The following is a 144,179-nucleotide window of genomic DNA, read 5'->3' as shown; positions in this document are numbered from 1 at the left end:
TGTGCTTGAAGCTTTCCCTAACTATGACTACAATGCCTTGGAAGGTGAAAAATTTCGCCGTTTTGTTGCTGGGTTGGACCCCACCTTGCAATCTAAGATTCATGAGATGGGTGCAGAGGATCTCGACGGAGCCCTGCGCATTGCCAGCCGTTGCGAGAGAGCACGGGCAGCATTGCAACTTACAGCTGCAGGATCCTCTCATATTCCGTCTTCGGAACAGGTTGCTATGATACGTCCTCAGCCTACTGATGCTAAACTTCTTCAAGCGGTTGAGGAGCTCACGCTTACTGTAACCAGCCTGAAACATGAAGTACAGCAGTTACAGGAGAAACAGAGTTACCTTGCCCAACGTTTGGACTCCAGTCGTGATAGATCCTCCTCTTCCAATGTTCAGTACAGCACCCGCAGTGCGTCCCCGTCGCCTTATCATGCCAGACAACATTCCCGAGACTATTGCTCGCCTGAGAGGCGTTATCATCGTGATCCAGAGTCTCACCGTGAACGTCCTTCTTCCCCTGTTCCCCAGAGGTTCAATGAGTGGGACAAATGTGAGAAACACGATCAACGCACATACCATTCCCAACAGCCCCCCCAGTATTCCAGGTACAATTACCCTGACAATAACAGATACCGAAGCAGTCCCAGTCCTGCTCCACGTAGAGTTAGAGATGCTGCATCCTACAGTAGGACCAGTGTTCGTTTCCAGTCCCCGGAAAGGCCTGCACATTTCACCTCCGGCCCACAGGGAAACTTTCATTAGCTGCTGTTGAGGGGCAAACATCAGCTACAGTATCAGGGCCCCAAAACCACATCCCCCAGTTCCCCTCAGAATCTGATGGATCAGTCTCCTCTAACGTCTTGGCTATTGTCGAGGGCATTGAAGTGTGTGCTCTAATTGACTCTGGTTCCTTTGTCTCCCTTGTGAGTGAAGATTTTCGAAATGCTCATCCAGCTTTGAAAAAACGGCCTATGGTAGCATCCTCTGTGCCAGCTCGTTCGGTCAATGGAGAACGTCTGGAAATCTTAGGCAAGTTAACCGTTGGTATTAGGCTTGGGACTCAGGTATGGCAGCAGGACTTTGAAGTCCTCAGAGGTGCTTACCAGCCAGTCATTCTAGGTTGGGATTTTCTGCAGAGGCACCATGCTCTTCTCGACCTCAAAAACAGAGTGCTGCAACTGTGGGACATGAAAATTCCCCTGTTGCCCAAAGGACATGAGGTGGCTGCCTGCTGTAATGTTTCTGTGTTAGCGCCAACCAAAATTCCAGCTATGAGCGAAACTCTGATCACAGCCTGTGTGTCAGCAGCCACACCGGCTTCTCCTGTTCCAACAGACTACTATGGTGTCTTGATCCCTAATCCAACATGTGACATTGTTGTGGCTCACACTCTCAGTGAAGTTCAGAATGGTACTACAGTGGTTCGAATGCTTAATCCCTCCAGTGGTTTCATTCCCTGACTTCACATTGCCATTTTCTCTGTATACTGATGCTTCTAGCACAGCTATTGGCAGTGTACTAGCTCAAAAACAGGGACAGCAAGAGAAAGTCATTGCCTATGCTAGCCATGCACTTACAAAGGCAGAAAGAAAGTGGTCGACTTATGATCGAGAACTCTGGGCCATTGTTTGGGCAGTTAGACATTTTCGGCACTACCTCTACAAGCAGCCATTTGTTATTGTCACGGATCACAAGCCCCTCCTGGGTCTTCGGAAAATACCCATTGACAGTGATAGAACTGGTCGCCGTGCTCGCTGGGCTCTTGAACTTGATCCTTTTGAGTGGACTGTGATTCATAAAGATGGCCACCGCCACCTCAATGCGGACGCACTGTCACGTCGCCCTGTCACTGGTGAAACCGTAGAGCAGGACACAGTCTGCACTGCTTCTGCTACCTTGAAACCTGAAGAGAGGTGCGTAGGTCCTGCAGGCCCGCCCAACCATAGTCCCTGCAGTACTGACCAAAAACACATTCCGTGCAATGACTTTCCTGATCCACGACTGCAGTGTGCAGCGCTATCTGTTTCATCCACATTTGTGCTTGAGCTGCCTGAAGATGATCTCAAAAGTGAACAACAAAAAGACCCTGTACTGTCAGAAGTCATTGGCTGGAAAGCTAAGGGTCAGAAACCACCTTACTGGCGTATGAAAAAATGCCCACCTCAGGAAAAAGTGCTATGGCATGAGTACTCTAGACTTACCTTTCATAATGGCTTACTCTGTCGTAAAGCTTTCAACCCGTCCCAAAAGTCAGTGTTGCATCAGTTGGTTGTTCCTGAATCTTTAAAAGACACTGTCCTACAGCTGCTGCATGGCAACCCAGTGTCCGGTCACCTATCAGCAGATAAGGTCCTGAAACGTGCTCAGCAGCTATATTACTGGCCATTCATGTCACGTGACATCAGAATATGGTGCACACAATGCACTCCATGTGATGCCAGACGGAATCCCACACCTCATCACAGAGCTCCAATGAAAACAATTGTTGCTGCGGAGCCATTTCAAAAGGTGGCAGCTGACATACTTGAACTCCCCATTACGAGTTGTGGCAACAGGTACGTGCTCGTTGTTCAAGACTATTTCTCGAAATATGTCAATCTCTATGCTATCGCAGACCAACGTGCCACAACAGTTGCAAAATGCCTGTTTGACAACTTCATCTGTCAGCACGGCGTCCCTGAAATGCTACACACGGACCAAGGACGTCAGTTTGAATCTGACCTGGTGAAACATCTGTGTCAGCTGCTAGGCATCCAGAAGACACGGACCAGCCCATATCACCCTCAATGCGACGGGATGGTCGAGAGGTTCAATCGAACACTTATTGACCAGTTAGCTAAGTTACTCCTTCAGCAGCCTGGCGAATGGGATGACTGCCTCAATCAAGTTGCTTTGGCTTACAACACCAGTCCTCACTCTACCACGGGGTTTACGCCATTTTTTCTCACACATGGACATGAGGCACGGATGCCTGCTAATATGCTGTTGCCTACCAACATGTCAGCATCATCTACTTCTGTTTCTCCTGCTGACTACGTCACCCAGTTGACTCAGAGACTTCAGTCTGCCTTCAGCACTGCTGCATGGAACCGAGATTGTGCCCACAACCAGCAGAAACCATTGTACGATAGGGGCATCAAACACACTCCTTATGTTCCGGGTGACTTGGTGTGGTTAAATGACCCCACTACAGCAAAGCAGAAACTTGCTCCACATTGGAAGGGCCCCTTTGAGATATTGGAGTGCCTTGGAACAGATGGCGAAAACCCTGGTGTCACGTACAGGATTCGCTACCTCCTGGACCAATCAGACAAGACTCAAATTGTTCACTACAATCGTCTCAGGCCGTACAAAGCACCTGTCCCTAAAGGTGGAACCAACTCACCTGCTGGTGACATACCTGTACAGCCCCAGATTCCACAGTTGACTGCATTATCAGGTGCGTTGCCCTTCACAGCTTCAAAATCTGCAGCTGAAGGGAGCTGGAATGTTCAGGGCCGCAGCCCTGCAACCTCATCAGACCCTCAGGTTTGTCAGCCACCACCTCTAAACCAGTCACGACCCCATTCCCACTCTCCTTTGTCCCCTTCTCCTCGGTCTGAGACTGTAACGACTTCCCCCTCTGGCCATGTGGTGATACACCAAACAGACATTGTCCCTTCAACTCCTCATCGAGTATCTGGTGTTTCACGGCGATGTGGGAGACGTCAAGTTGTGCCTCCCAGATACCTCAAGGACTATGTTTTGAACTGAACTTGTTTTTGGTTTTGCTGTTGTTTTATTGTTGTCCCCTTTGCTCGCAGCATGTTGGGTTTTTTTTTTTTCCTTTTCTGTAGGGAAACGGGGACGTTTCTTATGTGAGGGGGGGAGGAAAATGTAAAGTGTAGAAGTAAATTTAAATCTAATTTGATATACAAAGAGGTGTTTACAAAGGTTATAAAGCTAGTTATGTAGCTATTTGGTGGTTACGTGTTTTGATATTTACATGTTTACATGTTTGAATGTTTAGACATGCATGTTCAAACAAGTAATGAGTATGTGTTATATCTACCTGGTTGTTTTCCCTGTTTTGATCTGAGTATAAGATTTCCTGGCTTCTGAGAGGCCAGTGAAGTATTCATGAGGGCGGCACACAGGAAGTGTGGGTTGTTGTGGCGGTGTGCAAAAAGTAAAGAGGCTGCTAAAAAGTTATCCGTCTCCGTCTTGCTGTTCCTAATTATTCAGAGAGATTCCCAACCATCTAGTGAACCCTCACGTTACATTATGTTATTGTATTTTGCACACCTCTGTTGCACACACATAAGAATTTCGCTCACATGTGCTGTACCAGTGTACCTGCACATGTTATGTGATACGGGAAATCTCCAATTTTTTTTTATTTTGTTTTTTTTGAGATTAAATAATATACCATTGTAAAGACGACACAAGAGTTCCAGAGGCTCTTCTGGGAGCCAGAGTCGACCAGAAAACGTTTCCCCGAGCTTGAGTCCTCTATGAAGAGCAGCCTTTCCTTATCGGCAGCGGTCACAGCCGCTACAGAGCGCTGGCAGGCTTGTTTCCCTGGGCCTTAAAACTGCAAAGGCGGCACGGTGCTGTCACGCTGATGGTAAAAACACAGGCCTTTAACACAGTGCCGCTGTGCCACTTTATTTTTTAACAAAACACTACGCTTTATGTATAAAGAACTGCCTATTCTACTACTTATTGAAGAAAAAGAATCCACAAAAGATTATTTTTACTTTCTTTTATTTGTTCCAGATAAATTATAAATTATTTTTTAAAAAGCAATGAAATGCATCAGATGTCTCCCATGCTTTCTTTTCTGCTGTAATTTTTTTTTTTGAACATAAATTGGTCTATTGAAAATAAAATGTAGTAAGAACCACTACATTTTTTCAATAGGCCAATTTATGTTTAAGAAAACCCCAACAATCAAATGATCTCATCTGAGCAAGCACTGGGCGACGGTGGGAAGGAAAAACTCCTTTGTCTTAAAAAGAAGAAACCTTCGACAGAACCAGGCTCAGATGGTGCGGCTTCTGTCAAGACCGGTTGGGGGTTAGGTAGTTAAAAAACTACTCTAACGGTACAGCACTACAGCTTTTTGGTGGAAATGGGTGGAAGGATGGGTGTTACACCTCGTTTCATTGGAGGTCTTACAGGTGGTCGGGGTGTAGATTCAGCTTTTTTACAAATAGGTGGCAGAGGGACAGGACTAGGTCGTGGAATTATAACTAGTTGGGTGGGAATAGGTTGTCTGTGAAGGTTCTCAGTCATGGGAATAGGTTGCTTTCCACTTCTGGATATAGGTGGAACACACATCCTACGAAAAGGTGGTAGGTTGTCGGTCGAGAAAGTTTCCTTTTTCGTTGGTTGTGTGACTTGAGGAGCGGGTGTCAACTTTGTCTTTTTCGGTCTAATGGGTGGCAGTGGAGTCCGCTGTAACTGTTGTTCGTCAGATGCATCTTCCCTGCCTACGTAAATGTATTTATGTTCCTCAAAAAGGGCAATGTCTTTTTCAACTTGACTCATTGCCTCTTCGAGAAACATTTTGTAATTGTATTTTTTGTGCTGTGAAGGGGAGATAGTAAAAGGGAGGGACTGATATTCAAAGTTTAGCTCATTAAACCTCCTCTTTAGGCCCTGGAGAATGTTTTGTTTCTCCTGTTCGGCCAGTGGTTTAACTGTTTCCTGTTGTTTTGTTAACCAGGCATCATTGTCCTGCTTAGCCTTTTCTTTCTCTGCCTTTCTTCTACGCAGGTAGCCTGGAACGATTCTGTAATCGTTTTTCTGTAAATAAAAGGGGACAAGTCCAGATTTCTCAAGGAGCTGCTTGTCCCCTTTGCGTGTATCCACACAAGCAGGTTGAGCCATGACTTTCTTCATGCCTGTGTGTTCTGGTTTTTTCCTGAATGTGTGTTCAGGTTTTTCGCCTTCTGGCCTCTGTGGGCACATTTCGCGATGAGATGGGGCCTTAACTGTTCTTGGCACCATGGTCCTGTGTTCATTTTTATATTTATTTTCTAATACAATTGCTTCCCTGTATTTAGAAATATACATTTTAGGTTTGGGTGGAGGAAGAGTACTCTACTTTGGGAGAAGGTTATAAGCGCTTTCATCTGAAAACACAATTCAATCGCTAGCTTAAATTCACCTGCAAGGGAATTCTACAACTGTGTGTCGAGGCACCCCTATTTATAGATTTTTATGGCCTGGCATGTGACATCATGGTGGCCTGGCATGTGACATCATAGTAGCCTGTCTTTGTTCTGTCATTTAAGCCCCACCCCCCTGGTTACTGTTGCTATTGTAACTATTATATTATGAATGCTGGTAGCTAGCATTCCACACACACACATACACTTTTTGCCAAGGTTCCAGCTGCAGTCACCAAGACATGTAAATGTATTTAGTAACCCTCTGGGGTCCAGAGTATAATTGGCCGTTTTTGACTACTTTAGATTTTACCTCTATATTTCACCTTTAAAAAAATCTTCTTCTTTTTTTTTTGGCACAACCTCAAATATCTGAAATTTGAGTTAATTTTTCATTTATACTATATTTGCACAATAGATCTAAATTCAGACAAAAAAAATTCAAAATCCGAGTAGAAAATACTTGTCATTTTTACTGTAAAAGCCACAAACATGTTTAAGGAATTGTTTTCATAACTTGAAATGCGAATAGAAGTTGTACATTTGTAAAAATTATGCACAAGTTTTGCAAACAACTTTATGTTCAGTATAATATATGCAGGTTTTCTTCCTGAATACTATCGTTGTTTATATTTACTGCGGGAAGAAACGGTTTTTATAAGGAAAAACACTAGAAAGCACTCAGTCCCCCTCCCAACTCCCCCAGCCTTTCCTATTGGTGAAAAAATATACCATGTGGACCAATCAAAAAATGATAGGGCAACATAGCATTTAGTTGTTTACGAAGGCGGGCAGGTGTATACATATAGTTTGAGTCTGACGGCTCTTTGTTTGCTTCTCATCTGTAAACTCTGCATACTCTCTCATGTGATTCAGTTTGTTTTGAAAAGTCTCAACAGGATCTTGAGCTTTATTGTGAAAGGTTTACGTGGAAAACAAACAAGCGTACAGCGGAACCACGCGATGGTTTTACCGTCATTGTTGCTAACGAAAACACGTAAAAACAGGCACTTGCCCGCCCATAGTGTGGTTATATTAAATATAAGAGAAAGAGAGAACTTTAAGAAATTAATATAGCCACTAAGGTGACCGTGAAAACGATGAAAAATACTGCTGTAAACAGTTTATTTTACGACATCACGAAACAAACGATAGCGTAATAGGAAACGATAGACATTTTTATATTGTCATTTGATATATATCGTTATATCGAACAGCCCTAACATACACTCTTATATTTGTACATATATTTATTCTTATAATTCTCAGATTTACCCATTCGTATATTTTGCTTGTTCTTATGTTATTGTATTTTGCACACCTCTGTTGCACACACATAAGAATTTCGCTCACATGTGCTGTACCAGTGTACCTGCACATGTTATGTGATACGGGAAATCTCCAATTTTTTTTTATTTTGTTTTTTTTGAGATTAAATAATATACCATTGTAAAGACGACACAAGAGTTCCAGAGGCTCTTCTGGGAGCCAGAGTCGACCAGAAAACGTTTCCCCGAGCTTGAGTCCTCTATGAAGAGCAGCCTTTCCTTATCGGCAGCGGTCACAGCCGCTACAGAGCGCTGGCAGGCTTGTTTCCCTGGGCCTTAAAACTGCAAAGGCGGCACGGTGCTGTCACGCTGATGGTAAAAACACAGGCCTTTAACACAGTACCACTTTATTTTTTAACAAAACACTACGCTTTATGTATAAAGAACTGCCTATTCTACTACTTATTGAAGAAAAAGAATCCACAAAAGATTATTTTTACTTTCTTTTATTTGTTCCAGATAAATTATAAATTATTTTTTAAAAAGCAATGAAATGCATCAGATGTCTCCCATGCTTTCTTTTCTGCTGTAATTTTTTTTTTTGAACATAAATTGGTCTATTGAAAATAAAATGTAGTAAGAACCACTACATTTTTTCAATAGGCCAATTTATGTTTAAGAAAACCCCAACAATCAAATGATCTCATCTGAGCAAGCACTGGGCGACGGTGGGAAGGAAAAACTCCTTTGTCTTAAAAAGAAGAAACCTTCGACAGAACCAGGCTCAGATGGTGCGGCTTCTGTCAAGACCGGTTGGGGGTTAGGTAGTTAAAAAACTACTCTAACGGTACAGCACTACAGCTTTTTGGTGGAAATGGGTGGAAGGATGGGTGTTACACCTCGTTTCATTGGAGGTCTTACAGGTGGTCGGGGTGTAGATTCAGCTTTTTTACAAATAGGTGGCAGAGGGACAGGACTAGGTCGTGGAATTATAACTAGTTGGGTGGGAATAGGTTGTCTGTGAAGGTTCTCAGTCATGGGAATAGGTTGCTTTCCACTTCTGGATATAGGTGGAACACACATCCTACGAAAAGGTGGTAGGTTGTCGGTCGAGAAAGTTTCCTTTTTCGTTGGTTGTGTGACTTGAGGAGCGGGTGTCAACTTTGTCTTTTTCGGTCTAATGGGTGGCAGTGGAGTCCGCTGTAACTGTTGTTCGTCAGATGCATCTTCCCTGCCTACGTAAATGTATTTATGTTCCTCAAAAAGGGCAATGTCTTTTTCAACTTGACTCATTGCCTCTTCGAGAAACATTTTGTAATTGTATTTTTTGTGCTGTGAAGGGGAGATAGTAAAAGGGAGGGACTGATATTCAAAGTTTAGCTCATTAAACCTCCTCTTTAGGCCCTGGAGAATGTTTTGTTTCTCCTGTTCGGCCAGTGGTTTAACTGTTTCCTGTTGTTTTGTTAACCAGGCATCATTGTCCTGCTTAGCCTTTTCTTTCTCTGCCTTTCTTCTACGCAGGTAGCCTGGAACGATTCTGTAATCGTTTTTCTGTAAATAAAAGGGGACAAGTCCAGATTTCTCAAGGAGCTGCTTGTCCCCTTTGCGTGTATCCACACAAGCAGGTTGAGCCATGACTTTCTTCATGCCTGTGTGTTCTGGTTTTTTCCTGAATGTGTGTTCAGGTTTTTCGCCTTCTGGCCTCTGTGGGCACATTTCGCGATGAGATGGGGCCTTAACTGTTCTTGGCACCATGGTCCTGTGTTCATTTTTATATTTATTTTCTAATACAATTGCTTCCCTGTATTTAGAAATATACATTTTAGGTTTGGGTGGAGGAAGAGTACTCTACTTTGGGAGAAGGTTATAAGCGCTTTCATCTGAAAACACAATTCAATCGCTAGCTTAAATTCACCTGCAAGGGAATTCTACAACTGTGTGTCGAGGCACCCCTATTTATAGATTTTTATGGCCTGGCATGTGACATCATGGTGGCCTGGCATGTGACATCATAGTAGCCTGTCTTTGTTCTGTCATTTAAGCCCCACCCCCCTGGTTACTGTTGCTATTGTAACTATTATATTATGAATGCTGGTAGCTAGCATTCCACACACACACATACACTTTTTGCCAAGGTTCCAGCTGCAGTCACCAAGACATGTAAATGTATTTAGTAACCCTCTGGGGTCCAGAGTATAATTGGCCGTTTTTGACTACTTTAGATTTTACCTCTATATTTCACCTTTAAAAAAATCTTCTTCTTTTTTTTTTTGGCACAACCTCAAATATCTGAAATTTGAGTTAATTTTTCATTTATACTATATTTGCACAATAGATCTAAATTCAGACAAAAAAAATTCAAAATCCGAGTAGAAAATACTTGTCATTTTTACTGTAAAAGCCACAAACATGTTTAAGGAATTGTTTTCATAACTTGAAATGCGAATAGAAGTTGTACATTTGTAAAAATTATGCACAAGTTTTGCAAACAACTTTATGTTCAGTATAATATATGCAGGTTTTCTTCCTGAATACTATCGTTGTTTATATTTACTGCGGGAAGAAACGGTTTTTATAAGGAAAAACACTAGAAAGCACTCAGTCCCCCTCCCAACTCCCCCAGCCTTTCCTATTGGTGAAAAAATATACCATGTGGACCAATCAAAAAATGATAGGGCAACATAGCATTTAGTTGTTTACGAAGGCGGGCAGGTGTATACATATAGTTTGAGTCTGACGGCTCTTTGTTTGCTTCTCATCTGTAAACTCTGCATACTCTCTCATGTGATTCAGTTTGTTTTGAAAAGTCTCAACAGGATCTTGAGCTTTATTGTGAAAGGTTTACGTGGAAAACAAACAAGCGTACAGCGGAACCACGCGATGGTTTTACCGTCATTGTTGCTAACGAAAACACGTAAAAACAGGCACTTGCCCGCCCATAGTGTGGTTATATTAAATATAAGAGAAAGAGAGAACTTTAAGAAATTAATATAGCCACTAAGGTGACCGTGAAAACGATGAAAAATACTGCTGTAAACAGTTTATTTTACGACATCACGAAACAAACGATAGCGTAATAGGAAACGATAGACATTTTTATATTGTCATTTGATATATATCGTTATATCGAACAGCCCTAACATACACTCTTATATTTGTACATATATTTATTCTTATAATTCTCAGATTTACCCATTCGTATATTTTGCTTGTTCTTATGTTATTGTATTTTGCACACCTCTGTTGCACACACATAAGAATTTCGCTCACATGTGCTGTACCAGTGTACCTGCACATGTTATGTGATACGGGAAATCTCCAATTTTTTTTTATTTTGTTTTTTTTGAGATTAAATAATATACCATTGTAAAGACGACACAAGAGTTCCAGAGGCTCTTCTGGGAGCCAGAGTCGACCAGAAAACGTTTCCCCGAGCTTGAGTCCTCTATGAAGAGCAGCCTTTCCTTATCGGCAGCGGTCACAGCCGCTACAGAGCGCTGGCAGGCTTGTTTCCCTGGGCCTTAAAACTGCAAAGGCGGCACGGTGCTGTCACGCTGATGGTAAAAACACAGGCCTTTAACACAGTGCCGCTGTGCCACTTTATTTTTTAACAAAACACTACGCTTTATGTATAAAGAACTGCCTATTCTACTACTTATTGAAGAAAAAGAATCCACAAAAGATTATTTTTACTTTCTTTTATTTGTTCCAGATAAATTATAAATTATTTTTTAAAAAGCAATGAAATGCATCAGATGTCTCCCATGCTTTCTTTTCTGCTGTAATTTTTTTTTTTGAACATAAATTGGTCTATTGAAAATAAAATGTAGTAAGAACCACTACATTTTTTCAATAGGCCAATTTATGTTTAAGAAAACCCCAACAATCAAATGATCTCATCTGAGCAAGCACTGGGCGACGGTGGGAAGGAAAAACTCCTTTGTCTTAAAAAGAAGAAACCTTCGACAGAACCAGGCTCAGATGGTGCGGCTTCTGTCAAGACCGGTTGGGGGTTAGGTAGTTAAAAAACTACTCTAACGGTACAGCACTACAGCTTTTTGGTGGAAATGGGTGGAAGGATGGGTGTTACACCTCGTTTCATTGGAGGTCTTACAGGTGGTCGGGGTGTAGATTCAGCTTTTTTACAAATAGGTGGCAGAGGGACAGGACTAGGTCGTGGAATTATAACTAGTTGGGTGGGAATAGGTTGTCTGTGAAGGTTCTCAGTCATGGGAATAGGTTGCTTTCCACTTCTGGATATAGGTGGAACACACATCCTACGAAAAGGTGGTAGGTTGTCGGTCGAGAAAGTTTCCTTTTTCGTTGGTTGTGTGACTTGAGGAGCGGGTGTCAACTTTGTCTTTTTCGGTCTAATGGGTGGCAGTGGAGTCCGCTGTAACTGTTGTTCGTCAGATGCATCTTCCCTGCCTACGTAAATGTATTTATGTTCCTCAAAAAGGGCAATGTCTTTTTCAACTTGACTCATTGCCTCTTCGAGAAACATTTTGTAATTGTATTTTTTGTGCTGTGAAGGGGAGATAGTAAAAGGGAGGGACTGATATTCAAAGTTTAGCTCATTAAACCTCCTCTTTAGGCCCTGGAGAATGTTTTGTTTCTCCTGTTCGGCCAGTGGTTTAACTGTTTCCTGTTGTTTTGTTAACCAGGCATCATTGTCCTGCTTAGCCTTTTCTTTCTCTGCCTTTCTTCTACGCAGGTAGCCTGGAACGATTCTGTAATCGTTTTTCTGTAAATAAAAGGGGACAAGTCCAGATTTCTCAAGGAGCTGCTTGTCCCCTTTGCGTGTATCCACACAAGCAGGTTGAGCCATGACTTTCTTCATGCCTGTGTGTTCTGGTTTTTTCCTGAATGTGTGTTCAGGTTTTTCGCCTTCTGGCCTCTGTGGGCACATTTCGCGATGAGATGGGGCCTTAACTGTTCTTGGCACCATGGTCCTGTGTTCATTTTTATATTTATTTTCTAATACAATTGCTTCCCTGTATTTAGAAATATACATTTTAGGTTTGGGTGGAGGAAGAGTACTCTACTTTGGGAGAAGGTTATAAGCGCTTTCATCTGAAAACACAATTCAATCGCTAGCTTAAATTCACCTGCAAGGGAATTCTACAACTGTGTGTCGAGGCACCCCTATTTATAGATTTTTATGGCCTGGCATGTGACATCATGGTGGCCTGGCATGTGACATCATAGTAGCCTGTCTTTGTTCTGTCATTTAAGCCCCACCCCCCTGGTTACTGTTGCTATTGTAACTATTATATTATGAATGCTGGTAGCTAGCATTCCACACACACACATACACTTTTTGCCAAGGTTCCAGCTGCAGTCACCAAGACATGTAAATGTATTTAGTAACCCTCTGGGGTCCAGAGTATAATTGGCCGTTTTTGACTACTTTAGATTTTACCTCTATATTTCACCTTTAAAAAAATCTTCTTCTTTTTTTTTTTGGCACAACCTCAAATATCTGAAATTTGAGTTAATTTTTCATTTATACTATATTTGCACAATAGATCTAAATTCAGACAAAAAAAATTCAAAATCCGAGTAGAAAATACTTGTCATTTTTACTGTAAAAGCCACAAACATGTTTAAGGAATTGTTTTCATAACTTGAAATGCGAATAGAAGTTGTACATTTGTAAAAATTATGCACAAGTTTTGCAAACAACTTTATGTTCAGTATAATATATGCAGGTTTTCTTCCTGAATACTATCGTTGTTTATATTTACTGCGGGAAGAAACGGTTTTTATAAGGAAAAACACTAGAAAGCACTCAGTCCCCCTCCCAACTCCCCCAGCCTTTCCTATTGGTGAAAAAATATACCATGTGGACCAATCAAAAAATGATAGGGCAACATAGCATTTAGTTGTTTACGAAGGCGGGCAGGTGTATACATATAGTTTGAGTCTGACGGCTCTTTGTTTGCTTCTCATCTGTAAACTCTGCATACTCTCTCATGTGATTCAGTTTGTTTTGAAAAGTCTCAACAGGATCTTGAGCTTTATTGTGAAAGGTTTACGTGGAAAACAAACAAGCGTACAGCGGAACCACGCGATGGTTTTACCGTCATTGTTGCTAACGAAAACACGTAAAAACAGGCACTTGCCCGCCCATAGTGTGGTTATATTAAATATAAGAGAAAGAGAGAACTTTAAGAAATTAATATAGCCACTAAGGTGACCGTGAAAACGATGAAAAATACTGCTGTAAACAGTTTATTTTACGACATCACGAAACAAACGATAGCGTAATAGGAAACGATAGACATTTTTATATTGTCATTTGATATATATCGTTATATCGAACAGCCCTAACATACACTCTTATATTTGTACATATATTTATTCTTATAATTCTCAGATTTACCCATTCGTATATTTTGCTTGTTCTTATGTTATTGTATTTTGCACACCTCTGTTGCACACACATAAGAATTTCGCTCACATGTGCTGTACCAGTGTACCTGCACATGTTATGTGATACGGGAAATCTCCAATTTTTTTTTATTTTGTTTTTTTTGAGATTAAATAATATACCATTGTAAAGACGACACAAGAGTTCCAGAGGCTCTTCTGGGAGCCAGAGTCGACCAGAAAACGTTTCCCCGAGCTTGAGTCCTCTATGAAGAGCAGCCTTTCCTTATCGGCAGCGGTCACAGCCGCTACAGAGCGCTGGCAGGCTTGTTTCCCTGGGCCTTAAAACTGCAAAGGCGGCACGGTGCTGTCACGCTGATGGTAAAAACACAGGCCTTTAACACAGTGCCGCTGTGCCACTTTATTTTTTAACAAAACACTACGCTTTATGTATAAAGAACTGCCTATTCTACTACTTATTGAAGAAAAAGAATCCACAAAAGATTATTTTTACTTTCTTTTATTTGTTCCAGATAAATTATAAATTATTTTTTAAAAAGCAATGAAATGCATCAGATGTCTCCCATGCTTTCTTTTCTGCTGTAATTTTTTTTTTTGAACATAAATTGGTCTATTGAAAATAAAATGTAGTAAGAACCACTACATTTTTTCAATAGGCCAATTTATGTTTAAGAAAACCCCAACAATCAAATGATCTCATCTGAGCAAGCACTGGGCGACGGTGGGAAGGAAAAACTCCTTTGTCTTAAAAAGAAGAAACCTTCGACAGAACCAGGCTCAGATGGTGCGGCTTCTGTCAAGACCGGTTGGGGGTTAGGTAGTTAAAAAACTACTCTAACGGTACAGCACTACAGCTTTTTGGTGGAAATGGGTGGAAGGATGGGTGTTACACCTCGTTTCATTGGAGGTCTTACAGGTGGTCGGGGTGTAGATTCAGCTTTTTTACAAATAGGTGGCAGAGGGACAGGACTAGGTCGTGGAATTATAACTAGTTGGGTGGGAATAGGTTGTCTGTGAAGGTTCTCAGTCATGGGAATAGGTTGCTTTCCACTTCTGGATATAGGTGGAACACACATCCTACGAAAAGGTGGTAGGTTGTCGGTCGAGAAAGTTTCCTTTTTCGTTGGTTGTGTGACTTGAGGAGCGGGTGTCAACTTTGTCTTTTTCGGTCTAATGGGTGGCAGTGGAGTCCGCTGTAACTGTTGTTCGTCAGATGCATCTTCCCTGCCTACGTAAATGTATTTATGTTCCTCAAAAAGGGCAATGTCTTTTTCAACTTGACTCATTGCCTCTTCGAGAAACATTTTGTAATTGTATTTTTTGTGCTGTGAAGGGGAGATAGTAAAAGGGAGGGACTGATATTCAAAGTTTAGCTCATTAAACCTCCTCTTTAGGCCCTGGAGAATGTTTTGTTTCTCCTGTTCGGCCAGTGGTTTAACTGTTTCCTGTTGTTTTGTTAACCAGGCATCATTGTCCTGCTTAGCCTTTTCTTTCTCTGCCTTTCTTCTACGCAGGTAGCCTGGAACGATTCTGTAATCGTTTTTCTGTAAATAAAAGGGGACAAGTCCAGATTTCTCAAGGAGCTGCTTGTCCCCTTTGCGTGTATCCACACAAGCAGGTTGAGCCATGACTTTCTTCATGCCTGTGTGTTCTGGTTTTTTCCTGAATGTGTGTTCAGGTTTTTCGCCTTCTGGCCTCTGTGGGCACATTTCGCGATGAGATGGGGCCTTAACTGTTCTTGGCACCATGGTCCTGTGTTCATTTTTATATTTATTTTCTAATACAATTGCTTCCCTGTATTTAGAAATATACATTTTAGGTTTGGGTGGAGGAAGAGTACTCTACTTTGGGAGAAGGTTATAAGCGCTTTCATCTGAAAACACAATTCAATCGCTAGCTTAAATTCACCTGCAAGGGAATTCTACAACTGTGTGTCGAGGCACCCCTATTTATAGATTTTTATGGCCTGGCATGTGACATCATGGTGGCCTGGCATGTGACATCATAGTAGCCTGTCTTTGTTCTGTCATTTAAGCCCCACCCCCCTGGTTACTGTTGCTATTGTAACTATTATATTATGAATGCTGGTAGCTAGCATTCCACACACACACATACACTTTTTGCCAAGGTTCCAGCTGCAGTCACCAAGACATGTAAATGTATTTAGTAACCCTCTGGGGTCCAGAGTATAATTGGCCGTTTTTGACTACTTTAGATTTTACCTCTATATTTCACCTTTAAAAAAATCTTCTTCTTTTTTTTTTTGGCACAACCTCAAATATCTGAAATTTGAGTTAATTTTTCATTTATACTATATTTGCACAATAGATCTAAATTCAGACAAAAAAAATTCAAAATCCGAGTAGAAAATACTTGTCATTTTTACTGTAAAAGCCACAAACATGTTTAAGGAATTGTTTTCATAACTTGAAATGCGAATAGAAGTTGTACATTTGTAAAAATTATGCACAAGTTTTGCAAACAACTTTATGTTCAGTATAATATATGCAGGTTTTCTTCCTGAATACTATCGTTGTTTATATTTACTGCGGGAAGAAACGGTTTTTATAAGGAAAAACACTAGAAAGCACTCAGTCCCCCTCCCAACTCCCCCAGCCTTTCCTATTGGTGAAAAAATATACCATGTGGACCAATCAAAAAATGATAGGGCAACATAGCATTTAGTTGTTTACGAAGGCGGGCAGGTGTATACATATAGTTTGAGTCTGACGGCTCTTTGTTTGCTTCTCATCTGTAAACTCTGCATACTCTCTCATGTGATTCAGTTTGTTTTGAAAAGTCTCAACAGGATCTTGAGCTTTATTGTGAAAGGTTTACGTGGAAAACAAACAAGCGTACAGCGGAACCACGCGATGGTTTTACCGTCATTGTTGCTAACGAAAACACGTAAAAACAGGCACTTGCCCGCCCATAGTGTGGTTATATTAAATATAAGAGAAAGAGAGAACTTTAAGAAATTAATATAGCCACTAAGGTGACCGTGAAAACGATGAAAAATACTGCTGTAAACAGTTTATTTTACGACATCACGAAACAAACGATAGCGTAATAGGAAACGATAGACATTTTTATATTGTCATTTGATATATATCGTTATATCGAACAGCCCTAACATACACTCTTATATTTGTACATATATTTATTCTTATAATTCTCAGATTTACCCATTCGTATATTTTGCTTGTTCTTATGTTATTGTATTTTGCACACCTCTGTTGCACACACATAAGAATTTCGCTCACATGTGCTGTACCAGTGTACCTGCACATGTTATGTGATACGGGAAATCTCCAATTTTTTTTTATTTTGTTTTTTTTGAGATTAAATAATATACCATTGTAAAGACGACACAAGAGTTCCAGAGGCTCTTCTGGGAGCCAGAGTCGACCAGAAAACGTTTCCCCGAGCTTGAGTCCTCTATGAAGAGCAGCCTTTCCTTATCGGCAGCGGTCACAGCCGCTACAGAGCGCTGGCAGGCTTGTTTCCCTGGGCCTTAAAACTGCAAAGGCGGCACGGTGCTGTCACGCTGATGGTAAAAACACAGGCCTTTAACACAGTGCCGCTGTGCCACTTTATTTTTTAACAAAACACTACGCTTTATGTATAAAGAACTGCCTATTCTACTACTTATTGAAGAAAAAGAATCCACAAAAGATTATTTTTACTTTCTTTTATTTGTTCCAGATAAATTATAAATTATTTTTTAAAAAGCAATGAAATGCATCAGATGTCTCCCATGCTTTCTTTTCTGCTGTAATTTTTTTTTTTGAACATAAATTGGTCTATTGAAAATAAAATGTAGTAAGAACCACTACATTTTTTCAATAGGCCAATTTATGTTTAAGAAAACCCCAACAATCAAATGATCTCATCTGAGCAAGCACTGGGCGACGGTGGGAAGGAAAAACTCCTTTGTCTTAAAAAGAAGAAACCTTCGACAGAACCAGGCTCAGATGGTGCGGCTTCTGTCAAGACCGGTTGGGGGTTAGGTAGTTAAAAAACTACTCTAACGGTACAGCACTACAGCTTTTTGGTGGAAATGGGTGGAAGGATGGGTGTTACACCTCGTTTCATTGGAGGTCTTACAGGTGGTCGGGGTGTAGATTCAGCTTTTTTACAAATAGGTGGCAGAGGGACAGGACTAGGTCGTGGAATTATAACTAGTTGGGTGGGAATAGGTTGTCTGTGAAGGTTCTCAGTCATGGGAATAGGTTGCTTTCCACTTCTGGATATAGGTGGAACACACATCCTACGAAAAGGTGGTAGGTTGTCGGTCGAGAAAGTTTCCTTTTTCGTTGGTTGTGTGACTTGAGGAGCGGGTGTCAACTTTGTCTTTTTCGGTCTAATGGGTGGCAGTGGAGTCCGCTGTAACTGTTGTTCGTCAGATGCATCTTCCCTGCCTACGTAAATGTATTTATGTTCCTCAAAAAGGGCAATGTCTTTTTCAACTTGACTCATTGCCTCTTCGAGAAACATTTTGTAATTGTATTTTTTGTGCTGTGAAGGGGAGATAGTAAAAGGGAGGGACTGATATTCAAAGTTTAGCTCATTAAACCTCCTCTTTAGGCCCTGGAGAATGTTTTGTTTCTCCTGTTCGGCCAGTGGTTTAACTGTTTCCTGTTGTTTTGTTAACCAGGCATCATTGTCCTGCTTAGCCTTTTCTTTCTCTGCCTTTCTTCTACGCAGGTAGCCTGGAACGATTCTGTAATCGTTTTTCTGTAAATAAAAGGGGACAAGTCCAGATTTCTCAAGGAGCTGCTTGTCCCCTTTGCGTGTATCCACACAAGCAGGTTGAGCCATGACTTTCTTCATGCCTGTGTGTTCTGGTTTTTTCCTGAATGTGTGTTCAGGTTTTTCGCCTTCTGGCCTCTGTGGGCACATTTCGCGATGAGATGGGGCCTTAACTGTTCTTGGCACCATGGTCCTGTGTTCATTTTTATATTTATTTTCTAATACAATTGCTTCCCTGTATTTAGAAATATACATTTTAGGTTTGGGTGGAGGAAGAGTACTCTACTTTGGGAGAAGGTTATAAGCGCTTTCATCTGAAAACACAATTCAATCGCTAGCTTAAATTCACCTGCAAGGGAATTCTACAACTGTGTGTCGAGGCACCCCTATTTATAGATTTTTATGGCCTGGCATGTGACATCATGGTGGCCTGGCATGTGACATCATAGTAGCCTGTCTTTGTTCTGTCATTTAAGCCCCACCCCCCTGGTTACTGTTGCTATTGTAACTATTATATTATGAATGCTGGTAGCTAGCATTCCACACACACACATACACTTTTTGCCAAGGTTCCAGCTGCAGTCACCAAGACATGTAAATGTATTTAGTAACCCTCTGGGGTCCAGAGTATAATTGGCCGTTTTTGACTACTTTAGATTTTACCTCTATATTTCACCTTTAAAAAAATCTTCTTCTTTTTTTTTTTGGCACAACCTCAAATATCTGAAATTTGAGTTAATTTTTCATTTATACTATATTTGCACAATAGATCTAAATTCAGACAAAAAAAATTCAAAATCCGAGTAGAAAATACTTGTCATTTTTACTGTAAAAGCCACAAACATGTTTAAGGAATTGTTTTCATAACTTGAAATGCGAATAGAAGTTGTACATTTGTAAAAATTATGCACAAGTTTTGCAAACAACTTTATGTTCAGTATAATATATGCAGGTTTTCTTCCTGAATACTATCGTTGTTTATATTTACTGCGGGAAGAAACGGTTTTTATAAGGAAAAACACTAGAAAGCACTCAGTCCCCCTCCCAACTCCCCCAGCCTTTCCTATTGGTGAAAAAATATACCATGTGGACCAATCAAAAAATGATAGGGCAACATAGCATTTAGTTGTTTACGAAGGCGGGCAGGTGTATACATATAGTTTGAGTCTGACGGCTCTTTGTTTGCTTCTCATCTGTAAACTCTGCATACTCTCTCATGTGATTCAGTTTGTTTTGAAAAGTCTCAACAGGATCTTGAGCTTTATTGTGAAAGGTTTACGTGGAAAACAAACAAGCGTACAGCGGAACCACGCGATGGTTTTACCGTCATTGTTGCTAACGAAAACACGTAAAAACAGGCACTTGCCCGCCCATAGTGTGGTTATATTAAATATAAGAGAAAGAGAGAACTTTAAGAAATTAATATAGCCACTAAGGTGACCGTGAAAACGATGAAAAATACTGCTGTAAACAGTTTATTTTACGACATCACGAAACAAACGATAGCGTAATAGGAAACGATAGACATTTTTATATTGTCATTTGATATATATCGTTATATCGAACAGCCCTAACATACACTCTTATATTTGTACATATATTTATTCTTATAATTCTCAGATTTACCCATTCGTATATTTTGCTTGTTCTTATGTTATTGTATTTTGCACACCTCTGTTGCACACACATAAGAATTTCGCTCACATGTGCTGTACCAGTGTACCTGCACATGTTATGTGATACGGGAAATCTCCAATTTTTTTTTATTTTGTTTTTTTTGAGATTAAATAATATACCATTGTAAAGACGACACAAGAGTTCCAGAGGCTCTTCTGGGAGCCAGAGTCGACCAGAAAACGTTTCCCCGAGCTTGAGTCCTCTATGAAGAGCAGCCTTTCCTTATCGGCAGCGGTCACAGCCGCTACAGAGCGCTGGCAGGCTTGTTTCCCTGGGCCTTAAAACTGCAAAGGCGGCACGGTGCTGTCACGCTGATGGTAAAAACACAGGCCTTTAACACAGTACCACTTTATTTTTTAACAAAACACTACGCTTTATGTATAAAGAACTGCCTATTCTACTACTTATTGAAGAAAAAGAATCCACAAAAGATTATTTTTACTTTCTTTTATTTGTTCCAGATAAATTATAAATTATTTTTTAAAAAGCAATGAAATGCATCAGATGTCTCCCATGCTTTCTTTTCTGCTGTAATTTTTTTTTTTGAACATAAATTGGTCTATTGAAAATAAAATGTAGTAAGAACCACTACATTTTTTCAATAGGCCAATTTATGTTTAAGAAAACCCCAACAATCAAATGATCTCATCTGAGCAAGCACTGGGCGACGGTGGGAAGGAAAAACTCCTTTGTCTTAAAAAGAAGAAACCTTCGACAGAACCAGGCTCAGATGGTGCGGCTTCTGTCAAGACCGGTTGGGGGTTAGGTAGTTAAAAAACTACTCTAACGGTACAGCACTACAGCTTTTTGGTGGAAATGGGTGGAAGGATGGGTGTTACACCTCGTTTCATTGGAGGTCTTACAGGTGGTCGGGGTGTAGATTCAGCTTTTTTACAAATAGGTGGCAGAGGGACAGGACTAGGTCGTGGAATTATAACTAGTTGGGTGGGAATAGGTTGTCTGTGAAGGTTCTCAGTCATGGGAATAGGTTGCTTTCCACTTCTGGATATAGGTGGAACACACATCCTACGAAAAGGTGGTAGGTTGTCGGTCGAGAAAGTTTCCTTTTTCGTTGGTTGTGTGACTTGAGGAGCGGGTGTCAACTTTGTCTTTTTCGGTCTAATGGGTGGCAGTGGAGTCCGCTGTAACTGTTGTTCGTCAGATGCATCTTCCCTGCCTACGTAAATGTATTTATGTTCCTCAAAAAGGGCAATGTCTTTTTCAACTTGACTCATTGCCTCTTCGAGAAACATTTTGTAATTGTATTTTTTGTGCTGTGAAGGGGAGATAGTAAAAGGGAGGGACTGATATTCAAAGTTTAGCTCATTAAACCTCCTCTTTAGGCCCTGGAGAATGTTTTGTTTCTCCTGTTCGGCCAGTGGTTTAACTGTTTCCTGTTGTTTTGTTAACCAGGCATCATTGTCCTGCTTAGCCTTTTCTTTCTCTGCCTTTCTTCTACGCAGGTAGCCTGGAACGATTCTGTAATCGTTTTTCTGTAAATAAAAGGGGACAAGTCCAGATTTCTCAAGGAGCTGCTTGTCCCCTTTGCGTGTATCCACACAAGCAGGTTGAGCCATGACTTTCTTCATGCCTGTGTGTTCTGGTTTTTTCCTGAATGTGTGTTCAGGTTTTTCGCCTTCTGGCCTCTGTGGGCACATTTCGCGATGAGATGGGGCCTTAACTGTTCTTGGCACCATGGTCCTGTGTTCATTTTTATATTTATTTTCTAATACAATTGCTTCCCTGTATTTAGAAATATACATTTTAGGTTTGGGTGGAGGAAGAGTACTCTACTTTGGGAGAAGGTTATAAGCGCTTTCATCTGAAAACACAATTCAATCGCTAGCTTAAATTCACCTGCAAGGGAATTCTACAACTGTGTGTCGAGGCACCCCTATTTATAGATTTTTATGGCCTGGCATGTGACATCATGGTGGCCTGGCATGTGACATCATAGTAGCCTGTCTTTGTTCTGTCATTTAAGCCCCACCCCCCTGGTTACTGTTGCTATTGTAACTATTATATTATGAATGCTGGTAGCTAGCATTCCACACACACACATACACTTTTTGCCAAGGTTCCAGCTGCAGTCACCAAGACATGTAAATGTATTTAGTAACCCTCTGGGGTCCAGAGTATAATTGGCCGTTTTTGACTACTTTAGATTTTACCTCTATATTTCACCTTTAAAAAAATCTTCTTCTTTTTTTTTTTGGCACAACCTCAAATATCTGAAATTTGAGTTAATTTTTCATTTATACTATATTTGCACAATAGATCTAAATTCAGACAAAAAAAATTCAAAATCCGAGTAGAAAATACTTGTCATTTTTACTGTAAAAGCCACAAACATGTTTAAGGAATTGTTTTCATAACTTGAAATGCGAATAGAAGTTGTACATTTGTAAAAATTATGCACAAGTTTTGCAAACAACTTTATGTTCAGTATAATATATGCAGGTTTTCTTCCTGAATACTATCGTTGTTTATATTTACTGCGGGAAGAAACGGTTTTTATAAGGAAAAACACTAGAAAGCACTCAGTCCCCCTCCCAACTCCCCCAGCCTTTCCTATTGGTGAAAAAATATACCATGTGGACCAATCAAAAAATGATAGGGCAACATAGCATTTAGTTGTTTACGAAGGCGGGCAGGTGTATACATATAGTTTGAGTCTGACGGCTCTTTGTTTGCTTCTCATCTGTAAACTCTGCATACTCTCTCATGTGATTCAGTTTGTTTTGAAAAGTCTCAACAGGATCTTGAGCTTTATTGTGAAAGGTTTACGTGGAAAACAAACAAGCGTACAGCGGAACCACGCGATGGTTTTACCGTCATTGTTGCTAACGAAAACACGTAAAAACAGGCACTTGCCCGCCCATAGTGTGGTTATATTAAATATAAGAGAAAGAGAGAACTTTAAGAAATTAATATAGCCACTAAGGTGACCGTGAAAACGATGAAAAATACTGCTGTAAACAGTTTATTTTACGACATCACGAAACAAACGATAGCGTAATAGGAAACGATAGACATTTTTATATTGTCATTTGATATATATCGTTATATCGAACAGCCCTAACATACACTCTTATATTTGTACATATATTTATTCTTATAATTCTCAGATTTACCCATTCGTATATTTTGCTTGTTCTTATGTTATTGTATTTTGCACACCTCTGTTGCACACACATAAGAATTTCGCTCACATGTGCTGTACCAGTGTACCTGCACATGTTATGTGATACGGGAAATCTCCAATTTTTTTTTATTTTGTTTTTTTTGAGATTAAATAATATACCATTGTAAAGACGACACAAGAGTTCCAGAGGCTCTTCTGGGAGCCAGAGTCGACCAGAAAACGTTTCCCCGAGCTTGAGTCCTCTATGAAGAGCAGCCTTTCCTTATCGGCAGCGGTCACAGCCGCTACAGAGCGCTGGCAGGCTTGTTTCCCTGGGCCTTAAAACTGCAAAGGCGGCACGGTGCTGTCACGCTGATGGTAAAAACACAGGCCTTTAACACAGTACCACTTTATTTTTTAACAAAACACTACGCTTTATGTATAAAGAACTGCCTATTCTACTACTTATTGAAGAAAAAGAATCCACAAAAGATTATTTTTACTTTCTTTTATTTGTTCCAGATAAATTATAAATTATTTTTTAAAAAGCAATGAAATGCATCAGATGTCTCCCATGCTTTCTTTTCTGCTGTAATTTTTTTTTTTGAACATAAATTGGTCTATTGAAAATAAAATGTAGTAAGAACCACTACATTTTTTCAATAGGCCAATTTATGTTTAAGAAAACCCCAACAATCAAATGATCTCATCTGAGCAAGCACTGGGCGACGGTGGGAAGGAAAAACTCCTTTGTCTTAAAAAGAAGAAACCTTCGACAGAACCAGGCTCAGATGGTGCGGCTTCTGTCAAGACCGGTTGGGGGTTAGGTAGTTAAAAAACTACTCTAACGGTACAGCACTACAGCTTTTTGGTGGAAATGGGTGGAAGGATGGGTGTTACACCTCGTTTCATTGGAGGTCTTACAGGTGGTCGGGGTGTAGATTCAGCTTTTTTACAAATAGGTGGCAGAGGGACAGGACTAGGTCGTGGAATTATAACTAGTTGGGTGGGAATAGGTTGTCTGTGAAGGTTCTCAGTCATGGGAATAGGTTGCTTTCCACTTCTGGATATAGGTGGAACACACATCCTACGAAAAGGTGGTAGGTTGTCGGTCGAGAAAGTTTCCTTTTTCGTTGGTTGTGTGACTTGAGGAGCGGGTGTCAACTTTGTCTTTTTCGGTCTAATGGGTGGCAGTGGAGTCCGCTGTAACTGTTGTTCGTCAGATGCATCTTCCCTGCCTACGTAAATGTATTTATGTTCCTCAAAAAGGGCAATGTCTTTTTCAACTTGACTCATTGCCTCTTCGAGAAACATTTTGTAATTGTATTTTTTGTGCTGTGAAGGGGAGATAGTAAAAGGGAGGGACTGATATTCAAAGTTTAGCTCATTAAACCTCCTCTTTAGGCCCTGGAGAATGTTTTGTTTCTCCTGTTCGGCCAGTGGTTTAACTGTTTCCTGTTGTTTTGTTAACCAGGCATCATTGTCCTGCTTAGCCTTTTCTTTCTCTGCCTTTCTTCTACGCAGGTAGCCTGGAACGATTCTGTAATCGTTTTTCTGTAAATAAAAGGGGACAAGTCCAGATTTCTCAAGGAGCTGCTTGTCCCCTTTGCGTGTATCCACACAAGCAGGTTGAGCCATGACTTTCTTCATGCCTGTGTGTTCTGGTTTTTTCCTGAATGTGTGTTCAGGTTTTTCGCCTTCTGGCCTCTGTGGGCACATTTCGCGATGAGATGGGGCCTTAACTGTTCTTGGCACCATGGTCCTGTGTTCATTTTTATATTTATTTTCTAATACAATTGCTTCCCTGTATTTAGAAATATACATTTTAGGTTTGGGTGGAGGAAGAGTACTCTACTTTGGGAGAAGGTTATAAGCGCTTTCATCTGAAAACACAATTCAATCGCTAGCTTAAATTCACCTGCAAGGGAATTCTACAACTGTGTGTCGAGGCACCCCTATTTATAGATTTTTATGGCCTGGCATGTGACATCATGGTGGCCTGGCATGTGACATCATAGTAGCCTGTCTTTGTTCTGTCATTTAAGCCCCACCCCCCTGGTTACTGTTGCTATTGTAACTATTATATTATGAATGCTGGTAGCTAGCATTCCACACACACACATACACTTTTTGCCAAGGTTCCAGCTGCAGTCACCAAGACATGTAAATGTATTTAGTAACCCTCTGGGGTCCAGAGTATAATTGGCCGTTTTTGACTACTTTAGATTTTACCTCTATATTTCACCTTTAAAAAAATCTTCTTCTTTTTTTTTTTGGCACAACCTCAAATATCTGAAATTTGAGTAAATTTTTCATTTATACTATATTTGCACAATAGATCTAAATTCAGACAAAAAAAATTCAAAATCCGAGTAGAAAATACTTGTCATTTTTACTGTAAAAGCCACAAACATGTTTAAGGAATTGTTTTCATAACTTGAAATGCGAATAGAAGTTGTACATTTGTAAAAATTATGCACAAGTTTTGCAAACAACTTTATGTTCAGTATAATATATGCAGGTTTTCTTCCTGAATACTATCGTTGTTTATATTTACTGCGGGAAGAAACGGTTTTTATAAGGAAAAACACTAGAAAGCACTCAGTCCCCCTCCCAACTCCCCCAGCCTTTCCTATTGGTGAAAAAATATACCATGTGGACCAATCAAAAAATGATAGGGCAACATAGCATTTAGTTGTTTACGAAGGCGGGCAGGTGTATACATATAGTTTGAGTCTGACGGCTCTTTGTTTGCTTCTCATCTGTAAACTCTGCATACTCTCTCATGTGATTCAGTTTGTTTTGAAAAGTCTCAACAGGATCTTGAGCTTTATTGTGAAAGGTTTACGTGGAAAACAAACAAGCGTACAGCGGAACCACGCGATGGTTTTACCGTCATTGTTGCTAACGAAAACACGTAAAAACAGGCACTTGCCCGCCCATAGTGTGGTTATATTAAATATAAGAGAAAGAGAGAACTTTAAGAAATTAATATAGCCACTAAGGTGACCGTGAAAACGATGAAAAATACTGCTGTAAACAGTTTATTTTACGACATCACGAAACAAACGATAGCGTAATAGGAAACGATAGACATTTTTATATTGTCATTTGATATATATCGTTATATCGAACAGCCCTAACATACACTCTTATATTTGTACATATATTTATTCTTATAATTCTCAGATTTACCCATTCGTATATTTTGCTTGTTCTTATGTTATTGTATTTTGCACACCTCTGTTGCACACACATAAGAATTTCGCTCACATGTGCTGTACCAGTGTACCTGCACATGTTATGTGATACGGGAAATCTCCAATTTTTTTTTATTTTGTTTTTTTTGAGATTAAATAATATACCATTGTAAAGACGACACAAGAGTTCCAGAGGCTCTTCTGGGAGCCAGAGTCGACCAGAAAACGTTTCCCCGAGCTTGAGTCCTCTATGAAGAGCAGCCTTTCCTTATCGGCAGCGGTCACAGCCGCTACAGAGCGCTGGCAGGCTTGTTTCCCTGGGCCTTAAAACTGCAAAGGCGGCACGGTGCTGTCACGCTGATGGTAAAAACACAGGCCTTTAACACAGTACCACTTTATTTTTTAACAAAACACTACGCTTTATGTATAAAGAACTGCCTATTCTACTACTTATTGAAGAAAAAGAATCCACAAAAGATTATTTTTACTTTCTTTTATTTGTTCCAGATAAATTATAAATTATTTTTTAAAAAGCAATGAAATGCATCAGATGTCTCCCATGCTTTCTTTTCTGCTGTAATTTTTTTTTTTGAACATAAATTGGTCTATTGAAAATAAAATGTAGTAAGAACCACTACATTTTTTCAATAGGCCAATTTATGTTTAAGAAAACCCCAACAATCAAATGATCTCATCTGAGCAAGCACTGGGCGACGGTGGGAAGGAAAAACTCCTTTGTCTTAAAAAGAAGAAACCTTCGACAGAACCAGGCTCAGATGGTGCGGCTTCTGTCAAGACCGGTTGGGGGTTAGGTAGTTAAAAAACTACTCTAACGGTACAGCACTACAGCTTTTTGGTGGAAATGGGTGGAAGGATGGGTGTTACACCTCGTTTCATTGGAGGTCTTACAGGTGGTCGGGGTGTAGATTCAGCTTTTTTACAAATAGGTGGCAGAGGGACAGGACTAGGTCGTGGAATTATAACTAGTTGGGTGGGAATAGGTTGTCTGTGAAGGTTCTCAGTCATGGGAATAGGTTGCTTTCCACTTCTGGATATAGGTGGAACACACATCCTACGAAAAGGTGGTAGGTTGTCGGTCGAGAAAGTTTCCTTTTTCGTTGGTTGTGTGACTTGAGGAGCGGGTGTCAACTTTGTCTTTTTCGGTCTAATGGGTGGCAGTGGAGTCCGCTGTAACTGTTGTTCGTCAGATGCATCTTCCCTGCCTACGTAAATGTATTTATGTTCCTCAAAAAGGGCAATGTCTTTTTCAACTTGACTCATTGCCTCTTCGAGAAACATTTTGTAATTGTATTTTTTGTGCTGTGAAGGGGAGATAGTAAAAGGGAGGGACTGATATTCAAAGTTTAGCTCATTAAACCTCCTCTTTAGGCCCTGGAGAATGTTTTGTTTCTCCTGTTCGGCCAGTGGTTTAACTGTTTCCTGTTGTTTTGTTAACCAGGCATCATTGTCCTGCTTAGCCTTTTCTTTCTCTGCCTTTCTTCTACGCAGGTAGCCTGGAACGATTCTGTAATCGTTTTTCTGTAAATAAAAGGGGACAAGTCCAGATTTCTCAAGGAGCTGCTTGTCCCCTTTGCGTGTATCCACACAAGCAGGTTGAGCCATGACTTTCTTCATGCCTGTGTGTTCTGGTTTTTTCCTGAATGTGTGTTCAGGTTTTTCGCCTTCTGGCCTCTGTGGGCACATTTCGCGATGAGATGGGGCCTTAACTGTTCTTGGCACCATGGTCCTGTGTTCATTTTTATATTTATTTTCTAATACAATTGCTTCCCTGTATTTAGAAATATACATTTTAGGTTTGGGTGGAGGAAGAGTACTCTACTTTGGGAGAAGGTTATAAGCGCTTTCATCTGAAAACACAATTCAATCGCTAGCTTAAATTCACCTGCAAGGGAATTCTACAACTGTGTGTCGAGGCACCCCTATTTATAGATTTTTATGGCCTGGCATGTGACATCATGGTGGCCTGGCATGTGACATCATAGTAGCCTGTCTTTGTTCTGTCATTTAAGCCCCACCCCCCTGGTTACTGTTGCTATTGTAACTATTATATTATGAATGCTGGTAGCTAGCATTCCACACACACACATACACTTTTTGCCAAGGTTCCAGCTGCAGTCACCAAGACATGTAAATGTATTTAGTAACCCTCTGGGGTCCAGAGTATAATTGGCCGTTTTTGACTACTTTAGATTTTACCTCTATATTTCACCTTTAAAAAAATCTTCTTCTTTTTTTTTTTGGCACAACCTCAAATATCTGAAATTTGAGTTAATTTTTCATTTATACTATATTTGCACAATAGATCTAAATTCAGACAAAAAAAATTCAAAATCCGAGTAGAAAATACTTGTCATTTTTACTGTAAAAGCCACAAACATGTTTAAGGAATTGTTTTCATAACTTGAAATGCGAATAGAAGTTGTACATTTGTAAAAATTATGCACAAGTTTTGCAAACAACTTTATGTTCAGTATAATATATGCAGGTTTTCTTCCTGAATACTATCGTTGTTTATATTTACTGCGGGAAGAAACGGTTTTTATAAGGAAAAACACTAGAAAGCACTCAGTCCCCCTCCCAACTCCCCCAGCCTTTCCTATTGGTGAAAAAATATACCATGTGGACCAATCAAAAAATGATAGGGCAACATAGCATTTAGTTGTTTACGAAGGCGGGCAGGTGTATACATATAGTTTGAGTCTGACGGCTCTTTGTTTGCTTCTCATCTGTAAACTCTGCATACTCTCTCATGTGATTCAGTTTGTTTTGAAAAGTCTCAACAGGATCTTGAGCTTTATTGTGAAAGGTTTACGTGGAAAACAAACAAGCGTACAGCGGAACCACGCGATGGTTTTACCGTCATTGTTGCTAACGAAAACACGTAAAAACAGGCACTTGCCCGCCCATAGTGTGGTTATATTAAATATAAGAGAAAGAGAGAACTTTAAGAAATTAATATAGCCACTAAGGTGACCGTGAAAACGATGAAAAATACTGCTGTAAACAGTTTATTTTACGACATCACGAAACAAACGATAGCGTAATAGGAAACGATAGACATTTTTATATTGTCATTTGATATATATCGTTATATCGAACAGCCCTAACATACACTCTTATATTTGTACATATATTTATTCTTATAATTCTCAGATTTACCCATTCGTATATTTTGCTTGTTCTTATGTTATTGTATTTTGCACACCTCTGTTGCACACACATAAGAATTTCGCTCACATGTGCTGTACCAGTGTACCTGCACATGTTATGTGATACGGGAAATCTCCAATTTTTTTTTATTTTGTTTTTTTTGAGATTAAATAATATACCATTGTAAAGACGACACAAGAGTTCCAGAGGCTCTTCTGGGAGCCAGAGTCGACCAGAAAACGTTTCCCCGAGCTTGAGTCCTCTATGAAGAGCAGCCTTTCCTTATCGGCAGCGGTCACAGCCGCTACAGAGCGCTGGCAGGCTTGTTTCCCTGGGCCTTAAAACTGCAAAGGCGGCACGGTGCTGTCACGCTGATGGTAAAAACACAGGCCTTTAACACAGTACCACTTTATTTTTTAACAAAACACTACGCTTTATGTATAAAGAACTGCCTATTCTACTACTTATTGAAGAAAAAGAATCCACAAAAGATTATTTTTACTTTCTTTTATTTGTTCCAGATAAATTATAAATTATTTTTTAAAAAGCAATGAAATGCATCAGATGTCTCCCATGCTTTCTTTTCTGCTGTAATTTTTTTTTTTGAACATAAATTGGTCTATTGAAAATAAAATGTAGTAAGAACCACTACATTTTTTCAATAGGCCAATTTATGTTTAAGAAAACCCCAACAATCAAATGATCTCATCTGAGCAAGCACTGGGCGACGGTGGGAAGGAAAAACTCCTTTGTCTTAAAAAGAAGAAACCTTCGACAGAACCAGGCTCAGATGGTGCGGCTTCTGTCAAGACCGGTTGGGGGTTAGGTAGTTAAAAAACTACTCTAACGGTACAGCACTACAGCTTTTTGGTGGAAATGGGTGGAAGGATGGGTGTTACACCTCGTTTCATTGGAGGTCTTACAGGTGGTCGGGGTGTAGATTCAGCTTTTTTACAAATAGGTGGCAGAGGGACAGGACTAGGTCGTGGAATTATAACTAGTTGGGTGGGAATAGGTTGTCTGTGAAGGTTCTCAGTCATGGGAATAGGTTGCTTTCCACTTCTGGATATAGGTGGAACACACATCCTACGAAAAGGTGGTAGGTTGTCGGTCGAGAAAGTTTCCTTTTTCGTTGGTTGTGTGACTTGAGGAGCGGGTGTCAACTTTGTCTTTTTCGGTCTAATGGGTGGCAGTGGAGTCCGCTGTAACTGTTGTTCGTCAGATGCATCTTCCCTGCCTACGTAAATGTATTTATGTTCCTCAAAAAGGGCAATGTCTTTTTCAACTTGACTCATTGCCTCTTCGAGAAACATTTTGTAATTGTATTTTTTGTGCTGTGAAGGGGAGATAGTAAAAGGGAGGGACTGATATTCAAAGTTTAGCTCATTAAACCTCCTCTTTAGGCCCTGGAGAATGTTTTGTTTCTCCTGTTCGGCCAGTGGTTTAACTGTTTCCTGTTGTTTTGTTAACCAGGCATCATTGTCCTGCTTAGCCTTTTCTTTCTCTGCCTTTCTTCTACGCAGGTAGCCTGGAACGATTCTGTAATCGTTTTTCTGTAAATAAAAGGGGACAAGTCCAGATTTCTCAAGGAGCTGCTTGTCCCCTTTGCGTGTATCCACACAAGCAGGTTGAGCCATGACTTTCTTCATGCCTGTGTGTTCTGGTTTTTTCCTGAATGTGTGTTCAGGTTTTTCGCCTTCTGGCCTCTGTGGGCACATTTCGCGATGAGATGGGGCCTTAACTGTTCTTGGCACCATGGTCCTGTGTTCATTTTTATATTTATTTTCTAATACAATTGCTTCCCTGTATTTAGAAATATACATTTTAGGTTTGGGTGGAGGAAGAGTACTCTACTTTGGGAGAAGGTTATAAGCGCTTTCATCTGAAAACACAATTCAATCGCTAGCTTAAATTCACCTGCAAGGGAATTCTACAACTGTGTGTCGAGGCACCCCTATTTATAGATTTTTATGGCCTGGCATGTGACATCATGGTGGCCTGGCATGTGACATCATAGTAGCCTGTCTTTGTTCTGTCATTTAAGCCCCACCCCCCTGGTTACTGTTGCTATTGTAACTATTATATTATGAATGCTGGTAGCTAGCATTCCACACACACACATACACTTTTTGCCAAGGTTCCAGCTGCAGTCACCAAGACATGTAAATGTATTTAGTAACCCTCTGGGGTCCAGAGTATAATTGGCCGTTTTTGACTACTTTAGATTTTACCTCTATATTTCACCTTTAAAAAAATCTTCTTCTTTTTTTTTTTGGCACAACCTCAAATATCTGAAATTTGAGTTAATTTTTCATTTATACTATATTTGCACAATAGATCTAAATTCAGACAAAAAAAATTCAAAATCCGAGTAGAAAATACTTGTCATTTTTACTGTAAAAGCCACAAACATGTTTAAGGAATTGTTTTCATAACTTGAAATGCGAATAGAAGTTGTACATTTGTAAAAATTATGCACAAGTTTTGCAAACAACTTTATGTTCAGTATAATATATGCAGGTTTTCTTCCTGAATACTATCGTTGTTTATATTTACTGCGGGAAGAAACGGTTTTTATAAGGAAAAACACTAGAAAGCACTCAGTCCCCCTCCCAACTCCCCCAGCCTTTCCTATTGGTGAAAAAATATACCATGTGGACCAATCAAAAAATGATAGGGCAACATAGCATTTAGTTGTTTACGAAGGCGGGCAGGTGTATACATATAGTTTGAGTCTGACGGCTCTTTGTTTGCTTCTCATCTGTAAACTCTGCATACTCTCTCATGTGATTCAGTTTGTTTTGAAAAGTCTCAACAGGATCTTGAGCTTTATTGTGAAAGGTTTACGTGGAAAACAAACAAGCGTACAGCGGAACCACGCGATGGTTTTACCGTCATTGTTGCTAACGAAAACACGTAAAAACAGGCACTTGCCCGACCATAGTGTGGTTATATTAAATATAAGAGAAAGAGAGAACTTTAAGAAATTAATATAGCCACTAAGGTGACCGTGAAAACGATGAAAAATACTGCTGTAAACAGTTTATTTTACGACATCACGAAACAAACGATAGCGTAATAGGAAACGATAGACATTTTTATATTGTCATTTGATATATATCGTTATATCGAACAGCCCTAACATACACTCTTATATTTGTACATATATTTATTCTTATAATTCTCAGATTTACCCATTCGTATATTTTGCTTGTTCTTATGTTATTGTATTTTGCACACCTCTGTTGCACACACATAAGAATTTCGCTCACATGTGCTGTACCAGTGTACCTGCACATGTTATGTGATACGGGAAATCTCCAATTTTTTTTTATTTTGTTTTTTTTGAGATTAAATAATATACCATTGTAAAGACGACACAAGAGTTCCAGAGGCTCTTCTGGGAGCCAGAGTCGACCAGAAAACGTTTCCCCGAGCTTGAGTCCTCTATGAAGAGCAGCCTTTCCTTATCGGCAGCGGTCACAGCCGCTACAGAGCGCTGGCAGGCTTGTTTCCCTGGGCCTTAAAACTGCAAAGGCGGCACGGTGCTGTCACGCTGATGGTAAAAACACAGGCCTTTAACACAGTGCCGCTGTGCCACTTTATTTTTTAACAAAACACTACGCTTTATGTATAAAGAACTGCCTATTCTACTACTTATTGAAGAAAAAGAATCCACAAAAGATTATTTTTACTTTCTTTTATTTGTTCCAGATAAATTATAAATTATTTTTTAAAAAGCAATGAAATGCATCAGATGTCTCCCATGCTTTCTTTTCTGCTGTAATTTTTTTTTTTGAACATAAATTGGTCTATTGAAAATAAAATGTAGTAAGAACCACTACATTTTTTCAATAGGCCAATTTATGTTTAAGAAAACCCCAACAATCAAATGATCTCATCTGAGCAAGCACTGGGCGACGGTGGGAAGGAAAAACTCCTTTGTCTTAAAAAGAAGAAACCTTCGACAGAACCAGGCTCAGATGGTGCGGCTTCTGTCAAGACCGGTTGGGGGTTAGGTAGTTAAAAAACTACTCTAACGGTACAGCACTACAGCTTTTTGGTGGAAATGGGTGGAAGGATGGGTGTTACACCTCGTTTCATTGGAGGTCTTACAGGTGGTCGGGGTGTAGATTCAGCTTTTTTACAAATAGGTGGCAGAGGGACAGGACTAGGTCGTGGAATTATAACTAGTTGGGTGGGAATAGGTTGTCTGTGAAGGTTCTCAGTCATGGGAATAGGTTGCTTTCCACTTCTGGATATAGGTGGAACACACATCCTACGAAAAGGTGGTAGGTTGTCGGTCGAGAAAGTTTCCTTTTTCGTTGGTTGTGTGACTTGAGGAGCGGGTGTCAACTTTGTCTTTTTCGGTCTAATGGGTGGCAGTGGAGTCCGCTGTAACTGTTGTTCGTCAGATGCATCTTCCCTGCCTACGTAAATGTATTTATGTTCCTCAAAAAGGGCAATGTCTTTTTCAACTTGACTCATTGCCTCTTCGAGAAACATTTTGTAATTGTATTTTTTGTGCTGTGAAGGGGAGATAGTAAAAGGGAGGGACTGATATTCAAAGTTTAGCTCATTAAACCTCCTCTTTAGGCCCTGGAGAATGTTTTGTTTCTCCTGTTCGGCCAGTGGTTTAACTGTTTCCTGTTGTTTTGTTAACCAGGCATCATTGTCCTGCTTAGCCTTTTCTTTCTCTGCCTTTCTTCTACGCAGGTAGCCTGGAACGATTCTGTAATCGTTTTTCTGTAAATAAAAGGGGACAAGTCCAGATTTCTCAAGGAGCTGCTTGTCCCCTTTGCGTGTATCCACACAAGCAGGTTGAGCCATGACTTTCTTCATGCCTGTGTGTTCTGGTTTTTTCCTGAATGTGTGTTCAGGTTTTTCGCCTTCTGGCCTCTGTGGGCACATTTCGCGATGAGATGGGGCCTTAACTGTTCTTGGCACCATGGTCCTGTGTTCATTTTTATATTTATTTTCTAATACAATTGCTTCCCTGTATTTAGAAATATACATTTTAGGTTTGGGTGGAGGAAGAGTACTCTACTTTGGGAGAAGGTTATAAGCGCTTTCATCTGAAAACACAATTCAATCGCTAGCTTAAATTCACCTGCAAGGGAATTCTACAACTGTGTGTCGAGGCACCCCTATTTATAGATTTTTATGGCCTGGCATGTGACATCATGGTGGCCTGGCATGTGACATCATAGTAGCCTGTCTTTGTTCTGTCATTTAAGCCCCACCCCCCTGGTTACTGTTGCTATTGTAACTATTATATTATGAATGCTGGTAGCTAGCATTCCACACACACACATACACTTTTTGCCAAGGTTCCAGCTGCAGTCACCAAGACATGTAAATGTATTTAGTAACCCTCTGGGGTCCAGAGTATAATTGGCCGTTTTTGACTACTTTAGATTTTACCTCTATATTTCACCTTTAAAAAAATCTTCTTCTTTTTTTTTTTGGCACAACCTCAAATATCTGAAATTTGAGTTAATTTTTCATTTATACTATATTTGCACAATAGATCTAAATTCAGACAAAAAAAATTCAAAATCCGAGTAGAAAATACTTGTCATTTTTACTGTAAAAGCCACAAACATGTTTAAGGAATTGTTTTCATAACTTGAAATGCGAATAGAAGTTGTACATTTGTAAAAATTATGCACAAGTTTTGCAAACAACTTTATGTTCAGTATAATATATGCAGGTTTTCTTCCTGAATACTATCGTTGTTTATATTTACTGCGGGAAGAAACGGTTTTTATAAGGAAAAACACTAGAAAGCACTCAGTCCCCCTCCCAACTCCCCCAGCCTTTCCTATTGGTGAAAAAATATACCATGTGGACCAATCAAAAAATGATAGGGCAACATAGCATTTAGTTGTTTACGAAGGCGGGCAGGTGTATACATATAGTTTGAGTCTGACGGCTCTTTGTTTGCTTCTCATCTGTAAACTCTGCATACTCTCTCATGTGATTCAGTTTGTTTTGAAAAGTCTCAACAGGATCTTGAGCTTTATTGTGAAAGGTTTACGTGGAAAACAAACAAGCGTACAGCGGAACCACGCGATGGTTTTACCGTCATTGTTGCTAACGAAAACACGTAAAAACAGGCACTTGCCCGCCCATAGTGTGGTTATATTAAATATAAGAGAAAGAGAGAACTTTAAGAAATTAATATAGCCACTAAGGTGACCGTCAAAACGATGAAAAATACTGCTGTAAACAGTTTATTTTACGACATCACGAAACAAACGATAGCGTAATAGGAAACGATAGACATTTTTATATCGTCATTTGATATATATCGTTATATCGAACAGCCCTAACATACACTCTTATATTTGTACATATATTTATTCTTATAATTCTCAGATTTACCCATTCGTATATTTTGCTTGTTCTTATGTTATTGTATTTTGCACACCTCTGTTGCACACACATAAGAATTTCGCTCACATGTGCTGTACCAGTGTACCTGCACATGTTATGTGATACGGGAAATCTCCAATTTTTTTTTTATTTTGTTTTTTTTTAGATTAAATAATATACCATTGTAAAGACGACACAAGAGTTCCAGAGGCTCTTCTGGGAGCCAGAGTCGACCAGAAAACGTTTCCCCGAGCTTGAGTCCTCTATGAAGAGCAGCCTTTCCTTATCGGCAGCGGTCACAGCCGCTACAGAGCGCTGGCAGGCTTGTTTCCCTGGGCCTTAAAACTGCAAAGGCGGCACGGTGCTGTCACGCTGATGGTAAAAACACAGGCCTTTAACACAGTGCCGCTGTGCCACTTTATTTTTTAACAAAACACTACGCTTTATGTATAAAGAACTGCCTATTCTACTACTTATTGAAGAAAAAGAATCCACAAAAGATTATTTTTACTTTCTTTTATTTGTTCCAGATAAATTATAAATTATTTTTTAAAAAGCAATGAAATGCATCAGATGTCTCCCATGCTTTCTTTTCTGCTGTAATTTTTTTTTTTTTGAACATAAATTGGTCTATTGAAAATAAAATGTAGTAAGAACCACTACATTTTTTCAATAGGCCAATTTATGTTTAAGAAAACCCCAACAATCAAATGATCTCATCTGAGCAAGCACTGGGCGACGGTGGGAAGGAAAAACTCCTTTGTCTTAAAAAGAAGAAACCTTCGACAGAACCAGGCTCAGATGGTGCGGCTTCTGTCAAGACCGGTTGGGGGTTATGTCAGCAGCTCCACCGTGAACTATGTTAAAAACAAACACCGCTCACGCCTCACAGATGACAGCTTACAGTCCTGCGTAAAGATGAAAGTGACTTCATACAGCCCCGATTTGCAGACGCTGTGCGCAGAGATTCAGGAGCAGAAGTCCCATTGTAAACATATCACGGCAGACCCAACGATGTTTCCATGAACACGCTTTACAGCTTCTCTTTATTGACCACTTTTCACACACGGTTGCTGTATGCATACAGCCGGTGTTAAAGCTCACAGCCCGACACATACCAACACAACAGCATAGAGAGCACAGACGTTAAGGCGCCGAGGCGTGATCGCGGGTGCCGCTCAGGTGCGTCCGCCTCCCCTGCAGCGGCGCTGCAGACCACGCCCCGCCACACACATTAACCAGGTAAAATACATATTGTCAGGGTTCCTGGGTCGGTGACCCAGTGTTTTCAGTTTTGTTCATGTTCATATATATATATATAGCATATAGTAAACAATGAATCTGTAAACGACAGCTGTTGACATTTTTTAAAAATGAATGAAAAAGCATATTTAAATAATCAACATACATGATTTAAATATAAACACACACGTGACAAGAGACAGAACGTGTAGAAGATATAATATATCTTCTACATATTACCCATTCGTATATTATACGAATGGGTAAATCTGAGAATTATAAGAATAAATATATGTACAAATATAAGAGTGTATGTTAGGGCTGTTCGATATAACGATATATATCAAATGACGATATAAAAATGTCTATCGTTTCCTATTACGCTATCGTTTGTTTTGTGATGTCGTAAAATAAACTGTTTACAGCAGTATTTTTCATCGTTTTGACGGTCACCTTAGTGGCTATATTAATTTCTTAAAGTTCTCTCTTTCTCTTATATTTAATATAACCACACTATGGGCGGGCAAGTGCCTGTTTTTACGTGTTTTCGTTAGCAACAATGACGGTAAAACCATCGCGTGGTTCCGCTGTACGCTTGTTTGTTTTCCACGTAAACCTTTCACAATAAAGCTCAAGATCCTGTTGAGACTTTTCAAAACAAACTGAATCACATGAGAGAGTATGCAGAGTTTACAGATGAGAAGCAAACAAAGAGCCGTCAGACTCAAACTATATGTATACACCTGCCTGTGTTTTTACCATCAGAAAAATTACTCTGTAAAAGATTTGGTTGGCACTATTATCGGAGTAGAAATGTTTGAGCTTTAAAATACACAGCAGTACAGGTACATGGATTGTGGCGGGTGTGTGGCTTGGGAATGGCTGCAGGGGAGGATGAGACACATCGGAGCTCCATCAGCTCATCAGCTAAAAAATGGTGGCTAATACGGAAAGAAAAATGGATGGTGACAGAAAAACAGAGATAGCTTATACTAGACAGAATGACCTGCATCCCTTGCTGTGTTCTTTTAATTCTTCAGCAAGGCATTTGATGATGACTATGGGTTCTGGACTTCATGTAAATAATTTTCATCCAAATACTAAAAACAATCCTTATGCAACTTTGTCCAATTCATAACTGGGTACTAAAAGGGCTTCAATTCATGAACAGATGATGCAAGACTTCTGTTTAACATCTTTAATAAAAGCTACGAGTGGAAACTTTCATTTAACATCAAGTCTTGGCAGCATACAGAAGTAAAATATGTAAAAAAAATTGAAATTGCCCAACATTTACAGATTTAATGTGCTATATGTGCATGCCGTTGAATGCATATGTATAGGTTTGTGCATGAGTTTTCTAAGGCTGTGTTGTCATTCTCAGTTTAAGAAGCAGCACAAATACAATGGGCCTGCTGAGCCTGACAGCCATAAGCATCCGTCATAATGAAACTACCTTTAATGAAACAAGCTCAGGAACTGCCCCTAGACACACACACACCTACAAGTTAAGCACACTAATAACTCATATATATAATCTGTGAAATCTCACATAGAGTGCATTTTGGATGTAACAAGAGCACATCACAAGAAAGCAACAACAAATAAATAAATAAATAAATGACACCCCGCTAAACAATAAATATATCACCAGTGTTGGGACTAACGCGTTATTAAGTAACGCATTACAGTAACTACGTTATTATTGTGGTAACGAGCACGGTAACTAGTTATTATGCCAAAACCAGGAACGCGTTACTCGTTACTGGGATTTAGATAGGCTCGTTATTCGTTACTTCGTGTGGTGGCTATCGCGGAGCTTCCACAGATTCAATAACATTAGCAAGTGGTGGAAGCCAGCAGGTGGATGAGAGAAAGGGAGGCAAGAGGAGAGACCCGAAGCGGCCGCCGGTCCCAGTGTCAGGTGAACTGAACTTCAGGTAAGAAGTTATAACCTGCAGTCCATCTGGGTCAGATATGAACCAAGTTTAGGTGGAGTTTATTTTCGTTATGCTGACTTTTTTGTACTGCGTGCTAGCTAGCATGACGGAGTTTCTATACAGCTGGGTGGGTGCTATGTTACTGATGTTGAACTTTATTTTGTTCATAAGGTTAATTATTAGAGTTGCCAACCGTCCCATAAAAAACAGAATCGTCTGGTATTCAGAGAAAATATTACGCGTTTCTTATTGAGGTGAAAAGGAACAGTTTGTCCCGGACTTCAGCTACAATGAAAAAGACACAAAGCTGGAGTTATTCTGTGTTTACGCTGCACAGCTGCCTCTTCTTCTCTCATCCTCTCACCCTCCCTCTCCTGTTTCTACTTCAATCATGAAACTGATCAATGATCAGCTGATCGGCTTTTCTCTCTTGTTTATTTATCGCCCACTTTGCGGCAGAAAGAGGAAACCAGCGGATGTTGCGCTAAACAACAGCAGCACTTTTAAGCTTGATCAGCTGTTGTTAGAATTTATTTAATATTAATTTCTAGTATCAGCTGATGTTTGCTGGAGCCACAGCTGTAAAGCTGCTGGTCATGATGTCGGTTTGGATATGTGGTGAGTGGGAAACATGAAGATGAAACCAGGAGATGTCCTTACTGAATCATCAGAGCTGTGATGGAGAAACAGGTTTACCTTTTAGTTAACATGAATGAGTTGAAGGGAAGTTATGAACTGTTTCTGAGAGATAAATAACACCAGGATCCTTTTCTAAGCAGCTGACAGCTGGTAACTGTGCAGGGGCGGGTCTAGCAAAGTGTTGCCAGGGGTCCATGTAGGGAATTAAAAGGGAAAGGGGGGCACAAGGAAATACTTTCTTATTCTCATTTAAAATGTCTCACTTTTAAAAAAATAATTATCTGAGTCTTACAACAAACAATTGATAGATTGATGCATATATACCATCAGAACAGTGTACATCACTGTCACAACAGTATTTATTTTCATTCAAAGGCTTTATGATTTTTCCTATAATGGTGGGCCGGTCTCTAGTCAAAATGCCCGGGACGATTTTTTTGTCCCAGTCCAGCCCTGTATGCAGCTCATCTGCAGTCTGGTGTTACCTACATCTTCCTATTCAGAAGGCAGAATTTCCGAGTTCTGAGTACAATCGAAAGCACCACGACTGCAGTTTTTGTGTTGGATGTAAAAAGCAGGCTAGGATAGAATCAGGCGTGGGATTTCTCTCGTGGAAATGTGCACATTATTTTTTCCTTTCTATTGGTAGGTGGCACAGTGCACTTGTGGTAAGTAAGCAAGCTAGAAGAAGAATCTTGCTGGGTATCCAGTTACGGAAGCAACACATTAACAAGAGAATTCTGAGTAAAACCAAAGTTACTTTCCCTAGTAACTAGTTACTCTGAAAGTAACGAGTAACTTGAAGTAACTGAGTTACTTTTGATAGAAGTAACTAGTAATGTAACTAAGTTACTCATTTAAAGTAACTTACCCAACACTGTATATCACAGAACTTAACTTTGAGTGAGAAAAAAAGAGAAATAGTCTGGAAACAGATGAATTTTCAGTCACTGACACAGTGGGAGTTCTGGCAGACACGTTGCACTAAGAAATGTCTTATTTTTAGAGACTGACCTGAATGTATGTTAGATACTGGTCAACACTGGAGCACTTTGGGATGCTGTAGCCCCTGTAGAAGCTAAATGCAGGTCCAAACATTTCCTCACTGAACCACACCTTGGCAAAGGTGTTGAGGAGGCGCTTGTCATAGTCGTCGGTCACACGACCACCGTATTGAATCTCTCCAATCATGTATCGAACTGTGTTCCAGGACACACCCTAAGGAGATGATAAAACAGTGATAAAGGATGACAAAAAAATTGTTCATGAATGTGCAATATAATTTGTGAGCAGACTGAATACATACACAGTCAGAAAGCTCTAAAACTCCCAGCAGATGGCTGTTGTTGATAAGTATTTACAATATCCTTTCTTTAAATCTCAACCCTTTTAACATTTTTTTATGGTCAAGAGTCCTAATCACACAGAATAATAAGCATTACTCTACCTACCTTCTTAATATCCATGTCATCAAGATGGTTTTGAACAAACTGGACAGTGGCATTAAAATCAGCCTGGTTGAACTCATAGGGAATATTCCATCCCAGGGGGCCATATTTCCTTCTCTCCTGAACTGTGCTGTGAAGAAAGGCTACTGCATACAGCATCGGCCTCCACTGCGCCATGTTACTGACATCCAAAAGGTCCTGGTTTATACCTGGTCAGGGACATGCAGGTCAAAAAGATGTACTGCATGCCCAAAAGGAGGCTAAGTGTAACATCTACAGAAATGTATTGAAATAATCCATAACTGAATAAAGTCAGTTACTTCTAAAACCAAGCATTGCACAAACATGCACACACAGATTTCCTTTTTAGCGAACAGTTAGGATTTGTTGCGTAAATGTGGGAGAAAAGATAGTGAACTGAATATGTCAGTCAAAATAATACCTTCTTTCTGATATAATACCAAACTGCAATTACTAATCGAAATCAGAATTCCCTAGCAGATCATTACATGGAGAAACCTTTGGAATGCAAGCGCGCGGATCCACACAGGTATGCACACGGGTGTTCACTGCTCGTAGACCCAAATTACACCTTTCTTGGCTGCTACTTCGACGCACATCTGTCCTGCGTGCTGCACAACAACATTGAATATTTAGTATTTACTGCTGTTTACACTTAGCTAGATTAATGCGATGGTGTTGTGTTTAGTATGTTGCTTTGTTTTTTTTTTCTGCTTGTTTTCTATAAAAAAAAAAAAAAAAATTCAAGCTGTAGATACGATCTCAATTCCCCTCCAGGAACCATGTCATCTGAGCCAGGAAAAGACAGCTGGTTTCTACATTTTAAAGATTCTTTTCTTTCTTCACCCTTGTTTTGGACCAAAACACAGACTAGATAACTCAGACTTGTTTAAAATTTTACTAACCTTGGGTAACATGGGTAAAAAACAAAATCCGGAATACAATAAATATAGCATCAAACAGGTGTCTCTCCCACATTTCCATCTTTTTATTCACTTACTTATTCCTATCATGGATATCACGAAGTAGAGGTGTTTTGTATATCTGCATCTCCAAATGTACACATCAATATTGGAATATATTTCATTCTCTTAGGTCCTCTTTCTTTATCACATAGATAAATTGGATCTATTAAACTGGCTAGTATTTCTGGACTTCTTTAATGTGAGCTTAAGTGAGCCAAACCTACCGCCATATGTCCTCTTAAGCCCTGCCTTGAGGCCCTGTGGTGGTTCATTGGTGAACTTGATGGACATCTGGAGAAGTGTGATGGGAAAGTGTCTGTGGACCTCAGTGGTCATCCAAAGGCGGAAGCTGTTGTTGACAAAGTCTGTCTCTGTCACAGTGTCCATGAGCTCATCCATGAAGTCCAAACCCAGGTGGCAATTCTGGAGTAAGGCCCAGCCACCCTGGGGACAAACACAGTAGTATGCCTATCATCCATGACGAAGACTATAAATGAGGAGTTCAAGAATTCAAGAAAACCCTAAATAATTTCTATAAATTCCAAACCACATTTTTAGAGACAGAACATCTGTATTGCTAAAACAGCAGTAATATCTCACCACTCACATTAGCCATAGTTTGCTGCAGAAGCTTGCGTGCGTGGACCTCTTGTCCTTGACCCATGGATACATAACGGGTCTCGATTTTCAGCTTCTTCCCGAGTGCTATAATGGAGTCAGTTGGATCTGAGCCCATTGAAAGGAAGCAGATGAGAGGTGTTCGTGGGTCCGACTCCTCCCACATCTTCTCTAAATCAAGAATCACCCCTTCAGTGTATTTCTCCCCTACTGCGTCCATTATGTATTTACGGGCCTAAAGGAAAGAATATGATGCAAAGCAGATGTAATTTTTTAAATGCTTTGTAATGCAAAGAGTTGAGCAAAGTAGTCCAATAGTATATATTGGAATAAATTTACTTTCTAGAAAGCTGAGAACTGAGATAATTCTTCAAAGCATTTTCTTTACTGGCTAACTCTTTTTACCCTTAAGGCTAGGGCAACTGTGGACTGGACTGTGAGTTTAACTAAATAAATTGGACTCCAGGCTTGTCTTCAGTGGGCCAGAAAGTTATCCATCAGTAAAACTGAATATCTTTTAGCCACTGTAAATATTCAGGCACAGCAGGCTGGAGGGTGAAAGCTGTATAACAACAAGTTACACAAGCTGCTTCTTATCTCAAGAAGAGCTTTGACCAAGCAGCTTTCAGTGAAGATTAAGAGATTATACATTCTTGTTTTGTGGTCCGTGTCTCATTTATGTAGCTGTATTTTTAAGTCAGGAGGTATCGCTTCCCAAGCTTTAAGCCATTAACTCTCAGATTAGCAACTTTAAGCCTTTTCTCTTTCTTTAGTGGTAATTATTAATTTTAATTGCAGTCTACAGTATACTATTGAAAATGCACTATGATAGAAATGAGAAAAGTAGATTTACATTGCCTGTTCTACTTGTTGTGTTGTATATTATAAAGTAGGCAAAAGCATGACCAAAAAACAGACCAGACAACCAATGTTTGGCTTTCTAATTAAAGAAAATGGATTGGGTGACCCTTAGCCATCCTATGCTGCTATAGGCTGGTTAGACTCTTCTGATGCTTTTAAAGTTTACACTGCGATATTCATACTGTTAATATTTCCCTTCTCACTCCTGTAGTTTATGCTTTGTCCTTGGTCTCTCTATGTTCTCCTTTTCTCTCTCCTCTTTACCCCTCACCAGTCGCAGTAGATGGCCTCCCTTTCTGAACCTAAACCAGCTTCTGCCAAGGACCCGATCATTAATTCTGGAGCACCGTCACCAAAGGCTTGTTCACAGGGGAACTTATAACAGTTATTACAATATTAATGTTCCAAGGAACTTTTTGTTTTGAATTGGCATTATATAAAGAAAACTGAATTTAATCATTGTATCTGTCCTCTATAGCCATGCATAAACATGTCTCTCCTTACTTGTGCGATGGTCCTGTCAGGACACCAGCAGCGTATGAGGAGCAGCCGTCTAAAACAGTCAAGAGACTGGTCATAGGAGTTTGGGACTACTTCCTCCTCTGGGGCCTCCTTGTCAAACCAAGCCTTCCACTGTTTCTCGTTACGACTTATCTGTAAGAAGACTTATCTGTGACAAAAAGCTCTGACGTGGGAAACAAATATAAAACAGGGCAAAACTTTAACTGCATTACAGCACATCAAAATCTGCAGAAAAGATAAAAGAATACTGTGAACACTTCAAACATATTTAGACACAAAGTGATCTTCAAAGTGGCCAACAAAAGAAAGCTAATAAGTAACAACAAAAAAAGACAAAAGAAGGATGAAATGTACCCTGTTTGACTATGTGCACTCCCTCGCTCTCTCTCTGTGTCTCGTCTCCCTTAACTGTTTCCGTGTCCCCCTCGTTGTCTCCTCCCGTTATCTCCCTGGTCCGTCTCATCTCCCTGAATTTTCTTTCCTCCCAGCTCCCGTGTCAAGTTGTGTGACTTGGTCTCTGTCTTAGTGATTCCTGGTTTACTTTGATAGTCTTCTGTCTGGTGTGCATCATGTTCAGTTTTGTGTCCCCGTGTCTCGTTAGTTAGATCACGTTCGGCTGGGTCCCCTCCAGTAGTTTGTTCCCTCGTTTGCCCTGGTGTGTATTTATGTCTGCGTCTCCCTCTGTCCTGTGTCGTGATCTCCCTCATTTCCCCGCTGTGTGCTCTGCCTGCCTGTGTAGTTCATGTGTATTCCCAGTTTAATAAGTTTTGTATTCCTGGCGTCCAGCAATAAAGCTGTTCTGAGTGTGAGTCTGCATTTCTGTCCTATCCTGCCTGCTTCACACAGCAATTCATGACAATATAGCTGAGGTCTCATGCATGGAAGAAGTCTTATTTATGGCACTTCATTTTATAACGAGCACAGACAGACACAACATGTAATGCGTGACCTAACTAGATGATTATGCAATAACAGGAGGCCATGAATTGACACTGCTGTAAACACCATGTGCTTCCAAGATGCGATCTGCATGTGTGATAGCACAAAATATGCCAACAGATTGTGCTAATATTGTTATGTTTATCACAACGAAGCACAAAGGAAACTAGACTAGCAGAAGTGGCATGGCAATCAGAATCAGAATCAGAATCAGAATACTTTATTGATCCCTGGGGGAAATTAAACAAGTCTGGCAATGGCACGGCAATAACCTTTTAACTGTATAACAGTGGATACAGCTCATCAATATAGCTTTAAACTCTCACATACTTTAGGATCAAATTTAGAAAAAAAAAATTGAGGATATACCCAAGACAGTTTAGCAGTCAGTCATAAGGTAACACATACATAGTGGAGGGACCAATTATTTGATCCCCTGCTGAATTTGTAAGTTGCCAATTTGTAAGTTTCACTTCCAATGAAATGAAAAACAGTCTCTATTTTTAATGGTTGTTTCATTTCAATTTAGAAAGACAGAACATCAACCAAAAATCCAGAAGAAACACATTACATAAAAGTTACAAATTGATTCACCTATCATTGTGAGAAATAAGTATTTGATCCCCAAGCAAAACATGACTTAGTTCTTAGATGCCCTTTTTGGCAGCCCAAATTACTGTCTACAGTTCAATCCACAAGATCATTTCTGAAGCAGTAGTAATTGTACTGTGCCCCGTTCTAATGCCAGACTGAAATTCACTTAACACATTAACAAGTAAAGACTGTTTTTGCTCCAAATTTATCGGAGATTCGATAATTTGAGACTGAGGGCAAGTGTTACTCTTCTAAAGGCTCACTTTTACATAACAGGTGAAATAGGCAGTTTTCCATTTTTTTTCTTGGAACAAAAACATACAAGGAAGCAAAAATTCAGTTTAATCCAATTCAATTTGATTTTAATTAAGGTTTATTTTTATTGCTAACTATAGGCTTTATAAAAAAGGAACGTTTTATTTATCTTAAAACAGAGGAAGTGGATAATTTTTTGAAATAAGATGGTTGCAATATGGTCTATAATTAGATGAGACACTTAGATCAAGCAAGGAATTTAAGAAGTAATTTAATGACAGAAACCTTAAAAGCCTGTGTTATGTATCCTGTTAATAGTGACAAATAAATTATAATTAAAATTGTAGTATCACCCTGGCTACAGCGATGAAAAGAAAGTGTGTACAAAGTCAAGACGTAGAAGAAGATAACTGAACATTTTCAAACATCATCACTAAATGCTTGACTAAACCTCAAAACTTCTGTTGAATAACTTAAACTTCTGAATAACATCGAAAGTCAGACCTGTCGTCACAATAATACTGCAAGAAAACTAGCCCATTCGCTTATACCATTGGTGTGTATCTTATGAAGAAATACACAAAGCCAACTTCAATGTCACTTTGCTAAAAGCAGAACAGTTAGAAAGTCCACCACCTCCTCCTTGTCTTTTTTTTTTTCACCACCTCTCTAATCCAGAGCGTTTCACTTTAATTTGCTACACAGCTACAACATCCAGGGGGACCTCAACCAGTCCAGCTTCAGTCCAGGGCTAATCCAATAACATCTAGCAAAAACGTTCCCCACCTGTGGGTGGATGTTGTTCTTGGAAAACTGCTTATTTAGGCCCAAATTATAAACTATCACCATTGCAAAAACTTCAGGCACCGACACATATGGTGGTCAAGTCAGAATCATAAATCACCTTAAACACGCATGTTTTTATCTTTTGTAACAACAGCAATGCCATGGATAACTGTGTGTAATCGAACAAAATTAGAAAAAATTAGGCAGGTTTCCTAATAAAGCTGTATTAACAACATCTTAACAACTAGTTTCTTTAAGAAATCAAGTCACTTCAAAGGGATAAAGCAAGCCCTGCTTCTAAATCTCAATAAAAATGTACCTTTAAAATATTGCTCATATTTAGGCATGTGTGTAATCTTGAAAAAGAGTATGCCCTTTAACGACTACTTACTGCAGTCAAAAAGCTACCTGCTGCTACTTAACACACACACACACACACACACACACACACACACACACACACACACACACACACACACACACACGCACACGCACACACACGCTCAGCCAAAAGTATTTGACTGGAAGTTTCTCCAACTAAGCTCATTTCACAGAGCACTGAGTTTTGACTCCACGGGGACCACAGTGCTGTCATTCATCCACAAGGGTGTGTGTATTTAAGTGTGAGTGACAGTCCATCATGATGAGTGTGTGTCTATGTACAAGAGGGAAATGAAGTGAGCCATGATGAGACTGATATTGACATGCTTACTAGAGCAAAGAAGAGCTGTGAAAAGTATTTAATAAGCACCTTGAGACAACTGCTGTGTATGTGAGTGTGTGAGTGTGCAGGTGTGTATGTGATAGATTAGAACTGCTATCTGAAGACTTAAAAGATAAAAGTCCAAGTGGGTAGATTTTCTGTAGGCTAAAGGACACTATCATACAGCTGTCAAGGCATGTCTAAATTGATCAAGTGTATGTTGTACCTGATCCAGTATATCAGCGAACTGCCAAAGTTTGCTGAGCTCTACAAGATTTAGCCAGGTCATGTCAAGGATCCATTTAGCTGGTTTCTGGGGGCAAGCCTTCAGATCCAAGGATGCACCTCCTGAATAATATGAACATGAACAATTACAGATATAGACACCTGCAAGTATAACTGGAGGATCCAATGCAAAAAATTCAATTTTAAACTCCCAAAATACATAACAAATGTAAAAATGTAAACCCAATCTTCAAAAACACAGAAAAAGTCATCAGAATTGTAATTTGTTGTTTATCAGGCCGGAGCTGACAGATGGTGAAGCTGCGTGCGTGCACCAGACTGTGGCTGTTCTGGTTCTGCCAGTTGCCATTGCTGGGTTTTATCCCCACAGTGAGGAGCACTCCATATCATATTCAGTGAACTGCTACAGTGTCAATATGTTCAAATTCTGCATAGTTTCTGTCATGAGGTTTAAAACCTGTCTACTCCTTGAAATAAACAATAAATATGGTTAAAGAAAAGAATAACAAACAGCAGAAACAGATGGCAATTTTAACAAACCTTCAGGCTGTTTTGATGTGAATGATAGCTTTACAGAAACCCTTGTATTTTCATTTTTATTTCAAAATGGTGTTTTAAAATAAATCTTAAGAAAAAGTAGGGAAAAACAGTTTTTGTCCAGATGAATATGTTTCAGAAAATCTGTCTGTTCATTCTAACAAGCCGTAAGAAATATCATAATCATGTTTACAACCATGTGATCGATCAAACAGGAAGTAGAGTGTTGTTAGCTAAATGATCTATTCGTTAGCTGTAGAATCTTTGGTTCTGGACAATTTGTGAGTCAGCACAGCACTGGCAGCCTTCATGCACTATGTGTCTCAGTATTCAGTGATCCCGCCCTGTAACTTTACATGGTCTAACACTTTGTAGTTTAGCTGATGGTGGAATATCTAGGAGTGAAGAAATTTCCCAAACTCACTTGTTGCAACGGTGGGATGTTGTTAAATTCTTAGTACTAAGAATCTTTGTCAATACAAGCCATGTTTTTTCATAGCTCAGAGCAGATGTGTTGAAACTCATAATTTTGGGTCTTAGCATTTTTATCTTTTATTTGTTTTCCTGCGTTACTGAATAGATTTCATTTGGCGTATTTTAGTAGATCATAGAAATATTGTTGCATTGTTTGATGTTATTTCATGTAACGAAAATTCTATTCTTTATATTTGTAATATGCAGTTAAATACCTAATAAATAAAGAATACTTATGCACATCTAAATGCCAGTAATCAACATGAGTTATGACCCCACTGAAACGTTCCAAATATTCAAACTAACCCATGGTTGCATGTGCTCACAAAAACAACAATTTACCCGTACAAACAAAACCTTCAGTGTTTGCATCTGCCTCTTACCTTTGATGAGTGTGAGGAACTCCTCGTGTTTGACCTTGTTGCTCTGCATGTCTATCTTCAGCGTCATCAGCAAAGTGAAAAGAAACTTGTGGTCCTCATACAGGCCCCGTGCTGCGTACTTATAAACTTCAAAGGTCATGAACTCTATGATGTTGGCGATCCGTTTACTTGTGATAGGGCTTTTAGAAGACCTTTTCAGGGAAATAAACAGGTCTTCTAAATAACATAGCAACTTGAAGATTCTGTTGCTATGTCATAAAATTATACTTGCCAGTAGTAAGAGTGAGAACTTCTCTAAAATCAAATATAAACTACTAGTAATGATTGCACAACTTCATGAAGTAATAACTTGCAGGTTTTTACATTAGAAAGGTATGGTGGTTTAAATGCACAATAGTTCCTTGATTTGAAGTTTGCAAAGACTTTCCAATATACATATAAACACACAACAAATTACTATGGGCAAACCAATTCATTAAGCAGGAAATGGTAAATATCAGCGTATCCTCACCTGGCCAGAGAAAGGTCAAAAAGTCCCAGGAACTGTCTAAGAGACGTCTGATACATGACATTCACCATACTCATCTCTGTAATCAGGAAGTACAGGATGCTGCCCCTGGTGGCCACTGGAATCACACAGGGAAACACAAAAGCACAAACTCCAACAAAACAAGTAATATCGTTCATGAGGACATTTTTAAACAGGTTTTTGAAAGAATGTTCTGTTAACTGTAGCCTCCATCCATCCATCCATTCGCGTCCGCTTATCCTGTTCAGGGTCGCGGGGGGCGCTGGAGCCTATCCCAGCTGTCATAGGGCGAAAGGCGGGGTACACCCTGGACAGGTCGCCAGTCTGTCGCAGGGCCAACACACAGAGACAGACAACCATTCGCACTCACATTCACTCGCACATTCATACCTATGGGCAATATGGATTAACCAATTAACCTATCCCCACTAACTGTAGCCTGTATTTTTTAAATTAAAACCAATATGTCTCACATTTGTGTAACTGAAGGCTGACTGACACTTTGCAGGCTTACTTAGAAAAACACACAAAAAAAGAGGGAACTTTGTTTTTAAATCATTTTCATTTTCACTTACCTGGCCGGTACTCCTCTCTGGCTGCGTTGATCTGGATCTCAGTCTCTGCGGCAATCTGTAACTTCTGAGTGACTTCTTCAGCCGTACACTTCGTGTTGCTAAGGACAAGAATCAGACTCTCATCATCAACCAAGGAACCCTAAAAAACACACAAACAATTTTTTTTTTAAAAAAAACGATTATTTTTCACAATTTATATCTTATAAAGCAAAAGAGAAAAAGAAAAAGAAGGCTGCAAACTATTTCTAGTTTTAATTAAAAAACGAGAATGCACAAAACTTGGCCCCAACCTCACCCATGCAAATGAATAAAACATTTTCTCACTGGTGGCAATGTAGTTAACCATTTCTAAAAAGAACATTTCTGACACATTGCGGTTTCTTGCCTGTGTGCTCGTCAGTCGGTAGAGAAGACTGTCTTCTAGTTCCTTCATCTTTCTCTTGTTAGATGTCACATCTTCCAAGAGGTCTGTCCTCTCCTTCTCCAATTCCTGGTGTCATAAAAGCAAAGAAAACACAACCACATGAGCAGATATAGCTGCAGGATGGTGCTAGAGAAAGCCTGTCATTAAAATCAAAGGTCTTTGATTCTGCATTGCTCTGATGAGTTGATTCTGTCTGTGGCTTTAGACTCTTCTCCGGTGCCTGTCTATCATGGTGGCCTCTGGTAGCTGTCTATATTATTCTTACTAATATCTGCAGCCGCGTGAAGGTCAAGAAGCTGAGATTTTGGCAAAAAAAATTAATAAATACCTTATCTAAATGAATAGATGAGCAGAATCCTTATGAAGAATAAAAACGCCCCTAGAGGAGAGATAGCCTCAGGGTGATGATAAGACCTGTAAAGCTATGTTGTCGCCCTTTTCTCCGTAGTCCTAAGTAAGCCCCAGCAAATGACTCCAGCTTACCTCTTCTAAGTGTCCAAAAGTGTTATTTCTGCACTGGGGAAAGCAGGTCTTATCAAAATTTACACCACAGTCTTGCCTGCTGGGAGCATAAATTTGACCAGCATGCTAAATCCCTTTTAGAGTATGAGAGACAATAATTGTGATATTTTGTTTTGAGAGTGCGAGAGATTAAACTAAAACAAAATTTGTCTTGTTATCTAAGTCAAATTTAATGGTGGCTCATAAGTAGGCCGACTATCCACATCCCATTAAACTGACTGCCTTTAAGCGGGTATAAAAAAAACAGTCACCACTTCTAAGTGGCAGGTGTGTTTTAAATCAATTAGATTGCTATTTTGATTGTAGATTACAAGCATATTTTCCTAAGAACTGCTGTGTTGGACACTATCACAGCAGGTTGTTATCAATGATAAATGCTCTTTACATATAATGTAATATAATATAATATAATATGAATACACAAATATTTATGAAAATGCTTTTTTTTTTTACATTTCCTATAATTTTACTTTTACTATGAGAATTATTATGGTCAAGACAGCAGGCTGGTTTGAAACCAGTGGGTCTGAGAGGACAGAATTAGTATTCATACCCTTTCTATTACTGCATATGAATGATTTCAATAGCTTACAAAGACAGATGTAAGTCATACTGGAGCTGAAAGCTGTGCGTAGAATTGAAGTTTGACTGAAAGTAAAAAGAAACGATTCAACAGTGATGTTGGGTTTGTGAAAACTGCACAAATTGTAAAGACAAGAAGCAGGGCTTACAGCTGAGGTAGTAGTTTTAGCTCTTATTTGATTAAATCCAAATTTAGTACACAGATACAGTAACAAGCCTCTTCCCATCTGGAATAAATCTTTCATTTCATGACCAGCTATCAGCAAAAGGAAAATTGTTTTTCTGTAACAGGACCAGCCTTTTCAGAGTGACAATCAATGAGTCCTGCATTTGGTGCATTTATAATTCACTAATCTATTCCCCAGTGAGACTGACGTCACTTGTCTGTGTCTTTGTGCGTATGCTTGGTACCGATACACGTGAGCACTATTTCTGGGTTACTTTTATTCCCCACTCACACTGTGTTTGACCAAAGCAGGGCGGTTGCAATTGTTTGTATTCAAATGGCGTTCTGATGTCACAGTACAGAGAAAATGAGATTGGGAAAGATGTAGAGAGTCTGCATTTAAATGTTGTTCAAGATTTATTTCAGGTTCTACAAGGATGCACATAAGCAGTATTAATGCAGGGGTACAGTCTAATAGTACATTATGCTAACCTAATTTAAATATGTTCCTTAATTATGTATCGTCTGGCTTTAGTGGCTACCATTTTGAGTACTTGTATACCTGCTTTTCAGTGAGGATGACTCTGCCCAGCAGCTGGTCCTCCAGTCCTCTCATGGTGACAGTGAAGTCAATGATGGAGGTGCGAGCACTTATTTCAGGAGTGTAAGCCGGGTTAGGCAGCTTGGTGGTCATATACAACCTGAAGCCCTTCATCACATCCACTTCTTTGTCACCAAGCTTCACCTGCAAGAGGGTGTATGTGTGTTATTGTTTAGAATATTAAGTCTTACAAATAACATAATAAAGAGCTCAGAGTTGGAATTACTGGTTGGAGTTCTGGTTTTCCATTGGAAATTAATGTGGGTGTATTTGGATGCTAAAAGTTCATATTTTTAGCATCCAAAAGTGCAGAATTAATTTAGAGTGTTCTCATTTGTGTTTTCAGGAAATTGGAATTGTTCAAATCTTTATTAGCAACACAGAAAAGACATTTGCGCACAATATAAATGTTTTTTCTCCAAAAGCGCAAACCATTTTTTCCATTAAAAACATATGAATGTCCTGTTGTACCCAGAGTCTACTTCCAAAGCTTAATTTGGGGTCGTCATTTAGGCTAATGAAACCAAAACCACTCAAACTGTGATCTGCAATTTTCCCAACTACAATTATCTTCAACATTACATAAAACTGAAGCTGCAATAGAGTCAAAATCGGTGCATTTCGCATCTCAGGAACAGGAAGCACTCTGCAAAAGTATGCTGCAATTTCAGCCTTCATCCTGTAAAATCATTTGATTTTTTTATTTTTGTTTTTTTACTAACATGCCCCCAAACACCCACAACTCACGCAACAGCATCAGGTAGCTCCAGTTTGTTTATTTCGCCCCCCAAAAAATAATATTCATTCAAATCAACCAACATCCCATCTGCACTGGCTCAATGCTCCACAGCCTGAACTCCTTTGCATTAGAATGTGAGCTAATACAGGATACCGAATGCACTTTGTGTACTGTATTTAATTTGATGTTACTTTAACAACTGATTGAGTTCGATTTATGTGGTGAATTTAACTTGTTTGGCATCAACAAAAATGATGGAAATAAAAAAGAAAAGGAAGTTTCATTATGCAACAGAAGTCTGTTAAAGTATCGACACTTGCCCTTGTTCTAAGTGGTGACATATTGAATGTTTGTTTCCCTGAGTATGTCTTAAAATTTTATATTTTATTGTATTTTTTGTTAATGTAGCTTTCAAAACTGTCTGAACACCCAAAGCAGAGTCAAGAGAACCAACTGTGCCTTTTTGACAAGATCTAATGATGCCGACCTTCTATAAAAAACAGCAAAATAAAGGAGGAAATAGTACAATGTACACTGCACAGTGTAAACCCTTTTCCCAGACTTACCAAGTACATTTTAATCTGTCTCAAAAGAATTAATATGATCTAGGAAATGTGGTCTGGCTGCCAATGATACTCATACTTAAAACTCTCTTCTAGTCGACACTACCTGTGCAGTGTCAGCGAGAGAGCTTGTTTTTCTCTGTCTGAGCTAATCAAGCTCTATCAGTCCAGGTGTGACAGCTGGCGTGCCAAGGAGAAGCTGGCAAAGTCTCATCATACTGACCACTAGTCTTTGAACATGCCTGCCAATTTCATACCCTTCTAACTAAAAGTAAAATCTAACACATGGATCTAAGTAGGATTATTTCGTTCTGTGTTGTTACCTTGTAAGTGGAGCCGGTTTTGATGAAGTTTTTCTCAAGTATGTTGTCAAGCGCAGGGTCCAACTCCTCCCCCACATCCTCAATCAAAAGGGGTCGACCAAGAGACAAACTGTCCTCTAGGTGGTTCTTGAAGTACTTGTGATTCAGTGAGGTGATCTGAGATCAGACAAGAAAACACATTTTAAAATGGTAATTGTCTGATTTCAATGTGCAGTTTGGATGACCCCCACCACAGAGCCTGATATTGTCCTGAGGATATGAAATAAATGGGCTAAATGTGAGAAGATTTTACAAAACAGACAAAAATACTGATTTTACTGTACGATACAATAACCTTCCTATGTGACCACAGCAGCAATAATATTTGTCTCCAACAGGAGTAGGAGACACATGTGTGGTTTCCTCACTTTTCCTTCAAAGCTACAAAGGTCAGCCTCTATGTGCGGATTTTGACTGTTCAAGCTAACAAAGAATTGCTTTTCAAGTGAGCCATTTTTAGAAAAAAATAAATAAACTTTTTCTAATGATGTGACCTGAAGAAAGGGTTGAAACCTACCGCTGGAGGAAATGTGTCTCCAGGATGCTCATAATGGGATTTCAGAATGCATTCACTCGGCTTAGAGATTGCCCCTAACAGGGTCAGCGACTTTTGCTTAGCTTATTATGTCTGCAGAATTGGTGGTAGTTTTTTTGTGGGGGGTTTTGACATTGTGCTCTGTATACTGGATAGCAGGAAGGACCAAGGGCATTAAAGAATTTAGGACCACAGTTACTAACAAGCAATGATGATCCACAAGGCCAGTAACATTGTGGGGATGGAGCTGCACTCTCTAAATGTGGTGTCAGAGAGAAGGATGTTTTCCAAGATAAGGACAATGCTGGACAATACCTCCCACCCAGTCACAGGAGCACGTTCAGTGAGAGACTGAGATTACCCAAATGCACCACTGAATGACACAGGAAATAATTCCTGCCGGTGGCTCTCTCTCTGTAAAATTCATGAATCTAAACCACCAGTACACACTGCAGTAGTTGCACACACTTATGATCTGCACATCCTATACAGGAATATAAGGGCACTGCAATTTCAGCTTTGTCTATATTCAGTGTTGTCTAATATATTGGGATATTTATAATTGGAGCTATTTTCGTTTATTAGAGCTGTTTTGTTCTATTTTTAAATTAGTATTATTTCATTGGTACTTTAACTTGGTAGTAACTGTTCTTACTTGGAACTGTGAACACACAATTTCCTCTAGGATTCTGATTCTGATATTAGAGGCCACTAAAAATCAAAATGGGCACAGGACATTTGGACTGGTGAAGAAGACTAGGTATAATGCAAAAGTCTGCATGACGGATGGATGAATGGATGCATTCATTTAACTTTTATATGCTTCAGACATTGAAACGAAATTGTAGAAGATAGTTTTGCAAACCTGTAGCTCATTCTTGGCTTCTTTGTTCTTGATCCAGATTTTTCCCTGTGTCTGTGGGTCAATAAGGAGGGGGAAGCGGGCAGCTTTGGTTACAATAATGCCATTGTGAATGGACAGGTCATCATTTGGCAAACCCTGTAAGACACAACATGAATAAATGGTGAGGGTCAATCTTGATGCTTAACAGTATCTCCACCAATGATAAATGGTCCAGCAATCAATGTTTCCTGGGATCCTCGTTTAAAGATAAATAAAAGATATTAGCAGCTACCAGTGCTACCCATCAGCGTTTTAGTAGCACCTATGGTATCAGTTTAAAAATCCTAAATTGTCTGGTTTTCAAGTTATCTGATTTACAAACTGGGCGTCCACACCACCCGGTTGGCGACCCAGCAGACTGACAACAACACCATATCAGCTTTTTACTGCTGAGGGGTAAAAAAAAATATGACTGTTAACATAAACTAACATTTACACAAACGTTAAAACAACTTAAGCTAACAAAAATGTTAGCAATTCTAGTTAGATTCCCATATATTCACAAAACTTATTTCAACTACTAACTACTACATTACTGTTACTACAACCAACAATAATAATAATGACGCTCAATGGCGTGTCCAGCGGGGTGGCCTGGGGGGGCACAGGCCACCCCCCCAACCAGACTGGCCACCCCAGGTGCCACCCCAAAGGTAAAACAATAAAATTCAATCAAATATCAAATGTACGATTATGTTTTCACGGTGAAGCTCAGATATCCGAGTGTAAATGAATGCAGCATCGGCTTCTGCGCTATGCGCATCACGTTAGCAAAGGTAGGAGAGCCAAGCACGAAGGACAACACTGCAGGAAACAATTTTTCGGTGAAAGAAAATGAGGACAGAATAAATGTCCCGGTAAGTAATATTAAGTTTGTTGAGTTTAGTAAACTTCGGTGAAATTAGAATACCAAGGAAAAAAATAACACTTAAAGAATTTTTGCAACCATCGAATATTTCAGACAGTATGCTACTGAGGGCAGCTAACATAAGAGTTATGAGTTATAAGATGCAGGTCGATGTGTAAAAATAACTCAGTGGTTTGGTGGTGGCTATGGCAGGGCTTCCACAGAGGCCAGCAGGTGGATGAGGGAAGGGGAGGCAGGAGGAGAGACCCGAGGCGGCCACCAGTCCGAGTGTCAGGTGAACTGAACTTCAGGTAAGAAGTTATGACCTGCAGTCTATCTGGGTCAGATATAAACCAAGTTTAGGTGGAGTTTATTTTCGTTGTGCTGACTTTTTACAGTCAGTTACAATACCTCATACTGCCTGAGCTAGCATGACGAGTTTATACAGCTGTTCGGTTGCTATGATGTTACTGATAGTGAACTTTATTTTATTCATAAGGTTAGTTAGTAGAGTTGCCAACAGCTCCTTAAAAATGGAATGGTCCCTCATTCAGAGAAAATATTATGGGTTTGGTATTGAGCTGAGAAGAGACGCAGTTTGTCCCGGACTTCAGCTAGGATGGAAAAAGACACAAAACTGGAGTTATTCTGTCTTTACGCTGCACAGCTGCCTCTTCTCCTCTCATTCTCTCTCCTCTCTCTCCTGTTGCTACTTCAATCATGAAACTGATCAATGATCAGCTGATCGTCTCTCTTGTTTGTTTATCACCCACTTTGCGCCAGAAAGAGGAAACCAGCAGATGTCGCGCTAAACAGCAGCAGCACGTTTAAGCTTGATCAGCTGTTGTTAGAATTTATTTAGTTAGAATGTTTGCTGGAGCCACAGCTGTAAAGCTGCTGGTCATGATGTCGGTTTGGATATGTGGTGAGAGGGAAACATGAAGATGAAACCAGGAGATGTCCTTACTGAATCATCAGAGCTGAACAGGTGATGGAGAAACAGGTTTACCTTTTAGGTGACATGAATGAGTTGAAGTTATCAACTGTTTCTGAGAGATAAATAACACCAGGATCCTTTTTTTATGTAGCTGACAGCTGGTAACTGTGCAGGGGCGGGTCTAGCAAAGTGTTGCCAGGGGGCCAGGTAGGGCATTAACAGGGAGAGGAGGGCATAAAGAAATACTTTTCTTTTTTATTCTCATTTAAAATATCTAGCTTTTATTAAATAATTATCTGAATCTTGCGAAGAAAGTTTTTATCTGACGTAAAATGTATAGAAATCATACATATACCAAAAAGACTGTACATCACTGTCACAACAGCATTTGTTTTCATTCAAAGGCTTTATGGCTTTAATACCTGGTGGGCCAATCTGTAGTGAAAATGCCCAATTTTTTGTCCCAGTCCAGCCCTGCAGGTTAATACTGGCAGTGTCACCATGCCAGCTGACTGCATTTCATCATCAGCCAGTGTTGTTCTCAATATTACCAAAGTAAGGCAGCATATAAAGTATTTACTTGCTTTCAGGTTTTATTCAAATGTTAGTCTTTTCAGTTGTTTCTCCACTTTTTTCCTGTTTCAAAATCAAACACCAGTTTGTGAGAAGATTATCTTCTTTTTTTTTTTTTTAACAGGCATTGGTTTTGCATTGGAATTGGCTAATTTGCCAATTGTATGTTAAAAATGTTCGTATTTTAATATTCAAAAATGTTTTTGCCCAAAACATATGTGCACTACATGTCAGTAAAAATACTATGCAAATATTGATGTCCTTGAATGCTGAATAAACACTGACTGATTGTATCTCTTGTACTTAATCAACATCTAAACACTTTGCACCGTAGTGGTTAAAATCTCATTCTAATAAGGTTACGGTTATTAGGTTTACAGGGTTATTGAATTATGGTTAACGGTTGGTAGAATTGTTTTTAACATTATCTGCCAATTACATCTGCCACCCTTCTCCAAATCTGTGCCCCTACCTGGCCCCCCCAACAAAAATTTTCTAGACACGCCACTGATGACGCTATCAGATAATTTTTAATTAACCTAATTACCTTATTTTCCGCAGGATTTTAAGGTGCACATAAAATCCTTTAATTTTCTCAAAAATCGACAGTGAGCCTTATGTATGAATTCTGGTTGTGCCGATTTTATGTGGTACACAGCACTCAAAAATCTGTCAAAACATGTTTTAGTACAACTATGTTTTGGTAAGCTACGAAGAATTGATTGTCAGAGCGTTATGACAACCGTAGTCAAGAGCCTTGCGGAACAATCTGGGTCCAAAACTCCGTCAGCTTCAGGACAGGTCCCAAAGTCGAACAAACAGTGCGACATCACAGAGAGTTAACTGTCTAAATTCTTTCACATGTAATAAAATGATCAGCGTTGCTGATTTACCAGGTGTAACGATTACGTTTAACATACAGGCATCCATGAAAACAGAATTTATAAGATTATAGTTATAGGTTAGATTAGAGTTATAGGTTAGCAGGAAGTTAGCTCGCTAGTTTCTGTCTAAACATGATATACCATGTTATGACTGAGAGATTTCTGAAAAAAATTAAAACATACAGCTCTGCTATGGCTTCCAGCATAAATGAAGACAGAAAACTAAACAGCAGTGATGCTTGTAGGGTTACTGGGTTGGGCTAGCTGGTATATTGGGTTGGGCTAGCTGGTATATAATGCTGTGCTACATTACATGTGGCATTAATATGTAAAAACATCTTTAATTAGCAAAATAGATCACTGACCTGAAGGTTCCATTCACTAACTGTGGGCGCATCAATGAGCAGTTCAGTCAGATTGAGGTTGTTACCAAACGGGATGTAACGTTGCTTCAGCTCTCGCTGCCAGTCGTTCAGCAGAAGGTTACGAAACTCCTGATTGAAAGGTCCTGAGTAAGAAAGAAAGGCTGTGGCCAGAAGAACATCACCTGGAACAGGAACAAGCGTTGTTACGTGTACATACTTATCAGTACACATCAGTGTATCAGTTACATATTAATCAGATGTGGCACTGCCTATGCACTGAAATGAGAACATGCCTAAATATTAGTGGGGTAATTTTAAAAGTGCAAGAAATTCCATGTCAAACAGTAGCATCACGACCATCCCGCTGATAAATTAAAAACATTAGCATACAATAACGACATGACAGATTAAGGTTATAACTCCAAGTATAACTGCATCATCAGACAGAGATTTTTCACTTCACTGCACATTATTTATCCACAGAACATTTCCCATATCACACAAAGAACTTCATATTATTATGATAGATATTTGTTATTATGTTGCAGAGGCTAACTCTATGTTTTTGAAACCTGCTGTGAAACCCACCCACGAGCCGTTTGGTTTGGACAGCAAACTCTTTGCTCTGTTCCGTCCATCTCTCCTTCTCGCCAGCGAGACCGCTGATGAGACTGGACGCTGTCTGCATCTTGTGTCTGCAGCGCTCAGCATCCTCCAGCAGCGTCTGATGGGAAAGGGGCCCGCAAACAGGTCAGTAGGTTGATGTGTCTATTTAGCCTTGTGTGTCTGTCCAAGTGTGTCTGCCTCTATCCAAGTCTTATTCCACCATCTGCACATTCGTGGATTAAACCCCTAAAAGCTCATCTCTGTTCATCAGAATTACATACCCATCATCATTATCTAACTTAGTACGCATGAATCTAAGAATATTTGCCTCTTCCCTCAGCTGCTCACCAGCGAACTGCCCCTCACTGCATGCGCAAGCCACACTTTAGGTTTTTTTGCTTGACAGAGAGGGACACAGTGCCCTTCCACACTGCTGAAGTGTGTGCTTTGTTAAGCAGGAGAGAAAAACCGAGGGCTTCTTCTGTAAATCAAGAGGACTATAAAGGAGAGGTGGTGCTGTTCCAACAGGTCACAGGAGAGAAGAAGTAGTGTGATGTGTCAGGAACACAGTGACTTGGGCAAAATAAAGAAAATGCTGGGTGTTAAATCTGTGATTACAAACAAAGCATACAAATGCAGACAGATTAACACGTCCTGGGAAGCTTGTATTGCCCCAAGCTATTGTTGTTAATGTTATCTTCACTTTATCTGTCTTCTTTTGCTTTCCAGGACTCATTTTTAAAAAAATATATTTTACCACTTTATAAAGGGGAAATATTGAAAAAGGCATGTGGCCTGTGCTATGAAGCAGAATTTCATCTTATCCTGGTACTTTCAGGGCTAACCCTGAGTTTTTTGTATTATGAAGGTGGTTTACTTCTTACCGAGTTATATCACCATGGTAAATTATGCTGCAAATCTAACTTGCCTTTTAAACATAATTGAATTAAACACTTGATTACAGTCCATCAGATTCTGTTTAGATCATCAGTATCTTAATGACTGAGCTATGATATTTTTAAGCATGTCTGTTTCCTTCCCATGAGCCTAGTGTTCCCAGTCTTCATCCAGAGAGCCATCTAGATTTCCAGTTCTTTTTCTGTTTTTTGCCTTTTATTGTTTAGTTATGGACTTCGACTGCATTCCTAATAAAGCTTGCTTTCTGTTTTACATCGAGACTTTGGTCTTCACTTGGAGCCACTCCTGTCCATCATCAACACCAAATGCCTTTGCAACGAGCCTTTCAGTCTCACTTTTAGCCCTGGAAGATGAACAGTCTCTGCATCTTAATCATGACATTATAACCTGTTCCCGTCCTGGTCTCTTAATCAGGGAGTCTTGATTCACTTGCTGTTCCATTAAGATGTTACATTTCACATCACAAAGTGTACTGAACATGGGAAAACACAGACCAGATGCTCTCACAGACCTCCACAGAGGATTAACCGGTGTTACTCAGTCACTTCAGTAACTAAGGTTCAGTCCTTTTTTTCCTTTTAGCCAGGCTGTCACAGATCTTATGGTACATTTGTCATACTGTACATACTGCAGTTTATAATAATATTGTTATTACATCAGTGGCACATTGATATTCTCAAAAAACATTTTGCTTTCTTGAAGAACGTGGGAAAAAATATCATGTAACAAATAATAAACACAGTTTATCCCCTATAGTAATTGTTGCACTTTCAAATAAAAGATAAAAGGTATTAAATTCCTATATCAGGAGCAACACACAGGTTTTGTGTACTGAACTAAATTACAGTTGTGTTTTGATGAAGTTGCTGACCTGTTTCTCCATCATTGCTTTCTCATATTCCCCCTGTACCACATCAAGCTCTGCCTGCTTGGCGTCTAGCTCAGCCTGAGCTTTCTGAAGGTCCGCATTAGCTATGGTCAGACGATTCTCCTGCACGGCCAAGTTAGCCTAGAAAAAACAGAGAAAAACAATGAAAGAGTGTGGAGGGGAGAGCTGTGATGGTTTGTTTGTTTGCTTTGTTTTTTGCACATTAAAAGCTTCAGGTAAAAAACAGAGAAAAAGTCATTAAATAGTTAAATGGTTAGTGGGATGCCAGTTTATCTCACAGCATGCGCAACCCACAAAGATTAAATGCAGCAGCCAGCGTTCAACTCTAACCCATGGCCTCAGTTACCAGTGTGCTATCTAATAGAGGCAGAAATGTCTGAAAATGGTTAGTAAGATATTTTAGAAGAATGGACATAAACACTGAAAGAAAGAGTTTGAAGATGACAGAAGTAAGCAAAAAGATAGTTTGTGTATAGAGCTAGGGTTGTAGAGAAAGAAAAGAAAATCCCGTCTCATCTTTCTGCATGTCTGTCCATTCGACTGTATCTCTGTATCCAGCTTAAAGGGAAAACACCACTGGGCTCGAAACCAGAAAATCTGTTTTGTAGGCTGTGCTCCACAAAAGGTCAAAATAAAACAACAGTGCCGAGGGATGTGTATATATGTAGCTGTGTGTGAGTGTGTTTGGAGGGGGATTAGGGAAACAAAGTGGAAAGGAGGAAAAAGAAATTGGTGGCTAGAGCAAAAAGAATAGAATGCAGTTAAGAAAAGAGAGAGGTGTTGAATGAGAACTAACAAGGGTGACAGCAACAGATGTCATCATCAGGCAACATTTCCAAAAGCATAAATGTACACTGTAAATGCCTTTAAATGACTATGACCCATCAGACATTCACAGCAGCTTGTATTTACTTGTAGTTAACCGAGTGGGTGATTCTTCAGAAGAATTTTGCCTTTTGTGTTGGTGAAAGCACATGTTACAGCCATGGGTCACCTCGCTCTTTCATCTGGCGTGATTAGCCCTGTCTGTTTTGTATGCTTATTAGCATGTGCAAGCCCCTGTTAATGATTGGTGCCTGGACTTGTCTCTCATCCTGCCTCCTGGCCTGCTCTGCGTTCTCTCACGAATGACTGGACAGTTGCCCCGGTGCAGTGGTTCAACTGGAATACAGCACTAATCACAGCAGCCGCTTTAAAAGAGCTGCCACTTTGCTATTCAGGACAGTGTGAACAACGTGCCATGCTGTGTTTCCTGATTGGCATGAACTAAAGGTTGCTTGTTAGCTAGTTTTGTATTGTTTGTAGCTAACAAGCTTCTGCAAGCAACTCTGTGTAGTGCTTCTCATGATTCTGTAACCTCTTCCGTTGACCAAGCTCGGCACACTCATCCAACTAGAGACACTCAGTTTAGAGGGTGACTAGTTAAGTAAGTTTGTCCCTTTAAAAAATGATAAGTAAAAGAGAGATTAGTTGAAGTAAAGTTCAGTTGCTTCTGGTTAGAAAGCGGTCATTGGCACTGTCTGGCATCTTTATATCCACTTTTCCATTGTGCTTAGACTACATTATCTCTAAACATATTTTCTAAATTTCTATATTTTTTTGACCAAATAATTTTCTGTTTTGGAAGAATTAACTGCTGAATAAGGTAAGGCTGAATATTAACACTTTAGAAACGTTCTAACATTGAAAATGTTAGCTCTGTATTCTCTACTAAGTCATAAGTCCTTTTTCCCCAAAAACAGCCACAGATCAAGAAAATGTTTGATTTAAAGGTCAATCATGGATGCAATACACCGTTTTTCTTTTTGTTAAACACTTTACTTTGCCTTTAGTGGCTGATTTTGCTGATCCATTTAGTTGTCAAAAATGGCACACACAAAAAAATGACAAAAATAAAGATTTAGTATGTTTGTATTTTATCTCTGGGGTAAGCATGAAGGTGAGAGAAGGCTCAGCTGGTAAGCTTTTAGCTTACACAACTTGTGATGCTGTGCAGTAATAATCAAGACTTTGCACATATTTTCTGCAGATATCAGATCTGGGTGTGTGGATTTAATAATTCATAATTAATAATTGAATAATTCACAGGGATTCCAGTGACATAAAGCGAATAAATAGTGCAGCCTGCTGCATAAATAAGCAGTCTTTGAGCACAAGGAGTCTGAGGAAATCCATTTTCAGGCTTGTATCACAAGATTAAAAACGTAAGCCTTGAAAATCTGAGATGCACCCAATGTTTATAATCAGTGGATAAATACTTCTGAATTTTGCTGCACTTCAAACTTCTACCATCAGCAAATTATTGCTGCTGCAGTGTGGAAATGTGCCTTTTTGTGCTTTTGTGGCTTGTGGTTTTTCTACAGAATGAAATGTTTCATATTCATCAGATTGGGAGAATAGTCCAAAAAGTGTGTGTGTGTCCCTAATGTTACACATTTTAGGAGGTGTTTCATAATACATATTTGTAAGGGTGAGTTTAACTTACAGATGCCAATTGGTAGTCAGTGGAATAGTAGATTATTCAGTTCACTTTCTGCTTTTCTGAGGAAGCACTCTACTAGATCTGCAATAATGTTTGTTACCTTCAAGGGCAAGACCTCCTTGTTGATGGAAAAGAAGGAAGCCATGGCTTTGGTCCAGGATGCTATGCCAGCTACATTGCCACACACCCTCTTGGCTGTTTCGATGTTGTAGTCAGGCATTTCGAAATAAGGCTGCAGGAGCTCCACAGTTTCCCTATTAATGCTGTCCTTGGGGAATTGCTTCAGGAGGAGAAAAGAGGCAGAAAAAACAGAATGAGTATGCGGCGGTTTAATCTGGGACTTATTTCAGCCTGTGCATTTAGACAAATGCTGAAAATGCAAAGCTATACAAAACCAGAGAAAATGAAAAAATACATACTGAAAGGGACAAAGACAGAAAATAGAGCATGTACTCAATTGAGACCAAAATTGCATCAGGATGAAAAAAAAACTATTTAAATCAGGGCATCAATGGGTTATGTTTAAAATAAAAGGTGTTTACAAATAAATATTTTAATAAGACATGAACCACTTTTATGGAAGTGCAGAGACTAAACTCTTAAGAGTCTAAGTTTAGCCCTTTCTATTATGTAGAATGTAGCTTTCATTCATGTTAAACATGGCAAATAACACAAAGCATAAATCCTGAATCATGTGTTGAGATAATATGAGCACTTCAGTCTTAACTATATACAAATTAAATAAATGTTACTGCACCTGCAGACTGCCCAGGAAGTTTCCAGCAGTCATGAGTTTTAATGACTCCTGCCATGAAGGAGTGTTGCAGTTCTTCTCTGGGTCAACTTTCACAGGGTTGACCTTCCTCTGGAAGAGCAGCAGCACGCAGTCCATGATCCGCATGATGAGGTGAGGGGGGCGACCGAGTGTCCGTACTGTGGCAATATCCGACGGTTTAATTGTCTATGTGGGCAAAGAGGACAAACGGAGAACGGGAGAATTTAGAACAGTCATTTACTGTATGGCATGACCCCGATGGGAGAGCTGGAAACATGTGACAAGTAAGTCGAGTAAGGATTTGACGCCAGCAAACTGGACAAACGCAGAGCATGTTAGGAGACGATTAGAGCAGCGCGTTACTATGACGAGAACAAAGGATAAATCATTTGTTTCTCATTACCGTGTTCAAAGAAGAGACAGATACATTAATGAGGATTATACCTAATTCTCCAGTTTCAGAATATAAAAGCAGAGGAGGTGTGCAGAGGGAAACAACACGACGACTGTAAGTATAAACTGTGGCAGAATGAGAGGAGTTCAGGAGAGGGTGACACAGGATTTCCTCCAGGGACTGATTAAAACAAGAGACAGCAGACCAGTAAAGAAAATGTTCCTGTGAGAACTGTTCGGCTGCTTTACTCTCTTCTTATCTTTTCTTGTTTTGCACTTCCCATTTCTGTTCTCTCTTCCTTGCTCCATTTCCACTCAGTGCAAGCCTGAATTTCCCACTAGAGTGTCAGCCACCAGACAGTCTGGGTTATCATGTACTTCTACTTTCACTAGCCTATATCCTCTATTCTCCTACAGCTTCTTATGAAAATCTCTCACTAAGCCCATTGTTACAAAATAAAATCATCACTCCAGTTCAGCAAGAACTACAAAAACTAAACCATTTTATGCTTTACTGTCATCATTAATCCACTGTAACTATTAGCAAATCAGCTCCTTTTGTATGACAAGGAAATGTTATAGAATGGTACCGTTACCTTGATATTGCACACACACAAACTCGGTCCTTTTAAAGGCTGGGTGAATATCCAAATTAATCAGGAAACAGAACCGGTCGGTGAATATTTTAATGTGACAGTGTGGTATGAAAAGCCTGAAGAAAGGAAACATGAATTCCTTCAACTCCTCTGCCACTAAAACTGATGTTCTTGAATAAGTTAGAAAATATCTTTTACTTTAATCTCGCTATACTGCAGAACACCAGCAACATTAGGAAGAGTCTTGGGTTGTCTGTTTAGAAATCCGAGGTTTCTATATGCAGTTGCACGATAACATTTTTTTAATGAGGGAATTGCCACAGGAGCTCTGCATGCAACCATCTACCCAGGAGGACAGCTTTAATTACAATGCAGCTAGAGGCACCAGACGACCATACTAAGTTTAGACACACCAGGACAGTAAAGCTGCAGGCAGAAACATTCATACAGCTTCACACATTAAGTCACAGAGGGCTTTAAGTGGCACCCTGAAGCAATACATAGTAAAAGAGCAGGAGAAATCTAAATTGGGTAAATGTAAGTCACACATTAAAGCACAAAAAGACTGCCCTCACTTTTTTAAATATTCAAGTTATATTGTAGGGTTAGATCATGAAGGCAAAAGCAAATATGCTTTGCTTTACTGGATCAAACATGCTTACATTCACCCCCCTAAAGCTGTGACACAGGAAAAACTCTGCTTATGAGTGAAATAATCTAATAGCTACAAGACTCGTGGTGTCTACAAGATGAACTTTGATGACTCTGGTGATCTCCCGCCTTTTTTCACTGGCACTAACATTAGGGTGACATTTGGCTCATGAAAGCCAGTTCAGACAACGATGTCACGTTGCTGTTGAATGATTAATTGCAATCATTTTTCCAGCACATTTTGTAATCTTCAGATCATTTTAATTTGTCTCGTTAAGTGATTTATGATCAACTACCTGCAAAACTAATTACCCTATAATACACCCCCCGGTCCAACACACACACGCACACACACACACTCACACTCACCGCCAATGTGGTACTCAAAAAAAAATACTCAGGTTTAACATTTAAACTGAAATGGTTCGTATAGCATGTTGTGAATCTCTAGCATGGCTATAGGCTCTGAGTGATTTAAAAGAAAACAAACAAACAAACAAACAAACAAAAAAGACGTCTGAACGTAGATATGTCTACCTGAGAAATTTAAGTCTGGAGGGAAGCCTTGGAGGCATGTATTCAACATTGCTGTTTCAACATCCCATACCTGCAGCGCAGCCTCTGCCTCCTCGAGAGCTGGCCGGGCAGCTTCGAGTTTCTCCTCAGCGATGGCCTTGTCAGCTGAAATGCTGTCCACAATGGCCTGCGCCTTGTCCTTCACCTTTTGTACCTCTACCTTCACTCGCTCTGCTGCCTGGGCTTTTACTGTCACCTCCTTCAACACCTGCACAAGAAAACAAACACACATTATAAGTGACAGAGAAATGATTTGAAGCTGGGAGACTTTCTCAGCTGAGAAAAGATCGTAAGTGTGGTTAAGTAGAAAACAGAATGCTCAATCCAATGGGAGACGGCAGATCTGAGCATTTGTAACACTGAAGAGGCTCTACCTGATATAGAGGTCTCTGTATAACAAGAGTGAGTGTTCACGAATGGAGGGAAAAAAAGAGACGGCTTAAACTGCTTCACTTATGCTGAAGCATGACTGTAAAAAATACACATTCGTCCCATTAAACATCTATTTGTCTTATTTCTCTCACTGCAAGAGGGTAATTTTACGCAACAATACAATATTCCCCAAACAATCACTGGAAAGCCTGATTCCCAGCAACGGACACAATAAACACTTCATCTCTTCATTCTGTGTTCACTTTCTTATTAATGCATGAAACTTTATATTAGTGTCTAATACAAACTAGCATGTATCCATTCAATTCTGTTGATTAGTTCATAGACCGTGTTGCTGTTTTAATAAAAATGCAACTAAAAAACCAGCTGAAGCATTCTGTATGCTTGTTGAACCTTAAACCCACACACATACAAATAAAAATCCCCTCCCTGCCTACAAACGTACCATATCAGCCTTGTCATTGGCAATCTGTAGCTCCTTCTCTTTCACCTCCAGTTCTTTGCTGAGAGCTGCCACTGACACCGATGCCTCCTTCAGCTTTTGGAGACCAGTATTCATCCTGAAGAGGAGAAATTTTGAATACAGTTGATCAAGTCAAATATGATTACAGCAAACTTGTTGCTTCTGTGTACTGTCTGTCTACTATCTGGGTTTCTGTTTGCTTAAATGGCAACACAACTTGCATATGTTATCATTTGCACAACATTGTTGAACTCATTTTGAACAATTTACCTGTTGGCCAAAGTCTGAACTTCAGACCTCTTTTCTTTATAGATGGTTTTGTAGCCTTGAATGAAGGATAAATAAGACTTGGGTGTGACATGGGTGGAGCGTCGGTATCTAAATTCAAACAAATTGGGTTACATTAATACTGCAACATGCTAAATATTATGACAATCATCATGCGTTGCAGACACACATAAAACAATCTTCACATATATGCATATAATCTTCAAACACACATATATATATATATACATATATATTAGGGGTGCAACGATATTCGTATCGATATTGAACCGTTCGATACAGTGCTTTCGGTTCGGTACGCATATGTATCGAACAATACAACATTTGTAATTTATTTTATCAACTTTCCTTCTGACGATGCTGTCTGTGTGGAGCGCTCAGTGAATCTGCGTTCGACTACTCCGCCTAGGCTGCACTGTCGAGCGCAGATCCACTGAGCGCTCCACACAGACAGCATTGTCAGAAGGAAGAGCGCAGGGCAAGCTAGCGAGACAGAAGTTAAGCTCTCCTTGCAACATGGCAAATTGAACCTCCCCCACCCTCATTCAGATCTGGCGTTTGGAATTATTTTGGTTTTCATGTGACGTATGACCCTGAAGGTAAGCACGTCATGGACTAAAGTAAAACAGTATGTTGGATGTGCCACGCAATGCTCAATTACATGGGTGGGAGCTAGTGTGTTAGCGCAGTTAGTTCGTTAACGTGTTGGCCGTCTAGCCCCATGCACGGGGCTATCAGGGGTAGCTCGTTAACGGAGATTTGCTGTGTTGTGGCGTTAAGGTCATTTTAACGAGATTAACCTGAAAGCACTAGTGGGAACACAACGAATATGACTGCACATTTACGCCGACATCATCCTAGTGCAAAGACAAAAACAACAAGCATGCTACTAACTTTAGCCGAGTTATTTAGACAGCTGTTAGCACATGATTCTCCTTATGCTGCTGAGAATATAGCCCAGAAGAAGCGGATAGCATAGCTTTTATTTTGGAAAGAGGCATTTCTCTGTAATAAACTCTCTTTTCCAAAGATGAGTGATTCCTCAATCAGATACAGGGCTCGCAATATCGCTAGCCCGACGTCCTGGGGCTAGCGATTTTTTTCAGATGGGCTACCCTGCCCGTCGGGCTATTGTAGGAAGGAAAAATATATGTCAATGCTTTTGCATTCTTTCAGAAATGTAGCTGGGTAATTATGTCATTGGCATCGGTGAGCCACTGTCAATATGTGACATATTGAAATCGCGTTTGAATTTGCGCTTGTTTTTTTGCTTTCACTTTGCAATCTTGCGAACTGTGTATAGAGAGCGACAGCACTGATCTGTGAGTGATGATAATTTGTGCACCAATTCCTCTGACATCGTCTTATTAATCGTTAGCTTACTATGCAAACATGACAAGTGAAATGTCCCGCAGCAAGCTTAAACATGTGAGAGGTTGATCGCGCAGAGAATCGCTGAGCTTATGTGAGTGTGTGTGTAAAAGCATTTCAGTTCTGCTGAGCCAAATAAGACAGGTCGGGGTGAAGAAGTGACAGCCAAAGAAAAGCTTACCACAAAACGGAGAAGTTATGACAAATGAGACTATAAGGCAAAAAGAAAGTGCAGCTTTATGGTTTCATGGACAAAAGAATTTCTGTGGCTGCAATATGACGAGCTAAATAACCAGGGCTGCACATAAGTGGTCCGCAGGTGCGCATTCGCTGTCAAAATAAAAAACACGCACAAGGGTTAGGGTTAAATTTAAAAACTGTACTTTTGAGTTAAAATATATATTTATAATTTTAATAAATGACAAATTAAAAAGGCATGAACATTTTTTTGTATCGAAAAAATATCAAACCGTGACACCAAAGTATCGAACCGAACCGTGAATTTTGTGTATCGTTGCACCCCTAATATGTACTGTACCTCTGGAAGTAGTCCACACATTTCTCCGCTACACCATCCTGGAAGGAGCCCATGCACTGAACTACCTCACATTTAACCTGGGCTGAGCAGTCTATGTCATAAACAGACAGGAAGTGCTCTGAAACTGAAGGACAGGAAGAAACGAGACAGGACATTATTAACTGAAGAAAAACCTCAGAGAGCGCAAAGAAAGTCGATATCTTGTATTCATATAACAGCATCCACTTTGAAATAAACAGAGTATAACATGTACCGCATACATTTTTGAAAAGAAATGCGAGCACCAGACAGGTCACATTTGTGAAAATAAAACTGTGTGTTAAAAATACCTGCAACCAGTGCATCTTTGGGCCAGCGGCTGAACCAGTCCATGGTGCAACCAGAGATCAGCGCCGGAAACTTCAACGCTCGGTTCCGGAACTTCTCCCCAACAGGGGAAAAGCACAGAATGACGTGGAGATTATGTCGAACTCGTGACATGAAGTAATCGTACAGGTTTCCGTTGGTTGGAGGTCGCCGGGGAAACTCTCGCTTCATGACAGGGATGAGATCATTGAGGATATCATCTATTTCGTCACGGGCAAACAAGTTGGACACCTGAAGGCAGAAACATGCAGTTGTGTCTCTGATATCACAATACTGACGGACCTAACCATAGTTCGCTCGTTTAACACTTTTCTTAATTTCGGCTGTCGTCTCTTACAACTCATGGCCGCAGCGTTTTTTAGCTGATGAGCTGATGGAGCTCCGATGTGTCTCATCCTCCCCTGCAGCCATTCCCAAGCCACACCCCGCCACAATCCATGTACCTGTACTGCTGTGTATTTTAAAGCTCAAACATTTCTACTCCGATAATAGTGCCAACCAAATCTTTTACAGAGTAATTTTTCAATCTGATCTGATCAAAGATTTCCCATACAGAGATCTAGCAGTTGCAGCTTTTAAATGCAGTGATTAGCACTGTCACCTCACAGGAAGGCTGTGGGTGCAAACCTTGGACGTTCTCTTCAAATACAATGGCTTCCTCCCACAGTCCAAAGACATGAATGTTAGAAACATTCATGTATTTCCCTACACAATACTGTGTTTTATTGACCATTTTTTAACATTATTTTAATTGGATCTTCTTCTTCCTCACACTTCACAATAGTTGTCACTTCTTCTTACCTCAACCTCTTTCCTTAGCAATTTCAGTAGAAGTGTATATTGGTTGGCTGATGAACTAAATGTATGTGACTGCTGGCAAAAAATCTTGAAATGGTGAGTTTTAAAACAGCTTGCTGGGTGGGTACAAGTTTAACCAAGTGGATGAAGGTACGAGATTCACTGTTTAAATGTTTTAAGCTGAGTCATTTCTCCAAATCCCCAGTTTCCATTAGAGAGAACATGTAACTCAGATTTAAGAAAGTGAAACAGTGTCATGGGGGACTATGTGGTGTTGTGGTAAGTGTCCCTAACCATCTGTTACTCTCACAAAAAAACAATATCACGATAACAGCTTGCTTTTCCTTTTTGTTTCTCATCTCTGTCACTTTCTCTCACACAGTAAAGAAAAGAAGACAAAAAGATGGGAAAATAAATAATTGAAAGAAGGGAAAACAAGTGGGAAACTAACAGGGAAAAAGCAACTGCATGGCTCTTATCATGGTGTTCCCATAGTGTTAAATGTCAAATCCAATGATATCCACTGACTTCGAACAGTGTAAGAGCTTCAGCTTGGTGAGTGCTGGTAAACCTCACTGGAAGCTTAATACTTGTCACATGAATTGATCTGACTTCTGACCTCTTTTATTAAGTGACTTCCCGAATAACAAAATGTAAATATACGGAGTTCAAAATAAGGGCTTTGAAAGTTGTCTAAATATCCTGTGGTGGCAAAAATTCATACAACCCCTCCCAACTGTGTAAACAAACATGGAGAGGAGGAGAAAAGATGAGAAGGAAAGGGAAGAGAAAATATAACCATCGAGTAGAGAGAAGACAGTAAGAAATGTGCATAAGAACTAGCGGGGAAAAAAATCAAAGGGCAGGACAAAGATGAAAACAAAATTCTGGGAGTGGAGAAAGAGTCTTTCAGCAGATGTAATGAAGAATGCTGTAGTACACAGAGGTGTACTTGTATGTGATTGTCCATTATAGTTTCATTTCATTACAAATATCAAAGAGAAAATAACTGCAACTCGGTCATAATGGTGAGGAAAATACACTTTTAAAATTGCACTGAACTGATACGACTCGTGCTCTCTTAAGATTGCATTCATGACCGGTTCAACCTGCTTCAGGTGATCATTCCTGTCGGCTTCTCCGCCAAGCCTGCTGCCACTAAAATTCGTTAAGGCTGTGTTTTAACTGGAGATTTTACGGAGAATTGGAAGACCATCACAAACCTCAGTACTGGGAACAAGCTAGCAAAAGAGTTTAGCTAACGTAAGCTAAAGTGGCAGTGTCTGTTTTTGTTTTTGACGCTGTCGCCGGTACGAGATTCCGGAATGGCACCACTTACCTCAACATCCAGCTGTGAAAGCTGCATCAACCTGAGCCAAAAAGTGATCGAGCTGGAACAAAGGATATCCACGCTATACCAAATCCAGGGGGCTGAATGCGAACTTGACACGATCCTCCTTGGCAAAGCTCAAACCACCGCTACTAGCGCTGAGCTAGCCGACACAGTGCACCATCCAGCTGCTGTGTCCCAAGATCCCGCCAACAGTCAACACAGGCTCTCAACTTGCGTCGCTGCTGCTTCTGCCAAGGACGAGAACTCCTGGTTTCAGCTAGGGGCCAGACCCAAGGCTCTGGTCAGCTCCACTCCACTCCAACCAGCGCCATGGACCATGGTTGAGACGCGTGGTGGCTGCAGGAGGATCCGTCTCTCGCACCCTCACCCCTCTGGTGAGGTAGTATTGGAGAATAAATTCAATGTCCTGGATCCTGTGGACTTTCCTCCTCTGACTGCTAGCCCTCGCCATCCCGCTGTGTCGCAGAGGTCTGCGCCATCTCCACCACTACGCCCCCGGAGCCGCGGCGGGCAACCCGACGCTGTGGTGCAAACTCACCGCGGAGAGCTGTGCTTTACCCCGGCTCCTCGGAGAAGAGGACCCACGGCGCGGCTACCTGGGAGTCACTCACGCAGTCCGGCTGGCGCATCTCCATCTGAACACCCCCGGCGTCGCGGCGCGGGCATCTCAGATGGCCAACAGCCCCCAGTGGCACCTCCTCTCTCCACGCTGGTCCTCGGGGATTCCATCGTCAGGAACGTGCGGATGAGGGGGGCGCTCACGCTGTCGTTCCCGGGAGCCACTGTTGTTGACATAGTGGACAGAATTCCCAACATTCTGGCATCCCACCCACAGGTTAACCGGCTCATCATCCACATCGGCACCAATGACATCCCCAAACAGCAATCTGAGCTGCTGAAGTTGGACTTCCTCGAACTCTTCAGCCTCCTTGGTCAGCTGCAGGTGAGTGCTTTTATCTCTGGGCCCACCCCCACCTGTGGCAGAGGGATAGGCCGCTTCAGCCGGCTGCTCAGCCTTAACACCTGGCTTTCCTCCGCCTGTGTCTCCCACGGCGTGGGTTTTATTAACAACTTTGATGCCTTCTGGGAGAGGAGGCATCTTTTTGGGGCAGACGGGCTCCACCTCAACGCCTGGGGACGCCGTTTGCTGTCCGCCAATTTGGCATTTGGCGTACAGCACTCCCGCACATCGCCCTGTCACTACCCCAAACTGACATTACCTGCTGATCCGTCTGCCACTGACTGATGTTCCCCTGGTCCCAGCTCCTATATTTGTTCCACTTTTAACAGTAATACACAAAACTCTGGACTAGGACCTTTCTCTCCCACAGTCAACACAATACCCGTCATAATCACAAACAGAGAGCAACAGAATTATCATAAATCCAGTAACTCCAAAAATATTAATAACCTCCGGCCTCTTCAAAAATATCAACATCCATCCAACTCTATTGTCAAAAATCCACCAGTCTCAATCAGTATGGCACTTTTAAATGTACGCTCTCTGTCGAACAAGTCTTTTATTATTAATGATTTAATTATAGATAATAAACTTGACTGTTTATTTTTAACTGAAACATGGCTGGGTTCGGATGCACCAGTTGTTCTCACTGAGGCCTCCCCACCAAATTTTAATTTCTCTTTTTCTATTAGAAGTGGTAAGAGAGGTGGTGGGACTGCATCTTTAGCCAACAACACACTCACCACCAAACAAATTTTATTTGATCATTTTACCACTTTTGAATTCCATGCTATTGTTTTCAGCAGCCCTCCAGTTTTATCTGTCACAGTTTATAGACCACCTAAAGACAGCGCTGCTTTTATCAAGGAATTCTCAGAATTTTTAACAAACATACATTCAAAATATAACATGATAATTTTAACCGGTGATTTTAACCTGCACATAGATAATCCTTCTGACCCTGCAACAAAAGAATTCTTAAACATCCTTCACTGTTTGGATTTTACCCAGCATGTCACGCAGCCGACTCACAACAGAGGACACACTCTGGACCTGGTCATCACCCATGGGCTGTCCACCAGCGTGTCCTCTGTTGTTGACTTGGCTGTCTCTGACCACTACTGTGTGTTTTTTAACATCACCGGTTTTATTCAGCGGGAGACCTCGGTGCGAACTGTGAGGAGGCGCTATCTAACCTCTGAAGTGGCTGCAAATTTTACCAGGGTTTTAGACGAATGCCCCCCTGTGATTTTACCTGCATCCTGCGATTTGATTTTTAGTTACTTCAACAGCAAACTGAAGAAAAGCCTTGACTCCGTTGCTCCACTCACCACCAAAAAGATTAACGTAAAACATGCATCACCCTGGAGAAACGAAGAAGTCAAAAAACTCAAAAGAAATTGCAGGGCAGCAGAAAGGAGATGGAGGAAAAATAAAAATACTATCAACCATCAAATATTTTGCGAGCAACTTAAAGTGTACAATAATACATTAAGGAAGTCAAGAAATTCATACTTCGCCAAAATAATCAGTATTAACAAAAATAATCCCAAGGTCCTCTTTTCCACCATAGATCATTTATTTAACCCTGATTTTAACAGCTCCCAAAGAACCCCCACAGACTCGCTCTGTGAGCAGTTTGCAGACCACTTCAGGGGAAAGATCAGCGCCATCAGATCTGATATTTTATCTAATCGCGATATGATTGTAAACACATCTGAGGGCTCGATTGTACCTGAGGAGACACTGGACAGCTTTGTCCTGGTTAATGCTGAGAACTTTCAGAAGGTTTTCTCCACAGTAGATCCAATTCCTTCTTCACTCTTTAAAACACTTTATGGATTTTTTGAGGCTGAGCTTTTATGCATGATGAATTGCTCTCTTCAGTTGGGTGTCTTCCCTGCTGCCTTTAAAACGGCGGTGGTGAGGCCCCTTCTGAAGAAGAGCAATTTGGATTGTAATGATTTTAATAACTACAGACCTGTATCCAACTTACCATTTTTAAGTAAAGTCTTAGAGAAACTTGTTTTTACTCAGATTACTGATTTTCTCAATGATAGACAGATCCTGGAGATATTCCAGTCTGGATTTAGGGTGAACCACAGCACAGAGACGGCTCTCCTAAAGGTTTTAAATGATCTTAGATGTAACTGGGACTCCCAAAAGCTCTCAGTCCTGGTGCTACTGGATCTAAGCGCAGCCTTTGATACAGTAGACCACGCTATTCTTTTAAACAGACTGAAACACATGGTGGGCCTCTCTGGTGCTGTACACAGCTGGTTCACTTCCTATCTCTCTGACAGAACTTTTATGGTGAGTATGGATACATGCTCCTCTAAGATCCATAAAATGACATGTGGTGTGCCTCAAGGGTCGGTTCTAGGCCCTGTACTTTTTAATTTGTATATGCTCCCTCTCGGCGGTGTCATCAGGAGGCATGGAGTGAACTTCCACAGTTACGCTGATGACACGCAGCTGTACATCTCCGTGTCTCCTGATGACACCAGACAAATGGATGCCCTTTTTAACTGTATCTTGGATATAAGATCTTGGATGGCAGAAAACTTTTTACAACTTAACCAGGACAAAACTGAAGTTTTAATTGTCGGTCCTGAGGCTCAGAGAGAGAAACTCTTGCCTAAATTAGAGGCATTTTCACTATGTCCTTCGCTACAAGTGAAAAACCTGGGTGTTATTTTTGACTCTGAGCTTGGTTTTATCCCACATATTAAACATGTAACTAAAATTGGATTTTATCATCTAAAAAATATAGCCAGAGTCCGCCCTATTCTCTCTCGGGCCAACACGGAGATGCTGATGCATGCTTTTATTACCAGTCGCATTGATTACTGTAATGCCCTGCTCTCTGGTCTTCCTAAGAAGAATATTTCAACTTTACAACTCTTGCAAAACTCGGCAGCTCGTGTGCTGACGAAGACCAGAGGGCGGGCCCACATTACACCGGTTTTAGAATCGCTGCACTGGCTCCCCGTGTGTTTCAGGATCGATTTTAAAGTTCTTTTATTGGTTTTTAAATGTCTTAATGGTCTTGGGCCTTCTTATCTCTCAGATCTGCTTTTACCATACGAACCCTCGCGGACCCTGAGGTCCTCTGGTACTGGCCTTTTGATTGTCCCTAAAGTCAGGACACATACTCACGGAGAGGCAGCTTTTCAGTGGTATGGTCCTCGTCTGTGGAACAGCCTGCCGGAGGAGCTCAGGGCCGCAGAGAACGTACATGTTTTTAAGAACAGGCTCAAGACCCACCTTTTTAATTTAGCTTTTACTTAGCGTTTATTTATTTTATGCTTATTTATTCTATCCTGTTATTCTATTATTAATTTAGGATTTACCTAATATTTGTTTGATTTTATTCTTATTCGTTTTTTAATCTTCTTATTCTATTTATATTTATATTGTATCCTGTTCTTATTTATTTTATCATTTTACCCTATATATATTGTATTGCGTCATATCTCCGGTGTTTCCTCGGAGGGCGCTCTCTGCACCGGGGCTGTTATTGACCGTGGCTGCTGGGTCTCTGGGGTCCTCTCAGACTGGCTGGGGGGCTCCTTTGCCTCCCTCCTGCTGTGTGCCCAGCCTGGAGGCTGCGGTCTGTGACCGGCTCCCGGTGCAGACGGCTCCCTGTTATAGTGTTTCCTCACTTGGCTCATGCGAGCCCAGCCCAATTTTTACTCTTTAAGTGTGCGCGTGTGTGTATGTGTGTGTGGGTGGGGGGATATATGTGTATTGAGAGTGTGGGGAGTGAGTTGGAGGGTGGGGTGGGCTGCTTTTAACTATGTAAAGCACTTTGTGCTACATTTTCTCTGTATGAAAAGTGCTTTATAAATAAAGATTGATTGATTGATTGATGAAATGTTTACTGCACTCAAAGCGGAATGCAGTGCTAAAACAAAATGTTGTCTTCTAACATGCTTCTTTATCCTGCTCTTTTCCTTATCTTCTCACACAGGCCTCAAAGGTTTTTCATGTTAAAATAGAGTCCTTTCTCCCAAATGTCACCAAGTAATTGCTTGTTGAGGACTATTGGGATTCTCTTTAATATTTTAAGGGTTTGACCTCACAATTTGAAGCACTTTGAGTAGACTTGTGTTGTAAACTGATGATTTTTAAACAAAACTAAATTAAGCTGACTTGAAGTGAATATACACAGCTATCTGAGCGAGTACAACAGTTTGTAGGTTTTCCAAAACTATGTGTGACTGTTAAATAGCTGGTGCCAGTGCTTTCATAAAAAGATAATATGTGAATCAGACAATTATAGTTGTGCCAAAGAATTCATAAATTGTACAATTTTCTAATAAACACCACCTCTAAGTCCACCTCTCCAGTAACTATAAAGCAATTCAAAGGCAAATTACAAAAATATAAATATAAAATGCATGCAATATAAAACATTAAGTTTGTAAAGCATGCAAAGAAAAGCTGCAGAACAAAGACACCAATGGATTAAAAACTTGCTTAAGGAAGCACCAAGTAGCTTTCTGTACTGTAGTGCCTTACAGACCAATTACAGTAACATTATCTAATATAAAATATCAGTATGAGTCATTCAGATGGACTATCAGACAATGAGACTCCAACCTCTTACTTAAACTTGGAACCATATATTTTTCAACACCAACACTAACTGAGCTCTGTAAACAGTTTTATAAACAGTTAAGGTTTTATGGCAGGCTTACATTTCAGACTTTATGATATAATTTTAGGGGATGAACACAAAACTTGCATTAAGTGTTGAGGAATTTTAGCCATTTAGCAGAAAAGTCAATGAAAAGTCAGTCAGTCTTTGTCCAAACCCATCTAGAAAAGCAAGAGTAGCTTTGGAAAAAAACATTTTAGAGAATATATAACTATGGTAAACCTGTATAATAAAGACAGGAAATAAAAGGTATGGATAACATTTTGAATGCCTTATGAACAGAGACTGAAGTGGCCCAGAATAATCTAAAAGGCCATTTCAGCACCTTCAGCTAATGAGCAATAAAATTTAACAGAATGCGCATTGGTGTCGCTTCCAGTGACGGCATGATACGGCTCAGTACATAATAAGAATAATTACATTTTCTGCTTAAGCTCTCAGCACATTCCATATTTCATTCTTGACCCTGTGATGGCTTTATGGTGCTGATATTATTAAAGTTACTAGCGCTAGCTAGAGGCTGTACTTTAGCCTGTTGTGCTACAGAACAGGAGTTTGAATAAATAGAGTAACTCGTTTTGTTTTGTCTTTTTTTTTTTTTTAAATAAAGGTGGGTAATTTCGAGTAACTTTTCACATAATTCAACAAATATCAGAAAACACACAAACTATGTCTGCGCATTTTGCCCCAAAATTCATTTTAGAGTTTTTAAATCAGACATGATGAGTTGCTGACTTGTGTTTTTGGTGAAACATCTTGCAAAACAAACTGAAGTATTCTCCTTTATATTATTCAAAAGTTCCATATAAATACTGCACTAGGCAGTTTGGTACAGTTTAGTGCAGGCTATGCCAGTTACTTTCAAACACTGTGTTGAAGTTAATAGTGACACACTAAGTTGGACTGGTACGGAGCAAGCTGTAGTGTTCATGGTCAATATTAGGCTGCGTCAAGTGTAGCATACATGAATTTCTATTTAAGAAGATGATGAAGATTAGATTCATCTCCCCAAATTCCATCTTTTATACTACCTTTAAAATATCTTGGGGTTAGAAATCGGCCATATAGCTTGTGAAACATGTGCTTATATCTTGTTGACTTCACTTAGCTAAATCCACAAAGAGAAATGGATATCATGGTAGCAACATCACATGGCAGCTTATCAAATAAGACTCTACTAGTGGCTCAAAACAAGTTAGAATGCAACTTATATCTAAGTAACTGTTTCCCCAAGCTATAACTCCTGATTACAAACCATAGGATATACTGTAATATCACCTGAAAAACAACAACAGAGCCAATGCAGTCCATGCACATGCACAGCACTGGATCACTACTGTCTATTAATGATATAAAAGAAGTAGAAACAACCAGATGCCTTTTTAAAGATACCTTAACCTCTCATTGATTATTTAATTTAAAACTATACAACTTTCAAACACTGCACACTGCATATTCTCTTGTTGTTCTGGTCTCACAGCCTTAACTGTGACCCACATTAAGTAGAGGATTACATTACTATGAATACGGATTATTTGGAATCTTTTCTCCTTGTGTGTGCTGCTGATCTCTCCAGATGACAGCACATTATTCATGTACTCCAAGAAGGACTCGTCTTTTATTTCGTTGTCAGTAAAGATGAAGCTGATGCCTTTTCCATGCTGGCCAGCTGTTCTGTACAAACTCTTCAGGTCATCCATCAGGTTGGATGTATTGTATGAGCTGGAAAAGAAAAGCATAAAATAAATATGCACACCCTTTCTTCACTAATAACTAATTTTACAGCTTCTAAAAATCATCCATACGTAGTTAAATGCAATCAAAAAGTGCAGCAGCAGAAAACTAGATCGCATAAAAACTTTAATTCATCTATTTATGTGCCAATTTGCATGAAATTTCTCATGAGATTGAAGCTCAAACTACATTTATTGGTGAGAGCGGTTTAAAAAAAAAAGTGTCGGCGCCCCAGTTTGAGGCTTGGACGATGAAAGTGAAGCACATCTTAGCTTGAAAGTTCACCTGCTTTAGTGTGTGAATGTCAAATTTATTGAATTATAAAGAGGCAGATGAAAAATAAGTTAGAGGGAAAATGGAAGAAGCTGCAAATTGGAGATATTAACTGCATAAACAACATGAGAGAGAAACCACAGATTACTTTCATCTGGTTCTTTAATGATTATCAGTGAGATGAGATACTCCATCCTGTAGTTAATAAGAAATTATAACAACAGCCCTAAGTGGCTGGGAGTTACGCTGTGACTGCCAGACTAGATACGCATTGCTGGTTATTAAAAATAAACACACCTGTTCCCAACTCAACCCAGCAAAAGTGATGAGTTGACCAGTTTGTAAAAGAAGAAATAATATTTGAGGACAAAATAATGGCAGTTTGAGAACAATGAAGCTAGTTAAGCAAGATACAGGTAAAGAGTAACCTCTCCACTCAAGGGAGAAAAGCTGCTTAAGTGAAAAGTAACATTGTGTCAGCCATAAGGATAAAGAGCCCGGACACAGACAGCATGACTACTGGCCACTCAGGGCTGCTGTGATGATAGAAATGCTTCTTTATATGCAGTCTAGTGTGCTTCTAAGAATCCACTGCAGCATATATACCAAAATAAATGCTTTTAAAAAATCTCTAGTAGGAATAATAGTGTTAGGATAACAAAGTTTAAAAGAAATTGTGTACATTAAAGCAACAAGAAAGTCTAAGTTACTGTACAGACAGAGGGAGAGAAAGAGAGTAAATTGGGTTTGCATGAAATAAGAGAACTATCTGTACTGGATGTGCATCTGAAAATCAGTTTTATGTGTGTATCAGAGAGAGCAGATGAAAAAGAAGGAAGGGGACACACAATAGAGGTATCCGTTTTCACCAGGGATAGCTGTGAAGCTAAGAGGACAAACATGTGGTTCATTAATATTAATAGGAAACATTAAAATCTGTTTGGCGAACAAACCGGTGGAAAGTGTGACAATAAATGAATGTAGGGACTGAAGGAGGAAACTACTTGACAGGTTTGGAAGCACGAGTTAGTGATGGTGAGTTAGTATGTTAGTGAAGCCAGAGCTTCTGAGATATCATATAATTAGTATGATATCTGTACCTCTAATGAGAATATACTAGCTGCTGGGCCTGAGAGCTGATAATGCAGAATGTTTCTCATCAGTGACAAAGGTTCTGAGTTTAATGGTTTGATTATAGATGATTATATGATTAATGATTAGATTATAACTAAATCTAACGCTTATAAAACAACTTTAGTTTGACATGTTTTGTGAAGAAATTACTCAGAAAAGGAAATCTGACAATGAAAGGTGTTACTACCACTCCACAATCCAATCCTTAGGAGGTTTACAACTTACACTACATCATTAATAATATTAATATTAATATTTGCCAGCACACTACCGTGTGAGCGTGATCTGGAAGATCTTGTATCCAGCTATGAACGAGGCCAATCTGGTCAGGCTCTGTTTGCCAGAACCCCCAACCCCCACCAGCAGGGCATTACCTCCCGGTGTTCGGATTATCCTCGACACCTACAAATACACACAGAGCTAGAGTCAAATAAGCATGTTTAGATTTGCAGTAAGTTGTAGGCAACAAAAGAAAATAGCAAGCAAAGTAAGAATACATTAAAAAGATAAAGTAGGAATCTGTGTCTGAGTGCAAATGTCTGGGAGTGAGCAACTGTTTGTGAACGCTCCACAATTTATACTCCTTGAAGTAAAACTGTTAGGATATTCCTTGGGCTTTAAGGTGGTCTGAAAACATTAATGGAGGACTTTGAAATGTAAAAACCCTGACTGATGAAAACGTTAGGAAGTGTAGATTATTTTGGTTGGCACAAACACGACAAAAAACTCTTTAGAGTACCTTGACCAAATGTATCATAGCATCCTGAAAGAAGACCATATCCATGCCAGTACCCCTAATACTTTCATTGTAATGGCTTAGGAACATGTTCAGACGGTCCTTTAAAGTCTCAAATGATTCAATAGGCTCGTACACTTTGGGCAAATCAAAGTCTGAGTCTTCTGGTTCTTCCCCTGTGAGGAAAAAAATGAAAGCAGGTCACAAAACTGAGAAAATCTCTTAAATATATATATATATTTCAATATAGTCAGACTCAGTAGTACCTGTGGCCTCAGGGGCATCTCGCAAGAAGTCAACAAAATATCTTTCTGCTACATAGTCCACCATATTCTTGTGCTCTTCACCAAGATGTTCTTCCACCAGCTTTGCCAGAGCCTGGTCAAACCACTCCACATCATCAGGCATCGTGAATCGATCCGCTATCACACGCTTGCACTCATGTTTCCAAAGTGCCATCAACGTCTGGAAAATATATGTTACGTTATTTTTCTGTTAGACAGAAGGTAATTAGCTACATGGAATAAAGTAATAATAATAAGTAATAACAAAGTAATGACTGGTAATAGGTAAAAGCACTGGGGTAGCTTAGTTACTGCAAAACTGTATTACTAGTGTATTATTTGACTTAGGATTTTTAATGTGAAGTCAGACTGTCTGCCGATATTTTTAACCTAGTTATTTTTGACCTCAGCAAGCCTCCTGTGACAGCTCTTGCCACTCAGTTTCATACTGCTGCCACTTCCCCTGTTTGTCACTTACTCAGTCATGCATATTTGTCCTTGGAAAAATCCTGCATGTGTGACCAAAAAAAATGTTTCTCCAGTGGAAATCTCAACATGTTCTCAAGTTTTTCTTAACTACTTGTCATGTTAGAAATGAGGTAATTAAGCATGCAAAATACATCTCACCTGGACAGAGGTGACAACTTCAGCATTGGTGCTGAGCATGCCTTGCCAGATCCTGGAGAGATCCCTCAGGTTAAAGATGTAGTGGAACTTTGCAGGAGTCGGAAGCATCTTGACCTTAGTCAGCTGCCAGAGACGACGCGTGAGGGAAACCAAACGAGGTACAGTGCTCTGGACCTCCTCGCTAAAACCACGTCCTGTGTAAAAGTGGCCCTCACCGATCACGCCTGTGTCATAAAGTCGATGTTTAGAAAAGTTATATATTTTTTTCCAAAGTAAAGGATACAGTGTGTTTCGTGAAATCACTGTATGGTGGCATTTATTAGTACTTAGTTCATCCCTCTAACTTGCTGTGATATATATATGATTGGCAACTATATTACAAGCACACAACACCTACACAACTGTCTGGAAATGGTAAAATAAGAACAAATAAAATAATGTATGTCTCTCAGGACATACATTATACATTATGCCTTAGACCTTGTCATGTATGAACATGTAATGCGAAGTAATCCCCAAAATATAAATGACTGCAGAAAAATGACTTCTTGCAGTGTTTTACCCACCAAATATCTTGTCTATCGAAGCATTGGAGGGCAGCGTGCAGTTAAAGATTGAGAACTGCCTTTTCAGTCTCTGTGGTATGTCATTACGGCCCCCTCCAGGATGAATCATTGCTGCCAGGAACTGAACATCCACAATATTTGTGAACTCTCCAGGTTTTTCCAGATTGAAGAAACCATTCTGTTCCATCAGCTGCCTGACAATCTCATTAGTCACCTGTGATTGAAAGCAAGAAGCTTAAATCAAGAAAAGTTTTGTTTTTCATTTATTTATCATTAACCAGTATTATGAATGAAAAAACACCAGTAGAAATGTTATAATGACCTGGTCTCCCCACTCATTGATGACAGGCATGTTGATGTCATCTATAAAAATTGACATTTTCTTCCCAGCAGGCGGTCCATAAGTGGTCCCCATCCTCTTATCAACATAGCTCTCAACTGACCTCTAAAAAAAAGGAAAAAAGGGAGGGATGAGGCAAGAAAAAGTACAGCGAGATAAAGAAAGAGATCTTTTAATTTCAACTGAAATGTAATTCATCACAGATCATCAATATCACACATGTTCATATTCTTTAATGGCAAATGAACACAGTCATGGTGTTGGTTTTCATTATAGACCTGCTCTGTGCATAAGGCATTGCCAGGTTGGCAATGCCTTATACAACTGCCCCCTGCCTTGCATTGAAACGATTACTTTCTTCCTGTCTTTGGCTGTGTGACTGCTGTCTACTCTTACTACTTCAGCTGTATCTCATCACTCGATCGGTCCCTGAGTGTGCGCAGTAAGGAGCCTATAATATGCCTTGTTACTCAGCTGTATTCCGCCCTCTTTCCTAGTTTGTGTCTATTTTGGTTTCACTGTACTTTGCATCCATCCTTCATATCTTTTGTTTTTGGTTTTACTACTATTTGTATAAGCCTTCAGCTAATTCCTGTGTTTGATCTCTTGGTGTTACGTTCTGTTGCATCAGCTTTCATTTTTAAAGTTTGCTCTTTATTCTTGTTTACCTGCCTGTGGTGTTCTCCCCTCTTTAACTGAACGCTCCTTTTAAGTTAAAAATTCACAGAGTGACACACTTCTGTTTCTTCTAAATTAAGAGAAACGTAGGCAGGTGACCTGCTGCTTTACCTGGAACATTAGTGGTGTAGTAGCAGAAGAGAAGTTGAGACTCTTGCCTATGTGGGTCTCAGGGTCATACTTTGACATGTAGCTCTTGATGATAACAGTCTTGGCTGTTCCTTGCTCTCCAATTAGCAAAACAGCCTATAACAAACATATTTAGATTTGCCATCAGTCCAAATTATCCCAACTAACTTCCACGTTATAGGATAACATGAGAAGGACGACAGTAGAACAAGACCGCGAACAGTTAACTGTGTCCTCCAATGCAAGAGAGGCACGTCTACGGCATATTCTATGAGGAAAGATCAAAGGGAAAGTAAGAGCATATCCTCTGCGTCTGCTGAGCATAAACACATGATGCTGGTTTTGTAGTTACATTTAAATGTTTATCCAAAGTTTACTTCAGGTTGTCTCTCTGGAGAAAGTACATGACTCATTGTCAAAGTCTAAAAACAGATGAGACCTTCATAAATGTAAATATAACACATCAGAGCTGCTTTTCCACCATCCCTGGACTCGCACCAGTTTGCATACAGGGAGAACCGGTCAACCGAGGATGCGATCGCCACAGTGCTGCACACATTACTGAAGCACTTGGAACACAGGAACACCTATGCACGGCTCCTCTTTGTAGACTACAGCTCGGCTTTTAATACCATCCGGCCATACAAACTCCGTCCCAAACTCCACCAACTGGGACTTAACTCCTCTCTGTGCAACTGGATTGTGGACTTCCTCACTAACCGTAGACAGAGTGTCAGAGTGGGTAAGAACACCTCTTCCACCCTTGTGGTCAACACCGGTGCCCCTCAGGGGTGTGTTCTGAGCCCTCTGCTATACACTCTCTTCACCCATGACTGTATTTCCTCCTGCGCGTCCAATCTCATTGTTAAGTTTGCAGATGACACTACAGTGCTCGGACTTATATCCAACAATGATGAGACAAACTATAGGACAGAGGTGCAACAACTAGAGTCATGGTGCCACGACAATAACTTGGTCTTAAACACCAAAAAGACCAAGGAGATCATTGTAGATTTCCGGAAGAGGGGTCATAACAACCATCTGCCTCTCTTCATTGGCAGTGAGGCGGTGGAGAGGGTGAGCAGTTTTAAATTCTTGGGGGTAACTGTGACCGAGGACCTGTCCTGGGGCAACCATATCACCTCAGTTGTACGGAAGGCCCAACAGCACCTCTACTACCTGAGGAGACTGCGGAGCGCACACATTCCCAGATCTCTGATGTTGAACTTCTACAACTGTGCCATCAGCAGCGTTCTGACGTATGGATTTCTAGTGTGGTTCCCCAGCTGCACCAAGGCCGATCAGCAAGCACTCCAGCGGGTGGTGAAAGAAGCTGGCAGAATTATTGGAACAAGTCTGCCAGAGATCAGTAATATCTTCCCCACTCGCTGTCTGAGGAGGGTGCACAGTATCCTGCGGGACCAACATCACCCTGCGCGCCACCTTTTCCATCTGCTGCCCTCAGGGAGAAGGTACAGGTCTATACAGGCCAGAACATCCAGACTGGCCAACAGCCTGTATCCACAGGCTGTGAGGCTCCTGAACTCTCTGCCCCCCTCTCACGGACAATAACCATATCCAACTTCTTAATAGCAATGAACTGGTCTGCATTGGTGCATCATATCTTTATTCTCTTCCCCCTCCTGCCCCCCCCCCCCCTCTTTCTTAAACAGATAACTATCATATCTGATATCATATCTCACAGTACAATAATATTGAATGGGTTGCACTGTTGTATTTTGTCATGTTTCTCAGGTCTTTGTCTGAATTTCTACGAACATTATTGCTAAGGATTGTCTTATTGCATTGGAGTCACACTGGGTTAAATATGTACACTTGGGTTTTAAGGGGTATTTATTATTTTCTTCTTTTTTTTGGGTTGTATGGAAGCCCCAAACGCAATTTCATTGTTCTTGACAATGACAATAAATAAATACTATAGAGGATTTAGAAAAGACACAAAACACTCAAGAACAGGAAGGTCAGATTAGACTTTGAAAACAGAAAACAGCTAAAAAGAGCCTTGCACAATTATCCAAAAACTAAAACTAAGATTGCTTGTGCCAGAATGATGGGAAAAGAAAAGTATGTGGAACATCATCACATTGTCTATCAAACATGGAGAAGGCAGTTTAACACTACGCGTTAAAGCATGCGCGTGTAGGCTGTCACTGGAAGCGGGTCACTAGTGTTTGCTGATGATGGAAATTACTCTAACTGGTAACCATACCTTGCCTTGCTTTGCAATAGTCTGGGTTAGGAAGTCTGTTCTAACGTTGTCCACATTGGGGACCAAAATTGAGCTGTACTCTGGTGTGAATTCAGATGGATAAATGTATTCCTCCACTCTGGTGTTCCAATGGACCCAATGACCTGGAAAAATATTTAATTAAATTTTAATAAGATAAAGCTTGTTGTAGAGATCAACACAAAATATGAAAAAAAAAATTCAAAATAATATTAATCCAAGGATATTAATTTAGTTTATCACTAAAAATAATTTTATATACACATATGTACTTTCCATAAGTACAACATGAGACATAATGTCTCTGCCTACCCAGTAACTAAACAACGCCATCTGACTGAAAGTTAATGAAGCCATGCTTACCATCTGCTGTGACATAGTAGTCAAACATGGTGTCCTCACTGTCAGGAGGAATGTCTGGCAAGTTTAGATGAATACTCTTGTTTCCTCTAAGCCAGATTTCCATCTTCCTCCGATCATCCAGTTCAAGTACGGCCCCAGCGCTCCACATTAGTGCAAAGACATAAAGCCGCTCCAAAAACTCTCTGGATAAATCGCCACACTGCTCCTGTAAATTGATATCCATTTTAAGATGAGGAAATTCAGGGATCATTAAAAGAACCCAAAAAGGAGATGAGCACTTCATAAGTTAGGCCAAGTCTATGAAACTGAACATACAAAATATATGGACAAAACTATGAGTCCCAGTCTGTATAATGGGTATAAATGTGCTTAAAAAGGTTTTGAAAACATAAATACAAGTTGGTCTCACTATAAATTTCCACTTCTACTTCAAGAGTCACTTATCAATGAAATATTCATTAGCTGCTGTTCGTGTGCATGTCCAGTGGATGGGAATACCTCACCTTAGGTGGTATGAGTCCCTGTAGCATGTTTATGCATTGCATGATTACAAAGGCCTCTAGCATGTCCATTTTGAACTCTAGTGACTGCACGCAGAAGCGGTAGAGCTCGGAGAAAGACGAAGAGAAGAGCTTTCTCAGTATCTCTGCCTCATGTGGGGACCGTTTCTTCAACCAGCCCTAGAAGCAGCAACAGCATGACTCTATTTAGTCAAAACTACATGCAGTGCACAGGTTTTAAATTATATGATTCACAAGTAAATATTGCCTTAATATACCTTGATTTCAAACTTTTACGAAATGAAACAAAAATAATTACAACCGGTTTTTCACCTCTAGTATGGGGATCCAGGTGAGCACAGAGGAGCTCATGAACACCATGCCATTGCGTGAGACGGTGGCTGGAGAGGCATTGTCGATGTTATGCGGCTCAAATACCACCTTGCAGTTGGGAGCCATTGGTATTTGGTCTCCATTTGCGAGTGTAAGAGTTCTGTTGTCATCCAAAACTGAATTTAGGTTTTCAATCCAGATGGCGTCAACTGGCCCATCCAGCACTATCCAGATGTGCTCTCCTGTGAGGGAAACAAAGTGTTTGTTTACATGATTACGAAAATGAGGTGGTATGAAGACCTTGTGCTGTCACCCTCAAGCAAAAATGAGCTACATTTCTGAATATGAATTTAGTGCAGACAAAAGAGTTCAAAATGTTTTCTTGGCTAACCAGCAATCATGAGCTATCAGTTTGCAAGAAAAACAACAACTGAGTCATTTATTTTGTGGAATTTTAAATATGAACAAAGAAATCCGTTTCTCCTCGCTCTCCTCCCAGTTGGAAAACATCCAAAAACAGAAACACAAAAGACAAATTGCGTCTGAAACAAGCAAAAGGCTGACGTTGTCTGACGTTCAGGCAATATCGCACGATAAAGCTGCTGTTTGAATGTGGTTTACACTCTAAATGCTGAGAAATCAGTTCCTTTGAATATGACTACTACATGAGCACGTGTTTTACACAGAAGTTACCAGATGATACACACAAGGCTGTTTCTGCATCAGTTAAAACACAATGAGCGTGGACAGCACACAGCTGTTTTCACAAAGTACTTCTTTTCTTTGAGGAATATCTACTTGACCCAGGAGCTGCTGCCCTGTCACATTGCCACATCTACTTTTCTACACTGGAATTCACTCTGTCCAAAGTAGCAAGCTCTGCAAATGAACAGGAAGTAGCAGCAGGAAAATAATGCAAATACGCAGAGAACACCCCACTCATAGATATGCAAAACACCATCAGAACAAGTAATTAATAGATGAGATGTGTACTTAGACGCATAAAAGCAAACATGGAATGCATACGCAATTGCCCGCAGACATTTTTAATTATCCGTGTAAGCTTAGAACTAAATAGGAAGATTAAACAGAGCTTTGTTTCCTTTGAACCTTCCAACGTTGTCCCAACGTATTAATACTTAATTGCAATAACCTACTTGAACTGGTTTGTCAAAGTTCTCATGGAAAACAATGTTTACCAATGATTTTTTGCTTTATTAATACCCAAGTGTGACATATGTGCACAATAAGAAACTTTTTGGACCTTTCTTTGCTCTCAGTGTTTTCCTCCACAGTGTAGAGAAGATGCCATCAGTCCAGTCATTTGTGGCCACATCTAGTCTGCCAAACATCTGAGGTGCAGTAATGGCTTTGGGGTTCATGCGCATCTCTCTGTGAGAATGACCACATTCTGGAAGAAAATTAGATATTAGCAGAAACATGTTCTGTTTTCCTAAAGTTAATATAATGGATAATATAATACTTTAATGGAGCAATAATTATATTAAACACATGACAAGGTCACAAAAGTAACAATATTACCCTAAAAATATGTAGATTTAATAAGATACCCCATAAATTAAATAGATATCTTGTCCCAGTATGAGTATATTTCTTCGGTTATTCTGTTCACATATTCGTGTCTACAGTACAATAGATTCAAAACAAGCTTACCACAAGTTGGTGTCTTTTTCTTTAAGCTCACATGCGACAAAATACACTAAATCCTACCTGTCATAGCTTTCATAAGCGTGTGTATACAAGTTGTCTTTCCAGCCCCACTGGGCCCCAGGGCCATCATGCCATGTCGGACTCTTTGAGTCTCGTACAGCTGGATGACCTTTAGCTTCCAAGGAGGATGGTTGATTAGGCCTGCATCCTCCACCTGAAGAAACAAAGTAGTTACAATTCCAGCTATTTTTGTAACAATAATGCTTTTACTGTATTTACAAGTATAATAACTTAGTATACAGTCGTGGTAAAAAGAAAGCACACCTTCAGTCAATTTTAAGGTTTCACACATCAAAACATCTTTTTTTTTTAAATTAAAAAAATGAAGCCAAAATGCAGAAGCAATATATGAAAAACTAAACTAATACTATCAAATGCACTTGCTTAACTGATCAGCAACAAAACAGCATAAAATCTAAAAGTTCCAACTTTTAATTGCATCTCTCCCTTCCTGCACTGTTTTTCACAAGTCCTCGGGTTAGGTCCTTTACAAATAATAAATGCCACTATTTGTATCCTTCTCGATGTCCTGTCCTGAGGTCTGACATGACAAATACGGCGGCCTCACTCTCCATTAGGCTTTTGGACCGTCTTACTCAGCCTTCGCATTTCTCTTTCTGCCTCTTTCCATTGTTTCCCCTTCCTGTTCCCCCCATCTTGCAAACTTGGTGTTACTGTGGATTTTCACTCTCCTCGTCAATAACAGATAAATCCATTCTCCAAACTCTCCTACCTGTTTGTCAATGGCAGCTTCTAGTTCAGGGTAGCCCGCTTTGTCAAGTTGGATGCCCGGGAAGAGGTCTTCAATCAAGCTCAGAAAAAGTGGCTCATCCTCATCGATCTAAACGCATGTGCACACAAATTTGCAAAACCCAGTGAAAACATGAAATATCAGCATGGTTATCTTTTTGATGCCCTATTGTGTACATTGTAGACTTACCAGTTTTGAAAGGTTCATGTCCCTTAGAACCCTCATGACAATGGTAGACTCTGTATCACTGGGGTTGGCTCGCTTGGCTGCTCCCAGAGTTCGCAGAACTGACAGAATGTTGCGCAGGCCAAAATCATAGTGAACCTGAACATTCATAAATATCATTTTAGTTTCATTTACATTAATGGAAACCCGTGCAACCTTGTTGTTAAGTCATGTGACAATGATACCTCCTCCAAACTAACTCCTTTTCTGACCCCATTCCTACAAGCATCACACTCTATTTTCAGCAGCCTGTGTGTCAGTAAGACTTTTTATGCATTTTTAGCTGCAGCTTGTTTATGCTCCCACACTCAGTGCAAGTTCTACCACTTTCCACTTGTTACTGCAAGGTTAAAAGGAAGATCTTCAATTTTTATACCTGCTTGGACAGTTGCTCCTCGCACAGCTTGTAAAGCGTGAAGAATTTGCGTGCAAGCTCCATGTTGTCGATAAACCCACAACTGGCCAGTTTTACCCTAATAATGATTTGACGGTCTGGAACCATCATGGCCACGGAGCGGAAGTTGATCTTCAGGTTTTCAGGAAGCTCCTGACGACCTGCATAACCTGGATTCTGATTACATGGAGAATAACAAAAAAAAAAGATATTAATGGAGTAAAACAGAAATAAAACATTTAATGATAATTAGGAGTAAATGCTACATTGCCCATTCTACTGCATTAGAAATTTAGATCAGTGGTCCCCGGGCCTCGGACCGGTACCGGTCCATGAGTCGTTTGGTACCGGGCCGCGAGAGTTGAGGCTCAGGTGTGAAATGTATGGTTTTCAGGGTTTTTATCGGTTTTCTGCGTTATTTTGTTATCGTTTTTATCGTTAACTCAGTTTTCCTGGGTCTTTTCACGTGTGTTATGAATAACTCTTCTATTTTTCAGTAGCGGTACTAGTTTTATTTTGTTGTATTTTTCCGCGACACCTTAAAGGCCGGTCCGTGAAAATATTGTTGGGCATAAACCGGTCCGTGGCGCAAAAAAGGTTGGAGACCGCTGATTTAGATGACAGACTAGAATGCAACAACAATGAAACTAAATGGATGAAGTTTATACTGGAATGTAGTTCATCTTCATCACAAACGCTATCCTTCAACTTCAGCAGACACAGCCTACAGACACAGCCTGTTTCACAAAGCTTGTCTATACTAATGTACACACACACACACACACACACACACACACACACACACACACACACACAGAATAAAAAAGAGGAAAATGATCTCTGACCCCTCTCGCCACAGGGAGGAATTATTCCACTGTTATGTTTAATGACTTGCCTCAGGACAGCAAATGAGGCAAGGAGATAAAGCGATTTAACTATTACTCTAAGAAATAAATCACATGAAATAGCAGGCAGAGCCCAAAGTTTAATTCAAAAACTGACTTATAAAATATTACATGTTAGAGTTCAATTCCATTTTAGTGTTATTTGTGATTCATTTCAGTTTTCAAGATTAAAAATTTTGCTTTAAAAAAAAAGGAATCATTATGCGATAAATCTAACAGCCAAGAGTAAATATTGATGTCCATGCATGCACAGCATGTCCAGGCACCATCTGAAACAGATACAGTTCATACACTTCAATATTCATTCTGTTAACTAAGGTGTCATTTACTGATGTTAAGAACTGCCTCCTTTAGATATTTCCTCTGACCAGTCAAATAGATATTAGCAGTCTTGTTCTACTTCCATCACTAACCATGGTAAGGAAGATGCCAAACTCTGGGTTCATGTCCACATTGTCTCCATCTGTGAAGACAAAATTTTTGCGACGTTCCTTCTTGCAGGTGAGAACTATCGCGATCTGCTGGGCTGCCACAGAAAGAACTGGGAGGTCGATGCGGTTGAACTCGTCAAAACAGCCCCACGAACCAGACTGAGCCAGACCTGGTAAATCACATAAACACAGAGCTATGGTCCGTCCGCTGCAAACAAATAAGATATCTGACATTACATATTGTGTGATTGTTGTTTTTTTTTATCTGTATTGTTATGATTTATTAGCAAAAAAAAAACCCCACAGGCCTATAACCTGATAACTCAAACCCTTAAACTTCTTTCTGGGTATATATTTATTGTCACGGTCCTGGGTCGGTGACCCAGTGTTTTGAGTTTTGTTGTGTTTTTGATCTTTGAGTTCATCATGGTTATCACTGTTAGTGTTTTGGTTTCTGTCTCAGTATTTCTAGCTCTCTAGTTTGTTGCTCTGTGATTTCTAGTTCTTGTTCCCGTGTCCCTATGTTCAGTGTCAAGTCTGTGTCTCTGTGCCTGTTGTGCTTCCAGTGTGTCTGGTTTTGCTTCACCTTGTCTCGTTAGCTCTGATTTCTCCCCGAGCTGTGTTTCCCTCCTGTCTCCCGTTCCTTGATTGCTCCAGTCCTGTGTTTTCCTTGCTCTGTGTCATGTCGTACCCTCACCATGCTGTCTGTTTTTTCCCCTCCGAATTCCTGAGGAAATTCTAGTTCCCAGTCCTGGTTTGTTTTCCTAGTTTGTGCTTCTTAGTTTTTAGACTCAAGTGTCCAGTTTAGTTTCGAGTTTTCTAGTTTGGGGTTTTGGTTTGTTTTTTGTGAAGTTTAATCTTTATGTAAAGCCTCCCAGCAATAAACGCTGCCTCTTTAAGTTGATTCTGTCTCATGAGTTCTGCAATTGGTACGTACTTCCTGCTTGCCACACAGTCTATCATGACACTTATAGCATGACTTTACTTAGTGATTCTCACCTTTAAATATTCTCCCCAAGCCTCTGAAGTCCATCTGGTCAGAGCAGTTGAAGACCACAACGTACTTTCCCAAACAGCGACCCATGTCTTTTATGGTCTCGGTCTTTCCTGATAACAAAAGGCAACATTTTCACAGCCTAAACTGAAATGCAACCATTTGTATGCTGATAGAAAACCTGACAACAAATGATCTCATAATAGAAACTATCAAAGCTAACTCTGTAATGAAGCCGTTCCCGACTGAGATAGCTGTGTTGTTTGATTCTTCATTTAAATGACCTGAGTTGTATAGAGTCTAGAAGGGTAAATTATCTATATTTAAAATGGTTAAATTCAATTACTTTAACACTTGGCAAACCTTGGAACAGCTTTTTAACATGTCTGTCCCATTCCGAAATCATAAGTTTTGCATACCAGTTCTAGGTTTTCATTCCTATAAAATGTTGCATTTTCTTTTTGATTCAATGTAATTTCCAAAAAATAGATAGATACTGTGTGACTAATTTTCATACCTGTTCCAGCTGGACCAGCAGGTGCTCCACCCATACTCATACCAAGAGCTTGGGCTAAAGTGATGTAACACCTGTCCAATTGTAGACACACAAACATAATAACAATCTAATTTCATAAATCATGAATCATTTCATAAATTCATAAGCTAATAATATCCATACTCAAAATGACCACAAATGAACGTGATCTCATTCTCCACAAGGTTCAAGGATTAAGCTTTAGAACCCTGCCCCTGAAGCTGATGGGGATTCAGCGATTTGCTCAAGGACACATCAGCAATCAGGATGACTGACAACAGGACCTAGCCCTCTGGTCACTGGTCTCCATCTTCATTACAATGACTGACCTCGGGGTAAAAATCATGGTAAAGCTGGGATACTGACATATTTTCTCTCCTTCAGCAGATACAGATTAATTCTGACCACTCCGTAACCAGATTTACTTTTTTCATCCCAACATCTTTTTTGCCACAATTTAGGACCACTTGCACCTTTCCCTTTTTTAACGTGATGTGGTGGCAGCGAGGAGGTAGGACAATGATAGCAAGCAAAACAAAGAAGAAAGACAGCATGAGAAAATGATGGAAAAGCAGAGCTGTCTTGGCGCCTCTAGCCATAAGGCCAGCATGCCACTTTTTTGGAGAGCTGCTGTCTGATGTTAGATGGTAACTCCCTCCCTAGTGCTGTCCTCTCACATCTCCTCCTTGTCTCTCCTCATCTTTTTTTCCCTCCTTGTCTCTTCTCATATTTTACCCTCTGTGTCTGTTACTAAGACACTTCTTGTTGTTGGACTGCTGTCTCCCTCACTCTGTCTGATCCTCTTTCCTTTTCTTTCTGTCATTCATATCGCCTGTTAGTTACAGATGTGATGATCGCTGTGTAAGACTGCTTCATCCTGCTTCATCCTGCTTTCTAATTTCTCATCCTCACAGTCCCCGAGTTGTCTTTTTTTCTTTGCTCTTGTTGGCTGTCGTTGTAGTCATTAAATTCAAAATGAGCCAATATTTTATCTCAAAATAGTTTTCTCAGTTTTAAACATTTGCTAGATTTATTATATGGGTTTATAAGACTTGCGAATCATTGCATCCTATTTTAACTTACATTTTGGAGCATCCCAACTTTCTTTAGAATTTATTTTGGAGTTTATTACAATGTTCATAGTAGATTGCCTCTTTAGGCTACACAGGTTTCTGTTTTTGAGCAGCGCCGTCCTTGCTCCACAAGGATAGCCAGTTGTGGTCGAATCAATGTTTTAAAACGTTTGCGGATTAGTTCCTGGATTTGGACAATGACTTACTTGAGATGGGAAGGAGTTGAGGAAGTCAATTAGCTGGAAGCCAGAGTCCTGGATAGCCAGAGCAGCTTGTCTGATCACAAGGTGCAAAGACCTCTGGGATTCTTTCAGCAGAGCATTGAGCCACACCTCCACGTTCCCTTCAGCTGTGACGGGACGATCCAGCTCCACAGTCTCTCCCTCGCGTGATGACACGGCCAGAATGCGGTCATATATCTGTGAAAGGCAACACTGATTAGATCGATTATTATAACTACAATGATGAAGTTATTTTTCTTATAAAAAGTATATTTTTCAAATTCTACATTACTCTGATTAGTTCATTCAATTTGACATTAAAGCAGCTATTATATTTTATTACTTTCATGTTACAATCACATATTTTTCAGAAGGTTAAGTGTTTAAGATAAACAACAAAAAAAGAACATAATCCACCTTTTCATGAAACTGGACACACTTGATATTGTCAAAGACATTGAGAAGGTGGGCCTGGATGGTGTGGGAGTCAGAGGCCTGGCCCAGGATCTCCAGCAGGGCAGGATCAGAGACAAAGAAGAAACGAGGAAACAGCAGACGCTTCTTCTCCAGATAACTGTTTGACCACATAATTTTAAAAAAATCAATACAAAGTATCATCTGACAGACAATACAATAAACCAGATAGTTAACTGTACAGCATAAAAAAGGAAATCAGTCACTTCACTTACCCTCACTACTGATTATCGTTTAAAATCTTCTACCTTTCTTTTGGTGGTTAAGTTCATTAGAACCTAAAAATAAGGGCCATGGTGGTGTTTTAAGTTTTTTCTACTCACCCTGTTAGAGACTTCTGACAGATCTCCAGCTGTTCGAGGAGATGTGGAAGCAGCTGTCCCATGGTCTCATCCCCCACGCATGACTGTACCACATTGGGCATTTCATGGGCTCGCATCATGATCTTCACCCATGACTTATCAATGTTAGAGAAACGCTTTGCTTCCTAAAAAGATTGAGTTAGTCAATTATCTCATGATCACTGTTTGACTGTTTTATTATTTTATTTTGTATTTGGTTATTTCTTTTAAATGCTTGGACGCTGTTTGGCGCTGATTTTAGAATTAAGCTCGTAAAACAATCTTACAAAGGCAACATTTCACTATTATTTCTTCTTCTTTTAAATGTCAAAACACTGTGGCCTGAAAACATTGCCTGGACCAGTGATTTATTTTGCTCAAGAGACTGAAATATAATTTTTGAAAATGAAAATAAAAGAAACTCAACGCCTGGCACATTAATGCACTACTGCACCTAAACACCCAGAATATTGTCCAGAAATCTGATAATGATGTAAAGATAGAATTTTTTTATGTAAATTGTGTAACTGCAAATGAGTAATTTCAGTTCAGTTCACTTGTTTGCCTTTTAAACTGAAATTGCCTTTTAAACTGCATTTGGAGTCCATGTTTAAGCCTGATAACCAATATGAATCACATCCTGAAATGTTGTTCACCTTAGGCAACTGTTTGGCGATATCTCCACCCACAAACACAGCCTCCAGATAGATCCACAGGTTCTGGACAGTCATCCAGTGCTCGATAATATCAGTGGTGTTGGAGAGATTCTGAACCCACTTCTGAATCTGGGCTTTAAATGGGGTGTTGTACCTGAAAAAGAAGGTAAATCTTCACGTTCGCCTTACTTAGGGACGCACACCTGTGTGTGGCTCGTCTAATGTCTAGATTTCCCACAGCTGTGGAAGAAGATCATCACTACCGACACTAATGATAATGACACTCAACACTGCCGTACCGGTTGCTCATAAGGGATCCCAAGATCATTAGGCTATCCTCCATGCTGGCAATGATCTCTGATGTGCTGTCTCCTCTCAGCAGCAACTCCCCACGGGTCTTAAAACTGGCAAATGTAAAAGTCTTGTTGTCCCACTCAGCGATCACTTGCTTCAGCTTTTGTTCAATATCACGCTCTTTCACAGCACTGATGCAGATATCCTGCACAAGAATCCCGCCCCCCAAATGTTTTTAAATGTTAGCAATAAAAATGCTGATGGCAAACAGATGCATATGCACTGAAAAAACAGGATTGGTGTTTGCACTGAACAGGACCACCTATCAGTTAATTCAATATATTACTCTTTAAACTTTTTAAATGTTTTCATTTCCTCCAAACAATTTTCCAAACTTGTATTTTATTTGGAATTTATTATATCAAATAAAAAAGAAAACACATTGAATTAGCAGCTAATGATTCGTTTGTACATCAATCTCTTCTTTATACTTGAGTAGAGGAGCCTCCATTATGTTACGCAGCTTGAATGTATCAGTTTCCACCTCAAAGGTATGGCCAGTCACCTGGATACAAAACAGGACAAATTACAGCTATTATCATTATCATTAGGTTCTGGTGATGACTTGATTTCAGTCAATAACATTCAGTTGCAGTGCTACACCAGTGGCCATGTTTCACTAACCTCCGTTATCCTCTTCCAGTGCCGGGCCATCATTGCTTTGTTAGTCATGAGTTCCAGCAGGGGGCAGCACTCACTGAATTCATCAATCGTTTTCTTCAGATCCTGAAAGGCCTGCCACTCTTTCAGAGCACGAGGCAGTTTTCGACACCTGGTAGTTCACAGGACGTGACAGTCAAACTCATATTTATTGTCTTCTTTCTAAACTACACTTTAGCTTTGCTGAAGTCAAGTAAAGTTGACATGAACTAGATTAGATGTATAGTTGACATTTTGTTTGTTAAAGGAAAAGTATTACAACACACTTCAAGTTTGGTATTAACGCTACAAGAGTCATTGGATTGGACAACTTGTTGAGTATCCTTCCTTACTAGCACAGAGCAAAAGTTCATGCATCAGTGTCTGTTCATAGCTTCACTCAACCAAATCAACACCTCCACAACAGATAGCTGACATTTCTGCCAGAGGAAACAAATATCCTCTCTTCTTCAGCTCTGACTATAGCTCTATATTTTCCTTCTGACTGCTTCTAATGTTTATCTAGATTTTCATTGTCAAGTAATCCCTTCCAGCTATATTAAAACTTGTTCTTAATTTCTTTAGGTAAAATAAACTAGCCTGTAGCCTATTAGCCTCTTTCCCCTTCAGTGTCTATTTGACACATGCTGGACAAATGTGACCACATAAAGGGCAAAGATTAGCTTTGCATTGTGAGACTGAAATATTAATGCAGTGTTGATGAAGAACAGGAAGCTTTGTTTCTGCCACTGGAAAAAAAAACAACTTTTTTTGTTGTTATGTAAAACTTTTGGGTTAGTATTTCGAAATTATAACATCTCGAAACAAGTTTCCATATTGTAGCAAGTGAGAGGAAGCAGTTTCTTTAATGCCTGAAAATAAGAGTGATGTTTATGGATGGACTAATGAAAATCATTTAATTTAATTCTGCTTTTTTTTTTTTCTCTTTGTGATGTCACCAATTCCTGCAGTAATGAGAGGGCTTGATTACACAGTATGAGAAGGTTATTTTCTCACATAGTCAGTTTTGTTTGTTTCCAGTTCAGCTTCTTTCCTGAAAACGTCTCCTTCTTCATTAACATATTTTAAGCTCATGTTACTACATCTACAGTTAAAAGAGTTCAACAGTTGCTTGAATAAAAAACAAACAAATAAATTGCCAAACCTCGTCTGAAAGTCGAGCAGCTCATTATTAATCTTCTCGATGCAGATGTCAGCCCAGAGGATATCATAGTAGCCATTACCTGTATCGATGACATTGTTGTAAAGGCCGTACAACTTCTGCAGCAGAGCCAGTTGCTTCCTAATCTCCAATAGCTGAGGATGCTGGGTAACAGGAAGTCCAAAGAGCTCTTCGCCTCCCGTGTAAGTGATGTACTTCCTGAACAGGTTGTCAAATCGATTCTGAAGAGGAGAAGAGCTACGATTAGGTACAGCTTACGCTCTGATGGACTTTAAAACATTACACATTTGAGGTAAAACATTTGCAATTATCTGAGTATAATTTATACAGAATAAAAAATCTGTCTTTTGCTAACCATGAAATAGAAACTGTAACAGTATAATAATAGTAATAATAATAATAAAAATATAATAGCTCTTTTAACATCAGTTTCAAGTAACTACTTTTCTGAGGCATCAGGTCAATGCAGGATCTAAATATTTACTAACTGACAGAGAGACAAAATAATTAATCACTAACCAACCTGGAACATGATCAGCCGGTCACTGGCATCTTGGGGTGCAAGTCCCACAACCATGGGACCATCCTTAAACAGAGAGGGAAAAGTGTCATTTTAGTAGCTATTATTAAAACTAACCTTAACTGTAATTAACTGAGCATTTATTTGTTGAATTAAAATAAAAAGTTTAATTGAAACAGAGCAAACAGCCATAGATACTTTACCTTTTCATAATCTTGATAAAAGTGTTGGCAGTCTTCCAGAAAGGTCTCCACATTGCTGACCAGTTCTTCTCTGAAGTTTGGCTGCAAGGCGACCAGCTCGTTCTGCACCTCTGTGCTCCGGGACAAGAGCTTTTCCCAAGTGTAGCGCAGAGTATCCACTTTTTCAGCCTCCTCTTTAGCCACTGACAGTTCATACTTATGGAGCATGGCATAGGACTCCTGTGAGGAAAAATAAGATACTAAGTCTTCCACCTGACAAAAACTAGAATGTGCAAATGTGTAATTATTTCTTTCTGAGCTTCTTGTACAGACTCATAAAGTCAAACAGCTAAAAATGTCTCTTTCCCACTGTGTGTATTTGTGTGTATAAAAAGAGCTTCGATAAATATGTGATGCTGTGGTTTACCTCTATGGGCCCAACTTGAAAATCAATAGATATCTGGTGCTCTCTGATCTCCTTCAGTGCGGCCATGGCAATACGAATATCATCCAGGTCTTTGATCTGTCGATTCAGTTTCTTTCCTGCTTCATCTACAAAAGCAAAAATGTGCTCCATCTCTGAGCGACATTTCCTGTTACAGTAAAGTCCGTAGTCCACCATCCAATTCTTGATTTCAGCAGAGAGGGACATCTTTAAGGGTGCTGGCAGGAAGTAATATGAGCATGCAGAGAGCATCATTTAACTTGCTGAAAATCTCAAAAATCTCATTCATGCCGGTTTTAAATTTGTAACTTAATAAGACCTGTGAATAGCGCCAAGGCTCCTACAGCAATATACTCTGGTTCAGAGTTTACTTCCAGCTCTAGATCTCGATAGAAAAGAATCTGGCTCTCAAACTCCGATAACAAGGGACTCCCCTCGATAAATCTGTTCAAAACACAAACAAAAATAGCACTAGTGCGATGTCAGATAAGCAGATTTATATAGAAACCATACATTTCAACGTACTTCCTCATGGTCTCTTCACGGTCTTTCCTCCAGATGTGATGGTAACGGCTAAAGTGATGTAGAGCGGTCACCACTTCCTGCACATTAATATCAACAGGAGAATATGAAATGAAGTGCACTTATAGAAAAATAAAAGACATTTATATTCATTAAATATACAGAAATATAGATGAAAATATCTGTTGTAAATGTGGGATAAAGAAATATAAAAAGTGTATGGCATGATTTAATAAAAGACAGCTAAGTTTGGATTAGTTTCATATAAAAAATAGCTTAATTAAGTGCCATGTACCTTTTTACTGGAGGTGATAGAGGTGCTAAGTACAGAGATTAGCTTGGCTATTTCCTTGTTCTCAGACACACTCTTGTAGTAATTTCTGGCTTGGAACGGGATGGCCTGGATCATAGAAGCTGACATGTCTGAGGTACTGCCATCTGAAAATGACAGAATTTCACAGAAAACACATTGAGCAGAAATGATGGACATTATTCTTCCAAATATTAACTTCTGGGCTTTTAAAATAATTATATGTTACAGGTCTTTTTACAAGAGAACATGTTAATAATGGAATTACTTCCATTTAGTTTTTCTCTCTCTGTATATATAATTTCTAAAAGTAAAATGTGCTTTTCATAGTGGAAATTGATTATCCCTGCCGCTTTCTAATTAAATATGTATTTAATTTGCATTAAATATGAAATTCTTGAATATTTTCCTCCCCAAGCAATATTATGTGTTTCTGCCCCTGGTCAGATATTTGCTTGCTCTGCTGAGCTGTAAAATCGAGTTGTAATTGTATGCTGAAAACAGCAAATCTTAAAATTTTAAAAATGAGTGAGCTGACACAGTTGGGAGCTGTTGAAGGTCTGAGGTTAAGCTATGAAAGTGATAATGTTCTCTATTACCAGCCAAGCTTCTGTATGTTGTTGCTCCGTCCTCTGTTTCGCTCTCAGAGCTGTCTTGTTTCAGTGCTGCCATTCGCCTTTCATTCATTTGTCTCTGGAAAGGGGAATGTAAAACCTCCGGGTTTATTTAGTACACTGCTGGACCACGACAATATTAGTTTAAAAAGAGCAGTTCTAACAGTTTATTACAGTTATCAAGCTAAATGTCACAAATTGATTTTTCCTTTATTCACCTTAGATATCCTTTCTTTGCTCCACTGGCTGACTCCTTTGCTGACACTGACTACACACTCTACAGCGCGGTTTAGAGCCTGTTGAACCTCCTCCAAAGCTGGAACCATGACAATGTTAGGGATGGAAAGGGTCATGTTTACTCTGAAGATTGCATGGTGATCGCTGCTTTTGCCATGGCTGGTTGGGTCACTTGCAGCTTCAGAGGGAGAGAAGGGTAACACACATAAAGTATTGGAATAGACATTTTATGAGCTTATTTTAAATATTTTAGGCCTTTACAGAAATATAGCAAACAATTAAACAAGACGCACCAGAGAAGTGTATGAGCGAGGACGTATGTATGCGCTTGCGCAACATCTCAAGGGTGTTGCGTGTCACTTTGAGCAAGGCATCCACATTACGGTGGTTGAAGTAGGACAGCAGCTCCTGGGCTTCCTGCTCCATCACTTCCATCAAGTCCCTCTTCTTCTTCCTCCTCACCAACGGAGAAGAAGGACCAACACTAGCAGAACGTAGCAGCGTGTTTCTGGAGAAGAGACGCTCGTCATCACCTAAGAAGGTGACACGTTTACAGTCAATACGAACACCTTCAGCAACACTTCACCTTGAATAAATCAGCATTATAATAAAAGTAAAAACAACAAGGTCCTAAAAAAGGTAATCCCCTTTCCTTTAAAAACCTTTGAACTGCCTTTTTTAACTTGTCTCTTACAGCATTGAATCATAATTATCACACTGTATTGTGTTTGATCGTGAAAGGAAACTGTCAGCATACCTTCACTGTCATTGTGGTCTATGGTCTTGCTCTCTGTGCAGCTTTCTTCCTCAAACTTCTCCACCTCCTCTCTCTGATTGTGGTCAAACTCTAGCAGCATGTTGATCAGTTCATTAGCTGCCTCCTCCACCAGTGAGCTCTTCATGTTCACTTTCTGGGCTTGTCTTATGCAAAGGTCCTAGACACATGCAGATATACAGTTCAGTTCAATGTCATTAATCTTTAGAATAAGAAATAATGTTTAAATACAGAAAAAAGTATTTTAAATGTGTGAGAATTACCAAAACCACTTAATAAATATTGATAGCATCTTTCAGATGTCTGCATAGTTACACAGACTTAGTAGAGCAACAATAACCCAGCGGATACTTTTATTTTATTTGTCTTCGTTTACCCTGGTGGTTTGAACAAACTCCTCACAGGTCACAGGCTCATCCTCTGGCAGGACACACAGGTTGGATATGCTCATCTCCTGCAGTACTGCTTCTATTCTAAACTCCACCAGGTCATTCACTCTGTCCATCAGCAACTCAAGATCAGCTAAACAACATTTTTTGCTTACCCAACACTTTGTCGATGCGGTCGAGATACTTGTCAATATTCAGAGATGTCCAGTTGAGGGAGGTCAAACCCGGTTGTATAGCCTCATCCACCTGTCAAGTAAGTCATGTATGGTATGATGATGGTGATGCACTTTGTAAGCAACCTGCTGTGACAGTCAGTCTCATACCTGTCACCAGTTTAATGCTTAGAAAAGATTCATGACGAAACCAAGCAACAATAAAAAAGGATCTAACATTTTTTTGTGTGTTCTTCTGACTTACTAGAGACAACTGAAAATAAAAACATAAAATCAAATGAAATCAAATAAAATGAGTCCTATTTTGAACTTTTATGTAATCACATGACGCTCGATCATGGGATGCTGGGTTGGACTGAAATGCAGGACTTTGCAGAGAAATATAAAATCAAAACAAAGCTTTATTAGCTAGCACTGGCAAACATAATTTAGCTAACTGGAGCGCGCACAACATGAAGGATTTGACATCGACATGATAAAGAACAGAGGGAAACCATCCATCCTTAGACTACGATGACTGAGAACCTTCACAGACACATCCATCCATCCATTTTCTTACCCTTATCCGGGGCTGGGTCTTGGGGCAGCAGCCTAAGTAGAGAAGCTGAGACCTCCCTCTCCCCAGTCACCTCCTCCACTACCCAAAGCTCATGACCACATGTGAGGGTAGGGACAAAAACTAACTTTGAGTCAAGCTCAGTTGCTTTGATCTCTTGCCCAAGATGTTGATTTTTTTTATTTTTACCAAAGTTCATTTTTTGGGTTAAATAAAAAACACTTTTTTGGACTTTAACCTGTGCCTGACTGTCCTTTACTGTTCGGTCAATCACTCTAGGATTCCCAATCCCAGCCGGCCACCTCGCACCAAGGGCGCGTCTCCAGGAGACTAGTTCCAGAGCCCAAGCCATTCACATCCACCATATCTAGCCGCTACCTCTCAACACTCACACACTAACTCAGGCTCCTTCTCCATGAGAGAGGTGACATTCCATGTCCCAATTGCTAGTTTTGGTAGCCGAGGGTCGGTCCACTTACCTTAGCTACATGTGGCATGGCCAGCTGTTCAAAGACACTCTGAATCTTGGCACGCACTCTAGTGTTCTCGCTCAACATCAGCTGAAATGAGATAGATGCATGTTGGAGCATTTTTGCAATCACACAAAAGGGATGAACTGAATTTTTCAGTTGACAATAAAATGGGTTTTTGTCGATTTTAGTCATTTTAAAAAATCTGTGTGGAATTTAAACACAATTCCAGGATGTTTTATACTCCTACAGGGAGTGCAGAATTATTAGGCAAGTTGTATTTTTGAGGAATAATTTTATTATTGAACAACAACCATGTTCTCAATGAACCCAAAAAACTCATTAATATCAAAGCTGAATGTTTTTGGAAGTAGTTTTTAGTTTGTTTTTAGTTTTAGCTATTTTAGGGGGATATCTGTGTGTGCAGGTGACTATTACTGTGCATAATTATTAGGCAACTTAACAAAAAACAAATATATACCCATTTCAATTATTTATTTTTACCAGTGAAACCAATATAACATCTCCACATTCACAAATATACATTTCTGACATTCAAAAACAAAACAAAAACAAATCAGCGACCAATATAGCCACCTTTCTTTGCAAGGACACTCAAAAGCCTGCCATCCATGGATTCTGTCAGTGTTTTGATCTGTTCACCATCAACATTGCGTGCAGCAGCAACCACAGCCTCCCAGACACTGTTCAGAGAGGTGTACTGTTTTCCCTCCTTGTAAATCTCACATTTGATGATGGACCACAGGTTCTCAATGGGGTTCAGATCAGGTGAACAAGGTGGCCATGTCATTAGTTTTTCTTCTTTTATACCCTTTCTTGCCAGCCACGCTGTGGAGTACTTGGACGCGTGTGATGGAGCATTGTCCTGCATGGAAATCATGTTTTTCTTGAAGGATGCAGACTTCTTCCTGTACCACTGCTTGAAGAAGGTGTCTTCCAGAAACTGGCAGTAGGACTGGGAGTTGAGCTTGACTCCATCCTCAACCCGAAAAGGCCCCACAAGCTCATCTTTGATGATACCAGCCCAAACCAGTACTCCACCTCCACCTTGCTGGCGTCTGAGTCGGACTGGAGCTCTCTGCCCTTTACCAATCCAGCCACGGGCCCATCCATCTGGCCCATCAAGACTCACTTTCATTTCATCAGTCCATAAAACCTTAGAAAAATCAGTCTTGAGATATTTCTTGGCCCAGTCTTGACGTTTCAGCTTGTGTGTCTTGTTCAGTGGTGGTCCTCTTTCAGCCTATCTTACCTTGGCCATGTCTCTGAGTATTGCACACCTTGTGCTTTTGGGCACTCCAGTGATGTTGCAGCTCTGAAATATGGCCAAACTGGTGGCAAGTGGCATCTTGGCAGCTGCATGCTTGACTTTTCTCAGTTCATGGGCAGTTATTTTGCGCCTTGGTTTTTCCACACGCTTCTTGCGACCCTGTTGACTATTTTGAATGAAACGCTCGATTGTTCGATGATCACGCTTCAGAAGCTTTGCAATTTTGAGACTGCTGCATCCCTCTGCAAGATATCTCACTATTTTTGACTTTTCTGTGCCTGTCAAGTCCTTCTTTTGACCCATTTTGCCAAAGGAAAGGACGTTGCCTAATAATTATGCACACCTGATATAGGGTGTTGATGTCATTAGACCACACCCCTTCTCATTACAGGGATGCACATCACCTAATATGCTTAATTGGTAGTAGGCTTTCGAGCCTATACAGCTTGGAGTAAGACAACATGCATGAAGAGGATGATGTGGACAAAATACTCATTTGCCTAATAATTCTGCACTCCCTGTAGTTACATGCAGCTTTGATCATTTGGTTGTTCACTGTATGCATTTTTGAAATTTTAGCTACAACTGTGTGCTATGCTCACCTGTATTCTATTGTAGTGTTTCTTAAAGACGTCCTGTTTTTGCAGCAGTAGAAGAGCAAAGGGAGGGATTGCCAAATTCATCTTTGTCATGCAGTTCACCTCTCTGATCTGCGTCAGAATCTCTGGGTCAAAGTTCACAAATAACTCGCCAGTTTCTGGAGATCTGACCAGAAGAGAGGCTTGCAGGCCAACTTTGGCATCCTCCATCTGCGTTGAGGTGTTTAGTGAGGTTTATGTGAAGAGATGCAGGGAAAATGTGTGAATAAGAGGGGAGAAAAGATGTTCATTCAGTTTGTGTTTCAGATCCTCAAACTAATTTTAATATTAGACAAAGATAACCCAAGTATGGACAAAATGTAGTTTTTTCCAGCAAGAACTGCAATGATTCTTTTATCTCGCTGTAGAAGAACTTTGCCTCTTTCTTGTTTACAGAATTGTTTTAATTCAGCCACACTAGAAGGTTTTCAAGGACAAGTCATGGCAAAACACCTCAATCTGATTTAACTCCAGACTTTGACCGGGCCACTCCAAACCCTTCATTTTGTTTATTTATTTATTTGTCATTTCCACTTTATTTGTCAGTGACCAAGCAAAAACAGAACCTCTGTAGAGAAAGGATGCATTGTACCAGATTTAGCTGCTAGCTTGTTTTCATCTGCAGCTCCTGAGACGTTGAGACATTCATAGGTGGACTTCCTGGTGTTTTTCACATCTGTTGTCCTGCTACATAACCCAATTACACTTCAGTTTGTGCCACTTCAAGGCACAAACTGATGGCCAGACATTGTCCTTCAGGAGCTGGTGTGATATTGCTTTTATGAAATGCTGCATTAGTTTTGTGCTGGATGTCACTCTCATCAGTCCACAAAATATATCGGGGAGCATTAAGATGTTTTTTGGCAGATCTGAGTTTGGCAACAGTGGGACTGATTTGATGAAAGAGTTTTCATAGTTGACAGTTTAGTTTTTACAATGGGGTTTAGTGTTTTAGCAATTCAGAAAAACTCTAATACACCTGTGCTTTTCCCAGCAACTGAGGCTTTTACCCTGCACAGTTTAAGGTATGATAAAGCACTGACCTTATAAATGGCACAAAATACACATTTTAGCTGGGAGCTGGTCATTCACAGGGGAAAGGCTCCATTGTACAACAACAACAACAGTAGTAATAGTAATAATAAATTATTGTTAGTCAGGCAAGTATATCATATACCAAACATGCTTCCAAACTAATGACATTTTTTGCATTCTTCACATCAGGTCAAAATGTACTTTTTTTTAAAAAGTGACTGGCACTGCGGAAATGGATCTACAGCACCACTTAAGAAATTTTAAAGAACTTCTAACAACTTATTTACAGCTTGAAATACGTGTATGACATTTATTACACACAGATTCAGTGAACCCAATCCAAAGAGGAAGTCTGGAAGTCCGCCATTTTGAATGTAAAATGACATTTTGGCACAGTTTTAGTGTTTTCCAGGCATCGCTGGTTTACACATTCGCCTGCAAAGTGAGAGGTCACTGGTTAAATTCCATTTGGTTACTTCAGGAACTTTTTGGGGTTACTTCAGAAAGGGACATCTTCGTCAAAGCCATGTTTGTGGTGGAATTTTGATCATTTATCACTGGACATAAGATTTTCATCTCTAAAAATGTATTTTGTCCAGTCTGTCCCAAACTTCACACTTTTGATGACAGTCTGGCGACGACTACATGCCAATATCTGGTCACACATGGTGCCACAGTTCTCATATAACATTTTAATCAAGACTACCCCACTGTGATTGAAGCATTTCTTGCAAAACAATCATAACCAAACAAAACCTTTCCTGTTCTGTAAATGAACAGTAGGACAAAATGATTACTAGTCATTGCGGAAAGCACAATTAATGTTTTTGTTTACATCGTTGGAACGAGGAAAAATTCCCCCACCACAAAAACAGAAATACTCATGAAAGCAACCTGTAGTGCAAACACGAGGGCTGAATTTATTACTTCCTGCACTAGAAACCTGCCGATGTTGCTGATATGGATAGATCACCAGTCTTCCTTGTCTTTATCTTATTATCTCCTGTTGAGATGTCGCAGCAGAAAATGCAGCCTGGCCTGTTGAAACATTGTTTTTTTTTAGTGTTTCAACTGAAAAAATAGAATGCCTTTGATCCAAATGGAATGCATCTTGTGAAAAAAGGTGACATCTTGTGACATCACAAGATGATGACATAGATCCTTTGTTATGTCATCATCTTGCTGAGAGAAAAAACCCTTAAGTAGGAGCTTTGCTCTGTTAAACTTTAATGCTCAACGGACCTTGACCTGACAGCAAGCAAACCCTTTTTGGAGAGTTTTGAGAGAATTTTACTTAGCAATTCACCGACCAAGCCGACACATTTCACCATGTCAGCTCACCCATCCTTCAGCTCAAATGAGCTTGGATTAGTTAAAGGGAGCATTTTGGGAAAGCACTACAAGGTAGAGGCTTTCCTCGGAGAAGGGGGCTTTGGTATTGTAGCCAAATGTCGTGATACCATGACTAACCGAGCTGTGGCTATTAAAGTGAACAAGAGCCGCCCTGATATTCTGCAACAGGCGAAATTGGAAATTTTCATCCTGGAGCAGCTGCGAAGGTTGGATTCAGATGCCGCCAACATTGTTCAATGGGACGGCTTTTTTCACGACGGAGAGCGGGTTTGCCTGAAATTTGAACTCCTTGATCAATGCCTGAGGGACTACATATGGGACCGGAAAAACCACTGTCTCCCCATAAGCGAAGTCAGGCCAATTTTAGGTCAACTGACAAATGCTCTGTCCCACCTGGGTTCTGTGGGAATGGTGCACGCTGACCTCAAACCTGGAAACATCATGGTTGTAAACCGCCATGAGTCTCCCATCAAAGTCAAACTTATAGACTTTGGCCTCGCATGTCCTGCGTCTGCAGTGATGCCTGGTGACCGTGTAGGGACGGTTGGTTATTGTGCACCTGAGGTTATGCTTGGCCTTCCTTACAATGAAGCAATTGACATGTGGTCTCTGGGGCTGGTAGCTGTGGAGCTTGCTACAGGGCTGCCACTCTACCCTGGAAATGAAGACTATGATGTTTTGAAATTCATCATAGAGACTCAGGGTCAGCCACCAGATCATGTTCTAGACTCTGGCGTCTACACTGAAGACTATTTCATTGAAGACAAAGACAAGCAACAGCGCTGGACATTTAAGACTGACCAACAATTTCAGTATGAGACAGGATATGAGTCCCTGGAGACAAGATGCATAAAACTGACGCGTCTGGATGACCTTGAACAAATAATAATGTTTAGACGAGGACCAGAAGCTGGCCAACGCTTATTTGTCGGCTTAATTAAACAGATGTTGGCCTTGGATGCACACCAGCGGATAACACCCTCGGAGGTTCTCCGGCATCCCTTTTTCAGCCCTAAGAGTTCCCTGTGCATTGACATGAGTGCTGAAATATCACAAAACCCTGTGGTCTTTCAGCACCCTTCAAACTTGGAAAGCAAGAGATCACAGAAAATCAACTGCAGTTTTCAAAACTCGGTTGAATTTTCTCAGCAAGTATTCGTCCACACATCAGCCAGTCCATCATTCAGCTCAGATGAGCTTGAATTAGTTAAAGGGAGCATTTTGGGAAAGCACTACAAGGTAGAGGCTTTCCTCGGAGAAGGGGGCTTTGGTATTGTAGCCAAATGTCGCGACACAACAACCAACCAAGCTGTTGCCATTAAAGTCAACAAGAGCGACCCTGATATTCTGCAACAGGCACATGTGGAAATTTTCATCTTGGAGCAGCTGCGAAGGTTGGATCCAGATGCCGCCAACATTGTTCAATGGAACGGCTTTTTCCACGACGGACAGCGGGTTTGCCTGAAATTTGAACTCCTTGATCAATGCCTGTGGGACTACATAGGGGACCGGAATAAACAGGGTCTCCCCATAAGCGAAGTCAGGCCAATTTTAGGTCAAATCACAAATGCTCTGTCCCACCTGAGTTCTGTGGGAATAGTGCACGCTGACCTCAAACCTGGAAACATCATGGTTGTAAACCGCCATGAGTCTCCCATCAAAGTCAAACTTATAGACTTTGGCCTCGCATGTCCTGCGTCTGCAGTGATACCTGGTGACTTTGTGGGGACGGTTGGTTACTGTGCACCTGAGGTTATGCTTGGCCTTCCTTACAATGAAGCAAGTGACATGTGGTCTCTGGGGCTGGTGGCTGTGGAGCTTGCTACAGGGGTGCCACTCTACCCTTCGGAGAATGACTATGATTATCTGAAATTCATCATAGAGACTCAGGGTCAGCCACCAGATCATGTGCTAGACTCTGGCGTGTACACTGAAAACTATTTCATTGGAGACAAATACAAGCAACAGCGCTGGACATTTAAGACGGAAGAACAATATAAAGACTCTGTTCCAGGGACAGGACATGAATCCCTGGAAACAAGATACATAATACTTACACGTCTGGATGACCTTGAACAGCTAATGATGTTTAGACGAGGACCAGAAGCTGGCCAACGCTTATTTGTCAGCCTAATTAAACAGATGTTGGCCTTGGATGCACACCAGCGGATAACACCCTCTCAGGTTCTCCGGCATCCCTTTTTCAGCCCTGGCCTCTCTAAAAGGTTCCCATGTATCAACATTGAAAGACCATACTGAATCAGTCTCCAGCATGGCATCTTCCACCCTGGACAAAAGTGATAAAAATACAAACTGGGGTTGGAAAATGACATTAACAGCAAATTACAATGCAAAAATTAATTAAGCTGCTCCAAAAATGATCACTTTGGCTTCTTTTTTTAAAATTTTCACTCCCCCCACCCCAACCAGTCGTGGCAGAGGGCTGTCCCTTCCTGAGCCTGGCTCTGTTGAAGGTTTCTTCCTTTTTAAAGGGAGTTTTTCCTTCCCACTGTCGCTAAATGCTTGCTCATAGGGAAATCTTCTGATTGTTGGAGTGGCCAAAACTCTAGGGGAAGTAGCAATTCTTGTGAAAATTTAAAAAAAAAAGCCTACCAATCTTCAAAGCGCAGCAGTGGACACCTTACCATCACATCAGTCCTTCAATCAGACCTAAAACACCACCTTTACAGAAATAAATTCCATACAAATTGGAAATAAATTGCGTAATAATTGTTGTTTTTGATTGTTTATAAATATATAGAGCTACCCTTCAGCCTCCTAGTAGACATACCTGTGTTATGAATGTGAAACTCCTCTGATTTTCAGAAAAGTTGACCTCTGACCTTGAAGTCAAGGTCATTGAGATTTAAGCTTCACAGAGATTTTCAGTAGATGCAACCATGGTATTGACTTGAAAATTCTACACTATCAAAGACTTAGGTGCCCACAGCACCGCGCCATATACAAAAGATTTTTCTATTCATTTATGTATTATTAGTTTATTTATTTCTTCATCCCGCTCTCTCTCTTTTTTTTAAATTCACCTTTCTGTTGCGATGCTCTGGACATTTCTAAACCCCACAAGTTCAGCCTCAATTTTCAACCCAATTTTCCTATACTTTCACTTGAACACGTCCAGCCTTCACCTCTCACCGGTCCTCGTCCCCTCTTCTCACAGCTTCCTGTGTGGCCTCCCAAATCAAACACAGGCCCAAATCAGCCGTTTCTTCTTCTCTGTTCATTCTCTCTTCATCTTTTCAGTCTTTTCTTGGCGGTTAACTCCCAGCATGGCAAATATGAACTCAGACAGTCCAATGCAGTGCTTTCACACAGTCATGTCACTGGTACTCTTTCCAGCTTGTAATTCAGAGCACATGTTCCATTAACATACATGCTGCTGGACCCTTCAGTGTTTTAGGTCAGTTGTACTGTCTTCTGCCTGCTGTTAATTCTTCAAATCTACGGTGTTGTTCTGTCTGTTTTCTGTCTTCATCAGGAGATTGACTGTCCTTTAAGCTTCTTCTCAGGATAAGGGCAGGATGAGAGGTGAAGCTGTAAAATTTCAGCCAAAGCCTGGCCTGTTTGTCGTTCCAATTATGTTAATCTATCATTTTGCCGCTGTACTCATCTGAGGTTGAGCCAAGTCCATGGGCACCTGTATTAACACACTAAGACATTTATTTAATATCATTTTCATTACTATTTCTTAGCACTTTCACTCTCTAATTCCTCTGTTTTCCTTTTGAAACGTCTCTCACAAGCTCACAAGCTATATTCAGACTTCCTGCTTCACTTCCTGCCAGACACACACACACACACACACACACACACACTCTTCACTTTACTGGATTTTCATCCGTTTCTACAGCCTAATCAAGCTCTTATTTTATGTTCACACTCTATATACCCTCTGTAACTCTACTAATTCTAATATAAAAAGAATGCACCCTCAGTACAGAAAAACAGAAAAGTCAGTGATGTACAAATGAAGCAAAAATAGGAAACATTAGAACTGTAAATGTTTTCTTCCTTGTCTGCAGATTAACAGTCCACAGGTTGGGTGCTTGCACTCTGTTTCGTTCCCTGGAGATGAAGGAGAGAGAGCTCAGAGGACAGCAAGATGGAGGAGTGAAGGAGAAGGTGGTGCAGCTCAGTGTCCAATCAGGAGTGAGCAGTTCTTTCACCACCTTCATTGCTGTCAACAAAGACAACAGAGAGGCGATCCAAGGACCTCTGCACCGCAGACATATTCTACCACCCTGTGAGGTTTGTTTAAAGCAAACAAAGCAATACCATGAAACTGTTAACAGCAGGATGTCAGAGTCAATAGAGAGGACTCAAAAGAGCAACTTCAAATCAAACTATTTATGTAGTAGGTGTTTCTTTGCCAATGTCTTTCCCCTGCATTAGAAAGTAATAAGCCAGATGGAAGTACAACACACATCTATGCATTTCTATAAAAACTGACCTGCCCTGAACTTATAATCTCTCTCTCTCTCTCTTTGTTTTTCCTTAAAGTGATGGCTGTCCATTCGTCCTGTAAAAGTTGTAAATATAAACCTGAATGAATGGGAGTAGAAACTGTGTGTGCGCATGAAGACATGCTTGTGTCGCTGAGATTGAACAGATTTATGTATGTTCACGTAGCCAAGTGATAATCATATATAATAATCACTGAATAGTAATAATGTTATTGAACAGGTTAAACATTTAGATATCACAAAAAGTTGCAAAAAAGCAAAAAAAAAACCCACACACAGCTGTGAAGTCAGCTGCACATGAATAACATTAGTACAATGACAACTTTAATCAGAGTGAGTTCAGAAGATCCAAAAGTGGGACACTAAAAACAAGCTAGTGAAAGCAAAAAGTGACTTTGAAAAATTTATTTCATAGAATTAAAGCACTGATAGGAAAAAAAACTAAACATGAGAAGAATGGCAATCCTGCAGCGACCAATCAAAGAAGACTGTAATGGCTGCATTGTAAAGAAGTGAGTGAAGAAAGCTGATTTTTTTTTTAGTTTTTCTGAGATATGCAGAGTTTTAACGAACAATTTGAACACTATTATTCATTTACATTATTTGTTCTCAACAGAGATGGGCAGTAATGCGTTACAAGTAACGTGTTACTGTAATCCGATTACAGGCACTTGCCCTGGTGGCCATTCTTTCAGTGGGCATTTCTCAACAACAACTACAAACACTAGTGAAGTGAATGGGCATTTAATTAAATAATGAAACATTTAATTCAATAATTAATGGCATATTTAATTCATTCATTTTGTCACTCCTGGCCCTCCACACCTCACTGCCATGATTGTTTGTGTAGTTATTGGATTCTAAAACTACTAGAATAGAATAGAAAACACATAAGATGCAGTCTCTGTTTTTTCTTCACCTTATTAATTTGAACTGAACTGAAATAAATCCGTTCTTTTCTGTATGGTAATGACTAGGATCTGTCCCAGCTGTCTCTGGTGGATTCAGTATTGTCTCCAATGTTTCTGATAACTTCCAGTTTGGGAAGTTTCCCATGCAGGTGAGGAATGCAGTGACTGACAGACTACCCCTCCTTCATTTAGGACCCATGCCAAACACTGAGTAAAGACTTCCTTGCATTAAACCTGCATAGCTGTTTTCACATTTATAACAAATCACCTAAGTGACCGGCAGTGATCGTATAGTGCTCTGAGTTGTTGCCTAAACAAGCCCTCTTCAAATCGGAGTTACAGCAGAGAGAATATGGCACTGAAGCAATGATGACAGCTTTAATAACCTATTTTATCTTCAATTATTCTTGTATGAAATTCTCTTAAAGTAGCAACTGAATTTCAACCAACTCAGCTAGCGCTGCATATTTTATTTCCTCTGTTAAAATAAAATGTGGCGGAGCCCAGCTGTAATTGTACCTTGCATTAATATGGTGTATTATTGATGGTGACACAGCACTGCTTAGCATGTCGTCCTGAATCTCAGGTGTGCCAATGACCTGTGCAGTATATGAGGCACTAAAATCCTGGTGGATTTCTGGGATACGAACAAGACGGAGTCATGTGAGCTCTATCAATATTGCACCACTTACGTCTCAGACCTGTATTTATGTATTTATGCACTGAAATCGCGCTGTAATATCCAGTTAACTGTCCACATTTGTACTCTGTTTTTCCATTTATTATATTTTTTTTCATTAATTTGTCTGAAAAAAGATCCACGTAGTAACCAAAGAGAGACTAAATCAATGGTCTCTAATAGCAGCCAAATTATAAGAGCTTTCATTAGTGATGGTGAGATGAAGCCTTGTGATGAACTGAAGCTTTCCATCCAACTGGTCGACTCATGGTTCGAAGCATTGTGACGATTCATTGGCTCTACTGCGCCATCAAGTGGGCGATTAAAGTCAGACAGGCTCAATGATTATAATGATGTGATGTGTAAACCTCTAAACTTACAGTTTTTTCTGAATGCTTAAACCCTAACTGTGATTCCTGTAGCACAATCTCTAAAACTATTCAGACTTATAGCAAAACCACTCACTGAGTTTGCAAAACTAAAAGCACATAAACTGCTTTGCACTCAGTTTGCAATTTTGTAACACACACTTTGCAAAACGGTAGGCACAATTCACTGCACAACACTCAATTACCAAATTTCCAACACACTCCTAGCAAAAGTATACACATGTATGGCTATCATTAACACTAATTTGCCAACTGTCTGGCACACTTTCACATGTGAAAACTTTTTTAGATAATTAGTTCACTTTGCAATCAGCCTAAGCACTATAATACAGGTAAGCTGTGTGTGCGGAGTACAATGGAGGGAGCAGAAAGAGTGAGAAGTAGAGGAGGCCGAGGAAGAGGACGTGGAGGTGAAGAAGTAGGATGAAGAGGACGACAAGGACAAGGAGGAGCAAGAGGAAGACGAGGAGGGGGGAGAGGAAGATGAGGAGGGGGGAGAGGAAGGGTAGGAAGAGTAAGAAATAGAATTGCTGATGACAATAGTGGACCATGTAATCAACCATGTAATCAACCGTGGAATGACCCTGAGGGTAGCTGGCCAACGGGTCCAGCCTAACTCGAGCCGCTACACTGTAGCAAGTACCATAAGGACATCTTGAAATGAGAATCGGTTAGTACAGTCACTTCGCACAAAGATTTGTAGCACTGCCATATGCCAATGAGAAACACACCAATACCATTGATGTAAAAATACTGAAATTGTTACTTTACAGAATTGCTAGATGACCAGATGCTGGGGGCAGAGGAAGCATGTTCACTGCAGACCAAGTAACCCATATAGTCATTATGGCGATTGCAAATAATCCTATACTTGGAAATGAACACTTGTGTTTGTTTTGATGTGTTTCAAGTACACCAGTACTTGAAGTTTGGATCCCTCTATGCTTATGGATCTATGACAGAAGTATGAGCTCAAACTGACATAGCCTACCTTGTGCACAGAGAAAGCAAAAGCCAGATGTGTTTTGTATTCATACCATCAGTGTGCAGTTGGCGCATTGTGTGCTTAGTAGATGATGGCTTGTGTGTACTGTTTGATACGGAAACACCATTTTTACGAAGGTGTGAAGAGTTAATCTAGCTGTGTTTGCTTTTGCAAGAGAACTACAATGTTTTGATTATTGGGTGACAGGTTTTCTTATTTGTGTGAAGAGTTTTGCAAAATTAGCCAATAGTTACAAAAAATGTGCTTAGGCATTCAGAAAAAACTGTAATAGAATATAATTTTATATTTATATTTCAATATCACAGTAATCTTCCAATTTAGAACTACAAGTTAAAAAAGAACTAACATAAATAAAATACACTTCAGCTAATTACTTAAAAAAATAATTTATTTTCCCAAACCACGCAGAGCCGCACTAAAAGGACTAAAGAGCCGCAGGTTGCTGACCCCTGCACTAACCTATTCAGCTGCTTGTGAATGCAAATATCTAATCAGCCAATCACATGCCAGAAAAAAAAAAGGGTGATTTAAGTGACTTTGAAGGCAGCATTGCTGTTGGTGACAGATGGGCTGTTTTACGTTTTTCAGACACTCCTGATCTTCTCAAATTTTCTCAGGAATTTACAGAGAACAGTCCAAACTGAAAAGCGAAATAAACATTTCCCTGGGTAAAAATGCCTTGTTGATTGCAGAAGTCAGAGGGGCGTGGCCATGCTGAAGGCAAGAGGAATTCTAAGCCAGTTTCTCAACCCAGCCCATCTGATATCAGTAACCACAACACATTCAAAGTCAATTAAAAGTCGCCTTTCTTGCCCGTTCCGATGCTCGCTTTCAACTTTGAAATGAGACCACTTGGACAACAGTAATGATAAATAATTGCAAATAGAGCACGTTTACAGAATTTAATGTCATTTTTATAGAGCACCTCTTATTTTAAGAAAAGATGGGCGAGACGATTTTTGAAACTAACTGCAAATTAAGCACACAATATTTAATATCTGTATTTTACCATTTTGATAAGACATATTTCAGTACTCCAAAACACTTTTATTAGACTGCCAACATGCTTACAAGTAGTAAATCCAGGTTAGTGGATCATAATTAAACATAACTCTGTGGCAAACGCAGAGTTCAGCAGGCCATCAAGGAAGAAGTGACGTGCATTTCTGCAGTGTAAAGATTCACAAATGATTTTCTCCTTAATCTACAGTCACACAAAGCGCCAGGAAAATCTTTGGTGATGTTCTCAGATGATTCTGACGCTTATCACCCAGTTCCTCGTGATGTCCTCCACACCATCAACCCTCTGTCCTCCTCCCAGTTTCTTCCTCAGCTTGCCTTTCTTATGGCCACCCCTTCCAAAACCTGACTTTTTAACTTTTAACTTTTTGTTCTTGGAGCGGAGCTTCCTCATCCCCCCGCCCTGCAGGAACTGGTGCTTCTGCTTTTTCTTGCGCTGCTTCATGATCTGATCCTTTGTTTTCAGCTCCGAGCGTGCTTTGTGGTCACCGGAGCTCTGTACGTTTGGACCTCGTCGGCCACGGCCACGACCTGGGAGAGGCACGACACAACAAAGAGGTTGGAGGTTATAGCTCGCAAGGCTGGAAGAGGGACTTGAAGTATTTACCTTTAGAGTTGAGTTAAAACATGGTGGCTGATGTTCTATATTTAACATGTTTGTGCTATTCATTTTGATGCCTTCCTACCTCTTGCTGGCTTTCTGCCTCCTCCGCCTGTTTCTCCATCTGATCCAGATCCTGTATCATCAATCTTGTATTTTTTCCTTCACTCCTCATAACTGACATGTGGACATGTTGTCAAGTGATACAACATCTTCACAGTACAGCTTAATATTGTCATAGGAGTAGAGAAGAGGGTCATTGAGAGCAGCACACAGAGAAGCTTTTTGTTGGAAGGATACAAGTTCTTCCTGTTCTTCTTGTTACTGATAACCTGACCGCTGTCTGTTTTGATCTTCTTCTTCTGGTCTTCTTTTCCCGTTTCTCTCACAAAACGCTTCCTCTTACGGTCCCTAAAAAAAGAAGGGGGAAAAAAGACTTTAAATTATAGTTTGAAATGACCATTTGGTGGATACTGAGTCAAACATAGGGAAATTTGTACCATTTCATCATTTTCTTCTGCTGGTTAAGGCGATCGCCTTCATCTCCCATGAGATCAAGGACAGCTGAAGAGGCCTGCTGTTCAAAAGCACTGCCCTCTCCACCGAGACTCAACCTGTCGACGCATAACACAGGACAAAACAGCATAAAACACAAAGCCATTCACATTTTTTAAAGAAACAGATGCAACAGTTTAATGCCTCACCCTCTCTCAGAGTCAAAGTCTTTAGGTCTGTAAGGGATATAATACTCTTCATCTTTGCCTGACTGCCTCTTTTTCTTGGTCTTTGGTCGCTCTTCGCCATCTTCCTGCTGACCTCTTCTTTTACCACCTACCACCTCTGAAAACACCCCCTGGTGGAAATAGAAAGAATTACATGGTACAAAGTGACAAAGCATGATACAGAGATCCTACTATCTTCCTCTTCTAGTTTGTATACAACATCATCTACATCAAAACTGCACTTTATTTTGCTTCTTCTTCATCAGACAGCACAAACAACTTTCTCATTTTGACTCAAATATTGGTTTTGAATGAAAATGATGAAACAATCCTGGGTGTTTATTCAACTTGTGAGCAGGTTTTCTAATCCACCGTACTATTATTATTGACACTAGTACATGTTCGTGCTGCTGGCAAACTAATACACTCAAGAACATATAGCAAAGCAAAAAAGTGAAAAGTAGGTCTTGCCTACATAAATAAACATAAGACAGTTGTGAAACTTTGACATAGTAACATCTGCAGTAATATTTACACCTGTGATGACATCTCACCAGCATTAGCCTTATTTTGAAACCAAGATTGTTTACACAGAGTTTGTAATTGCAGAGAAATGCTCCATTTATTTTGGTCATTTCATTTTTGAGCAGGAAGCTCACCTTTCTTGTTATAGCCTTTAGACGAATAGAGAGTTTTCCAATTAAATACATATTCTTTAAATAATGTTCCCTCTTATAAAAAGTAGGATAATTTAAAAAAAAATTTAAAAAATGTATTATACCTCTATTACTTAGAAAAAAAACTGTTTTTTTTCTGTTGTCTGTTATATAACGTTAGTGATGCTCGTTTCAATTCATTTCTTAATCAGCTAAACAGGTCAGTTAAGAAACAGTCAAATATTAAGTTAAATTTGAAAACGGTTTAAAAAAAAATATCCCCATTCCAAAATGTCACATGACAATCTCATTGGCTCACGGAGTTATGATGTCACTACACGATCCTTTGAAGTTTTTCCTTAAACAGGGGTGACACACAGCAGTTTTTTAGTTCGTGTCTTCGCAGCATTTGTGTTTGCAGCCTTCACACGTTCACCACAGAAACTTTTGGAAACCTTTTCAGAGTTGTCGTGTACAACCTTCAACATGTATCCAACAAGACACCAACCAAGGCAAAAAGATTACGCCGCTTCTCCTTCCTGTCGTGGCCGGCCAATTTCCCCAAATGACCTCTTAGCCGTCCAAAGGGCATTACATGACAGTAAGAAGGAAAACTACCATCTCCAGAATAAAATTCAACAGATTGAAGAAGAGAAACTTCAACTGGAGGAGAAGTGTAGACAGATGGAAGCGCAAAATAAGAACCTGGAAGAAAGACAAAAACGCCAGCCCGACATAAATATTATTAATGAGGGTTGGGGAATCAAGTTTGGACAAGCCCGAGAGCAGATTGTCTTCCTAATTAAGGAAAACAAGCAAAAGAGCGTGGAACTAAAGGAGATGTCCAACCAGCTTAAAGACAGCAAAGCTACTGTTGAGAAGACAGAATGGGATCTCCAATATATGGACCAAATGAATCGGCTGCTCCAAACAAACTTCGATGAAGCTGTGAAAAAAAATGAAGAAATCCTCCAACAGAAGGAAGAACAGGAGAAAAAGCAAAGAGACATGGAGCACAAACTCAAAGTCACGGAGGAAAAATACAGAATGCTGAAAGAGAAGGTGGATGATACTCTGCGCCAAAATAAAGACCTTCTTCACGAGAAAAAGCAACTAGAAGGGGAAAAAGAAAAACTGGACAAACAATGCTCGCACATGCAGAAAAGGATGGAGCAAATGGCGAGAAACAACTCCGAGCTCACTAAGGGGATATTGTTGGAATACAACAACTTGAAGCGCAAACACACTGAAATGCAGGCGCAAAAGCAAGAACAAGACAACATACATGACGACCTGCAGCGTACGCTCCAAGATATCCACAAAAGAAATGAGGAGCTACAAGACATGTACAAAGAAGTACAACAAAGAAACGCAGACATGCACAAGGACAAGATAATGCAGGAGGAAACATCCAAAGAGCTCAGGGAAAAGCTTGAAGAAAAACAAGCAACGTTGGAAGAGGTGGAGAAAACGTGCAAGAAGCTTGAGAAACAAAACAAAGAAACCATCGATGAGTTGAGAACCCTCATCCTGGAAAAAAAAGCTCTTGTAGAAAACTGCATGAAAAAGAAGAACAAACGCTTCCGCTGGCCCTGGAGGAGGAACTCTACTGCTTCCTCAGCAGGTGTAGCCTCGTCTTGCTCCACCTCTGTTCACCTCCCCAACCAGTCCCGGCAGTTGACTGTCCCCTCCTGAGCCTGGTTCTGCCGGAGGTTTCTGCCCGTTTAAAGGCAGTTTTTCCTCCCCACTGTCGCCTAGTGCGTGCTCAGAGGGGATTGTTGGGGTTTTCTCTCCTCTACCTTGTTTCATTATTTACTTAACGTTTTGTTCTTACTTCATTTTACCTTGTTTCATTATTTACTTGTTAACGTTTTGTTCTTACTTCATTTTACCTTGTTTCATTATTTACTTGTTGACGTTTTGTTCTTACTTCATTTTACCTTGTTTCATTATTTACTTGTTGACGTTTTGTTCTTACTTCATTTTACCTTGTTTCATTATTTACTTGTTTAACTTTTTCTTTTTCAACTTATTCATAAAACAATAAACCAATTGAATTTATCCTTTGAGTATTTTTCATCTTTTCATCTATAACTTTTTCAAACATTCATATCTGTCATTTATCTTCTTCTTGAAACCTCATAAATGGTGAAGGAAAAATCCTGGAACATGGTTTGAAACACTGAAATTGTTTCAGCTGAAACCGGCAAAGTCATACGTGTGTGTGTGTGTGTGTGTGTGTGTGTGTGTGTGTGTGTGTGTGTGTGTGTGTGTGTGTGTGTGTGTGTGTGTGTGTGTTACTCTGTACATGAAACAACTTTGTAGAAAACCATTTTCCTGTCGAAACATTAGCAAACACAAACAAAGTGTTATTAACAAACGAATTACTAATATCCCTCTCTATGATAGTGATTTATTTTCTTACGGGATTAAAACTGTAAATTTTACCAAACTAAAGAAAGTAATACAAAGTAATAAAACTTTTTATCATTTAGTTAAGATCCAACATCCATTCTTTTCATAGTTGGTTGCTACCACCAGAGGGCGACATGGAGTACTTTTACCCATGTAGAGAAACATAAACGCTCATATATTACACACGCACCAACATTTTACTGTCTATTACTACATCAGTCTGTTTACATTAAACTGATATTGATAAATAAACTCACAAATATAGCTTCATGAATTTGGTAACGTCCTGTAAGTCATATCGTCAAATGCTTTTGTTCCAAAATAAAAAGGCTGTTGAAATAATGATTGGTGTGGTTTTTACAGGTGAATGAGCAGCAGAATAACTACAGAGAATCTGTGAATACATGAATGACCTTTTGTAATATGCCTTTAGCCTATTAGTGCCCTGAAAGAGTGGAGATTTTACCTATTTTAGCAAAATGATCTACAAACTGTATGGGTGAATATAGGAGCTTGTTAACAGGTTAGCATGTCCAACTAACAGACAGGAAAATGAGCTATGTATTTTTTAGATATCATGTTATCAGCTGACCACTGAAAGCTCTTTCTGCATATATCTTCTACACGTTCTGTCTCTTGTCACGTGTGTGTTTATATTTAAATCATGTATGTTGATTATTTAAATATGCTTTTTCATTCATTTTTAAAAAATGTCAACAGCTGTCGTTTACAGATTCATTGTTTACTATATGCTATATATATATATATGAACATGAACAAAACTGAAAACACTGGGTCACCGACCCAGGAACCCTGACAATATGTATTTTACCTGGTTAATGTGTGTGGCGGGGCGTGGTCTGCAGCGCCGCTGCAGGGGAGGCGGACGCACCTGAGCGGCACCCGCGATCACGCCTCGGCGCCTTAACGTCTGTGCTCTCTATGCTGTTGTGTTGGTATGTGTCGGGCTGTGAGCTTTAACACCGGCTGTATGCATACAGCAACCGTGTGTGAAAAGTGGTCAATAAAGAGAAGCTGTAAAGCGTGTTCATGGAAACATCGTTGGGTCTGCCGTGATATGTTTACAATGGGACTTCTGCTCCTGAATCTCTGCGCACAGCGTCTGCAAATCGGAGCTGTATGAAGTCACTTTCATCTTTACGCAGGACTGTAAGCTGTCATCTGTGAGGCGTGAGCGGTGTTTGTTTTTAACATAGTTCACGATGGAGCTGCTGACATAATGTGGATCCGAAGATTGATAATTAGCCTACCTGGGGTTGAAAGTCTCGATAAATGCACGGCGTTTCGGCGGGTATATCGGCTTCCGCAAGTGTGACGCTTATTTTGAGCGTTCAAAAACTACAGTTTTTTCTGAATGCTTAAACCCTAACTGTGATTCCTGTAGCACAATCTCTAAAACTATTCAGACTTATAGCAAAACCACTCACTGAGTTTGCAAAACTAAAAGCACATAAACTGCTTTGCACTCAGTTTGCAATTTTGTAACACACACTTTGCAAAACGGTAGGCACAATTCACTGCACAACACTCAATTACCAAATTTCCAACACACTCCTAGCAAAAGTATACACATGTATGGCTATCATTAACACTAATTTGCCAACTGTCTGGCACACTTTCACATGTGAAAACTTTTTTAGATAATTAGTTCACTTTGCAATCAGCCTAAGCACTATAATACAGGTAAGCTGTGTGTGCGGAGTACAATGGAGGGAGCAGAAAGAGTGAGAAGTAGAGGAGGCCGAGGAAGAGGACGTGGAGGTGAAGAAGTAGGATGAAGAGGACGACAAGGACAAGGAGGAGCAAGAGGAAGACGAGGAGGGGGGAGAGGAAGATGAGGAGGGGGGAGAGGAAGGGTAGGAAGAGTAAGAAATAGAATTGCTGATGACAATAGTGGACCATGTAATCAACCATGTAATCAACCGTGGAATGACCCTGAGGGTAGCTGGCCAACGGGTCCAGCCTAACTCGAGCCGCTACACTGTAGCAAGTACCATAAGGACATCTTGAAATGAGAATCGGTTAGTACAGTCACTTCGCACAAAGATTTGTAGCACTGCCATATGCCAATGAGAAACACACCAATACCATTGATGTAAAAATACTGAAATTGTTACTTTACAGAATTGCTAGATGACCAGATGCTGGGGGCAGAGGAAGCATGTTCACTGCAGACCAAGTAACCCATATAGTCATTATGGCGATTGCAAATAATCCTATACTTGGAAATGAACACTTGTGTTTGTTTTGATGTGTTTCAAGTACACCAGTACTTGAAGTTTGGATCCCTCTATGCTTATGGATCTATGACAGAAGTATGAGCTCAAACTGACATAGCCTACCTTGTGCACAGAGAAAGCAAAAGCCAGATGTGTTTTGTATTCATACCATCGGTGTGCAGTTGGCGCATTGTGTGCTTAGTAGATGATGGCTTGTGTGTACTGTTTGATACGGAAACACCATTTTTACGAAGGTGTGAAGAGTTAATCTAGCTGTGTTTGCTTTTGCAAGAGAACTACAATGTTTTGATAATTGGGTGACAGGTTTTCTTATTTGTGTGAAGAGTTTTGCAAAATTAGCCAATAGTTACAAAAAATGTGCTTAGGCATTCAGAAAAAACTGTAATAAACTAAAAGACAGAAATCAGATTATAAGATCTGTGGTGTTGTTGATTTATATTATGGTACTTATCATTTGTGATATTTATTACTGTGTGCATACTTTATTAGGAGAGATGAGATTAAATGTTGTCAGACAAATATTCTCTTCCTTGCTGGTTCCATCGAAGGAGAAATGTTCAAGTAAGTATGTAACTGGGACGTAATCCAATTCCACAACACAATGTGACGGGGAATCAGCTGTGTTTTGCTGCCCAATTTATTTAGAATCTGGTGCAAACCGGCGAGCCAGTTCCTGAATCAGTCACGTGGTACGGACTGCCCGCGAGGCCTCGAACATCACTGCATACGTAATCAAAGCAAGCCTCGATACGCGCTTTACAAAACTACCACGAGATTACCCGACACACGCTTCAAAGCTTCGACACACAGGAGACATCACTACTGCACACAGCCTTCACACGACAACAGGTGCACCACACTGCTAAGTGTGTTTTGTGTTTAGAGTTTTGCTAAATGGGAGACTGAGCTTTGAATAGTGTTTAAGATTTTGGCAACAGTGGGACTGATTTGATGAAAGAGTTTTCATAGTTGACAGTTTAGTTTTTACAATGGGGTTTAGTGTTTTAGCAATTCAGAAAAACTCTAATACACCTGTGCTTTTCCCAGCAACTGAGGCTTTTACCCTGCACAGTTTAAGGTATGATAAAGCACTGACCTTATAAATGGCACAAAATACACATTTTAGCTGGGAGCTGGTCATTCACAGGGGAAAGGCTCCATTGTACAACAACAACAACAGTAGTAATAGTAATAATAAATTATTATTAGTCAGGCAAGTATATCATATACCAAACATGCTTCCAAACTAATGACATTTTTTTGCATTCTTCACATCAGGTCAAAATGTACTTTTTTTTAAAAAGTGACTGGCACTGCGGAAATGGATCTACAGCACCACTTAAGAAATTTTAAAGAACTTCTAACAACTTATTTACAGCTTGAAATACGTGTATGACATTTATTACACACAGATTCAGTGAACCCAATCCAAAGAGGAAGTCTGGAAGTCCGCCATTTTGAATGTAAAATGACATTTTGGCACAGTTTTAGTGTTTTCCAGGCATCGCTGGTTTACACATTCGCCTGCAAAGTGAGAGGTCACTGGTTAAATTCCATTTGGTTACTTCAGGAACTTTTTGGGGTTACTTCAGAAAGGGACATCTTTGTCAAAGCCATGTTTGTGGTGGAATTTTGATCATTTATCACTGGACATAAGATTTTCATCTCTAAAAATGTATTTTGTCCAGTCTGTCCCAAACTTCACACTTTTGATGACAGTCTGGCGACGACTACATGCCAATATCTGGTCACACATGGTGCCACAGTTCTCATATAACATTTTAATCAAGACTACCCCACTGTGATTGAAGCATTTCTTGCAAAACAATCATAACCAAACAAAACCTTTCCTGTTCTGTAAATGAACAGTAGGACAAAATGATTACTAGTCATTGCGGAAAGCACAATTAATGTTTTTGTTTACATCGTTGGAACGAGGAAAAATTCCCCCACCACAAAAACAGAAATACTCATGAAAGCAACCTGTAGTGCAAACACGAGGGCTGAATTTATTACTTCCTGCACTAGAAACCTGCCGATGTTGCTGATATGGATAGATCACCAGTCTTCCTTGTCTTTATCTTATTATCTCCTGTTGAGATGTCGCAGCAGAAAATGCAGCCTGGCCTGTTGAAACATTGTTTTTTTTTAGTGTTTCAACTGAAAAAATAGAATGCCTTTGATCCAAATGGAATGCATCTTGTGAAAAAAGGTGACATCTTGTGACATCACAAGATGATGACATAGATCCTTTGTTATGTCATCATCTTGCTGAGAGAAAAAACCCTTAAATAGGAGCTTTGCTCTGTTAAACTTTAATGCTCAACGGACCTTGACCTGACAGCAAGCAAACCCTTTTTGGAGAGTTTTGAGAGAATTTTACTTAGCAATTCACCGACCAAGCCGACACATTTCACCATGTCAGCTCACCCATCCTTCAGCTCAAATGAGCTTGGATTAGTTAAAGGGAGCATTTTGGGAAAGCACTACAAGGTAGAGGCTTTCCTCGGAGAAGGGGGCTTTGGTATTGTAGCCAAATGTCGTGATACCATGACTAACCGAGCTGTGGCTATTAAAGTGAACAAGAGCCGCCCTGATATTCTGCAACAGGCGAAATTGGAAATTTTCATCCTGGAGCAGCTGCGAAGGTTGGATTCAGATGCCGCCAACATTGTTCAATGGGACGGCTTTTTTCACGACGGAGAGCGGGTTTGCCTGAAATTTGAACTCCTTGATCAATGCCTGAGGGACTACATATGGGACCGGAAAAACCACTGTCTCCCCATAAGCGAAGTCAGGCCAATTTTAGGTCAACTGACAAATGCTCTGTCCCACCTGGGTTCTGTGGGAATGGTGCACGCTGACCTCAAACCTGGAAACATCATGGTTGTAAACCGCCATGAGTCTCCCATCAAAGTCAAACTTATAGACTTTGGCCTCGCATGTCCTGCGTCTGCAGTGATGCCTGGTGACCGTGTAGGGACGGTTGGTTATTGTGCACCTGAGGTTATGCTTGGCCTTCCTTACAATGAAGCAATTGACATGTGGTCTCTGGGGCTGGTAGCTGTGGAGCTTGCTACAGGGCTGCCACTCTACCCTGGAAATGAAGACTATGATGTTTTGAAATTCATCATAGAGACTCAGGGTCAGCCACCAGATCATGTTCTAGACTCTGGCGTCTACACTGAAGACTATTTCATTGAAGACAAAGACAAGCAACAGCGCTGGACATTTAAGACTGACCAACAATTTCAGTATGAGACAGGATATGAGTCCCTGGAGACAAGATGCATAAAACTGACGCGTCTGGATGACCTTGAACAAATAATAATGTTTAGACGAGGACCAGAAGCTGGCCAACGCTTATTTGTCAGCTTAATTAAACAGATGTTGGCCTTGGATGCACACCAGCGGATAACACCCTCTCAGGTTCTCCGGCATCCCTTTTTCAGCCCTAAGAGTTCCCTGTGCATTGACATGAGTGCTGAAATATCACAAAACCCTGTGGTCTTTCAGCACCCTTCAAACTTGGAAAGCAAGAGATCACAGAAAATCAACTGCAGTTTTCAAAACTCGGTTGAATTTTCTCAGCAAGTATTCGTCCACACATCAGCCAGTCCATCATTCAGCTCAGATGAGCTTGAATTAGTTAAAGGGAGCATTTTGGGAAAGCACTACAAGGTAGAGGCTTTCCTCGGAGAAGGGGGCTTTGGTATTGTAGCCAAATGTCGCGACACAACAACCAACCAAGCTGTTGCCATTAAAGTCAACAAGAGCGACCCTGATATTCTGCAACAGGCACATGTGGAAATTTTCATCTTGGAGCAGCTGCGAAGGTTGGATCCAGATGCCGCCAACATTGTTCAATGGAACGGCTTTTTCCACGACGGACAGCGGGTTTGCCTGAAATTTGAACTCCTTGATCAATGCCTGTGGGACTACATAGGGGACCGGAATAAACAGGGTCTCCCCATAAGCGAAGTCAGGCCAATTTTAGGTCAAATCACAAATGCTCTGTCCCACCTGAGTTCTGTGGGAATAGTGCACGCTGACCTCAAACCTGGAAACATCATGGTTGTAAACCGCCATGAGTCTCCCATCAAAGTCAAACTTATAGACTTTGGCCTCGCATGTCCTGCGTCTGCAGTGATACCTGGTGACTTTGTGGGGACGGTTGGTTACTGTGCACCTGAGGTTATGCTTGGCCTTCCTTACAATGAAGCAAGTGACATGTGGTCTCTGGGGCTGGTGGCTGTGGAGCTTGCTACAGGGGTGCCACTCTACCCTTCGGAGAATGACTATGATTATCTGAAATTCATCATAGAGACTCAGGGTCAGCCACCAGATCATGTGCTAGACTCTGGCGTGTACACTGAAAACTATTTCATTGGAGACAAATACAAGCAACAGCGCTGGACATTTAAGACGGAAGAACAATATAAAGGCTCTGTTCCAGGGACAGGACATGAATCCCTGGAGACAAGATACATAATACTTACACGTCTGGATGACCTTGAACAGCTAATGATGTTTAGACGAGGACCAGAAGCGGGCCAACGCTTATTTGTCAGCCTAATTAAACAGATGTTGGCCTTGGATGCACACCAGCGGATAACACCCTCTCAGGTTCTCCGGCATCCCTTTTTCAGCCCTGGCCTCTCTAAAAGGTTCCCATGTATCAACATTGAAAGACCATACTGAATCAGTCTCCAGCATGGCATCTTCCACCCTGGACAAAAGTGATAAAAATACAAACTGGGGTTGGAAAATGACATTAACAGCAAATTACAATGCAAAAATTAATTAAGCTGCTCCAAAAATGATCACTTTGGCTTCTTTTTTTTAAATTTTCACTCCCCCCACCCCAACCAGTCGTGGCAGAGGGCTGTCCCTTCCTGAGCCTGGCTCTGTTGAAGGTTTCTTCCTTTTTAAAGGGAGTTTTTCCTTCCCACTGTCGCTAAATGCTTGCTCATAGGGAAATCTTCTGATTGTTGGAGTGGCCAAAACTCTAGGGGAAGTAGCAATTCTTGTGAAAATTTAAAAAAAAAAGCCTACCAATCTTCAAAGCGCAGCAGTGGACACCTTACCATCACATCAGTCCTTCAATCAGACCTAAAACACCACCTTTACAGAAATAAATTCCATACAAATTGGAAATAAATTGCGTAATAATTGTTGTTTTTGATTGTTTATAAATATATAGAGCTACCCTTCAGCCTCCTAGTAGACATACCTGTGTTATGAATGTGAAACTCCTCTGATTTTCAGAAAAGTTGACCTCTGACCTTGAAGTCAAGGTCATTGAGATTTAAGCTTCACAGAGATTTTCAGTAGATGCAACCATGGTATTGACTTGAAAATTCTACACTATCAAAGACTTAGGTGCCCACAGCACCGCGCCATATACAAAAGATTTTTCTATTCATTTATGTATTATTAGTTTATTTATTTCTTCATCCCGCTCTCTCTCTTTTTTTTAATTCACTTTTCTGTTGCGATGCTCTGGACATTTCTAAACCCCACAAGTTCAGCCTCAATTTTCAACCCAATTTTCCTATACTTTCACTTGAACACGTCCAGCCTTCACCTCTCACCGGTCCTCGTCCCCTCTTCTCACAGCTTCCTGTGTGGCCTCCCAAATCAAACACAGGCCCAAATCAGCCGTTTCTTCTTCTCTGTTCATTCTCTCTTCATCTTTTCAGTCTTTTCTTGGCGGTTAACTCCCAGCATGGCAAATATGAACTCAGACAGTCCAATGCAGTGCTTTCACACAGTCATGTCACTGGTACTCTTTCCAGCTTGTAATTCAGAGCACATGTTCCATTAACATACATGCTGCTGGACCCTTCAGTGTTTTAGGTCAGTTGTACTGTCTTCTGCCTGCTGTTAATTCTTCAAATCTACGGTGTTGTTCTGTCTGTTTTCTGTCTTCATCAGGAGATTGACTGTCCTTTAAGCTTCTTCTCAGGATAAGGGCAGGATGAGAGGTGAAGCTGTAAAATTTCAGCCAAAGCCTGGCCTGTTTGTCGTTCCAATTATGTTAATCTATCATTTTGCCGCTGTACTCATCTGAGGTTGAGCCAAGTCCATGGGCACCTGTATTAACACACTAAGACATTTATTTAATATCATTTTCATTACTATTTCTTAGCACTTTCACTCTCTAATTCCTCTGTTTTCCTTTTGAAACGTCTCTCACAAGCTCACAAGCTATATTCAGACTTCCTGCTTCACTTCCTGCCAGACACACACACACACACACACACACACACACACACTCTTCACTTTACTGGATTTTCATCCGTTTCTACAGCCTAATCAAGCTCTTATTTTATGTTCACACTCTATATACCCTCTGTAACTCTACTAATTCTAATATAAAAAGAATGCACCCTCAGTACAGAAAAACAGAAAAGTCAGTGATGCACAAATGTAGCAAAAATAGGAAACATTAGAACTGTAAATGTTTTCTTCCTTGTCTGCAGATTAACAGTCCACAGGTTGGGTACTTGCACTCTGATTCGTTCCCTGGAGATGAAGGAGAGAGAGCTCAGAGGACAGCAAGATGGAGGAGTGAAGGAGAAGGTGGTGCAGCTCAGTGTCCAATCAGGAGTGAGCAGTTCTTTCACCACCTTCATTGCTGTCAACAAAGACAACAGAGAGGCGATCCAAGGACCTCTGCACCGCAGACATATTCTACCACCCTGTGAGGTTTGTTTAAAGCAAACAAAGCAATACCATGAAACTGTTAACAGCAGGATGTCAGAGTCAATAGAGAGGACTCAAAAGAGCAACTTCAAATCAAACTATTTATGTAGTAGGTGTTTCTTTGCCAATGTCTTTCCCCTGCATTAGAAAGTAATAAGCCAGATGGAAGTACAACACACATCTATGCATTTCTATAAAAACTGACCTGCCCTGAACTTATAATCTCTCTCTCTCTCTCTTTGTTTTTCCTTAAAGTGATGGCTGTCCATTCGTCCTGTAAAAGTTGTAAATATAAACCTGAATGAATGGGAGTAGAAACTGTGTGTGCGCATGAAGACATGCTTGTGTCGCTGAGATTGAACAGATTTATGTATGTTCACGTAGCCAAGTGATAATCATATATAATAATCACTGAATAGTAATAATGTTATTGAACAGGTTAAACATTTAGATATCACAAAAAGTTGCAAAAAAGCAAAAAAAAAACCCCACACACAGCTGTGAAGTCAGCTGCACATGAATAACATTAGTACAATGACAACTTTAATCAGAGTGAGTTCAGAAGATCCAAAAGTGGGACACTAAAAACAAGCTAGTGAAAGCAAAAAGTGACTTTGAAAAATTTATTTCATAGAATTAAAGCACTGATAGGAAAAAAAACTAAACATGAGAAGAATGGCAATCCTGCAGCGACCAATCAAAGAAGACTGTAATGGCTGCATTGTAAAGAAGTGAGTGAAGAAAGCTGATTTTTTTTTTAGTTTTTCTGAGATATGCAGAGTTTTAACGAACAATTTGAACACTATTATTCATTTACATTATTTGTTCTCAACAGAGATGGGCAGTAATGCGTTACAAGTAACGAGTTACTGTAATCCGATTACAGGCACTTGCCCTGGTGGCCATTCTTTCAGTGGGCATTTCTCAACAACAACTACAAACACTAGTGAAGTGAATGGGCATTTAATTAAATAATGAAACATTTAATTCAATAATTAATGGCATATTTAATTCATTCATTTTGTCACTCCTGGCCCTCCACACCTCACTGCCATGATTGTTTGTGTAGTTATTGGATTCTAAAACTACTAGAATAGAATAGAAAACACATAAGATGCAGTCTCTGTTTTTTCTTCACCTTATTAATTTGAACTGAACTGAAATAAATCCGTTCTTTTCTGTATGGTAATGACTAGGACCTGTCCCAGCTGTCTCTGGTGGATTCAGTATTGTCTCCAATGTTTCTGATAACTTCCAGTTTGGGAAGTTTCCCATGCAGGTGAGGAATGCAGTGACTGACAGACTACCCCTCCTTCATTTAGGACCCATGCCAAACACTGAGTAAAGACTTCCTTGCATTAAACCTGCATAGCTGTTTTCACATTTATAACAAATCACCTAAGTGACCGGCAGTGATCGTATAGTGCTCTGAGTTGTTGCCTAAACAAGCCCTCTTCAAATCGGAGTTACAGCAGAGAGAATATGGCACTGAAGCAATGATGACAGCTTTAATAACCTATTTTATCTTCAATTATTCTTGTATGAAATTCTCTTAAAGTAGCAACTGAATTTCAACCAACTCAGCTAGCTCTGCATATTTTATTTCCTCTGTTAAAATAAAATGTGGCGGAGCCCAGCTGTAATTGTACCTTGCATTAATATGGTGTATTATTGATGGTGACACAGCACTGCTTAGCATGTCGTCCTGAATCTCAGGTGTGCCAATGACCTGTGCAGTATATGAGGCACTAAAATCCTGGTGGATTTCTGGGATACGAACAGGACGGAGTCATGTGAGCTCTATCAATATTGCACCACTTACGTCTCAGACCTGTATTTATGTATTTATGCACTGAAATCGCGCTGTAATATCCAGTTAACTGTTCACATTTGTACTCTGTTTTTCCATTTATTATATTTTTTTTCATTAATTTGTCTGAAAAAAGATCCACGTAGTAACCAAAGAGAGACTAAATCAATGGTCTCTAATAGCAGCCAAATTATAAGAGCTTTCATTAGTGATGGTGAGATGAAGCCTTGTGATGAACTGAAGCTTTCCATCCAACTGGTCGACTCATGGTTCGAAGCATTGTGACGATTCATTGGCTCTACTGCGCCATCAAGTGGACGATTAAAGTCAGACAGGCTCAATGATTATAATGATGTGATGTGTAAACCTCTAAACTTACAGTTTTTTCTGAATGCTTAAACCCTAACTGTGATTCCTGTAGCACAATCTCTAAAACTATTCAGACTTATAGCAAAACCACTCACTGAGTTTGCAAAACTAAAAGCACATAAACTGCTTTGCACTCAGTTTGCAATTTTGTAACACACACTTTGCAAAACGGTAGGCACAATTCACTGCACAACACTCAATTACCAAATTTCCAACACACTCCTAGCAAAAGTATACACATGTATGGCTATCATTAACACTAATTTGCCAACTGTCTGGCACACTTTCACATGTGAAAACTTTTTTAGATAATTAGTTCACTTTGCAATCAGCCTAAGCACTATAATACAGGTAAGCTGTGTGTGGGGAGTACGATGGAGGGAGCAGAAAGAGTGAGAAGTAGAGGAGGCCGAGGAAGAGGACGTGGAGGTGAAGAAGTAGGATGAAGAGGATGACAAGGACAAGGAGGAGCAAGAGGAAGACGAGGAGGGGGGAGAGGAAGATGAGGAGGGGGGAGAGGAAGGGTAGGAAGAGTAAGAAATAGAATTGCTGATGACAATAGTGGACCATGTAATCAACCATGTAATCAACCGTGGAATGACCCTGAGGGTAGCTGGCCAACGGGTCCAGCCTAACTCGAGCCGCTACACTGTAGCAAGTACCATAAGGACATCTTGAAATGAGAATCGGTTAGTACAGTCACTTCGCACAAAGATTTGTAGCACTGCCATATGCCAATGAGAAACACACCAATACCATTGATGTAAAAATACTGAAATTGTTACTTTACAGAATTGCTAGATGACCAGATGCTGGGGGCAGAGGAAGCATGTTCACTGCAGACCAAGTAACCCATATAGTCATTATGGCGATTGCAAATAATCCTATACTTGGAAATGAACACTTGTGTTTGTTTTGATGTGTTTCAAGTACACCAGTACTTGAAGTTTGGATCCCTCTATGCTTATGGATCTATGACAGAAGTATGAGCTCAAACTGACATAGCCTACCTTGTGCACAGAGAAAGCAAACGCCAGATGTGTTTTGTATTCATACCATCAGTGTGCAGTTGGCGCATTGTGTGCTTAGTAGATGATGGCTTGTGTGTACTGTTTGATACGGAAACACCATTTTTACGAAGGTGTGAAGAGTTAATCTAGCTGTGTTTGCTTTTGCAAGAGAACTACAATGTTTTGATTATTGGGTGACAGGTTTTCTTATTTGTGTGAAGAGTTTTGCAAAATTAGCCAATAGTTACAAAAAATGTGCTTAGGCATTCAGAAAAAACTGTAATAGAATATAATTTTATATTTATATTTCAATATCACAGTAATCTTCCAATTTAGAACTACAAGTTAAAAAAGAACTAACATAAATAAAATACACTTCAGCTAATTACTTAAAAAAATAATTTATTTTCCCAAACCACGCAGAGCCGCACTAAAAGGACTAAAGAGCCGCAGGTTGCTGACCCCTGCACTAACCTATTCAGCTGCTTGTGAATGCAAATATCTAATCAGCCAATCACATGCCAGAAAAAAAAAAGGGTGATTTAAGTGACTTTGAAGGCAGCATTGCTGTTGGTGACAGATGGGCTGTTTTACGTTTTTCAGACACTCCTGATCTTCTCAAATTTTCTCAGGAATTTACAGAGAACAGTCCAAACTGAAAAGCGAAATAAACATTTCCCTGGGTAAAAATGCCTTGTTGATTGCAGAAGTCAGAGGGGCGTGGCCATGCTGAAGGCAAGAGGAATTCTAAGCCAGTTTCTCAACCCAGCCCATCTGATATCAGTAACCACAACACATTCAAAGTCAATTAAAAGTCGCCTTTCTTGCCCGTTCCGATGCTCGCTTTCAACTTTGAAATGAGACCACTTGGACAACAGTAATGATAAATAATTGCAAATAGAGCACGTTTACAGAATTTAATGTCATTTTTATAGAGCACCTCTTATTTTAAGAAAAGATGGGCGAGACGATTTTTGAAACTAACTGCAAATTAAGCACACAATATTTAATATCTGTATTTTACCATTTTGATAAGACATATTTCAGTACTCCAAAACACTTTTATTAGACTGCCAACATGCTTACAAGCATAGCTGGACTGGCCATCGGGCATACCGGGCATTTGCCCGGTGGGCCGCTGGCAATTTTTTGTTTTTATGGGCCGATGGATATTTTTTTATTTATTTTTTTTAATTTTTAATTTTTAGGAAGGGTATATATAATGAAAGGTGTTGGATTGGCCAATTGGTCATGATCGACTCTGGGCTGGACCAATTACAGCCGAAGAGGCTGGATGCACCCTCCCCCTTGTTTAGCAATCACGTGATTTTCGCGCATTGCATGCCGGGAACTCGTGGCAAAACAATCCAAGTACCGCATCAAATGCAAGCATTTGCAGCACCGCAAAACGTTCATTCTCCGGTTCCAATACCTTCTTTTTTTTTCTTTGCCGCACAAAAAAGGAATGTACAAAACAAAAGGAGAACAATGCCGGTTCGTACAAAGATAGACTCGACGAAAAGACAAAGAAAAGATACGAGGAAAAAATCAAAGGAGTGAAAGGGTCAGACCCTTACGAGCACACAGAGTGGACAAAAGACGTCAGTGTGCTGCCCATTTTCACCACGCTCAGATTTATAATTACACGGTTCTTGGAGTGAGTGCACACACTCATGAAGTTTAGTAACTTCAGGTCACTGCAACAAGCCCAGGTACAGTTTACCGACGGATGGGTGCAGGACCTTGAAATGCACCGTGTAGGACGAAAGACTATTGTACGTATCATAAGTTTACCAGTCTCACAAATCGTCTTCATAAATACACATTCATTAACAGTTTATTAATAGGACCTTTGAGCTCAACGGTAATTAATTAGTAGTGGAAATAATTTCTGGTAGTGTAACAGTGTTTGTGGTATTATTCCACTTGCCACAAATATCAGTGTAATGGGGAAACAGCGCCCCCCCGCTCTCAGTGTGGCTGGTTAGGTGAGGCTGGCTGCAGTAATCGCTGCCAGTCTGCCGTAGCCATAGGTGCCTAGGTGTGTTGCCCAAGATGACATAAGATGTGATGTGGATGAGATGGCCAAATGGAGAAGACCGAGTAGATTAGCATTACTATTGTATGTGTATCAGTGGATGGTGTGTATACGAATTCTTGTATTTTGGGATTACTTAGTGCAAAAAAATAAAAATACATAAACATAAATACATGATGTCTGATTCATTCCAGTAACATATATTGAAATTATAAACAGAGATGTGTCCTTGTTTTACACAGGAAAACACTGTGTAATGCTACATGTTGTTAGTGTTTTTTAGGTCATTGTTTTGTGGGTGACAAAGTGTGTTTGTCGGCTGTCAACCTTTGCTAGTGTTCTGGAGGAATGTTTTTATTTGAGACCTGAATGAAGTGTTTTGGTAGTTGTAGTGCATTTTGAATGTGGAATGAACTGCTTTGCCAAGCTGAGGGTCAGTTAGGAGAATTGTGTGAAGAGTTTTGCAAAAGTGACCTAAGTATTGAGAAATGTGTCCTAGCGTCTGTAAAAAACTGTAATGTGTGAAACTGTATGCTAAAGCGGAATGCTAATGAGATGTTCTGCCGTAGTGTGCTGTGCGGAGTGGTGTGTGGCGAGCCTGTGCACTGATAATACACCGTTGTTTCCATTCAGGTACATAATTTGTTGTTGCTGTTATTTTATTGTATATTAGAAATTGTAATATTGCTGCAGTAATCGCTGCCAGTCTGCCGTAGCCATACGAGAGTGTGCTGTGCGGAGTGGTGTATGGCGAGCTTGTGCACTGATAATACACCGTTGTTTCCATTCAGGAAATAAAGTGGCAACGATCGATCAGAGACTCCTTGTCTTTTTAAAAACACTACACAACGCAGAGTCGAGGAGTCTGTTTGGGCCGAACTGTTGCAGCGGGATGAAGCAGAAACCGGTTACAGTAGCATTACAGAAATGTAGCAGTGACAATAATATTGTATGTTGTAATCGCAATGGACAATAAGTGATACAAAACAACTGTTTTATCCTGTGAATAAAAGTATATGTTTTTGTCAATGTACCATGGTAATAACAGAAGCGAAACACAATATTGTGTCAGGACAATTTACTATTTATGCACAATAAATAAAGGAGCATAGCGCGACAATTTCTGTTCAGCGCCAGACTTGCTTGTAACCTATATCACCAATTATGTTAAGAAAAATGACGTATTAACTACTAAAAAACTCTGACCTTTGTGGGAATGCTTGGAGCAGACTAACATGTGAGCTGGAGTGTTCTGAGACGTTATATTTGGTATATCCAGACCATCCGTCGGCTCTTACTTCGGAAACATGGCTTAAAAAATTTCTCTTCAACGACGTAATCCGATAAAAAAAAAAAAACGATCTCTTTACCCATCGGCTTCCCGTGGCTGTCATGCGACCGGCTATTGAAGTTAATAATACAACAGCTTCTTGCCATTTTTTGGGTTTCTTTTTATCGCTGTGTAAGTGAGTTCAATTGAAAGCCTGCGTGCGCTAGTACCTCTTGCCACAAGTTCCCAGAATCCTTTGCGGTTATCCCTGAATGACGTCACATTTTCAATCTTTATCCTGGTGGGCCGGTCTCTAGTCAAAATGCCCGGGCCGATTTTTTGTCCCAGTCCAGCCTTGCTTACAAGTAGTAAATCCAGGTTAGTGGATCATAATTAAACATAACTCTGTGGCAAACGCAGAGTTCAGCAGGCCATCAAGGAAGAAGTGACGTGCATTTCTGCAGTGTAAAGATTCACAAATGATTTTCTCCTTAATCTACAGTCACACAAAGCGCCAGGAAAATCTTTGGTGATGTTCTCAGATGATTCTGACGCTTATCACCCAGTTCCTCGTGATGTCCTCCACACCATCAACCCTCTGTCCTCCTCCCAGTTTCTTCCTCAGCTTGCCTTTCTTATGGCCACCCCTTCCAAAACCTGACTTTTTAACTTTTAACTTTTTGTTCTTGGAGCGGAGCTTCCTCATCCCCCCGCCCTGCAGGAACTGGTGCTTCTGCTTTTTCTTGCGCTGCTTCATGATCTGATCCTTTGTTTTCAGCTCCGAGCGTGCTTTGTGGTCACCGGAGCTCTGTACGTTTGGACCTCGTCGGCCACGGCCACGACCTGGGAGAGGCACGACACAACAAAGAGGTTGGAGGTTATAGCTCGCAAGGCTGGAAGAGGGACTTGAAGTATTTACCTTTAGAGTTGAGTTAAAACATGGTGGCTGATGTTCTATATTTAACATGTTTGTGCTATTCATTTTGATGCCTTCCTACCTCTTGCTGGCTTCCTGCCTCCTCCGCCTGTTTCTCCATCTGATCCAGATCCTGTATCATCAATCTTGTATTTTTTCCTTCACTCCTCATAACTGACATGTTGTCAAGTGATACAACATCTTCACAGTACAGCTTAATATTGTCATAGGAGTAGAGAAGAGGGTCATTGAGAGCAGCACACAGAGAAGCTTTTTGTTGGAAGGATACAAGTTCTTCCTGTTCTTCTTGTTACTGATAACCTGACCGCTGTCTGTTTTGATCTTCTTCTTCTGGTCTTCTTTTCCCGTTTCTCTCACAAAACGCTTCCTCTTACGGTCCCTAAAAAAAGAAGGGGGAAAAAAGACTTTAAATTATAGTTTGAAATGACCATTTGGTGGATACTGAGTCAAACATAGGGAAATTTGTACCATTTCATCATTTTCTTCTGCTGGTTAAGGCGATCGCCTTCATCTCCCATGAGATCAAGGACAGCTGAAGAGGCCTGCTGTTCAAAAGCACTGCCCTCTCCACCGAGACTCAACCTGTCGACGCATAACACAGGACAAAACAGCATAAAACACAAAGCCATTCACATTTTTTAAAGAAACAGATGCAACAGTTTAATGCCTCACCCTCTCTCAGAGTCAAAGTCTTTAGGTCTGTAAGGGATATAATACTCTTCATCTTTGCCTGACTGCCTCTTTTTCTTGGTCTTTGGTCGCTCTTCGCCATCTTCCTGCTGACCTCTTCTTTTACCACCTACCACCTCTGAAAACACCCCCTGGTGGAAATAGAAAGAATTACATGGTACAAAGTGACAAAGCATGATACAGAGATCCTACTATCTTCCTCTTCTAGTTTGTATACAACATCATCTACATCAAAACTGCACTTTATTTTGCTTCTTCTTCATCAGACAGCACAAACAACTTTCTCATTTTGACTCAAATATTGGTTTTGAATGAAAATGATGAAACAATCCTGGATGTTTATTCAACTTGTGAGCAGGTTTTCTAATCCACCGTACTATTATTATTGACACTAGTACATGTTCGTGCTGCTGGCAAACTAATACACTCAAGAACATATAGCAAAGCAAAAAAGTGAAAAGTAGGTCTTGCCTACATAAATAAACATAAGACAGTTGTGAAACTTTGACATAGTAACATCTGCAGTAATATTTACACCTGTGATGACATCTCACCAGCATTAGCCTTATTTTGAAACCAAGATTGTTTACACAGAGTTTGTAATTGCAGAGAAATGCTCCATTTATTTTGGTCATTTCATTTTTGAGCAGGAAGCTCACCTTTCTTGTTATAGCCTTTAGACGAATAGAGAGTTTTCCAATTAAATACATATTCTTTAAATAATGTTCCCTCTTATAAAAAGTAGGATAATTTAAAAAAAAATTTAAAAAATGTATTATACCTCTATTACTTAGAAAAAAAACTGTTTTTTTTCTGTTGTCTGTTATATAACGTTAGTGATGCTCGTTTCAATTCATTTCTTAATCAGCTAAACAGGTCAGTTAAGAAACAGTCAAATATTAAGTTAAATTTGAAAACGGTTTAAAAAAAAATATCCCCATTCCAAAATGTCACATGACAATCTCATTGGCTCACGGAGTTATGATGTCACTACACGATCCTTTGAAGTTTTTCCTTAAACAGGGGTGACACACAGCAGTTTTTTAGTTCGTGTCTTCGCAGCATTTGTGTTTGCAGCCTTCACACGTTCACCACAGAAACTTTTGGAAACCTTTTCAGAGTTGTCGTGTACAACCTTCAACATGTATCCAACAAGACACCAACCAAGGCAAAAAGATTACGCCGCTTCTCCTTCCTGTCGTGGCCGGCCAATTTCCCCAAATGACCTCTTAGCCGTCCAAAGGGCATTACATGACAGTAAGAAGGAAAACTACCATCTCCAGAATAAAATTCAACAGATTGAAGAAGAGAAACTTCAACTGGAGGAGAAGTGTAGACAGATGGAAGCGCAAAATAAGAACCTGGAAGAAAGACAAAAACGCCAGCCCGACATAAATATTATTAATGAGGGTTGGGGAATCAAGTTTGGACAAGCCCGAGAGCAGGTTGTCTTCCTAATTAAGGAAAACAAGCAAAAGAGCGTGGAACTAAAGGAGATGTCCAACCAGCTTAAAGACAGCAAAGCTACTGTTGAGAAGACAGAATGGGATCTCCAATATATGGACCAAATGAATCGGCTGCTCCAAACAAACTTCGATGAAGCTGTGAAAAAAAATGAAGAAATCCTCCAACAGAAGGAAGAACAGGAGAAAAAGCAAAGAGACATGGAGCACAAACTCAAAGTCACGGAGGAAAAATACAGAATGCTGAAAGAGAAGGTGGATGATACTCTGCGCCAAAATAAAGACCTTCTTCACGAGAAAAAGCAACTAGAAGGGGAAAAAGAAAAACTGGACAAACAATGCTCGCACATGCAGAAAAGGATGGAGCAAATGGCGAGAAACAACTCCGAGCTCACTAAGGGGATATTGTTGGAATACAACAACTTGAAGCGCAAACACACTGAAATGCAGGCGCAAAAGCAAGAACAAGACAACATACATGACGACCTGCAGCGTACGCTCCAAGATATCCACAAAAGAAATGAGGAGCTACAAGACATGTACAAAGAAGTACAACAAAGAAACGCAGACATGCACAAGGACAAGATAATGCAGGAGGAAACATCCAAAGAGCTCAGGGAAAAGCTTGAAGAAAAACAAGCAACGTTGGAAGAGGTGGAGAAAACGTGCAAGAAGCTTGAGAAACAAAACAAAGAAACCATCGATGAGTTGAGAACCCTCATCCTGGAAAAAAAAGCTCTTGTAGAAAACTGCATGAAAAAGAAGAACAAACGCTTCCGCTGGCCCTGGAGGAGGAACTCTACTGCTTCCTCAGCAGGTGTAGCCTCGTCTTGCTCCACCTCTGTTCACCTCCCCAACCAGTCCCGGCAGTTGACTGTCCCCTCCTGAGCCTGGTTCTGCCGGAGGTTTCTGCCCGTTTAAAGGCAGTTTTTCCTCCCCACTGTCGCCTAGTGCGTGCTCAGAGGGGATTGTTGGGGTTTTCTCTCCTCTACCTTGTTTCATTATTTACTTAACGTTTTGTTCTTACTTCATTTTACCTTGTTTCATTATTTACTTAACGTTTTGTTCTTACTTCATTTTACCTTGTTTCATTATTTACTTAACGTTTTGTTCTTACTTCATTTTACCTTGTTTCATTATTTACTTGTTAACGTTTTGTTCTTACTTCATTTTACCTTGTTTCATTATTTACTTGTTGACGTTTTGTTCTTACTTCATTTTACCTTGTTTCATTATTTACTTGTTGACGTTTTGTTCTTACTTCATTTTACCTTGTTTCATTATTTACTTGTTTAACTTTTTCTTTTTCAACTTATTCATAAAACAATAAACCAATTGAATTTATCCTTTGAGTATTTTTCATCTTTTCATCTATAACTTTTTCAAACATTCATATCTGTCATTTATCTTCTTCTTGAAACCTCATAAATGGTGAAGGAAAAATCCTGGAACATGGTTTGAAACACTGAAATTGTTTCAGCTGAAACCGGCAAAGTCATACGTGTGTGTGTGTGTGTGTGTGTGTGTGTGTGTGTGTGTGTGTGTGTGTGTGTGTGTTACTCTGTACATGAAACAACTTTGTAGAAAACCATTTTCCTGTCGAAACATTAGCAAACACAAACAAAGTGTTATTAACAAACGAATTACTAATATCCCTCTCTATGATAGTGATTTATTTTCTTACGGGATTAAAACTGTAAATTTTACCAAACTAAAGAAAGTAATACAAAGTAATAAAACTTTTTATCATTTAGTTAAGATCCAACATCCATTCTTTTCATAGTTGGTTGCTACCACCAGAGGGCGACATGGAGTACTTTTACCCATGTAGAGAAACATAAACGCTCATATATTACACACGCACCAACATTTTACTGTCTATTACTACATCAGTCTGTTTACATTAAACTGATATTGATAAATAAACTCACAAATATAGCTTCATGAATTTGGTAACGTCCTGTAAGTCATATCGTCAAATGCTTTTGTTCCAAAATAAAAAGGCTGTTGAAATAATGATTGGTGTGGTTTTTACAGGTGAATGAGCAGCAGAATAACTACAGAGAATCTGTGAATACATGAATGACCTTTTGTAATATGCCTTTAGCCTATTAGTGCCCTGAAAGAGTGGAGATTTTACCTATTTTAGCAAAATGATCTACAAACTGTATGGGTGAATATAGGAGCTTGTTAACAGGTTAGCATGTCCAACTAACAGACAGGAAAATGAGCTATGTATTTTTTAGATATCATGTTATCAGCTGACCACTGAAAGCTCTTTCTGCATATATCTTCTACACGTTCTGTCTCTTGTCACGTGTGTGTTTATATTTAAATCATGTATGTTGATTATTTAAATATGCTTTTTCATTCATTTTTAAAAAATGTCAACAGCTGTCGTTTACAGATTCATTGTTTACTATATGCTATATATATATATATGAACATGAACAAAACTGAAAACACTGGGTCACCGACCCAGGAACCCTGACAATATGTATTTTACCTGGTTAATGTGTGTGGCGGGGCGTGGTCTGCAGCGCCGCTGCAGGGGAGGCGGACGCACCTGAGCGGCACCCGCGATCACGCCTCGGCGCCTTAACGTCTGTGCTCTCTATGCTGTTGTGTTGGTATGTGTCGGGCTGTGAGCTTTAACACCGGCTGTATGCATACAGCAACCGTGTGTGAAAAGTGGTCAATAAAGAGAAGCTGTAAAGCGTGTTCATGGAAACATCGTTGGGTCTGCCGTGATATGTTTACAATGGGACTTCTGCTCCTGAATCTCTGCGCACAGCGTCTGCAAATCGGAGCTGTATGAAGTCACTTTCATCTTTACGCAGGACTGTAAGCTGTCATCTGTGAGGCGTGAGCGGTGTTTGTTTTTAACATAGTTCACGATGGAGCTGCTGACATAATGTGGATCCGAAGATTGATAATTAGCCTACCTGGGGTTGAAAGTCTCGATAAATGCACGGCGTTTCGGCGGGTATATCGGCTTCCGCAAGTGTGACGCTTATTTTGAGCGTTCAAAAACTACAGTTTTTTCTGAATGCTTAAACCCTAACTGTGATTCCTGTAGCACAATCTCTAAAACTATTCAGACTTATAGCAAAACCACTCACTGAGTTTGCAAAACTAAAAGCACATAAACTGCTTTGCAGTTTGCAATTTTGTAACACACACTTTGCAAAACGGTAGGCACAATTCACTGCACAACACTCAATTACCAAATTTCCAACACACTCCTAGCAAAAGTATACACATGTATGGCTATCATTAACACTAATTTGCCAACTGTCTGGCACACTTTCACATGTGAAAACTTTTTTAGATAATTAGTTCACTTTGCAATCAGCCTAAGCACTATAATACAGGTAAGCTGTGTGTGCGGAGTACAATGGAGGGAGCAGAAAGAGTGAGAAGTAGAGGAGGCCGAGGAAGAGGACGTGGAGGTGAAGAAGTAGGATGAAGAGGACGACAAGGACAAGGAGGAGCAAGAGGAAGACGAGGAGGGGGGAGAGGAAGATGAGGAGGGGGGAGAGGAAGGGTAGGAAGAGTAAGAAATAGAATTGCTGATGACAATAGTGGACCATGTAATCAACCATGTAATCAACCGTGGAATGACCCTGAGGGTAGCTGGCCAACGGGTCCAGCCTAACTCGAGCCGCTACACTGTAGCAAGTACCATAAGGACATCTTGAAATGAGAATCGGTTAGTACAGTCACTTCGCACAAAGATTTGTAGCACTGCCATATGCCAATGAGAAACACACCAATACCATTGATGTAAAAATACTGAAATTGTTACTTTACAGAATTGCTAGATGACCAGATGCTGGGGGCAGAGGAAGCATGTTCACTGCAGACCAAGTAACCCATATAGTCATTATGGCGATTGCAAAT

General features: G+C 40.1%; 3 protein-coding genes and 1 long non-coding RNA gene across 5 annotated transcripts; 1 reads left to right on the top strand and 3 right to left on the bottom strand.

The window, feature by feature from the left end:
* Positions 1-40,903: 40,903 nt before the first annotated feature.
* Positions 40,904-99,862, bottom strand: LOC145432362 (dynein axonemal heavy chain 5-like). The gene is made up of 52 exons (XM_080309145.1): positions 99,854-99,862; positions 99,313-99,551; positions 98,133-98,280; positions 97,921-98,013; positions 97,454-97,653; positions 97,155-97,308; positions 96,481-96,644; positions 96,101-96,257; positions 95,669-95,881; positions 94,372-94,477; positions 93,860-93,967; positions 92,843-93,030; positions 91,507-91,701; positions 91,095-91,229; positions 90,888-90,995; positions 90,155-90,308; positions 89,688-89,834; positions 88,424-88,665; positions 88,094-88,270; positions 87,591-87,795; positions 87,210-87,352; positions 84,962-85,096; positions 84,155-84,277; positions 83,833-84,046; positions 83,267-83,490; positions 82,622-82,820; positions 82,359-82,531; positions 81,891-82,021; positions 80,049-80,200; positions 70,666-70,935; positions 70,337-70,460; positions 68,410-68,517; positions 68,122-68,236; positions 67,315-67,491; positions 65,050-65,253; positions 64,393-64,572; positions 61,793-61,930; positions 59,986-60,121; positions 59,398-59,579; positions 55,753-55,887; positions 54,314-54,469; positions 52,650-52,832; positions 50,779-50,883; positions 50,394-50,532; positions 49,801-49,915; positions 49,290-49,480; positions 47,876-47,997; positions 44,355-44,504; positions 42,979-43,224; positions 42,596-42,815; positions 41,389-41,594; positions 40,904-41,155 (listed from the first exon to the last, which is right to left on the bottom strand). The coding sequence occupies exons 1-52, from the start codon at positions 99,860-99,862 to the stop codon at positions 40,940-40,942; spliced, it is 8,454 nt and encodes a 2,817-aa protein (XP_080165271.1). The 3' UTR covers positions 40,904-40,939.
* Positions 99,863-117,194: 17,332 nt separating this feature from the next.
* On the bottom strand, positions 117,195-118,965 carry LOC145432224 (ATP-dependent RNA helicase DDX54-like). 2 transcript variants are annotated; one of them, XM_080308899.1, is made up of 5 exons: positions 118,632-118,960; positions 118,428-118,541; positions 118,228-118,338; positions 118,013-118,104; positions 117,195-117,857 (listed from the first exon to the last, which is right to left on the bottom strand). In XM_080308899.1, the coding sequence occupies exons 1-4, from the start codon at positions 118,823-118,825 to the stop codon at positions 118,092-118,094; spliced, it is 432 nt and encodes a 143-aa protein (XP_080165025.1). In that variant the 5' UTR covers positions 118,826-118,960; the 3' UTR covers positions 117,195-117,857; positions 118,013-118,091. The 2 variants fall into 2 exon arrangements, with proteins under 2 accessions (XP_080165025.1, XP_080165024.1); XM_080308898.1 differs by having other exon boundaries at positions 117,677-117,857; positions 118,013-118,338; positions 118,632-118,965.
* A 17,442-nt stretch (positions 118,966-136,407) lies between these two features.
* LOC145432223 (uncharacterized) lies at positions 136,408-137,046 on the top strand. Its single transcript, XR_013912502.1, has 2 exons — positions 136,408-136,549; positions 136,708-137,046. It is a non-coding gene; the product is annotated as an uncharacterized LOC145432223 (long non-coding RNA).
* Positions 137,047-137,863: 817 nt separating this feature from the next.
* LOC145432222 (ATP-dependent RNA helicase DDX54-like) lies at positions 137,864-139,124 on the bottom strand. Its single transcript, XM_080308897.1, has 5 exons — positions 138,796-139,124; positions 138,592-138,705; positions 138,392-138,502; positions 138,185-138,276; positions 137,864-138,029 (listed from the first exon to the last, which is right to left on the bottom strand). Exons 1-4 carry the CDS (start codon positions 138,987-138,989, stop codon positions 138,264-138,266), a joined length of 432 nt encoding a protein of 143 aa, XP_080165023.1. The 5' UTR covers positions 138,990-139,124; the 3' UTR covers positions 137,864-138,029; positions 138,185-138,263.
* Positions 139,125-144,179: the final 5,055 nt, after the last annotated feature.

Source organism: Astatotilapia calliptera, chromosome 12, assembly GCF_964374335.1.
Source record: "Astatotilapia calliptera chromosome 12, fAstCal68.1, whole genome shotgun sequence".
In the NCBI taxonomy this organism is placed as follows: domain Eukaryota; kingdom Metazoa; phylum Chordata; class Actinopteri; order Cichliformes; family Cichlidae; genus Astatotilapia; species Astatotilapia calliptera.
Note: the sequence above shows the minus strand (reverse complement) of the source record. Positions and strands in the feature narration are given on the sequence as shown.

Excerpts from the sequence above, each read along its gene's own strand:
- LOC145432362 (XM_080309145.1), bottom strand. Across the intron at positions 96,258-96,480 it reads TGTCAGAAGTCTCTAACAGG|TTATCTGGAGAAGAAGCGTC; the intron begins GTGAGTAGAAAA and ends GTGGTCAAACAG. Across the intron at positions 64,573-65,049 it reads ACTTCCTGGGCAGTCTGCAG|CAATTCCCCAAGGACAGCAT; the intron begins GTGCAGTAACAT and ends CTCCTCCTGAAG.
- LOC145432224 (XM_080308898.1), bottom strand. The coding sequence starts at position 118,825 with ATGCTTTGTCACTTTGTACCATGTAATTCTTTCTATTTCCACCAGGGG. Across the intron at positions 118,542-118,631 it reads GACTTTGACTCTGAGAGAGG|GTTGAGTCTCGGTGGAGAGG; the intron begins GTGAGGCATTAA and ends ATGCGTCGACAG. Across the intron at positions 118,339-118,427 it reads CAGAAGAAAATGATGAAATG|GGACCGTAAGAGGAAGCGTT; the intron begins GTACAAATTTCC and ends TTCTTTTTTTAG.
- LOC145432222 (XM_080308897.1), bottom strand. The coding sequence starts at position 138,989 with ATGCTTTGTCACTTTGTACCATGTAATTCTTTCTATTTCCACCAGGGG. Across the intron at positions 138,706-138,795 it reads GACTTTGACTCTGAGAGAGG|GTTGAGTCTCGGTGGAGAGG; the intron begins GTGAGGCATTAA and ends ATGCGTCGACAG. Across the intron at positions 138,503-138,591 it reads CAGAAGAAAATGATGAAATG|GGACCGTAAGAGGAAGCGTT; the intron begins GTACAAATTTCC and ends TTCTTTTTTTAG.